Source organism: Antedon mediterranea, chromosome 6, assembly GCF_964355755.1.
Source record: "Antedon mediterranea chromosome 6, ecAntMedi1.1, whole genome shotgun sequence".
Taxonomy (NCBI): domain Eukaryota; kingdom Metazoa; phylum Echinodermata; class Crinoidea; order Comatulida; family Antedonidae; genus Antedon; species Antedon mediterranea.
This window is the reverse complement of record NC_092675.1, coordinates 18,869,122-18,991,256: the sequence shown is the minus strand read 5'-3', so window position 1 is coordinate 18,991,256 and position 122,135 is coordinate 18,869,122. Positions and strand designations below refer to the sequence as shown.

General features: G+C 34.2%; 8 protein-coding genes and 2 long non-coding RNA genes across 12 annotated transcripts; 5 read left to right on the top strand and 5 right to left on the bottom strand.

Moving 5' to 3' along the window:
- The first annotated feature begins 10,227 nt into the window (after positions 1–10,227).
- LOC140050927 (hemocytin-like) lies at positions 10,228–34,516 on the top strand. 2 transcript variants are annotated; one of them, XM_072095931.1, is made up of 5 exons: positions 10,228–10,369; positions 24,471–24,808; positions 31,286–31,424; positions 32,781–33,122; positions 33,501–34,515. In XM_072095931.1, the coding sequence occupies exons 2-5, from the start codon at positions 24,500–24,502 to the stop codon at positions 33,773–33,775; spliced, it is 1,065 nt and encodes a 354-aa protein (XP_071952032.1). In that variant the 5' UTR covers positions 10,228–10,369; positions 24,471–24,499; the 3' UTR covers positions 33,776–34,515. The 2 variants fall into 2 exon arrangements, with proteins under 2 accessions (XP_071952032.1, XP_071952031.1); XM_072095930.1 differs by lacking the exon at positions 10,228–10,369 and adding an exon at positions 24,150–24,231 and having other exon boundaries at positions 33,501–34,516.
- Positions 10,350–11,704, top strand: LOC140050929 (uncharacterized). Its single transcript, XM_072095933.1, has 2 exons — positions 10,350–10,854; positions 10,943–11,704. Exons 1-2 carry the CDS (start codon positions 10,659–10,661, stop codon positions 11,629–11,631), a joined length of 885 nt encoding a protein of 294 aa, XP_071952034.1. The 5' UTR covers positions 10,350–10,658; the 3' UTR covers positions 11,632–11,704.
- Positions 14,542–22,105, bottom strand: LOC140050928 (solute carrier family 25 member 16-like). Its single transcript, XM_072095932.1, has 9 exons — positions 21,895–22,105; positions 21,486–21,578; positions 20,904–21,037; positions 20,481–20,544; positions 17,799–17,920; positions 17,256–17,322; positions 16,476–16,638; positions 15,824–15,892; positions 14,542–15,513 (listed from the first exon to the last, which is right to left on the bottom strand). Exons 1-9 carry the CDS (start codon positions 21,941–21,943, stop codon positions 15,339–15,341), a joined length of 936 nt encoding a protein of 311 aa, XP_071952033.1. The 5' UTR covers positions 21,944–22,105; the 3' UTR covers positions 14,542–15,338.
- Positions 27,463–28,584, top strand: LOC140050930 (uncharacterized). The gene is made up of 3 exons (XR_011845468.1): positions 27,463–27,610; positions 27,950–28,069; positions 28,260–28,584. It is a non-coding gene; the product is annotated as an uncharacterized lncRNA (long non-coding RNA).
- Positions 34,517–41,695: 7,179 nt separating the features above from the next.
- LOC140051722 (uncharacterized) lies at positions 41,696–47,494 on the bottom strand. The gene is made up of 2 exons (XM_072097017.1): positions 41,795–47,494; positions 41,696–41,759 (listed from the first exon to the last, which is right to left on the bottom strand). Exon 1 carries the CDS (start codon positions 47,492–47,494, stop codon positions 42,638–42,640), a length of 4,857 nt encoding a protein of 1,618 aa, XP_071953118.1. The 3' UTR covers positions 41,696–41,759; positions 41,795–42,637.
- Positions 41,774–50,957, bottom strand: LOC140051960 (uncharacterized). The gene is made up of 3 exons (XR_011845567.1): positions 50,811–50,957; positions 47,634–47,691; positions 41,774–41,817 (listed from the first exon to the last, which is right to left on the bottom strand). It is a non-coding gene; the product is annotated as an uncharacterized lncRNA (long non-coding RNA).
- Positions 50,958–51,877: 920 nt separating this feature from the next.
- Positions 51,878–68,116, top strand: LOC140052201 (tetraspanin-5-like). The gene is made up of 9 exons (XM_072097653.1): positions 51,878–52,106; positions 55,968–56,018; positions 57,726–57,869; positions 58,454–58,528; positions 59,512–59,607; positions 62,372–62,488; positions 64,495–64,539; positions 65,164–65,280; positions 65,718–68,116. The coding sequence occupies exons 1-9, from the start codon at positions 51,951–51,953 to the stop codon at positions 65,784–65,786; spliced, it is 870 nt and encodes a 289-aa protein (XP_071953754.1). The 5' UTR covers positions 51,878–51,950; the 3' UTR covers positions 65,787–68,116.
- A 9,263-nt stretch (positions 68,117–77,379) lies between these two features.
- On the bottom strand, positions 77,380–84,840 carry LOC140051009 (growth hormone-inducible transmembrane protein-like). The gene is made up of 8 exons (XM_072096066.1): positions 84,728–84,840; positions 83,734–83,962; positions 82,996–83,107; positions 81,847–81,988; positions 79,489–79,687; positions 79,235–79,333; positions 78,941–79,112; positions 77,380–78,163 (listed from the first exon to the last, which is right to left on the bottom strand). The coding sequence occupies exons 2-8, from the start codon at positions 83,933–83,935 to the stop codon at positions 78,076–78,078; spliced, it is 1,014 nt and encodes a 337-aa protein (XP_071952167.1). The 5' UTR covers positions 83,936–83,962; positions 84,728–84,840; the 3' UTR covers positions 77,380–78,075.
- Positions 84,841–85,261: 421 nt separating this feature from the next.
- LOC140051399 (gastric triacylglycerol lipase-like) lies at positions 85,262–91,403 on the bottom strand. 2 transcript variants are annotated; one of them, XM_072096605.1, is made up of 8 exons: positions 91,198–91,403; positions 89,691–89,960; positions 89,428–89,527; positions 88,857–89,055; positions 87,694–87,943; positions 86,922–87,149; positions 86,378–86,446; positions 85,262–85,878 (listed from the first exon to the last, which is right to left on the bottom strand). In XM_072096605.1, exons 1-8 carry the CDS (start codon positions 91,198–91,200, stop codon positions 85,648–85,650), a joined length of 1,350 nt encoding a protein of 449 aa, XP_071952706.1. In that variant the 5' UTR covers positions 91,201–91,403; the 3' UTR covers positions 85,262–85,647. The 2 variants fall into 2 exon arrangements, with proteins under 2 accessions (XP_071952706.1, XP_071952705.1); XM_072096604.1 differs by having other exon boundaries at positions 89,410–89,527; positions 91,198–91,399.
- A 209-nt stretch (positions 91,404–91,612) lies between these two features.
- LOC140050877 (large ribosomal subunit protein eL34-like) lies at positions 91,613–110,790 on the top strand. Its single transcript, XM_072095855.1, has 6 exons — positions 91,613–91,678; positions 92,697–92,767; positions 93,496–93,509; positions 94,067–94,146; positions 98,672–98,775; positions 110,646–110,790. Exons 2-6 carry the CDS (start codon positions 92,703–92,705, stop codon positions 110,722–110,724), a joined length of 342 nt encoding a protein of 113 aa, XP_071951956.1. The 5' UTR covers positions 91,613–91,678; positions 92,697–92,702; the 3' UTR covers positions 110,725–110,790.
- The last annotated feature ends 11,345 nt before the right edge of the window (positions 110,791–122,135 follow it).

Sequence of the window (122,135 nt, the reverse complement as noted above, 5' to 3'; positions counted from 1 at the left end):
TTTCTTTGTATGTAGATGGTCTTACACCCCTTCTTTGTCTGTGGATGGTCGTACACTCCCTTCTTTGTTTATGGATGGTCCTACACCCCCTTCTTTGTCTGTGGATAGTCCTACACCCCCTTCTTTGTCTGTGGATGGTCTTATACCCCCTTCTTTGTCTGTGATGGTCTTATACCCCCTTCTTTGTCTGTGGATGGTCTTACATCCCCTTCTTTGTCTGGACCCACTACTTTGATTGATTAAATCAGACATTGTTTCTTGTATGATTAGGAGACCAAGACCTTCAAAGTGAAAGTCCACAAGTGGATGCCTAAAAAGGTCTTGTACAGAACAGTATATTGTAGGTCCATGTCACTAATTTGAGAATTACTTGAATAATTATATTGAGATGTCTTTTACGAATTGATTTGGTTCGGATTTTGCTAAAAAATCAATGAGTAGAGAAAATCGAGGAAAAGGATTCAGATGGTTTACAGCAAAGGCCCATTACCATAAAAATGGAGTACATTTTTTTAGATGCAACGAAAATGAACAAGAATTATCTGAGTTTCTGACTAATGAAAGTAGGTCTACTGCACAAATGCAGGATAAGTTTGTAGTAAGTTTGAAAGACGGTATTCTCTTAACTCATGAAAATGAAAACTTTCCGAACTTGTCTCATATGCAACATCAAAGAGGCCAACGAAAGAATGCTACTTTACATCAAAAATATTTCCAAATGGCATCTAACAATTCAATTCAACTTTTATTTCAGACAATTGTCCATATGGTATAATACATTGTAAAAAAAAAAGATGATGGAGAGAGGACCAAAACTTTTATCTAACGATTGACACATCACAGTTTAGCAAACAAGTCGGCATAGATGAGCTCAGTGATTGCTGTTTCTCAGTGATCTGTCATACTTTACGCCTATCCTATCACATCAAAAGTCAAAAATTCAGAATAATAATTCCTGGTCATTTTTGCAGTGTCATTTATTTCGTTAAAAAAAATTAGGTGCATTTATACCAATGTAAATCACATACAGTATGTTCACATATTATATATGTCAAAGGTTATAAATTGTATTTCCAGTCATTTTATGTGAAAATGTTTCATTACTACAAATATAAATGTCTCTATTCTGAACAAAATGACACCAAAATCGATTGAAATGATCAGTAGTTACTGAGATATACAGATAAGAGGTCAAAGGTCAAACTGGGAGAAACGTCATTTCCGGTCATTGTTTGACGAAACGTTTCATTAGAGCAAATAGAAATATGTGGTTTGTGAACAATTTAACACCATAATCAAGTCTCTACTGTTTATAGTTGCCAAGATATGAACACTTTTTGTTTTTATGGTGGCCATTTTGAAATCAAGATGGCCGCCATACCGGACGTTGGACACTTGGAACCCCCCCATATTTTTACTCTATATACATCAAAGAAACTTTGTGGCAAGTTTCATGCTTTGGTAATAAAGTGCACAACTTTGCTATTTTTATGGCACTGCTCTACTATATTAGCTGTACTGGTAGAAGCAGTGGTAGGGAGCTTTTTCTTCTTAGCTAGTTGTTTAGGTGTAGTTTGTGCTTTCCTTTTTGGTGCACCAGGAGCCCCAGAAGTGTTGTTGGATTGTTTGGGTGCTGTTTGTTTCTGTGTCTTACGTGCTGTCCGTTTGGCCATTATGAACCCCTAGCAGAAATCGGTATAAGAAGACAATACACAATGTTAATAATGTTTACCAAACGTAGTGTGTATTGCCGTTCGATATAATTATTATTGGTATTATACATGTATAATGGAGCTAGGCTGAATTCAAAGCTTAAATTCGTAGACGTTAATATAGAAAGTTAGCTTTTTATTTTTAACTAGGAAGTGGAAGTGTGTATATATTAATATATATATATAAACACATTAGGCAAAGAACATTAATTCTAAACCGCCCGGTGATATACTGAAATTTAATTAATTAATTTGTATATATTGTGTTTGTTGTGTATATATATATATATATATATATATATATATATATATATATACACAACAAACACAATATATACAAATTAATATATATAAATAAACACAACAGGCATAGAAATAAATTCCAAACCGCCCGGTGATACACTGAACATTATTTAATTAATTTTTGAAACGATAAAGATGAGGAAATCTGTGAAAATGAGAAAAAGTCGCCCCAACCGAGACTCGAACTCGGACCGCCTGCTTGATATGCAGATGTCCTAACCATTAGATCACTGGGGCTTTCATGGTATTGTTCGAACTCGATTATATATATAAATAAAACAACAGCAGAAAACTTGGTTACTTCATTGTTTAAAATTATATATATATATATATATATATATATATATTTCTTTAAGAAATTGATATCTAACATTGCTTCAAGTCAAGAATCATAATGGTATATCACAATTTTAAAAATTGAAGGGAAATAATATAAAACCAGATAGTAGTTTATTTGCTTTTTAATGTTTATATACGTTCGCCTTTACCTTGGAAAATACATCAACATTTATGTAGGCCTACATTCTATGTAAGTTTTTATTTCATTTTTAATCATTTCAAAACAAGATTCATTTAAGAACTTCAGCAAATATTAGATTATAACACTACTAAGTATAATCCCACCAAGTGACTCCCAGGAGCAATCCGCCATTTACACTCAGATTTAAAAAGATGAGGGCTGAGTAAACGGGACCAGCGGTCCTACTCTAACTTATACTGGACGACTAAGGAGGTACCCTAGTATAATCCCACCAAGTGACTCCCAGGAGCAATCCGCCATTTTCTCACAAATTCAGTATCAAATTTCACTATACAAAAAATCGTAATTGAGTTACACTCAGATTTAAAAAGATGAGGGCTGAGTAAACGGGACCAGCGGTCCTACTCTAACCAGGAGCAATCCGCCATTTTCTCACAAATACAGTATCAAATTTCACTATAATATTAAAGATCGTAATTGAGTTACACTCAGATTTAAAAGATGAGGGCTGAGTAAACAGGACCAGTGGTCCTACTCTAACTTATACTGGATGACTAAGGAGGTACCCAAGTATAATCCCACCAAGTGACTCCCAGGAGCAATCCGCCATTTTCTCACAAATACAGTATCAAATTTCACTATAATATTAAAAATCGTAATTGAGTTAAACTCAGATTTAAAAGATGAGGGCTGAGTAAACATAACCAGCGGTCCTACTCTCACTTATACGGGACAACTAAAGAGGTACCCTAGTATAATCCCACCGAGTGACTTCCAGGAGCAATCCGCCGTTTTCTCACAAATACAGTACCAAATTTCCCTATAATATTAAAAATCGTAATTGAGTTACACTCAGATTTAAAAGATGAGGGCTGAGTAAACAAGACCAGCGGTCCTACTCTAACTTATACTGGACGACTAAGGAGATACCCTAGTATAATCCCACCGAGTGACTTCCAGGAGCAATCCGCCGTTTTCTCACAAATACAGTCCCAAATTTCACTATAATATTTAAAATCGTAATTGAGTTACACTCAGATTTAAAAAGATGAGGGCTGAGTAAACCGGACCAGCGGTCCTACTCTAACTTATACTGGACGACTAAGGAGGTACCCTAGTATAATCCCACCAAGTGACTCCCACGAGCAATCCGCCATTTTCTCACAAATACAGTATCAAATTTCACTATATAAAAAATCGTAATTGAGTTACACTCAGATTTAAAAGATGAGGGCTGAGTAAACGGGACCAGCGGTCCTACTCTAACTTATACTGGACGATTAAGGAGGTCCCCTAGTATAATCCCACCAAGTGACTCCCAGGAGCAATCCGCCATTTTCTCACAAATACAGTATCAAATTTCACTATAATATTAAAGATCGTAATTGAGTTACACTCAGATTTAAAAGATGAGGGATGAGTAAACAGGACCAGTGGTCCTACTCTAACTTATACTGGATGACTAAGGACGTACCCTAGTATAATCCCACCAAGTGACTCCCAGGAGCAATCCGCCATTTTCTCACAAATACAGTATCAAATTTCACTATATAAAAAATCGTAATTGAGTTACACTCAGATTTAAAAGATGAGGGCTGAGTAAACAAGACCAGCGGTCCTACTCTAACTTATACTGGACAACTAAGGAGGTAACCTAGTATAATCCCACCAAGTGACTTCCAGGAGCAATCCGCCGTTTTCTCACAAATACAGTACCAAATTTCCCTATAATATTTAAAATCGTAATTGAGTTACACTCAGATTTAAAAGATGAGGGCTGAGTAAACAGGACCAGCGGTCCTACTCTAACTTATACTGGACGACTAAGGAGGTACCCTAGTATAATCCCACCAAGTGACTCCCAGGAACAATCCGCCATTTTCTCACAAATACAGTATCAAATTTCACTATAATATTAAAGATCGTAATTGAGTTACACTCAGATTTAAAAGATGAGGGCTGAGTCAACAGGGCCAGCGGTCCTACTCTAACTTATACTGGACGACTAAGGAGGTACCCAAGTATAATTCCACCAAGTGACTCCCAGGAGCAATCCGCCATTTTCTCACAAATACAGTATCAAACTTCACTATAATATTAAAGATCGTAATTGAGTTACACTCAGATTTAAAAGATGAGGGCTGAGTAAACAGGACCAGTGGTCCTACTCTAACTTATACTGGATGACTAAGAAGGTACCCTAGTATAATCCCACCAAGTGACTCCCAGGAGCAATCCGCCATTTTCTCACAAATACAGTATCAAATTTCACTATAATATTAAAAATCGGAATTGAGTTACACTCAGATTTAAAAGATGAGGGCTGAGTAAACGGGACCAGTGGTCCCACCCTAACTTATACTGGACGACTAAGGAGGTACCCTAGTATAATCCCACCAAGTGACTCCCAGGAGCAATCCGCCATTTTCTCACAAATACAGTATCAAATTTCACTATAATATTAAAAATCGGAATTGAGTTACACTCAGATTTAAAAGATGAGGGCTGAGTAAACGGGACCAGTGGTCTCACCCTAACTTATACTGGACGACTAAGGAGGTACCCTAGTATAATCCCACCAAGTGACTCCCAGGAGCAATCCGCCATTTTCTCACAAATACAGTATCAAATTTCACTATAATATTAAAAATCGTAATTGAGTTACACTCAGATTTAAAAGATGAGGGCTGAGTAAACAAGACCAGCGGTCCTACTCTAACTTATACTGGACAACTAAGGAGGTACCCTAGTATAATCCCACCAAGTGACTCCCAGGAGCAATCCGCCATTTTCTCACAAATACAGTATCAAATTTCACTATATAAAAAATCGTAATTGAGTTATACTCAGATTTAAAAGATGAGGGCTGAGTCAACGGGACCAGCGGTCCTACTCTAACTTATACTGGACGATTAAGGAGGTCTCCTCGTATAATCCCACCAAGTGACTCCTAGGAGCAATCCGCCATTTTCTCACAGATACAGTATCAAATTTCACTATAATATTAAAGATCGTAATTGAGTTACACTCAGATTTAAAAGATGAAGGCTGAGTAAACAGGGCCAGCGGTCCTACTCTAACTTATACTGGACGACTAAGGAGGTACCCTAGTATAATCCAACCAAGTGACTCCCAGGAGCAATCCGCCATTTTCTCACAAATACAGTATCAAATTTCACTATAATATTAAAAATCGTAATTGAGTTACACTCAGATTTAAAAGATGAGGGCTGAGTAAACAGGACCAGCGGTCCTACTCTAACTTAAACTGGACGACTAAGGATGTACCCAAGTATAATCCCACCAAGTGAATCCCAGGAGCAATCCGCCATTTTCTCACAAATACAGTATCAAATTTCACTATAATATTAAAAATCGTAATTGAGTTACACTCAGATTTAAAAGATGAGGGCTGAGTAAACAGGACCAGTGGTCCTACTCTAACTTATACTGGACGACTAAGGAGGTACCCTAGTATAATCCCACCAAGTGACTCCCAGGAGCAATCCGCCATTTTCTCACAAATACAGTATCAAATTTCACTATAATATAAAAAATCGGAATTGAGTTACACTCAGATTTAAAAGATGAGGGCTGAGTAAACGGGACCAGTGGTCCCACCCTAACTTATACTGGACGACTAAGGAGGTACCCTAGTATAATCCCACCAAGTGACTCCCAGGAGCAATCCGCCATTTTCTCACAAATACAGTATCAAATTTCACTATAATATTAAAAATCGTAATTGAGTTACACTCAGATTTAAAAGATGAGGTCTGAATAAACAAGACCAGCGGTCCTACTCTAACTTATACTGGACGACTAAGGAGGTACCCTAGTATAATCCCACCAAGTGACTCCCAGGAGCAATCCGCCATTTTCTCACAAATACAGTATAAAATTTCACTATAATATTAAAGATCGTAATTGAGTTACACTCAGATTTAAAAGATGAGGGCTGAGTCAACAGGGCCAGCGGTCCTACTCTAACTTATACTGGACGACTAAGGAGGTACCCAAGTATAATTCCACCAAGTGACTCCCAGGAGCAATCCGCCATTTTCTCACAAATACAGTATCAAATTTCACTATAATATTAAAAATCGTAATTGAGTTACACTCAGATTTAAAAGATGAGGGCTGAGTAAACAGGACCAGTGGTCCTACTCTAACTTATACTGGACGACTAAGAAGGTACCCTAGTATAATCCCACCAAGTGACTCCCAGGAGCAATCCGCCATTTTCTCACAAATACAGTATCAAATTTCACTATAATATTAAAAATCGGAATTGAGTTACACTCAGATTTAAAAGATGAGGGCTGAGTAAACGGGACCAGTGGTCCTACCCTAACTTATACTGGACGACTAAGGAGGTACCCTAGTATAATCCCACCAAGTGACTCCCAGGAGCAATCCGCCATTTTCTCACAAATACAGTATCAAATTTCACTATAATATTAAAAATCGGAATTGAGTTACACTCAGATTTAAAAGATGAGGGCTGAGTAAACGGGACCAGTGGTCCCACCCTAACTTATACTGGACGACTAAGGAGGTACCCTAGTATAATCCCACCTAGTGACTCCCAGGAGCAATCTGCCATTTTCTCACAAATACAGTATCAAATTTCACTATAATATTAAAAATCGTAATTGAGTTACACTCAGATTTAAAAGATGAGGGCTGAGTAAACAAGACCAGCGGTCCTACTCTAACTTATACTGGACGACTAAGGAGGTACCCTAGTATAATCCCACCAAGTGACTCCCAGGAGCAATCCGCCATTTTCTCACAAATACAGTATCAAATTTCACTATATAAAAAATCGTAATTGAGTTATACTCAGATTTAAAAGATGAGGGCTGAGTCAACGGGACCAGCGGTCCTAATCTAACTTATACTGGACGATTAAGGAGGTCCCCTCGTATAATCCCACCAAGTGACTCCTAGGAGCAATCCGCCATTTTCTCACAGATACAGTATCAAATTTCACTATAATATTAAAGATCGTAATTGAGTTACACTTAGATTTAAAAGATGAGGGCTGAGTAAACAGGGCCAGCGGTCCTACTCTAACTTATACTGGACGACTAAGGAGGTACCCTAGTATAATCCAACCAAGTGACTCCCAAGAGCAATCCGCCATTTTCTCACAAATACAGTATCAAATTTCACTATAATATTAAAAATCGTAATTGAGTTACACTCAGATTTAAAAGATGAGGGCTGAGTAAACGGGACCAGCGGTCCTACTCTAACTTAAACTGGACGACTAAGGATGTACCCAAGTATAATCCCACCAAGTGAATCCCAGGAGCAATCCGCCATTTTCTCACAAATACAGTATCAAATTTCACTATAATATTAAAAATCGTAATTGAGTTACACTCAGATTTAAAAGATGAGGGCTGAGTAAACAGGACCAGTGGTCCTACTCTAACTTATACTGGACGACTAAGGAGGTACCCTAGTATAATCCCACCAAGTGACTCCCAGGAGCAATCCGCCATTTTCTCACAAATACAGTTTCAAATTTCACTATAATATAAAAAATCGGAATTGAGTTACACTCAGATTTAAAAGATGAGGGCTGAGTAAACGGGACCAGTGGTCCCACCCTAACTTATACTGGACGACTAAGGAGGTACCCTAGTATAATCCCACCAAGTGATTCCCAGGAGCAATCCGCCATTTTCTCACAAATACAGTATCAAATTTCACTATAATATTAAAAATCGTAATTGAGTTACACTCAGATTTAAAAGATGAGGTCTGAATAAACAAGACCAGCGGTCCTACTCTAACTTATACTGGACGACTAAGGAGGTACCCTAGTATAATCCCACCAAGTGACTCCCAGGAGCAATCCGCCATTTTCTCACAAATACAGTATCAAATTTCACTATAATATTAAAGATCGTAATTGAGTTACACTCAGATTTAAAAGATGAGGGCTGAGTCAACAGGGCCAGCGGTCCTACTCTAACTTATACTGGACGACTAAGGATGTACCCAAGTATAATTCCACCAAGTGACTCCCAGGAGCAATCCGCCATTTTCTCACAAATACAGTATCAAATTTCACTATAATATTAAAAATCGTAATTGAGTTACACTCAGATTTAAAAGATGAGGGCTGAGTAAACAGGACCAGTGGTCCTACTCTAACTTATACTGGACGACTAAGGAGGTACCCTAGTATAATCCCACCAAGTGACTCTCAGGAGCAATCCGCCATTTTCTCACAAATACAGTATCAAATTTCACTATAATATTAAAAATCGGAATTGAGTTACACTCAGATTTAAAAGATGAGGGCTGAGTAAACAAGACCAGCGGTCCTACTCTAACTTATACTGGACGACTAAGGAGGTACCCTAGTATAATCCCACCAAGTGACTCCCAGGAGCAATCCGCCATTTTCTCACAAATACAGTATCAAATTTCACTATAATATTAAAGATCGTAATTGAGTTACACTCAGATTTAAAAGATGAGGGCTGAGTCAACAGGGCCAGCGGTCCTACTCTAACTTATACTGGACGACTAAGGAGGTACCCAAGTATAATTCCACCAAGTGACTCCCAGGAGCAATCCGCCATTTTCTCACAAATACAGTATCAAATTTCACTATAATATTAAAAATCGTAATTGAGTTACACTCAGATTTAAAAGATGAGGGCTGAGTAAACAGGACCAGTGGTCCTACTCTAACTTATACTGGACGACTAAGGAGGTACCCTAGTATAATCCCACCAAGTGACTCTCAGGAGCAATCCGCCATTTTCTCACAAATACAGTATCAAATTTCACTATAATAATAAAAATCGGAATTGAGTTACACTCAGATTTAGAAGATGAGGGCTGAGTAAACGGGACCAGTGGTCCCACCCTAACTTATACTGGACGACTAAGGAGGTACCCTAGTATAATCCCACCAAGTGACTCCCAGGAGCAATCCGCCATTTTCTCACAAATATTGAATTTCTAATACTATAAAAACCTTAAACAATACTGAAAATGTGAAAAATACACAAACGGCGTTTCATAGTTATTGTCGGCTGGAAAAAATAAAAGTGGGCTGGCTTATTGTCGGCTTGCTTATTGTCGGCTAGCTTGACACAAGCAACAACACATGCGACTTTTGATATTTCACGAGGAACCACGAAACGTGTACGGTAAACAAAATCGTCATTTAGTACGGTAAGGTTCAATTTAAGGATTAATCCATGTTTAGAGTTGATTTGGAGGTGGGCAGAAAAATGTTTCAGTCAGTGTTGAAAAAAAAAATGCTCAATGTAAAATGAAAATGACATGTCCAACAAAATGTTTGAGGTATTTTGGGAAACTGTTAGAAAAAGTACAAAATAATAATAATAATAAAGGTAAAATGTGTAGGAACTTCACACACATATTTGCGTGTGTGCGCTCAACGCGTAAAGTTATACAAATTGCTGTTGTAAATATAGCGAACGCGCAACGAGCGATCTCTCTCTCTCTCTCTGCGTCAAGTTTTCAACGAGAAGACATCGACATATTTTTATGAGCAAACCATTGCGAGTTTTAGTACAAGCTTTACGATAATAATTAGTTGTCCTAATTATTAACACTATACATTTTGATATTTAGCGTTTTAACTTTACATATTTTACTACGTGTTACTGTATGTTATCGTGTTTCAATTATTGTACCGTTGTATATATTATTGTCCTGAACTAGCCTTAACCTTACACTGCGCACGTACGTACGCGCTTCGTGTGGATATGTGGTTTCTACACTCCGTATAGTTTATTTACTTCGAGCCTAGGATACTTCCAGCTTTGGACATCGTTTGACTGCTACAATACTCCATTACCGTATTTTAAATAGGGTAAGTAAAGACCGAATTACTTATTCCCAAAAGTGGTGACCCCGACGTGATTCGTATGGACTAGTGTAGTGGAGTATTCATCTGTAGGCTGTACTTCTTTTATGTAACATTTGTATTATTAGCGATACTCGGCCTATCTAAGCCTATCCTGTATACGAGGCAGCAAACAGCATTGATCGTACTATATATATAGTACTACGTACAACTATTTTTGAAAACATTTCTGTTACACAGTTTACTTTTAATTATAAGGTAGGCCTAAAACAATTATTAATTTTTTGAGGCGAAAATGGAAGATCCTCCTCCAGCCGAAGCAGCAGTTGCTGTGGATCAAGCGGGAGGTAATGCTGGGGTACCAGTCGCCACGCAACGCGCATTACCTTTAGCGGCATTTACCCTCAAGCTACCACCATTTTGGGCTAACGATCCCGCGATATGGTTTGCCCAAGTGGAAGCGCAGTTCGCAACTCGCAATATTAATAATAATAATAATAATAATAAGATTTTTATAGCGCACATACCACTCCAGAGTGCTCAAGGCGCATTTAAAAATAAAAAAGAAATAAATCATACAAGCTACGAAATTTGCCTATATCGTGGCGTCGTTACAGCCTTCGATCGTCCAGGAGGTACGTGATCTGCTATTAGCTCCTCCTGCTGAGGGTCCATACAGCAAGTTAAAGGAAGAGTTAATTAAGCGGACCTCCGATTCGGAGAAGAAACGGTTGCACCAACTGCTCACTACGGAGGAATTGGGTGACAGAAAACCAACACAACTATTGCGCAAAATGTATCAGTTGTTAGGCAGCCGCACATTAGAGGATTCGATCTTGAAACAGTTGTTCATTCAGCGATTGCCCAATAACGTGCAACTGATTTTAGCCGCAACAGGCGGAAACGTTACCGTCGCTCAGATAGCGGAATTAGCCGACAGAATTTTAGAGGTGTCTCCCAGCCAACCCAGAGTAGCCGCAATCTCTAACCCGACAAGTGCTAACGCCAACCGAAACGAAATTCAAACGGTACGAGCTGAAATTAACAAGTTGACCGCAATGGTATCATCCTTGGCAAACGATCAACAACGGGATAAGAGCAGGAGCAGAAGCCGAAATTGGAACCGTTCTTCCAGTGCTAAACGAACACAAACCAATGAAAATGACTCAGAGCAGTGCTGGTATCACACCCGGTTTGGCAAGGCAGCACGTAGGTGCAGGTCGCCATGCAGTTTCCCAACTTCGGAAAACTCCAAAGCCGGCGAATAACTGCGACGAATTCGTCCGGCACCGTTTCTGATAGTCGCTTATTTCACATTTATGATAGAGATACTGGACTAAAGTTTTTAGTAGATACGGGAGCTGAGATTAGCGTCCTTCCTGCAACAAAACAAGACCGTCAACAGCGAAAAAGTGATTTTGTTTTGCAAGCAGTTAACAACTCTTAAATCAACACCTATGGTGAACGGTCTTTAACACTTGATTTTGGTTTTAGATGGACATGCAGATGGGTGTTTACTATAGCCGATGTTCCCTCAGCAATTGTCGGCGCAGACTTTCTGCAACATTTTGGTTTGTTAGTCGATGTTAAACACCGCAAGTTAATTGATTCTACTACTAATTTAAGGTACTGCATCTAAGCTCTGCTCGCTTAGTCCTGTTTTGCCTCGACCTGTGATTGATTCAAGTTATGAATCAATACTTGGCAAATATTTTCCCAAAATTACACGTCCGAGTTTCAAAGAGGCCAAACTTAAGCATGATGTCACTCATCGTATAACTACCAAAGGTCCATCGATCGCTGCCCGACCTCGGAGATTGGCTCCACAGAAACTCAAAATCGCACGAGCTGAGTTCGACCATATGCTTCAGCTGGGCATTATTCAACCGTCAAAAAGTTGCTGGTCTTCGCCGCTTCACATGGTTGCGAAGCAAACAGAAGGTGATTGGAGACCATGTGGAGACTACAGAGCCCTCAATAATGCTAGTTCCGGATAGATATCCAATCCCTCATATTCACGATTTCACAGCTACGCTTCAGGGAAAGAAAGTTTTCTCTAAGATTGACCTGGTACGAGCCTATCACCAGATACCTGTTGCACCAGAAGATGTGCCGAAAACCGCAATAACGACACCATTTGGGATGTTCGAATTTTTAAGAATGCCGTTTGGACTTGGACGCAGCACAGACATTCCAGCGGTTCATCGATAAAGTTTTACGTGGTTTGGATTTTGTATACGCATACATCGACGATCTTCTCATAGCCAGCAATGATGAACAAGAACATGAAAGTCACCTCAGGTTGTTGTTCGACCGTCTTAAGAATTTGGTATTGTAGTTAATCCTGTCAAATGTGAATGGGGAGTTTCGTCTTTGACATTTCTGGGACATCATATCGACGACATGGGTATCCGACCACTACGTTCCAAGATAGAAGCTATCGAAACATTTCCTGTACCCGACACAGTCCGTAAACTGCGCGAATTCTTAGGATTAATCAACTTCTACAGGCGTTTTATTCCTCGATGTTCAGATATAGCTCATCCGTTGACTGATTTACTGGCAGGTAAACCTCGAAAATCAATTACATTACCACCGACGGCGATTACGGCCTTTGAGGCTGTTAAGGTAGCACTTGCAGAGGCAACTTATCTGGAACATCCCGATTCATCCGCCACATTATGTTTAATGGTTGATGCATCTAACTTTGCGGTTGGTGGGGTGCTACAACAGATGGTAAAAGACGTCTGGCATCCTATCGCATTCTTCTCGCGCAGAATGAATCCAGCTGAAGCAAGGTACAGCACATTCGGACGAGAACTGTTAGCCGCTTACCTTGCTATCCGACATTTTCGTCATTTGCTTGAAGCAAGGGAATTTTTCATCCTCACAGATCACAAACCGCTCACATTTGCACTGAAAGCAAGCTCGGACCGCTACTCACCTCGAGAGATTCGTCACCTAGATTACATCTCACAATTTAACACCGATGTCCGACACGTTAAAGGTTCGCTTAAGGCCCTCGACGACCCTCAGCTATGGTCAGATGCTTTACCGCTAGTACTTCTTGGTCTTCGCACGGTGGTCAAGGAAGACTTGGGGCTATCGTCAGCAGAATTAGTTTTCGGCACCACGTTACGTTTGCCAGGGCAGTTTGTTACGCCTTCTTCCACTAATGCTGACTTGGACCCTAGTAACTATATTCATCGACTGCAGCGCATTATGCAAAACATACGTCCAACACCGACGCGACACAATTCTCGTAAGGTACACGTACATACAGATTTAGCTAAGTGTACACACGTTTTCATTCGCTGTGATAAAGTCCGTAAGCCTCTACAGTGCCCTTACAATGGCCCGTTTAAAGTTGTTAGCAGGAGCGACAAATTTTTCGTTGTACAACTCGCAGGAAAACAGGACACAGTAAGTCTCGATAGACTGAAACCGGCTTACTTAGATACGGATCAAACTAATACGGACCTAGTCAGGCAGCAACATCATACGACAGAGACGTACATTACAATCGCACCGTCGCCACCCCGCCAAACTCGCTCTGGACGACACGTACATTGGCCACAAAAATTCAATGAGCATGACTGTACCTGAATACTTTTTACTAAACTTTATGAACTTATTTTTTCTATCGCTCTCACCTAGCGGCAAAGAGCTAGGGGGGAGCTATGTAGGAACTTCACACACATATTTGCGTGTGTGCGCTCAACGCGTAAAGTTATACAAATTGCTGTTGTAAATATAGCGAACGCGCAACGAGCGATCTCTCTCTCTCTGCGTCAAGTTTTCAACGAGAAGACATCGACATATTTTTATGAGCAAACCATTGCGAGTTTTAGTACAAGCTTTACGATAATAATTAGTTGTCCTAATTATTAGCACTATTACATTTTGATATTTAGCGTTTTGACTTTACATATTTTACTACGTGTTACTGTATGTTATCGTGTTTCAATTATTGTACCGTTGTATATATTATTGTCCTGAACTAGCCTAGCCTATTAACCTTACACTACGCACGTACGTACGCGCTTCGTGTGGATATGTGGTTTCTACACTCCGTATAGTTTATTTATTTCGAGCCTAGGATACTTCCAGCTTTGGACATCGTTTGACTGCTACAATACTCCATTACCGTATTCTAAATAGGGTAAGTAAAGACAGAATTACTTATTCCCTAAAAATGGTATTTTTATTTCACAACAAGTTTCCAGAAAATTATTTTAAAATACATTAAAAAGACACTATAAAAAAAGTTTTGCATATTTGAAAACTTAAAAAACAATACAATTCAAACACTAAACAGTGCTCCTTCATTAATTCATAAAACATTATTAAAATAATTTATTCATAATAATATGAAAGCTACACCATTATTATTAATATTATGCACCTCCTAGCCATTTCTGCTGACAAAACCCATGCAGGCACCGATTACTTGAAGAAAAAAAAAACAAGCAAAATTAACATTACAGTGCTATTTCTTTCATAGTCATTAAAGGGAATTGCTATTTATTAATGTTTATTTAATATTAACAAACAAATACACAAAGTGGCAGTTTGAACTAGCCCATTAAAAAAGGCCATCTTTGCCTTAGAAAAACAGATGTTGCAACTACTGATTGAGTTGAGTGTTTGACATGGAGAGGCTCAGAGCTGTAGGAATTTTTTGTAAGAATACCTAATAATTTATGAATTTCAATATTTAGCCATCCATCACAAATAGAAACAGAGAGCCATAGATACACCAGATAAAGACCAATACATAATTAACAACTAGCACTAGATTCATTCAAAAAATGTCTACAATAATAATAAAATTCTACATGTAAAAAGCATGTACACAGTAATATTTCCCTTTTAGGTAAAATTTTATCATTGGATTTTTTCACAAAAATTGTTGTACTGTAAAAGGGAAATGTTACGGTCAATATTTGGTCAATGTACATCAAATCAACATTCATCATAAACTATTGTTTTTCGGTTGAATATTTAGAAGCTGCTTCATAAATTCATAGACAGTGAAGGACACAGCAACGGATGGAATAGCTCGTACATAGTTGATGCTTAATCCACGGTATAGACCCTTCCGCAAACCATGGCGCTGGTAAACGATTAAAAGAACTTGCATCCAATTACTGATTTAAAAAGAAATGTAAAAAAATGTTATGAAAATGGAAAAAATATAATGTAATAACATAATGATAATTACAATGCTCAATATCTTGGCTGCCTTAAATAAATATATCTGTCGTTATAATTTCGCTTTTTCCCCTCCCTAAATCAACTCTTTCTCGCCCATCCAGGGTGGTTTTGAAATGTTTTTAAAACCTTCCCAGTACAATTCTCATCATCTATGTTGTACTATTTTAGATAATTTATTTTAAGCACTAATTCTCAGAAATTAAGAGTTGTGTTGATAATTAGTGTATGAACTGGATTACTCACCCAAACTGATGGGAGTTTGCCAACATATGTCCCAATTGCATTTTCCTCCTTGCTACATCAAGTGGGTAGCTGTAATAATCAACCTAGCATTGTTATCACACCAATTTAAACCAAATTAACAGGTAAAACAATGAATATGATAAATAAACTGTCAAACCATGTTTTTTCTGAGTGATTTGGACATGAATAATAAATGAAATGAAGTCTTAAAAAAATTTATACATTTTATAAATACATAAGTAATGTCATGGCAACAGACATTGTACTAATACGTCTTTTTCCCAAATATTTGGGATATTCTAGAAAGTCTAGTTTGGGAGTTTCCGTTTTTTAAAGAGTTTTGTATTGGGAGAGTTGACTGTATACATTTATTTGTTTTCTTTTGTTTATATATTTAGGCAAAGTGCCAAAGATAACCAGAAAAGAAAATTCATTCACTATCCTTCTTAAAGTCTGTTTACAAGACAAACATATACACAAGATGCTCCACATAATCAAAGTCTTATAACAAGTCTTTGGTAATGGAGTTGTAATTTGTCATTATAAAAAATCCTGACGACAGGACCTGAACCCAGAACCATTGGAATGGTAGCCAAGCATCATAACCACCAAGCCAAACTCGTAGAAGACTGCAGGCCGCTGTATTACCTACCTTACTGTTTGGGCTATGGCACCTGCTACGCCACCAACAAACAGGTTACAAGGTGTTGTTAATACTTTTACATCAGGCTGACTAGGTGACGGTTTCGATACAAATTTAGGACCATGATCTAAAGCTATACGTTTTCCAGTTTCATAAGTGTAGAATGCGATGCCTAAAAAACAAATGAAAAAAGTCACTCAACAGCAAAAATCAAGTGGTGTATAAAATCATAAAAAACTATTATGTGACATTAAAATGGCACATTCAACCAAAAAAAAAATATTTAATTTATTTTTTCACTAGGCGGATACTACATCTTTAATGTGATCAATAACTGTTTTTTATATGTTTTGTTCTTACAATGATGTATTGTACAGTATTTGTTTATATAGATTACTACCAAAGATACCAAAAACCCCATGGCTGGTTTCAAATGTAGTTTATAACGTTCCCAGTACAATTCTAGTAACTTTGATACCCGACATTATCCACTCTCACTTTCAAACATAGTTTAATAATCTGATCATTCTGATACACCATTACCCATACTCCCTCCTCGAAAGAGGTTCTGATGAGTTTGAAACATTTTGATATATCCCATGTGTATGGTTGCGTGCACTAGAATTATATAACTAGATATTTTAGTGGTTCAAACTTCTTATCTAGGCCTTTGGGAATATTGGCCATTTTTTTTTATTAACAAATACTCTAAAATATAAATACTTAAATTAGCTTTCACTTCTCAGGATTTAGATTTTGCTGAGCCTCCAGTATTATTAGAAAACTTACCTGCATATGGTATCATGCCCATGAAAGTTGGAATAAAACCTCTATAGAAACCTTTCATTTTGCCCTCCTAAATCATAATTCAATAAAAAAGTATGTAATATTTAACAAACTAAATATACTGTACTCCCATTCCAATCACATAGGTCCCAACTTGAGCATAAAAAAAACTATAGAGGGTGCTATTTTGAAAAAAAATACATCCAAACATAAATTTGCACTTTTTAAATAAATCTGGGGCATCAACATCTATAGTAAGGGGTATTAAAAAAGTACTGTATATAAAACCAAATTCAAGTTCATAAACTAATAGTAGACTTAGCTCTGTTTACACTATCAATAAATTGTGATGTGCCCAAGTATGGTAGTGATATGCCCAAATATGGTAATGATATGACATCATCATGTCCATATGGGCACATCACATTATTGTTTACATAGTTTGATAGTTTAGACAGAGCTTTATATTGTAAAGGGTGAATTTGGTGATACTTCAAATGCATGCTCATTTGACTGGATAAACAGAAATAAATAAAGGTTTATTACCTGATGCCATATACTGTGAAATGTGTGAATAATGCCAGTGTAGATATGTTCACCACTAACTTGGAATGCTAGCCTAGCTCGTATCATATCGAGTGGGTATGTAAATAAAACAGCTGTCACACCTACAAATAAACATGATTAATAGTAAAGCTGTAAAGCTCTGTCTACACTATCAAACTTTATGTGACACAAAAATGGGATGTGCCCATAATATGGATATGGTGATGTCATAGCACTACCATATTTACATAGGAAACTGAGATACAGTCCATTGTGGAAAAAAAGGATTAGTGTGTGTTTAAGTCATTAAGCTAATTGATTGCATAATGTTATGATAATCTCTTAGGGTATGTTCAGACCTAAGGAGTTATGCTTTCGTATCACAGCCAAGGTCATATTTTAATGAGCGTCGTAAGAGCAAAGTGTTCAGATTCATTGCAACGAAGTTGCGTTACAAACGGATATGATGTCACTCGCTGGCGATTAACCAAACTCTAACGCACGCATAGACCTACCTTCGTTGTTATTAAAAGTAGTAGTGGTTGGTTTACGAGTTACAGGCCTAGACCGAACATTTGGGCTCGGCATTATCGATGGGTTGTTAGGCATACCAACCAGCCGATCGTTTTGGGGTTTGGGTTTATATTTGGTCTATGATCTAAAATATCATTTATGGCAGAAAAATGTTCAAATCCTGTACTTGCACCGGCTCCAGATTTATTTACTCGGTCTTTCGCTGCTTCAATTTCGTTTGGATATTAAATCCTTCTTTATGAGGATGGCCCATCTGCTAACGTGTCCGCCATCTCGTTGAACACAGACATCTTGTTGCCGGTGCTTTTACGCCAGTTTTTCACTTCCAACCGATCTCTAAACTCAGGGCTTCCCCACAATGAAATAAGGTATTTTACTTCGGTTTCTCGCCAATGCACACGCTTCGATGACATTTTAAATTAATTAATATAATAATATTAATAATAATAATACTGTATAGTGTAACAACAAAAGGTATGATTTTTTTCGCACGTTCACCGATCACAACAAATGGATCAGCTTGGCTATACAATGAGAGGAGCACATGTCAAGATGTGATGTGGCGAATATTGTAATTTGATTGGCTAGATATCTAACCTAGGTCATATTCATTGATGCGTGACTTTCGTATTGTAAGCGACGTCCACTAAACTCATACCTTGAGCTTTCGTAGCGTACGAAATATCAGTGTCGTACGAGGTGGCTTCCACTAATCTTTTCCTGGTTCAGACCTATGGACTTGTACGCCGCGTACAATATGAAAGCATAACTCCGTAGGTCTGAACAGGCCCTTAGATAAGCAACTCTGGCTATACATAATTAATTTTACATGAACATTATCAGAACACGATTGCATCGTTAAAAACATTTTTTTTTAGCAAGAAGCACATTAATTTAGTTTTTGAATGGATAAAATTGATGTAGTATTTGCAGAGTTACGATTTTAGCCCGTTGTTTTTTACTCATTTATCGGGCTGTTAAATGTTTTGTTTGCACCCCCTAACTCTGCAACGATGATATGCATCTTATTCATGTACTGTTTTTCCATTTGACCGTATACTATATATTATTATACCATACCAGCCAGGGAGTTGATATACTAGCCTGAGTAGGTTATTAAAATAATGCAATAGCTACTTATTTTCATAATGAATGTACCATATCTAGTTCTAGGCCTAGTTACTTTTTATTAGACCAGCCGGCATATTGTGTTCCATTTAGGTTAGGCCTAGCTAGCTAAAGCCATCGAATTAACTATACTTTACAAAATCCAAGACTTGGGCTTAGCCTACTGTAACTAAACACAATTTTTAATTTATTATGGTGCGTTAAAACAATTCCACCCTAAAATTCCTTTTGGTGAATGAGATTCTATATAACAACAAACAATGATGATTGAAAATCATAATGTCCATGCAATCACACATGCACACCATGGATTTTCTCCTCCATGATGAGCACACACATGTTTTGGGCGATTTCTGTTGGATAATTCCATTATGTAATAGGAAGCCACATATATTCTACATTTTTATTAAAGATGTATTGTCCCTTGAAACACAAAAAATGAAAGTAAAAATATTCTAAATTTAAATTGGCCATATCAAAGTAATATTAAAGTTATTCACTTTAAGTCGAAATTTCGAGCCAAAAGTTTACGTAATTAACAGGTAAATTAGTTTGATTACATTTCGTCTGGACAATCGTCGCGAGCGAAAGTAAACAAAGATTTTAAACCATGAGTATGCATTATGCATGATACTAATTGGGATTGTTTACAACTCGTCACGGTTGAGAAGGTATTTTCACACAGATCGCGAGGAAGTTTTATGATTTATGCATACAAAGTAGTCAAACAAGCGCGTTGCATTATGAGATATGTTTTGATCAAAAACGTCTGTATTTCAGTTAAATGATTTTTTTTCCCGACTAATTTTTGGTGAAAGTTAATAACTACAGTATTATGATACTTCAAAATGACCCACTTTTTTTCAAAATCTTGCCCTTGCGTAAATTTATATATAGATATAAAGACATTTTTTATAGCACATGAGCACTAAATAATGACTTAATAAAAGATGGTTGATACAGTAATCTAAAGATTTAAAGATAGAATAATGTGCTGACATATATGTTTAAACATCTTACCTGCTAATGAACCAGCCATTAGTCTTGCAACATGTGAATCTTGACCAAGCCATGACAGGGCCATCTGAAAATACAATAAAGTCAATATAGTCTGTGAAATGTGGTAAATATTTGACAACATTTATACGACCATATTTTGATTCAACTATATTTATGTAGTCTATACTTTTGGCGTTTCCAAATGTCAAATAATTAAAATTACTAAAAATGGATTTCAATCAATCTTTATTTTCCCATCATAATCACACACACACACACACAAATTTAAAATTCTTTTATTCATTTTTATTTTACTGGATTCCATTATGCATTTACAAGCACAAATACGTGGATATAAAAGGTTTTGAAAGAATAACGATGATATGCTACAATATACAATATCACTATGATTTAAAGTCAAATAAGGTGTTAATGACATAGAACCTTTTTGTATCGCTCATAAGAAACAAATTGTATTGCACCGTAGGGAAATATTCTAATCATCATTGCACCGTTTCCTTTGTATAAACCCCAAAAGCCTTCTTTCTTCACCACTGCCGTTATTGAGGATGCCACAGCTAAAAGATATAAGAAAAAGTCAATAATGAATACAGTAGAAATAATAATAGAAATAAACATGAGATAGGTATTACTATTATTAAGCCAGATATTGTATATTTATTTTTTTGTTTTTGTTTTGAAAAAGCACTCTTGTGTGGTGCTTGTGAGAATTTGATTAAATAAAAATCGACATATTATAAATGCACGAAAACTGCATACACAAATAAGTTGTGATACGGTGACAGTTCAAGCATCATACGGTTGCATCAGCGAAGCTTTTACTTATCTTATATTCCTCGTGTAATCGTGGTATTCCTTGTGTAATCCTCATACATGTCATAGGCACATGTAAAACTTTAAATCTAAACATCTAATATTGTTAATGTATATTTACGCGACACATTACTGTAATAAATAAATGAATAAAAAGCACATTATTTATTATAATTAACATACTATACTAACATAAATGTCTATAGTGTTCATTTTGAGCCTGAAGAAGTATCTTGACACGGTCCAGTGGAGCTATCATTGTTTTTGCACAGCATCCAGCAACTCCTAGACAAAACAAAATTTAAATTAATTTAAGGACTTACAACTTCAAGCAGAAAGGAGGACTGTTTTTACCAGAGAGAGTAGGCTAGGCTGAAATCATACATGGCGGTTTACTGTATCTGTAGGTTAGATATTTTTTTTATTTTATTGATATAATTAATAGTATTGTAGCGTAGGGTAGGCCTAGCCCCTATCTATAGGTAGGACACTCGATGGGATGCTAGAGATGGTAGGCCTTTAATTAGAGGAGGAGAGCCCGCTCGACCGTCGGTCCTCTGGCCTCTTTTATTCTCAACAAATTTAAATTGATAACATTTACCACCAGCCAAGAACGCCTTGAACATATCGGATACTTCTTGAGATGTCATAATTTTCAAATCAATATAAAATCATTTCTAAAAAAACAAATCAAACCATCTTGTTGATATAAAAACGAGAAGCTAGATAGGGCCTAGGCCTAGGCTATTTAATTCGCCAGGCATGAAGCAAGACACAATTTTCTCTACGCCTACGATAAGGCCGGCAACGCGTGAACTATGAATGCGACAGAGGGCAGCAAAGCAATTTCTATCACTGTCAGAGATTTTCACGCTGCTGCTGCTCGAGCCACGTCTCATGAGGACTACTCATTCAGATATAAAGCAAGCAGCAGTTATAGTCTAGTATCTGAGGCCGACAGTTTTGCTAATTTGTAAACTCGACTATAATTTATAGATCCCAGCTGCTGGACCCAAAAAACGTCTATGAGGGCTCACGGTTGAACGATTTTGGATTCTCGCCTTTTGAGTGGTTGACGCGAATCAACAGACTGGAAAGAATTTCTCACTTGAAGCAAAGAATATATCACTCTTTGCTTGAAGTCACGTTGTCTCTAGAGGGTATTCAGTTGCACGCCTTGAGGTCACACACACACACACACACACACAGCACATTAAAGTTCAAAATTGACCATTTTTAAATAAATGGGCATGTGATTCATAATTAGAGAACTATCTTTGATTTGTATGTATTTTTTGGGATTAAAAGACATCTTTTTAATAATTAATCATTATCTGAAGAAAGAACAATGATTAATTTTAAAATGTCGAGCAGCGTTTTTTGTAAGAAATATTTCTTGTTTTAAAGGTACATTATATAAAGTGATCATCGGTAGTAGTACGCTGAAATCACTGGAAAGGGCCGGGCGGTATCACTGGTCTTACTTACTGTAGTCGATTAACACAAATGTATATATAAGACTGTTATGGGCAGTGACTTATTTTATTTCATATGTTATTAGAATAATACAAATGTAAATAAATTAACTAATTAACCATGTATGCTATATCTGCACCTTGATTAGTTTGCTATTTCCACGGTATTTGTTTTTTTTTAATATTTAATGTTATTTTATATTTAATCGATGTAGTCCTAAAAACTGGGACTTGTGCCAATAATAATTGTTTCATGTTATTATTGTAGGCCTAACAACCTGTCACGTGCCTTAATACAGTATTGACTGTTTCTTCCACATTTAACGATTTGAATATTTACCACTCAATTGTATCGAATTTCTTGTATCAAATCTATCTATAATATTGGAAATGTAATATGATGTAAAATACAACTCCCTGATGAAACCTACCAATGAATGAATCGTATCTCAGTCTGATTGGGCAAATGATAATGTACATGCGTCGATGATTAACAGACAAATGAAATATGTTTTTTAGACGACTGCCCTTAATTTCATCAAAATTGGACAATGGAAAGTTCTTACGTCCGTAGTTTTAAGTAGGCCTACATGTGTAGTTGTGAAATAATTGCAATTGTTGCGCCGCTTCGACATGAATTTATTATCTACGAGAGAACGTATTGCATGGTACGTTCAATTCACTCTTCCCTCTGGTTCAATCCCAGACTGATACGAGTTCTTTGTGTGTCATATTAAATCACGAGTTATAAATTGTCACTAACGGAATTTTAAACGAAAAAAAGAAAACATATTCGGCCCCAACACACAACTAATGACATCTGGTGGTAGAACGAGTCTTCTCAGGCCAAGGACACATCTGGTTCATGTGCACTTTAAGAACTGTTTTGAGACGAGGGGGTTACCCCTGTGACGTGTACTAGTACATCACAGCCACGGATCATACAAACAAGGGTCCTTATGATAAGTTCCTTTGGAACTGGATAAATAATAAAATAAATAAATGTTGTCCTGAAATTGGACTGACCTTGGACCTATCAATACACAACATAATTACTATGGTGAAGACATGAACAACAATATAATCACGTCAATTGAAGATCAATATCGAGAAAGTTTGAGAATATTTTATCACTTAATCAATAATAATGATCATCAAGTCGCACGAAATATGTTTATAGTCTACTTTTATTAGTCCAGAAGAATAATGTTGAAAAAGCTTTTTTTCTAGATTTTTTATTTTTAGTTGAAATCCCGTGAACGCTGAACATCTTTATTGTTTTTCCTCAGTAATCGCGTGAAGTTATACCTCTGTATTTATATTTATATTTGTCTATATGAGTGAATAAATTATTATCAGTATAATTTTTAAACGAATTTTTTTGCGATCTAGGCCTATTATTCTAATAATGATACTTACGTACGTGTGTTGGTTTATACTTTTTGAAAGAAGTTTGTCTGGAGGTATGTATGTGTTTAGATTAAATCTAGGCCCTATTGGCACGTACCAATTTCGAGTCCATGCTGGAAGTACGTAGGCCTACATTGGGTTAAAGCTTCTGTTTCTACCGTAAAATGCTTGTTCTCGAGACTCTCGGAGTCAGAACTAACATAGGTAACGTGTGATGCGAAAAAATGGGAGCTAGCCCTAACAATAATTGTTGTTTTGCATTTAATTATAACTATCCAATGGTATCTTTCAGATTCCTGTTGGCCTACCAAGACTCTTGGAATGGAAGATGGCAGTATATCTGATAATCAAATTAGTGTATCAAGTTATTTTTCGTCGGATCAATGTTACGAGGCTGCACATGCCAGATTAAATACGTTGAAAAGTACTGGCGTTTGTGGAAGCTGGGTAGCATGGTATAACGACCAAAACCAGTGGATCCAAGTCGATTTTGGTGTTGTGAAAACAGTAACTGGAGTTATTACACAGGGTCGCAATGGATATCCTCAGTGGGTGACATCATACGAATTTCTTTACAGCATGAACGGTACCAAATTTCAAACAATCAAAGACGCCAATGAGCAAAATGTCGTAAGTAACTTTAAAATAAATTTACCTGCCACTTACAAATAAATAAGAAAGAAAATAAAGATAAAAGTATAGCGTGACTGTTTTGTTCTTGGGAATTAAAGCGTCGAAATCATCAATATCATGGTGGTTTAGCAATCTGCGTTTTGTCTGGGCATTTCCTGGTTTTCCGTACGCAGTACCCTACGGTAAGCACAGTGCGTAAGCTGGTTTGGGGAAACTAAATAAAAAACAAAACAAAACAAAAAACACTCCGCATTATAGTAAGGATTTCTGATAATACGGAAGTATACATAATGTTATGCATTCCCACTCACCTTCTAAAACATATTTTTTTCGGGATGTTCCAGCTGCCCATATCTTATTGTTTTTTTGATTTGTTTTAAGTGTTTAAAATTTGCAGAAATGCAGTGCATTTCACAGGCTGTATAAAAAGAAAATGCATTCCACAATAAAAAACGAATAATCTAATGATACGTTAATTCTCAGGTAGATTGTGACTGAATTATTTTACATATTAATATCAATTTACATTATACATTGTCTCCTCTACATTGATAGGGATAACAATTAATATGCATTAAAAACTACTCGTATCTAGATGACTGTTAATAGTCAGTTAGGATCTACCTAGAAACAGCTGCAGAAATGGGATGATATGCAATCAAGTCTATTAAAAGTCTTGAAATCCATTGTCTATGGATAAAAACGAACATTTGAAGTCCTTATGAAACTTAAATATAAAAGTTATATGCAATCACTTTCTGGGAATCTTAAGGCAAATCCCAAACGCTTCTGGTCGTGGATAAAGACCAAAACTAAATCGTATTCCTATCCTTCGGGTTATGTCGCATGAGCACAAGGTCGCGGAGACAACAAATGATAAGGCTGCTTTATTTAACAGTTATTTTCATTCAGTTTTAGATCTGGTCCTTCTGTGACTGAAGAACACCAACGTCTGCCTGAGGCTTCTGTCGGCATTCTCAATACTCCAATTATTCAATCTGAAATTGTTAACTAGTTAATTTCATCCATTCAGACTCATAAGGCATCTGGATGTGATAATCTCAGTAACCATGTTCTTAAAGTCTGTTCTCGTCCTCTTTCTATTCCTATTGCTTTCCTCTTTAATAAATCTCTTCAAACCGGACAATTTCCTTCCTTTTTGAAACGTTCCAATATTGTTCCTATTCATAAGGGGTGGGGGGGGGGGGAGGGGAGACCAAGACATTGATTTTTAACTATTGACCTATCTCTCTGTTGCCTACCATTTCTAAATTGTTTGAAAAAAATAGTTTTTAACCATATTTCGACTCATGTTTCTCCTGCCATTGCTTCCTGTCAGCATGGCTTTGTAACTGGTAGATCATGTAAAACAAACCTTGCCACCCTTTTGACCACAGTTTACGAAGCCATTGATGACAGGAAGCAATGTTATATTATTTACACAGACTTTTCTAAGGCGTTCGATCTTGTTCCTCATAATTTACTCTTATTAAAATAACAACGTTTTGGTTTTCATAATGATTTTATCTCCTGGTTTCGTAGTTATCTTAATGGTAGCTTCCAGAGAGTGGTCATTGAGGGTATATCCTCTGAATGGCTTCCTATTCATTCCGATGTCCCTCAGGGATCGATTCTTGGTCCTCTCCTTTTCAATCTTTTTGTCAATGATATTCCAAAACGCTTTACCTACTCCAGATGTCTTATGTTTGCTGATGTTAAGTTATACAACATTATTGGTAGTGTTGAGGATGCCGACAGGCTTCAGGTGGACTTGGACAAATTATGTTCTTGGGCAGCTTTATGGGGTATGTCCCTCAATCCGGTAAACTGCAATATCTTAACTATTACTTTGGAAAAGAACATTTTATTTCATTATCATTTAATTAATGATAATCCCATTAATAGGGTGCAATCGCAAAAAGATCTTGGTGTTTTAATTGATAGTTCCCTTTGATTTTGTTTTCATATTGATTATCTTGTTGGCAAGTGCAATAGACTGCTTAGACTGATGTGGCGTGAAACATTTTGACAGGCAAACCAAAATCCACCTTTATTATTCAATTATCCATCCAAGTCTCAACTTTAGTTCTGTTATTTTTAATTCTATTTCGAAAACTAAGTCTATAACGCGCATTCAGCGTCTGCATAACCGTTTTTAGTCGCGTGGAAGCGACTCTATAGTTCACTATGTCGGTCGGTCGGTCGGTCGGTCTGTCGGTCTGTCGGTCGGTCCGGTATCACTATGCGTTTTATCGCTTTCTGACCTTATCTTGATATCAGTTTAATCTAGCTAAGTCAATTTTTCACAGTATATTCCTTATGGCCAGGAATCGATGTGGTTATGTTTTCACGGTGCGCAATAAAAAATTACGCGGTCTACGCACGATTTAACGAAATCACGTTTGTAATCATATCTTCACAACCATGAATCACAATTAAAGATGTATTGTCCCCCAAAAAATGAAAAATAAAGATGAAAAAAATCAAATTTTGAATAGACCGTTTTGTAGTTAACATAAAGTTATTCACTTCCACCGAAAAAAATATTGATTTCGCTTATAAAAAAATCAAAATAAATTTACCATTTTTTCGAACTCATCGGCTCAGAAATTAGGCCGGTAGAGCTAACTCATACATATGCATGATATGTTAATGAGCATCCACACAGCAGAGATCTGATCCAACAATGGACGATGCACGTTGTATGGTACAACAACACCACCAGAGATCGACGCGACTGTGGGTTTCCCTGGGATGGCTGATCGTATAAATATGTAAAGCTGAGCTGTTAATTTGTCGGTATGTAGGCCTAGACGGTTATTTTAAATATAATAATATATATATAACGCAATAATAACAGGAAGGTAAATTAATTAACTTAGCCTGGGATTTTTTCAGTTCAGGGCTAGGCCTAGAATCTAGCTAGGCTAGTAGCAAGCAGACTGTGACAATCGGGTCCCTGCAGAAGATGCCCAACTAGGCCCTATACATTGTACTCTTCATAGACTGGCCATAGGCTATATGCCATCAATCTTAGCTACATTCCGAAAATACAGCCAGCTTGCTGTACCATATATATTTACAGTTGAAGCTTGTTTAACTAATTTTTATGATAAAAATAAAACAAACATTTTTCAGGAAAAATTGTTGCAATACAAGCCTGAAATTGAGAACCTTCCAGCAGCACTGTACAAGTAGACAGAGTGGAAAAGCCAGCTTAGCCATTTTACAATACAAACAAATGTTCTCTGTACTGTAGTAAGTCAAATATTTATTTTCTATTTTTATAAGTTATAAAATTATAAGTAATGTGTTCTAATTACCATAGAAAGGTAGTATACTTATTTGACTATGTCAAAGTAAGCAATTTCACTAGCCCAATTTTGCACTAAATATGCATGATCTATTTTTTCCAGATTTTCATACTTTGCTTTTACTTTTTTTAAAGACGTTGAGCTGATGAAGACTGGAACAGAGGTCACCCAAAGACAACAATGATAGACTCGGTATTGGAATATGATTGGATATTGCAGGAAAAATATTTCTGACTCTCCTGCTGCATTCGGCCAATATGTTCTTGTCCAGCTTGTAAAATATTTTTTTTTGTATTATATGTACAGTATATTATTTTGTAAACATAACATTCAATAAATAAAAAAAAACTACTACATACAACAGTACACAGGATAAATTCTTCAAATTTACTTACACTTCATAATTTTACTGTAAATATTACAGTGCAAAAGGAGTTAATAAAATATATATATACAGTATATCTTATTGAATTCCTGTATTGTTTTTTGTGTCAATTTGTCTACTAATTATCAATGTGTTGATTGTGGCAGTAATTACGACAGCTATAGTCTTCTAAGATCGCTCACATCCATTACAAAGTGTCATTTTAATAGTAAGAAACGTTTCAATAAATTGTGAATGTTGCCACTGTACGATACATTTTATGTTTCTCACTACTTGCTCTTATTGTTCAATCAATCAACCTAAAAAAAAAAGAAATTTGTGTCAAAATATCTGCATAAAATGTTTATTTGCGGAATGTTAATTTGAACCTATTGCATTTGATACAGAAAATATTTTTAAAATATTGCATCAGTAAAACATCCAAAACAATATTTAGATTTTCTTTTTTTTTTTATTTTCACTGCCGAATAGATAGTTGAAATCTTTAAAAATTAAACCAATTCATCATGATTAAAACAAAAATACATCCCTTCTGGTGGTGGTCTACTGTAGCCCTAGCTAGCAGTGTACTGCTAAGGCCTACTACACTACTTCTAGAGACAGAAGTAGGCAGCAGTTAGGCTACTCGAGACTGTCAGTGCTAGTAGTACTAGTAGTAGTAGTAGAATAGTAGTACAGTAGCAGCAAATTCGGGCCTAGGCCTAGCTAGGCCTCTCCTGTTAGCGAAACAAAAACTCACCTAAATGAATAAGATTCAACATCAAAGTTAATAACTGTAATTCTAACTTAGCATTCTGCTAGCTATAGTTTTCGTGTTTTCTTCAAGATTCGTCTCGCATCACTACTCGACTCTCTCGCACGCATGGCATTGCTATCGTTGTTGGCTGTTGATTTGGAAAGCGTCATCATCCACACCATGTATCCATACAATATGAATATTTATGAGCTAACTCAGGTCAAGGGTTAAATTAAACCGGAACACATTTGTCTTCCAGACAAATAGCTTCCGGTTGGTTAATTTTTGCATTAAATTGCGATTTTCCCGTGTAAAAAATTATTTTTTTCAATCCAAATTGAGGTCAAAGTGAATAACTTTTATGTGCAATTAAAATGGCCTATTCAACAAAAATATCGAAAAAAAAATTTTTTTCAGGGGGACAATACATCTTTAAATAAAATTTGGTACTCATAAATTTCAGGGCATAAATCATCATATGGCAATACAATTACGTGCGTAGCGCATGTAACGCATGCGTACGCGCGCTTAAAATTTAAAAAAATTATTTTCGATGAAATAAGAGTACGTTTCAGGCAATTTTAAGCGTTTACAAAATTGCCATGAGTGCGCAGATTTTTGCGCGCGCACGGCGCGTTAAATGTTATTGCGCACTCTTTTTGCCCGATTTCTGTTTTCTTGACTTAATTTTCAACTCGAAATTACGTTATACGAGCACGTCAAAAGTGACAGGCTACGCACGTGTAAATTAAAAAAATATAACTGTTTTTAAACATTTCAACATTTTTAAACATGTTCAGTAATTTCGGTCAGTTGGTAGGTTGGTCGGTCGGTAAACACTAAGCACGCGACTGCAGCCATCTTTTTGGCCTTGTTTACGCTACATCAGCCACAAACAGAATCCTGATTTTCATTTCCATGTCCAATCTCCTGAGTCCCGTAGAACCTTTATGATCTTGTTTTTTTGTATAACTGTGTTAATTCTTTATTTGACTGTAACTTAGTTAGTATTTTTTATCTTAGAGTCCCTTGTCGTCGTTTTAGAAGAAATCCTACTTTTCATATTCCTTTTAGTAAAGTAAATGTTTAAAAAAAATGGTTTTATTAGTAAATTAAGTCAAACTTATAATTCTTTTACTTTAAGAAACCCTGAGTTAAATATTTTTAGTAATAATCTCCGTAAGTTTCGTAACATTGTTAGTAGTTTAGTTTAATATTTTTAGTCGCGTGCAACGCGACTTTACAGCTCACTATGTCGGTCGGTTGGTCGGTCGGTAAAAACTAACTTGTATATGACCTTATCTTGATATCAGTTTAATCTAGCTAAGTCAATTTTCACAGTATATTCCTTATGGCCAGGAATCGATGTGGTTATGTTTTCACGGTGCGCAATAAAAAATTACGCGGTCTACGCACGATTTAACGAAATCACGTTTGTAATCATATCTTCACAACCATGAATCACAATTAAATAAAAGTTGGTACTCATAAATTTCAGCGCATAAATCATCATATGGCAATACAATTACGTGCGTAGCGCATGTAACGCATGCGTACGCGCGCTTAAAATTTTAAAAATTTATCTTCGATGAAATAAGAGTACGTTTCAGGCAATTTTAAGAGTTTACAAATTTGCCATGAGTGTGCAGATTTTGGTGCGCGCACTGCGCGTTAAATGTTATTACGCACTCTTTTTGCCCGATTTCTGTTTTCTTGACTTAATTTTCAACTCGAAATTACGTTATACGAGCACGTCAAAAGTGACAGGCTACGCATGTGTAAATTAAAAAAATATAAATGTTTTTAAACATTTCAACATTTTTAAACATGTTCAGCAATTTCGGTCAGTTGGTAGGTTGGTCGGTCGGTTGGTCGGTCGGTCGGTAAACACTAATGAGCACGTGACTGCAGCCTTCTATATGGCCTTGTTTATTGTATGTGTACGTGTTTATATGTGTTCCCTCCTGTAAGTGTAAGTGAAATAAATAAATAAATAAAAAGGCTATGCCATTTATTATACCTTCTTTAAACTCTTGCAGGAATTTGAAGGCAATTCGGATAAAGATACTAAAGTGACAAACATGTTTTCTTCTCCGGTATCCGTTCGAGTTGTTCGTATTCATCCAACTAATTGGTGTGATCGGATATCTATGAGATTTGAACTTCTTGGATGTAAAGGTAATATACCGCATTAAGGCTAATTTACACAAACGAGCGGTAATACAAAATATAGAATCTATGTTATGACCATCACAAAACGCGTAGTGGGGACGGGGGCGATAGATACATATTCTACGTGGGACAAGCTATACGCGGTTTTCCGCTTACCATTATAAACCGCTCGTCTGTGTAAATTGGCATTTAGTCCTTTAAATGATACCTAACGAACAACTTAACAACAACATCGAGAGAAAAAGAGTACAGAACTCCGATCTGCACTGCGAACGTGCATCAGACAGTGTGTTTTGCAAGTATGGCGTCATGATGAGCTCACGCATACATCATGAATATTCATGATATATGCACGCTCTCTATAGTTTCTGCCTTAACCTAATAGGAAAAGAAATAATGCGACCTGCAGTGTAGGCCTACTACTAAAGCTTGGTTTCCACGAATGAATAGGACGTAGACGCAAAGGAAATACCAATTACAAGCAATGGATTATCGCTTAGTAGCCTACTAAAGCTTGGTTCCCACTAGAGATGCAGGGAAAGGACGTAAACGTAACGCAAACAAGTTGACCAATTGACAAGTGACAGTTCAAATAAGCTATTTCTTGTGATTGGTCAAATCACTTACTTTGTGCATAAACGTATTTGCGTTGTGTCTCTTTCTAGACAAGAAATAATGCGACCTGAACAATAACAATAATGATTGCAGCAACATTGGGATAGGCCAAACAATTTGTTACGACGGTTAATAGCGATTATCTAATAGGGCCTAATAATACAATAATTAATTAATCGATAAACAATGTAGATAATGATCATGACGATTACAAATTCGATAGCTAGATTTGAATGTCTATTGTTTTATCATAACTTGCTAACTAACTTACCTGAGACTTTTCCTAAAATATTGAAATTCATACATTTAGGCAATATAGCATAAATTGAAGAACAAAACAATCGAAACTAATATTTATAAAGATTACAGGTAGATTGGAGGGCACTTTGAGAGCAGGTCCATGATCGACACTGCATACCTCCGTCTACTATTTTCCACATAAAAATGTCCTTGTTTTTATTATTTTTCTTTCTTAGTATTATACTTAAAAACAAATATTAAATAGGAGTTTGGTGTAACGGCTATCATTGAGTCCTGGTTTGAGGGATTTAAAAATGTTTTACTTTTAAATTAATTATTAGACCTATTAAAAAAAATTGTTTTTCACGCGACATTTTACTTTAAACCTTATGTCCTATTCCCAGAAAAAGTGTTTTTAGGTTTAATTACACTCTGTGAAAAGGAATACACTCTGTAAAAAGGACTTTTTAGTTTTCTAACTCCATGTTTTCTAACTACATGTTGTAGATGGATTGATTATATACAACCACCATTGCTATAAATATTCTGAAGACCTCTTAACATGGAGTGAAGCGAAGGCAGTCTGTGAAAACTCACAAACACACTTAATTACAATCAACACAGAAGAAGAGCTAAACTACTTCGTTGGCATTTCGATAGACAAGACGTGGACAGGGCTGAACGACATTGAGGATGAAGGCAATCCGGTGTGGCTGATACACGAGCAACCACCCACCTTCGATGTGGCTACAAACAGTGAGGATGATGATTGTTGTCGCATTAGAACAAATGTTCAACACAGAATTAAATACGTAGAATGCAGTCTACAGTTGTTATACATATGTGAAGGTTAGTAACACGTAATGTAGGCCTATACTACTAAAGCTTGGTTTCCACGAATGAATAGGACGTAGACGCAAAGGAAATACCAATAGCAAACAAGGGATTGTCGCTTAGTAGCCTACTAAAACTTGGTTCCCACTAGAGATGCAGGGAAGGACGTAAACGTAGCGCAAGCAAGTTGACCAATTGACAAGTGACAGTTCAAATAAGCTATTGTGATTGGTTAAATCATTTACTTTGCGCATAGACGTCTTTGCGTTGCGTCTCTAGAGGAAACCACGCATTATTGGGGGATGATTCAGGATTTTAGAACATCATTTTCAGTAACGTATGTGGTATCATGTAATTTTAAGTCGGTATTAATTAAATGTTTTATTATTACAGGTTCCACCACTATTTATACAAAATATTCACTTGTAATGAAAGGCAAGTCTCCGGCAGCTGACGACGTAGTCAGACATGTACTGGCAGTGAGCTCTGGTGCATGTTCCCTAGAATGCGGCAATGACGATGTGTGCGTTTCTTTTTCATTCAATGCATTTTCAAATGAATGCATTTTGAGTACAAATACAGGTCACAGTTCAGAAGAACTAAATGAAGCAGAAGGCTTTGACTTTTTTGGTATTACTTCGTCAGAAGAAACTTGCACTATATTTTAAGAAATAATACATTTTCAGAACAGAAGGAGACGCATAAATAAAAAGTGCCTGAATGAAATTTAAAAAATTAAATTATAAAAAAGCTATCAATGGACTTATTTTAATGTATATGTACAATCAACGTCCAAATTGATTTATCTTGATAGTGAAATTATTTATCGTATCGTATCGTAGTAACTTTCTGTGCTGGAAAAAACATATCTTCGTTTGACAAAAAAAGTGTGATGTGTCCAAATATGGTATTATTATGTCCCGTGTGTCCCGTATGTTTTGTCACCTAAAGTTTGATGGTGTAGCTAGTTATAGTGAAGAGATACATATATTATTTTATTCATATTAATACATTTTGTCGCTATGAACACTTGTATATTTCGATAATTTTCTTATCTGGAAAAACCATATTCAATAAGAAGAAATAATAATGTTGGAAATGTGTCTATAGAAACTTTATTATGTTCTTATGCATTTCTTTACCGAATAGTAATTACATCCGGAATTGAGGTTTGGGAAAGTATTAATATTTATTGTAATAAAAAGAAAATTCATTATCTTACCTCAAATCTGATTTGAAATATTATTATCTCGGCACCATTGGATACCTAAAACTAAGTTTTTTTGTTTGTTTTATTATTATCTTTCGTGGCACCACCTTTATTCATTCATTTCTTTCAAATAAAAGTTTTATACATCTTCTATTTTTCTTCGTCATATTCTGTTTTTTTTTATCTTAATGTTATTTTAACACATTTCATACTTCTAAAACTAAGTTTTTTTCTTATTCTCATCAATCTTTACGATCACGATTTAATCACATAATTTAGCTGCATTAAAACTTCGAATGTATTATAGGTCCAACTTTTTGTTTTGGTTGGAACTCGACAAGATCTAGAACATTCTATCGACATTTTATAAGTATGACTATATTATATTTGTTTTTCATTTTGCCATTAAAAATCGAAGAACATATTGATGTTGGTTTTGAAAGTGGGTTCATCTTTTATCGATGCTCGCTATAAACATATAATATCATTATTTTTGTTAAGGATACATTTAAACAAATCAATTACAGAGCAATCGAGTGTGAAATCATTTTTAATTATGAATCGATAATAATGATCGTCATGTCGAATGGATCTATTTATAGGCAATATTCACAAGAACTGGTTATTAAAGCTATAGTTGATTTTGAGAACTACACACACGGTTGTTCCAATAACTCTATTGGATTGATTATCAGTTGAACTATTCTATATTTTTGTCTACTTATATTATAATAATGATACTGACGTTTGTGTGTTGTGTTATATTTTTTGGGAAAAGTTTATCTACAGGTATGTGTTGAGAATCTATGCTTAACTTAACGATTGTTTATAGGTTAAATATACCTCCATGCTTGTGCATTTAAACTTTAACAACCTAGATGATAAAAATATTTTCGTCATTGGTATAATAGCAGAACGAGCGTCGTAAAACTTTCTTTAAAACGTTTTGCTCAGAACTTTTTCCCATACCAATGTTATAATAGGAAGTTCACCAAAATAACTATTAATAATGTAAATTTGAGACATATTTAAGTAAGTAAGAAGTAGATAATCAATAAATTTCACATCGGAAAATACTATTTTAAATGTCCTTGAAAATCAGTAAAATTCATATTTTAACATTATTAAAAAGGTCCTGTTGCACCACTTTTGAAACAGGCACGTATTCCATGATGCTTTATTACAGCGAAAAATAAGTGGGGTTATTATCAATGTTGTTGTTTCATAATAAATAATATACAAATTTCAAACCCGATTAAGTAAATTTAATTTGACAAAGATGAAATGGTACGGTCACATTACGAGATCATCCAAACAATCATGCAATTAAGGCACTATACCAGGTGCAGGGGCGACCGCAGAACCATTCTAATGGGGTTGGCCAAGAATCCAGGGCCCATGGTGAAGCCTGTGGCGAGCGAATTTTGTTAAATGACACCCCTAGATGGCCGGAAATGGTACTTTCGCACGTAACATTCACGATAAATGGCACCTTTAGTTCACCGCCGGAAATGACACTCTATATCGGGCTACAGTAGCAAACAGAAATACCGATTGTATTTTATCCACTATAAACTGTACAACAGTGTTGCTTAAACCACACTCCAGAATATAATAATAGAGCTAGAAAAGATTTTAAAACAATGGAATGCTAGAAATCTCTCAATTTTTGGTAGAATAATAATCCTGAAAAGTCTTGCACTATCTAAATTAACATATGCTGCAAATATCACTGATGTTCCAAAATATGTATATACACAAGTTACAAATCTAATATATAATTTTATTTGAAACAATAAAAGGGAAAAGATAAAAAGAAAAACTCTAATTGGTGATGTTGAGATGGGAGGCATTAAAATGCCTGATTTTACTCTTCATGTTAACGCACTCATGTGTGGCTGGTTAAAAAGAATTATGAATGATGATGGTGCTAAATGGAAAAATATTCCAATGTATTATATTAAAAAAATATGTGATGTTAATGTTTTACTTAATATGTCATGTTATAACATTATTGATGTTAATTCTGATAAAATTCCACTGTTTTACAAAAATATGATAAAAGCCTACATAAATTATAACAGAATCTCTAAAAAAAAACCCTGAAACTTATAACGATATAATGAATGAGCAACTGTGGGGAAACCACTACGTTAAACTAAAAAAAAATCGCTTTTCTACAAGCATTGGATTGACAGTGGCATTATCAGTATTAAAGACATTGTTAATAAGAACACTTTTTTAACATCAAACGAAATACTGGTGAAACTACAATGTAAAACAAACTGGTTAAATGAGTATTTGTGCATTATTAAGGCAATACCAATTCAATGGAAACGTATTATTAAGGAGGTAGATATTTTCAATTGTGATGATAATGATGGATTAGTTGGGACCAAGTATGAGATTAATACTACCAAACTAATATACTCATGGTTTGTGAAAGAATATTTCATTATCCAATGTCACAACTAAAATGGGAAGAGTCCTTCAATGATAACAACATTGATTGGAAAACTTCTTGGTTACGGAAAGTATGTAAAATGAAAGATAAGAAACTAGCACAATTCAATTATAAGATGTTACATAGAATACTGCCTACCAACAAACGGCTGTATCAGTGGAAAGTTAAGGAAACACAAACGTGTGACAAATGTGGAGAAATTGAAAATGAAAATCATTTGTTTTTTAGTTGTAGATTTATTCAGAAATATTGGAGGAAAATGCTTAGTATCTTTGTAAGTTTAAATCACAATAATATATCATTTAAACAATTAATACTAGGAACGGGAGATAAGCTAATAGATTATATTTACACTTTTGCAGCATTTACTATTTATAGAATAAAAATGTTATCTGCACTAAATAAGCCAGTGGGTAAATCTTTATGGAATTCATTTAAAAGCAATATGTTATATAACATTGAATGTGAAACATATAACAATAAAGAAACAAGTATAGAAAAATGGGTAGCTTTAAGAAATAAGATTATGATAATATAATTTCTAATTTGATACGATTAACCGAAAAATAATTACAGTGATACGGGTTACTGGTGGTACTGAGCTATTATTATTTTTTTTTTTATCATGTATATAAATATATTGTATAATCCGGGTTGTAAAATGAAAACAAACAAATGAAAATGTGTGAACTATTTTAAAACGGGATAGATGATAATGATGATCCTGTCAAGTGTATAACAAAATATAAGAAAATTAATGAAAAAAGGAGTAATACAGAATTCATATATGTAAAAATGTTACTTATGAACTGTAACGACATTTACAAGTTAAATAATACGATTTTACGTAATATGAGATAATATGAATGTGAATAAAAGTGGTGTTTGCGCCACAAAAGAGAAAAAAAAACCACACTCCAGAAAAGAAAATATCGAAATTTGCAGAAGGAAACAATTTTAACACTGTTATTTCAAAGTTCGGAACGTCCGTAATTATTACAGAATTTTGGCCCAATATGACGGACATGGGAAATGAAGTTTATAAGTACAAATGTATTTTTTAGATTCCTGTACTAAACCTCTTGGAATGGAAGATGGTAGTATATCTGATAATCAAATTAGTGTGTCAAGTTATTTATCATGTTTTGAGGCTGCGAATGGAAGATTAAATAAATTGAAGGGTTTCGCCGCTTGTGGATCCTAGACTACAACACATAATGACCAAAACCAGTGGATCCAAGTCGATATTGGTCACGTGACAATAATAACTGGAGTTACTACACAGGGCCGGGATATACTCAGTGGGTGAAATCATATGAATTTCTTTACAGCATCAACGGTACCGAATTCCAAACAATCAAAGACGCAAATGATCAAAATGTCGTAAGTACTTTAATATAGTTATTCATGTCATTACAACAAGGCTAATATCAAGAGGAAAAATATTGTCCTCAAATGTCATTCATTGGCTTGTTTTCTTTGCAGGAGTTTGAAGGAAATTCAGATGAAGAAACCCATGTGACAAATATGTTTTCTTCTCGGGTATCCGCTCGAGTTGTTCGTATTCATCCAACTAATTGGCATGATCGAATATCAATGAGATTTGAACTTCTTGGATGTAAAGGTATATAACGCAAGTAAAAAAATGAATGAATAAACAATATATCAAAATTTAATACATTAGGCCTAATATCAGAATAAATAATATAGGCATAACGAATGTTAATTAACATATATAAACACAGGGTTACTTACCATTGCTAAAGATATCTAATTATATTTCAGGGGTAATTATGTATACAACCACCATTGCTACAAATATTCTGAAGACCTCTTAACATGGAGTGAAGCGAAGGAAGTATGTGAAAACTCACAAACACATTTAATTACAATCAACACAGAAGAAGAGCTATACTAAACTACTTCGTTGACATTTCGATAGAAAATACGTGGACAGGGCTGAACGACATTGAGGAAGAAGGCAATCCTATGTGGCTGACACACGAGCAACCACCCACCTACGATGTGGCTGATAATACTGGTACAAACAGGGAGGATAGGGATTGTTGTCGCATTAGAACAAATGCTCCACACAGATTTAAATACACAGATTGTAGTCTACAGTTTTTATATATATGTGAAGGTTGGTAACATGGCGCTAGTTCCGTTTCGCACCTGTCGTTTATTTCGACTCAAAATTTGTTAAGTAACTTTATCGTGAGTACACCTTAGAATTAGGCCTCAAAAATACTTTTACGAAGGAGATCACACAAAAAAAGTAAAAAATAAATCCTTTAAATTGATCAATTTTCAGACGTGTTTCTCGCACATCGGTTTGTGAATTTCGCATACTCCATGTTCAATGTTGTTGTTTCTATGGAGCGCAAAAAGAGCAATCATAATAGAGGGCTAAAAACTCAGTAAATTGCGTATATTTAATGCATTTATTGGTGAAAATTACGTTCAATTTTATCATATTTTGTCAATGGCAATGCAGCAAAAATATTACTGTTGATACTGTACATGGTTTTTGCAGGAACTTTTAGGAATGAAAATCGACAAATTCATCATCATATTGCCTGTACTGCTGTAGGGGTATACCTGATCTAAATAATATTCCTTTTAGTCTATAGTCTTACTCTTATTAGGCCTAACTAGGGTTGGTTGCTATTTGAAAACAGCAAATTATTAGCAGTAAAATGTTACAGCATTTTATTGACAAAATATATTAAAATTAAACGTGTATTTCAATAATAAATGCATTAAAAGAAGACGCATTCCACTGAGTTTTTAACCATCTATTGTTGTTGCTCTTTTGGCGCTCCATAGAAACGAAAATATTGAACTTCGAGTATGCTAAATTCGCGAACGGTATGCGAGAAACATGTCTGTAAAATCATCAATTTAATGATTTATTTGTTACTTTTTATGTGATTCTTCTTCATAAAAGTACTTATGAGGCCCAATTTTAAGGTGTGGTATTCACAATAAGTTGCTTAACAATTTGGAGTCAAAAGGAAGTCGAAATAAAAACAGGTGCGAAACGGAACTAGCGCCGGTAAGATTACCCCATTACACGTAATGTACATTACTGCTAAAACAGGAACATAACACAAAATTATGTGAAACATCAAAGCAGTTTAAGAAATGTAACCTACCAGTACATTGAAATCCGTTCACCATTCCTTCAACAAACACTGCATGTAGCCAAAGTAATTGTACCTATAGGCCTAGTCATTTTGCTAACACCTTCAGCTTTTAATTATTAATTAAGCGTAATATAAGTGGTAATGATGCCCGTAGTGTGATATCATGTGCCGTATGCCATTTTAATAAGTCGGTATTTACACTTTCCACCACTGTTTATACAAAATATAAACTTGTGATGAAAGGCAAGTCTCCGGCAGCTGAAGACGTAGTCAGACGTGTAATGGCAGTGAGCTCTGGTATTCAGTATTCAGTATTTATTGGTACTCACTTTCGAATCAGTGGCACACACCTTTTGGTGGTGCGTCCATACAAATATAAACAACAACATATAAAAGGTAAATGATGATAAAACTTACATAATTAACTTACATTGAAAAAAAAAACCAAAAACAAATGTACAGTAGTAATTGCACACTTGAGTAGATACTTAAAAACAATTGTATAACGAGCAAATCAATAAATCGATGCAATAGGTCAGTAGTAAATACACATTAGGGCCTACTTACAAAATGTCAGACAGAAAAAAAAAATACTTATACATAGTAAATAAAAAAAAAACTAAAAAACAAAAAAAACAAAAAAACAAAAAAAAAACAGAATAAAGGTACAATAGGTGAACAGTATAAATAATACATAATCATGATAAAATTACTACATAAATCGAAATAAGCACAAATATATGTTTATATGTACTTGCAATTATAGATATAGCAAACAGCAAGTACAAGATTTTATTTGTTTAATGATTAGTTATTGGTATATCTAACTGGTCTATCAATGTATAAACTAAATAAGCTAAAATGTCTCACTGAAAAAAAACAAAACAAAAAAACTTATACATAGAAAATAAAACTAAAAAACAATTGGATAACAGTATAACGATACAATAGGTCAAAAGTATAAATAATACATAATCATGATTATTTTTACAGAAATCGAGATAAACACAAATATATGTTTATATGTATTTGAAGTTAGATAAGCAAATAAAGTAGTTCGGTGCATGTTCCTTAGAATGCGGCAATGACGATGTGTGCGTTTCTTTTTCGTCGTTCAATGCATTTTCAAATGAATGCATTTTGAGTACAAATACAGGTCAAAGTCCAGAAGAACTAAATGAAGCAGAAGGCTTTGTCTTTTTTGGTATTACTTCGTCAGAAGAAAATTGCACTACATTTTGATGTACATACAATTTATACGGAACGGAAAACGGTCAGAGAGACGCGGCATGTGTTTTAATAAAATTACAGTATATTGAGCTAAGTATAAAATGTTATACAAAACTCTCACCAAAGATTGTGATGCAACAAGCAGATTAATTGATTTTATAGGCCTATTATATTTAATAATTAATAGCAAAATTATTCATTTTGTGTTGTAGGCTACTACCGTAGAAATAGAACTTTGTATTAATTGCATGATTGTTCTGTACAAAGGGACCACCATATTTTTCTGTCAGAAACTTATATGACAAAAAAATATGTTTGTCTCATATTTGTATCATAAACACCTCATAATAAGTTATTGTTATTGTTTGTTGTGACGGTCACTCAGAATTATTTAAAAAAACATCATATCCAGACCATATATTGATACTGAGATAGTAATCACACTACATTTTAATCTATTCTGTAACAACTTTAACTTATCAAGTGTGATTGTAAGTACACGTACTTAAGAATGAAACGCTACCGACGAATTTACTGGCTCATTTATGCTGTATTACAGCCTTTATTTCTTCATATATCTCTAACCTCTAATCTCTAGCCTCTAATCTCTAGCCTCTAGCCTCTAGCCTCTAGCCTCTAGCCTCTAGCCGTAAATTACTGAAAACAAACAAGTAATAGCAATCAGCAAATACAACCTCAAACTGAGGTAAATACAACATTAAATCTTAGGAAGAGAACAATGACGTATCTCAACCATACATGACGTAATCTATGCTTCGTCAAGCGGAACGACCGCTCAGATGTGCACAACACACCATGACGTGCAGCTAACTGTGTGATACATGATGCAAATCTGCATATCTTAAATAGACTAAATAACTATAAAGTAATCTTAAAGTTCACGTCATAACTTCTACAATCATTCTGCTATCAGTAAACGTAATGATAATAATCAGTAAATAACAATTTAAATAAACAATGTAAACAAACAAACTGAGGGCATAAAGGTGGGCTCCACAGAACAGCGACACCCATGACAACCTGCTCCGGCCGCCATGCCACTCCAACCCTCCATGCTCTAGGCGGCGAGTCTAAACGACCTCGCCATCTAAATAATGCCAATCTGCCTAAGCAAGAAGGAGTCACGAATATTAAATGTATCATAACTAAAGCTAAAAACATCTATAACAAAGCATTACCGGTTCCGGTATCGTAGCTCAAATTCAACATAACAACTTTGTTGATTATTATGTCCTCTAAACAAACAATTAATTATCACGTTCTCATATCTGTCCAAAAGGACCCGCACGATGGCGCTATACAAATTAACCTACTGATTAGAAATCAGTACAGGCCTCCCATAAATTGACTACAATTTCTAACAAACAAATTAAACAATGGTATAATTATCAATGATAAACGAAGTAAGATTCAAACAATTACTAAATTATATAATTTCTACAAATGCAGTGTTAGATTACTGATCTTTAGGAACCAACAACACAATCTTGGTTACTGGCCTATCCAATGTTGTTCTTCTTCGTCCAACGAAGACAGTGACGCTTCTCACTAAACCATCATCACTCGGCTTGGTGTTGGTAACTCGAGCAAGCTCCCAATGATTTCTCAGGACACCTTCTTCATACAAAAGTACAATATCTCCAATGCTTATGTTTCTTTTCTTCTTAGTCCACTTCTGTCTTTGCTGTAAATTGATAATATATTCTTTTTGCCATCTACTCCAAAACGTATCCGCCAGGTGCTGGACTCTTCTCCAGAGCTTCCGGCTAAACTTCCCGTCCCTTTTGAAGTTTCCTGGCGGAGCATACACCGCACTGCTTTTCATCGTTAACAAGTGAAATGGTGTCAGCGGTTCTAAAGATGCATCGTTAGTAGCACATAAAGGTCTGCTGTTAATTATTGCTTCTGCTTCTGTCATAAATGTGCTCAGCATGTCATCATTCAATAACGCCTTATGCTGAAGCATTAAGCTATCAAAAATGTTTCTGGTTGTTCTGATCATACGCTCCCAAGCTCCTCCGTGATGGCTTGCAGTGGGTGTGTTAAATTTCCAATCACAATTTAACCTTAGCATATTTATGCGAATTGCCTCTTGATCCATCTCCTTTACTGCTTCCTTCAGCTCTCTTGTGGCACCAATAAAATTGGTTCCTTGGTCGGACCTCATTTGTCTGACGGGTCCTCTCCTACATAAAAATCGGCGAAAGGCATTCATAAAGGAATCTGTCGATAACGAGCTGGCTATCTCCAGGTGCACACTTCGAGACACCAAACATGTAAATAGCACACCATAGCGCTTAAGTTCCTTTCTACCATTTTTTACAATGATCGGCCCAAAGAAGTCTACGCCACAGTAACTAAAGGCAGGACCTGCCTCGGCTCTTTCGACTGGTAGATCTGCCATACGCTGGAGTTCTGTAGGTCGTCTAAGTCGACGACATACCGTGCAGTCGTGAATATATCTTGAGACAGATGCCACGCCACCTATCATCCAGAACCCAGCAGCTCGCACCGCATTAAGAGTAATCCCTCTACCTTGGTGGTACACTTGATTATGGTAATGACCGACTATTAATCGGGTTAAATCACTTTTTGCAGGGATGATTACTGGATGTTTAATTTCTTCTGGTAGATTAGTTTTCTTTAAACGACCTCCTACACGCAGCAATCCATCGTTGTCTACAACTGGGTCTAACTTCACCAGCGCATTCAAATCCTTCCATTCATTGTATTGCACAGCTTTAATTATCAATTTTTCACTTCTAGTTAGGTCTTCTACCGTAACTTCTCCGGATCGCTTCCATCCTCTTAATTTATAAATAAAGATTAAACACCTTGCAAGTATTTGTCGTACCTTGTGCCAACTGGAAGTTCTTCTTAACATGTCTGGGATCAGTTCAGTTTTCACTTGTGTTGCAAACACCTTAGCTTGCCTTACTTCCACATCGTCATCTTTTATTTCAATATGTAACTGGTTGATTGTATATTTTTCACGGTTTAAGAAAGCTGGTCCATGCCACCACCTCTCGCAATCTCTCAATTTCTCAGCATCCATTCCACGTGATGCAATATCAGCGGGATTATCCTCACTGCTTACGTAGTGCCACTGACCACTAGTGCTCGCATCGTGAATTTGTTGCACCCTATTAGCTACAAAGGTGTTAAACCTTTTCGCTTCATTATTAATATATCCAATGACTACTTGGCTGTCAGTCCAGAAATACTCAGTGACGTTCGGATACTCTATCTCTTCTTTCAGCATGGATGCAACCTTAACCGATACCACTGCAGCTGCCAGTTCCAACCTTGGTATAGTTATCATTCTCTTAGGAGCTACACGGCATTTGCTAATTAAGAGTGATGTCTTCACTTTACCTTCTTTATCAACAAGTCGTAAGTATGAACACTGACCGTATCCTTTCTCGCTCGCATCACTAAAATGGTGTAGCTCGGTGGATACAATTTCTGAATTTCTATTGCTTATTGGCTTATAACATCTTTCAATACTGACGTCTTTCAAGTACACCAATTGCTTTTTCCATTCTTCCCATGATCTAAGGGTTTCTTCACCAACTGGATGATCCCATTCAGCACCACCAGCACAAATCTCCGGCAATATGCGTTTACCCAACAGAACGTAAGGACCAACAAACCCAAGAGGGTCAAATATAGCACTCACCGTAGACAGAATACTTCTTCTAGTTGATGGCTTATTTCTCAAATTGGCTTCAAATGTAAAGGTATCTTCCGCTGCATTCCACAATATACCCAACGTCCGCTCTGTAGGAAGATCACTCAAGTCCAACTGGTTTACTTTGGAAGCAATTGACGTGGCGGGTAAGGACTTCAATACCTCTGGAGAATTAGAGAGAAATTTGTGCAACCTAAAGCCGCCTCTGCTAAGCATATCCACAGTTCTCTTTATCAAACTGATAGCAGCATCGATCGTTGGAACAGCCTTTAAGGCATCATCCACGTAGAATCCTCTGCGGACGAATTCAGCAGCATCAGTCCCATACTCTTTTTCATACTCAAGTTCTTCTGTAGGTACCTTTTCTGCCTGACTTTTGTCTATGATACTAGTCATAAACTCTTTATATTTTGCAGCGAATGATGGCTGTTTTATCATTTTGTGTCTCAGCTGAATTAACCTCTTACCAACAGCTACTTTGTTGTTAGGCAACTTCGGAATTTCCAATTTAAATGGTACTGGCAGTTGGATATATCCATTTTCTGTTCTGCATCCTTTTTGCATAGCGTTCAAGAATTTCGTGTCCTCGACTGATATCATTTTTCCATTTATACGATCATCCAAGAAATCTCTTTCCAGCACCTTTATTACTTCTTTAGTAGTTGTTTTGAAGGAGAATTGCTTTACATTGTTGGTGGGTTCTCCCTTCCGTGCCTTAACGACACCTACCACACCCCATCCTAATAAGGTCTTAATTGCATACGGATCTTCGTCATGATTACCTCGTACCACTTCCCTTGGCATCAGTGCACTAGAACAATTGTGGCCTATTATTAGACCAACTTCAATATTAAGAAGTGGACTTAAGTCACTTTTTATTTTCTGTAGATGTTGCCAACCATTCACTGAGTTTGGAGTAGGAATCTGGTGTCTTGATACAGGTATGGAATCCCGAGTATAGGCTGCTGGTAAACTTATAGTTTTCCCTTCTTTAAGTCCTCTCACCTTCAAACCATTTATCTTCTCCGAAGTAACACATCCCTTTGTAAGTACTGTTGATATTTCCAGTTGTATGCGGACACCCTTGGTTTTTAATTCTTGTGCAAGTTTTGCTGAGATAAAACAGGAGTCTGACTGCTCATCAAGGAGGGCGTATGTTATGCTTTCCTGTTTCTCATATTCAATCCACACAGGCACTATTGAAGAGCAACACTGTTCATTGTCACATGTATTGCTGCACAAATTGTTTGAAGATACTACAGGTGGTTTATCTGCGCTGTTTGAAGATACTACAGGTGGTTCAGCTGCACTGTTCGAAGATACTACAGGTGGTTCAGCAGTACTGTTTGAATATCTATGCATGATAGTAGGATGCTCGCCTTTACATATATCACAAATCCTTCGGCACTTACATTCTCTCCATACGTGCCCTTTTTTCAAGCAACCTCTACATAATCCTTTCCTTCTTATTAGCTCTTCTCGCTGTTTCAATTCTAAACCCTTAAATTTATCACATCCTTCCACTGTGTGATTTCCGTCACAACAAAAACACCTTTTCTGCTTGGACTGAGTACTATAAGCTCTTGCGGAATCACCAGATTTATTTCCCTTATGGCTATCACGGCTTTTTGATGCAGATGTAATCTGAAATGACGGGTCGTTACGTACCTTGGCCTCTTTTGCAACAAACTCTACAAAAACATTGAATGGCGGGAACGACACATCTTTATCGGCTTTATACCTTGCTCCGGTTGTACGCCACCGGTCTTGTAGTTGGTATGATAGTTTTTCTGTCACCATATTGACACCCCTTGCGGTATCAAAGCAGGCCAATCCTGGTAGTCTTTTATCTGATTTCGCTACTTCAATTTCCCTTAACAGGTCTGACATTTCCTTCAGCTGATGGTCATCTTTGATCCTCGGGAAGGTCTCTAATTTCTTTAATAGAACACTCTCAATCAACTCTGGGGCACCATACTCTTCATTTAAGCGTTTCCACATGTCCTTTAGGCCATTTTCAGGGTTGTCTAGATGAACCGCCCTTAACCTCATTACTATTTTCCTCGATTCAGGACCTAGCCATTTAATCATCAAATCACACTCTTCTCGTGCACTCAAGGATAGCTCTTTGACAATTGCCTTAAACGTACCCATCCATGATCTGTAATTTAATGGACTGTCATCAAATTTAATCAAACCATTGCTGATCAAATCTTTCTTCATTAGGAATTTCGCAATTGCATTGCTGCTTACGTTTCGGTCATCATCCTCCCTGTTGCTGGTAGTAGTATCCACCACTGATGTCTCCCTTGCCTTGATATCTGCTAAATATTTTTTCCCTATTTGCAGACCTTGTGTGAACTCTAATAACACAATTTCAATATACGTTTCTGCTTCTTTTAATTCAGGTTCAGTGTCAAGTATTGCAACGAGTGCATCATGAACTTGTTCTACTCCATTAGACGCATTTAGCAGTCTTTCAAGAGCATTCTCTACTACTTCCTTCTCATTTTCTTCAGCTGTCGCTGCTTTTAATACATTTAAGGCTCTAGTGAATGCTCCCCTTTTTACTCTTCTGGAGTGTTTCAGCTTGTCCTTTTGATCAGATGTGCTAGCGGGCATCTTGCTTTACTTTCAGGATTGGTTGAAATACCTCCGTAATTTACTGTAAGTACACGTACTTAAGAATGAAACGCTACCGACGAATTTACTGGCTCATTTATGCTGTATTACAGCCTTTATTTCTTCATATATCTCTAACCTCTAATCTCTAGCCTCTAATCTCTAGCCTCTAGCCTCTAGCCTCTAGCCGTAAATTACTGAAAACAAACAAGTAATAGCAATCAGCAAATACAACCTCAAACTGAGGTAAATACAACATTAAATCTTAGGAAGAGAACAATGACGTATCTCAACCATACATGACGTAATCTATGCTTCGTCAAGCGGAACGACCGCTCAGATGTGCACAACACACCATGACGTGCAGCTAACTGTGTGATACATGATGCAAATCTGCATATCTTAAATAGACTAAATAACTATAAAGTAATCTTAAAGTTCACGTCATAACTTCTACAATCGGATCAGGTGCCGTTTTCGGCCACCTCGACTTGTATGGACTATACCATTATAAAAAGATGGGAAAATAGGGGTGTCCCATTTATTAATTGAGTGTGTTAATGTGTTAAAATACTGCTCCTTTTGTTCTTTTGTTTTTCTTGTTGTTTCAGCAACAAAGGGAAAACAACTACGCCCTGCATGCTGTAGAATTAATTTCAGTTTTCAAGTTAATGCAGTATATTATAGCTCTTTATTTCTATATAATTTTTACAGATTTATAGATACAGAAATTATATAAAGAAAGTTTTTATTCCAGTTACAAATAAAAAATATAATTTACCTAACGATAACACAGTAGTACATTTAATAAAGATGACAGTAGTACATTTATCACATACTGATTATTAGGTAATCAGTAAAACAATAAACATTATAATTTTGTCAGTGAATCTGTACCATTTTGTTCCCAGAAAACACAGCGTTTGACATTGCATGTTTTTAGGTTTGGTCTTTCTAAAATGTTTTAAACACGTTTTTAAACGTTTCTGTGTAGAAATACATGTTTTAATTGAACAACGTTTGCATCAAAACGTTATAATAGCGAATGTAAAACGGAGCTGATAATGTCGCCATGAAGAGGATGATTGGTGTCTTCCAATATAGCATGGAATACATCGGCAAGCTGTTCGCTGTAGAACGAGTCAAGCATTTGCATACTAGACAAACCAATTACTTTCCACGCTCTACCCAGCACCTTCTCAATTCGGTCTTTATCCCCCTTACATTCCCTTACTGATATTCCTAGCCCAATATACAATATGCCCAAATAGAACATCACTGATTAGTAAAACATAAACATTCTATAGTACAAATATCCTGCTTTACCCCAAAGAACCGAGTTTCCTCAAGCAGTACAGCCTATTATTTAACCTCTTAACTACGATCAACATGTCCACCCATTTAGCTTTAGTCAAACACTACTGCCAGATACTTATCAATAATTGTTAACAATCTCTACTTCCTTTACTTTAATTAATGTATACTGTCAGACCAATTATGTTTTCGAAAATCAATCCTTATTTTTTTCGTTTTATTTATGTTTAGTTCAAGAAAATAAAAAATATGATTTATCTACCGATAGGATTGGGCCGATTAGAATGCATTTGCCAACATTCGTACATATTTCACAACATTATAGAGTTTAGGTAATTTAACCGATTGTAATGTAGTATTTAGGATGTTTTAATTCCGATTATATTGTAGTATTTAAGATTTTCTAATTTCGAATCCGATTGTACAAAAATTTAAAGTGTTTAAATCTAGATAGGAATAACATAGGCCTAGTATTTAATATGCTTTAATTTTGATTATACTGTAGTGTTTAGTTTAGTTTTTATATATAATAAGTAAGTATACCTACTTATATAGTTTTTATTTATTTATTTATTCATAGGAATCACCTTTATATCGGTGTCACACATTTATCAGTTAATGGTGCATCCAATTTACAGACAAAATTACAAATAACATAAGCCACAAAGTTCTAAATACTAATACATAACATCAAAACAAAATGTAAAGTAATTAATTAGATCTGTATGAAAATACATAATATGTAAATTGTACAATATATATAACTACAAAAATAAAAACAGAACAACAAAAATGCAGGATAGGCCTAATAAATAAAACTTACAGATACATCCTCATAGAGATGTCTGTAGCTTGTTTACTATATTAATCAATTAGTTGAGAGAGGTAATGCGGATAAAATTGTAGATCTAGTAACCCATGCTTTCATTAAATATGTTTTACAATAAAAATCAAAGATTTTTCCTAATGTTTCATTTTCAGTGAATAAATTGTCTAGCATAAAGTGGTGTTTTAACTGAGGTCCACAATTAAAATTATCCCGGTACATACTTAATTATTGTCTAACAGAGTTTAATGAAGGACATTTAAATAAAAAATGGTTTACTGTTTCTTTTTCGTTTGTACTACACATCTTACATAATCCTGTGTCATGATTTGACCAGGATTTTCTACGACCCTCAAGATCTAGAGAGTTTGATCTTGCTATAAATTTTAAATTGATACTCTTAAAATTAGTTTTATCTAACAAATATTGTTCAAGGTTTGGTTCCTTTATACATAGTATATTCCGTTAACGTTGTTTTGCATGGAATTTCGTTTTGCTTTGGGCCTTTAAAAACCACTCGTTATGATCAACTTGTTTATTATTTTTCCTAAATGGCTTTATCCAGTTAGTAGATGGTTCTTCATTAAATTTGTCTATAAAATTTGTTTTATATAAAATATCTTTAGTTAATATAGTAATATTGTTACAAAATCTTGGGATTCCCTAACACAGTAGGCCTACCTAATAATAACATGCCTTTTTAACATGCTAGTTTTTGATGTTCTGTATTGTTCCTTGTAGTTTGTACTGTAGGTTACATAACAGAACAATTGTATTGTCTTCCCATTCAATAGAAACCCTTCTCTACATAAAACATAATACACCACACCCCTATCATAATAATGGTATAGTCCATATAAGTCGAGGTGGCCGAAAACGGCACCTGATCCCTACAATCATTCTGCTATCAGTAAACGTAATGATAATAATCAGTAAATAACAATTTAAATAAACAATGTAAACAAACAAACTGAGGGCATAAAGGTGGGCTCCACAGAACAGCGACACCCATGACAACCTGCTCCGGCCGCCATGCCACTCCAACCCTCCATGCTCTAGGCGGCGAGTCTAAACGACCTCGCCATCTAAATAATGCCAATCTGCCTAAGCAAGAAGGAGTCACGAATATTAAATGTATCATAACTAAAGCTAAAAACATCTATAACAAAGCATTACCGGTTCCGGTATCGTAGCTCAAATTCAACATAACAACTTTGTTGATTATTATGTCCTCTAAACAAACAATTAATTATCACGTTCTCATATCTGTCCAAAAGGACCCGCACGATGGCGCTATACAAATTAACCTACTGATTAGAAATCAGTACAGTGATGCATTGTGAAATAAAACGAAATGAATGAATGAATTTTCATTTAAATTTATTTGACGTTTGGTTGGAGAACTCGACAACAGAGATCTAGCTTTTTCTTTTTTTGACATTTTATAAATATGATGAGTATGTTTGTTTTGGAAATAAAAGTACAGTAAAGCGGTACTGTGTGTAGTGACAATATCGGACTCATCGTGGTATGTGTAACGGTGTCCGCCCGGCCGCCGTCTCCACAACAGCTGCAGTTGTTGCTAAAGAGAGTTGAGGTTTAAGCTTAAGCGGCTCTTTGTACAGACACACTACTGCTGCAGAGAGGAGGCACGACGGATATTAATAATAATAATAATTAATATAATAATGTATTTGGAAGCTACACTTTTGAAACAGTGGCACACTTCTTGAATAATGAAGGTACGTCCAGATTAAGTAAAATGTTAGAAAAAAAATGATTTCACAATAGGCCTATTTACAGTACAAGGAAACTTAAACTAAATTATGTAGAAGATATAAAAAAATATCATTAACAAAAGTAATACTTTTGAATCAGTGGCACACTTCTTGAATGAAGGTGCATCCATAGTACTTTACAGTACTGTACAAGGAAACTTGAAATAAAAAAAAATATTAAAATATTACAGGATTTAAAAAGCAAAGAACTAATCATTTTCATTGTTGATTTCCCTTCTGTTTTTACATGCCCGTTTGGTAAAACCTTTACAAAATCTATCGAATGCAACTTCAATATTTATAGAAAGATCAAGTACATAACAGGTGTACCAAGAACATTGGTCTATTCTTCCATTTATAATTATAATTATTAAATTGGTTGGTTCCAAAATTGCTGAGTTGTATGTCGCCCTCTTTTTGTCGGCCGGATACAGATGATACTAGCCTTTTCATTACAGTCGCAGAAATCATAAAATACAATCCTTCCACAAAAAAGTCTTTAATATAACACTCGAAAACCTTTCTTTTTTGATAAGATATGGGGCAAAAAGCTCCGAAATCTTATAGCTCCCGATCACACACATTACAGGAGTCGGATAAACATGTCAGAAGAAGTCGTTCATCTAGACATTCCTCATCTGAAGTCAGCTTATTTGTAAAATATTTATTGTTCTTCGCCAATGTATTGTTTTGGGTAAGTGAGATTGAATGAGAGATGTGTCCGAGTAGGTGGTGTGTAAGTAGGGGGTGAATCATCAACATTCATCCCGGTTATGTCTGATTAAGAAATGCTATCAACTTGGCCTAGCCTAGGCCTAGATAGCTATACATTTATTAATTTGCCTCTACCAAGGCTAATCCTAGAGTCAGGCCTAGGCCTAGCTAATTAATAATATGTTAAGGGTCGTGGTATGCATAAAACTAGGCCTAGAGGCCTAGTAGGCTAAATAAACTAGCAAATAAATCTAGCCTCTGAAGAAGGTGAGTTCATTACTGTTATTACTGTAATATTACACATTTTCAAATAGAATCCTTTCAAATTTGAGGGTTTGAAGAACAGTTTACAGTAGGAGGAAAATCTCTGAAAGAAATAGCTGAATTGTTTATAAAAATGATTGAACTATACAAGCCTAAAGCCTGTTTTCCTGTAAACGTTGCATTCAATCATAGAGATATTTAAATAGTGAACTATAATATCTCTATGATTGAATTAACCGGATTCAATGATTTTACAATAAATAAAAGGGGATAAAAATCAATGTTAAAAATGATTAAAATGACAATTGTTGAAGTTGACTGTTAAAACTGTCCAATCATAATCCAATTCACAAATTATGTCGTCACTCATAACTTGTAAAAGCACTGACAATTCTTCTTTTTTCACCTTTTTGTACGTACACTACTATAAAGGTCTGATATTTCAAAAGGGTGCAGGTCAAGTCGGCCCCAAACCGTCTCGGCCAAAGTCAAGTCGGCCCCACGTCAAGTCGGCCCCAAGTCAACTCGGCCTCAAGTCAACTCGGCCTCAAGTCAACTCGGCCTCAAGTCAACTCGGCCTCACGTCAACTCGGCCAAAAACTAATCGGTCAACTCGGCCACAATAAAGTATGGAACGCAAAAAGTGCTTAATATTATTACGATTCTTACTATCCACGTTTTTAAAAAAATGAAGAAATAAAAAATATAATATCATATAAAAAAATGAACTCATTGCCGATATGAATAGAAGTACCCGCGTGTTACAAAAAACACGTGCAGGTACCGTATTTTAGGAAATCGAAGACGGAGGCCTACGTTCCACCATTTGGCCATAGAAAAAATGATCGTACATCGTTTTTGTGCATGATTTGCGTTTTAAAAAAAGGGGAATCCCCCGGTCAGCGAAAACACGTAGCAGTTGTAGATATCGAAAAAGCTGGCAAACGCACTACAGGGAGGCTCAGCTACGAAATGTTATTAAACGTAAATAAAGGAAAATTGGTGAAATCATTCCTATTTTTGTTGCTAAATATATTATTGTCTAAATAATAATATTCAATTATTCATTAAAAGTCAGAATTATTCATAGTTAAAAAATTGTGAAGAAATATTATTTTATCAATCCCCTTTATTTGCACTTTTTGCGTTCCATACTTTAATGGGCCGAGTTGACCGATTATTTTTTGGCCGAGTTGACGTGAGGCCGAGTTGACTTGAGGCCGAGTTGACTTGCGGCCGAGTTGACTTGAGGCCGACTTGACTTGGGGCCGACTTGACTTTGGCCGAGACGGTTTAGGGCCAACTTGGATCGAAACCTTTCAAAATATCAACAAGTGTAAGTAAACTCAAACTAAATTATAATATAAAAACAATTTAATTAAATGTTTGTCTTTAGTGTAAGTCTACAGTACATTAGCAAAAACATGTAATCAAAAACCATAACTGTTCACATAGGCCCAGCAACGCTTGAGAGAACCAAGAAACCATGAATGATCACTTAAAAAAGTGTAAATATTAACTCAATCATCATTATTATTGTTATTTATTTTCAACTTTAACGATTTAAAATTCAACGCAAACTTGCTGTAACGTTACGTCGACTGGAAAAAGGCTTACATGGATCAATATCTCATTGATTAATTTTCTATTTATATAATTTATAGCATTAAGGTATCCATAGAAATTTATTGATTTCCTTAGTAACTAGAGTTGAAGTATATATTGACATAATATTAACAGGGTTGACATTTGACAATGTACACTCATTGTAGACAATAGAAAATGTCTGCAAACATCAATTGTAATTAATTATAACACAGAATTTAAATTGATAAACAATTTTTTTAGTTGAATATCTATTTTATTTCCTTTATTCATCTATTTTTTTGGCCTTTTTTTTTGTTGTAAAATCTGTATTTAAAAATACAAATTTTATCCAAAATATCCAAACTGTTAAAACCTGCCGGCCATGTGTATATCATAATAATAATAATAATATTAATAATAATAATAATTTATAGATTACTAGAGGGTGAGCTCGCTTCGCTCGCTCCTCCTCTAGGAAGTGTAGATGATGGTTCTCGGAATGATAATGACTCGGGTAAAAAGGTTTAGAAGGACATTCTGGCCTGGACAATTTCGGTCGGTTACCATTATTTAAATGCTTTTGATATTCGTAAAAAAGTAAACCTACCCACTAACCTGTTTCACAGTGTCTTAGATGATTAATAGGGTTTTACGTATAGTGTTTATTGTAGATATGAAAAGTGGTAAATAAGAATAACAAATTGTAGATAACAGTTTGATGAAATCTACTAAAAATAGTATAAAATTATATTTGTGATATAAATATAATACATTGTTGTGTGTATAAATGTGGATGGGCGTTTATTAGATGGGATTTGGATGGAGGATGGGGGGGGGGATGGGGGTGCGGAGTGGCGATAATTATTTTAATGGATGTTTTATTGGGGAGGTGTTCCGGGCGTTTATTCAAATAAATACCATCCTAATTTGTATACTTAATACATTATTCAGCGACACAGTGAGCCGTTTTGGCCTAAGAAGGAAGACGCTTTAGACGGCTTGCAACATGGGCAGAAGTATCACAATTTACTCCTGTTTTATGAATATATTTAATTTGATCTTTATGTACTATACTATACCTTCACACGCCCGGTCCGCGTCCGAAAATAAACAAAAAACCAAAATTGCTATCGCCACCAAGCACCAACGGCCAAGTTAGTTGAAACAGGGAGTTGTAACAACTCCCTGGTGGAAACCAACGATGCAGGGAACTTGCAAGGTAATTGACACACCTTACCGTGAACCCGGATTATAAAACCCTTTATAATATCTTCCTAAGAAAGAAATATGGAACAATAGCGTCGATGTGAAAACTAATGTTATCAAATCTACGTTTCGCGGTACATCTGAGATAGATAAGGTAGGTATCCAAGGCGGAGATTTGTACCGAAGTTTTTGCATTGTGCTCGCCTATGTCAGAATAAACCATAATTTATATATAGATACAAAATTTTAATGTGGTTTGCGGTTTGTAATTTTTAAAATATCAACCTTTTAAATTTCCCACAAAATCCAGACTGCAAAAAAAAATATCAATATTTTAAATTTTGGAAGGGCGTTGCAGATATTCCATAGTTAGGTTTTAAATTGTTAAATTCACAAATTCAGTAAAGTAAGTAATTACAAATAAACAAAATTAGAAACACATTTTTCACAGTGTTGAAAAATGTGGACAGTGTGTCTATGCTTATACACTGTGGTGTTTTTCGATGAATTTTAGGCAATGAAAAAAATTTTTTTCACTCAAATATATGTAGGCCAATCTTTTAAGAACATTTTACAGTACTTTTTTTCTCATACAACCCTCGTTCAGGAGGTGCGTTTTTTAAATTAATCCCCATTATGGGCTGCCCTGAAAACGCTATGTTATTTTTGTTTTTTACACTCGGCTGGTCATGACTGTTTTTCATCTCTGCAAGATGGCTTCTGTAGCACGAATTCGTCAATGTAGTGCATGAATAATAATTTATGTTTTTGGTTTTTTTTTCAGCTTCTTGGAATCGCCTTGATTGGAGCTGGTGCATGGGCTTGGTATGAGAGGGTAAGTTCATTACACATTTTTAAATCATATATTGTTGTTTGTATGTAGTCTATGTTGATTAATTGATTGATTTTATTCGATATTCATACACAAAAGTTAAAATATACAATGTACAAAAAGAATACCAGGATAACCCATTAAGTCGACAAATAAAAGTAAACTTATTTCCAATGGGGTCCAATCCGTATTAACTGAAAAAGTGAGTGGTTGGGCCTAGTACAATATATCATTAAGTTGGACGCAGTAAAATTGGAAAAACAAGAAAATACATATAAGACAAGATAACATCAAAAAACAATATTAAAAAATAACTTAATTAAACTGATATTCCAAGCTGTTCATTATTAAAATATTCTTATTTTTGCGGAGCTGAAAGAAAGTCAACTTTAACTGAAGGAACTGCAAGCATTGACCTAATTCAACTGAACACTAAAATGACAGTCACATAAAAATATATAGACATTTATGATTTTGTATAATTAATAATGTTACGGTATTTATCTAATGGAAAAATATTACTGAGTACCGTAATAATATTGTTATCATATCCTCTTACATTTATTCATTTCATTTGTTGTGTGTTCTTAAAATTTGATGACCTCATCCTAGAAAATTGTTTTTAATTCTGTTCAAATTTCTTGATTATGAAATTTACCATTATATTTATTAATTACTTACATGCAGTTAATGAAAAGATTTATTATTTCTTACTGAAATAGTAAAATTATAATATATAAACAATTCCAAAAATTGTCCAATCAAATCACAAGATTAGATTGGCTTTTATATTAACATTGGTTGATTAAAGAATTGTATTACATAATTTATAGGTCAAATCAACTAATCAATGTTTAACAAGGCATAAAGCATACTCTTGTGTTTTGTACCGCCATTAGGCAAATTTCCAATTCTAAAATCGATATGAATTGATAAGTACAGTGCTATATCTGTACAATTTTAGTCAAGCCATGTATTATTATAATACTTTAAAAAGCTGATAAGGCCTTGGATTATTCTGATTGGTTAACCATTCATGGCTGCTCTAATGCTCCTAATTTTTCCATAACATTTTGCCATAACATTGGAAGCCCCCTGTATATGTTCAACTGCTTAATTTTCACTAAAATATAATACAGTAAAATTGACATAAATCTACAGTATTTGGCCATGCACAGAAAAGTGCACACATAATACTAACTGTATATTGACAGGACTTACGGATATTTACTTAATTAAGATTTTTTCAACTATTTTTATTATATTATATTATTTTAAATGATCTTGTTTTATGCACATTGTTTATATTTAATAAGATTTAATAAATAATCAACTTGTTATGATTCTATTATTTAGCGTTTTGCAGATGCTATAGGCTTTTTGTTTTGTAATTTCAAGAGAATGATGAGTCATAAAATGAAAGTAAAATGTTGACTGTTTTGTCAAACCAAAACCACTTCAATTCAATGCTATTGACGTAATTTGGATGTTGTACAGACTATTGGCTCTTGCTAATATAATAATAATTCTGACCTAGAGATGTTCTTTTCTTAAGTGTAATTAACGAATGCAATTATTTAATTTTATTTTATTTTTCTTATGATACTTTATGATATAGTTCTAGTGTAGTAGTCAAGTATGTGTACAATTGGAGTTGCATTAGAATAGAGTTTACCTTTTTTTTGTTTTAAAATTGTTTTCTTTTAACAGGGAGTATTTGACAACCTTAATCAACTAACATCTGTTACTATTGACCCAGTTTTACTTCTTATTGCACCAGGCGGTGTTATATTTGTACTGGCCTTTGCAGGATGTATTGGAGCACTCAGAGAAAACATTTCACTCTTACGATTTGTAAGTATACCTGTAGTACTATTAACTTTCCCGAAAGCCAGACTCTGAATTCCACGAATAAAAAAAATTGTATTTAAATTCAAATGGCTGAGCTGTTAAGACAAGGGCACTGTTTATTGTACCTAAAGAGCCAATGGTATCGGCAAAGGTTTAAGGCAGATTGGCTCCTAGTTCTGGTGGTAGAACAAGTCTTCTCGGGCGGGTATAAGGACTATAAAACCGTAGATCTAGTGTACACAGTTTTCCCGAGTGCACTTTAAAGAACCAATTTCATCATTCAAGAGTAGGGGGCTACCCTGGTGAACTGGTTTACAAAATAGTCCCTGTGTCAGGGGATTACCACCTATCCGACAGAACAGTGATTTATTTACTATTGATAATCCTTGGCCATGTGTTTACTAAAGACATAAAATAAAAATATAAATATTTATGTCTCACACTTATTAATAGTATGTAAGATGCATTATGATGAGACTACTCTAATTTTCTGGAAACAGGACAATTTACAATATAATACAATTTGTATGTATATCTCGTTTTGGCATGTTTTAAAAAAATCTGTTATTTTTGTTTTTATTTCACAGTATAGTGTTATTTTAGGTGTTATTTTCTTTTCGGAAGTTGCAGTAGGAGTACTTGCTTATGTTTATAGAGACAAGGTAACTGGTAATTTTATTTCTAGACATCATTTAGTGAAGTTTGAATATTTGTTTATTTCATCTACATGTAGAACCTTTAGAGGAACCCTTCCCCGAACAGGGGTGTCAAAAAGTGTCTATCATTTGACAATATAAATTAAATGATTAAAAACTGCGAGCCATAAACTGAATAGTTTTAATATGCTCTATGCAAAATAGACTGTTTCATGGGCGCAGGTAGTATCTTACTCATCATGTGTTTTTCAATCATTCATTCTCAATAAAGTATATCATATAACATTTTTTTAATCAATTGATTTTACAAACAAGCTTATTTATCAATATCTGCTGTATCTATCAATCAATCCAATATAATTCATTTTCAAATATTATATATAAATACTGTATCTATCCAATTATTATCTTCAAAATATTCACCAAGACATCTTGCAAATGTTGACAGAATTTAATATATTTATATGTATCATATGCAACTGCAGAAATGTCAATATAGTTAGTACCTGTACAAAAACTACAAGCCACATCAAGTTCTTTCCATCATGGAATTGTGTGTCTCACCTCAGTGGTCTCATAAACATTTGTAACAGTGAATATCTAATGATTATATAATACACTTTGAGACAACTGGAATGTAGTATGAATAGTCTTAGTCTCTGTTAACACTATCAAACTAGTGTGATATGCCCAAATAGGGTAGTGATATGTCCAAATATGGTAGTGATATGACATCACCATGTCTATATATGAGCACATCACATAAAGTTTGACAGCTTTACATTAATATTCTACAGTTTTATGTATGAATTATGAAGGAATATTTCACCAGTTGAGCTTTTGCATATTTTATGCATTGAGCTATTAGAATTAATAATTATCTTTCAAAAGGCGAACATATAAATTGTTTATTTGAAAATTAAGTTTATGTTATAAAACATTTATCATTATTTTCTGTAAATTGAAAATAAAATGTCTTTTTTTTGTAGCTTGAGACACAAGTTTCCGATACTATCGACAATATCATTAGAAATTACCGGGATAATGTAGATCTACAAGATTTGATTGACTTTTTACAAAGCTATGTATGTTTTAACTGTTTCAGTTTCAATTTATTATTAGATATAGATATAACCATGGAGAAAAATAAATTAGGACTTATTTTTCCATGATATAACAAAATAACTGTAAAATGGAAGGAGACCAACACAAATAAATGTTTTGCCATATGATAATTAGCTGAAGTCCAACAATGTACTTTCAGACATATTTATGCATTTAGATTGGCTTCCATCTTGATCAAGGGTAGGGTGCTTGGCCCTGGTGTAAAAGCCACCCTTATTCTCCCAGCCTCCATCTTGAGAGGGTAAGGTGCTTGGCCCTGGTGTAAAAGCCACCTTAATTCTCCCAGCCTCCATATTGATCAAGGGTAGGGTGCTTGGCCCTGGTGTAAAAGCCACCTTAATTCTCCCAGCCTCCATATTGATCAAGGGTAGGGTGCTTGGCCCTGGTGTAAAAGCCACCCTTATTCTCCCAGCCTCCATCTTGAGAGGGTAAGGTGCTTGGCCCTGGTGTAAAAGCCACCTTAATTCTCCCAGCCTCCATATTGATCAAGGGTAGGGTGCTTGGCCCTGGTGTAAAAGCCACCTTAATTCTCCCAGCCTCCATATTGATCAAGGGTAGGGTGCTTGGCCCTGGTGTAAAAGCCACCTTAATTCTCCCAGCCTCCATCTTGAGAGGGTAAGGTGCTTGGCCCTGGTGTAAAAGCCACCTTAATTCTCCCAGCCTCCATATTGATCAAGGGTAGGGTGCTTGGCCCTGGTGTAAAAGCCACCTTAATTCTCCCAGCCTCCATATTGATCAAGGGTAGGGTGCTTGGCCCTGGTGTAAAAGCCACCCTTATTCTCCCAGCCTCCATCTTGAGAGGGTAAGGTGCTTGGCCCTGGTGTAAAATCCACCTTAATTCTCCCAGCCTCCATATTGATCAAGGGTAGGGTGCTTGGCCCTGGTGTAAAAGCCACCTTAATTCTCCCAGCCTCCATATTGATCAAGGGTAGGGTGCTTGGCCCTGGTGTAAAAGCCACCTTAATTCTCCCAGCCTCCATATTGATCAAGGGTAGGGTGCTTGGCCCTGGTGTAAAAGCCACCTTAATTCTCCCAGCCTCCATATTGATCAAGGGTAGGGTGCTTGGCCCTGGTGTAAAAGCCTCATCTTAAGAGGGTAGGGTGCTTGGCCCTGGTGTAAAAGCCTCATTTTGAGAGGGTAGGGTGCTTGGCCCTGGTGTAAAAACCTCATCTTAAGAGGGTAAGGTGCTTGGCCCTGGTGTAAAATCCACCTTAATTCTCCCAGCCTCCATATTGATCAAGGGTAGGGTGCTTAGCCCTGGTGTAAAAGCCTCATCTTAAGAGGGTAGGGTGCTTGGCCCTGGTGTAAAAGCCTCATTTTGAGAGGGTAGGGTACTTGGCCCTGGTGTAAAAACCTCATCTTAAGAGGGTAAGGTGCTTGGCCCTGGTGTAAAATCCACCTTAATTCTCCCAGCCTCCATATTGATCAAGGGTAGGGTGCTTAGCCCTGGTGTAAAAGCCTCATCTTAAGAGGGTAGGGTGCTTGGCCCTGGTGTAAAAACCTCATCTTAAGAGGGTAAGGTGCTTGGCCCTGGTGTAAAAGCCTCATTTTGAGAGGGTAGGGTACTTGGCCCTGGTGTAAAAACCTCATCTTAAGAGGGTAAGGTGCTTGGCCCTGGTGTAAAAGCCTCATTTTGAGAGGGTAGGGTACTTGGCCCTGGTGTAAAAACCTCGTCTTAAGAGGGTAAGGTGCTTGGCCCTGGTGTAAAAGCCTCATTTTGAGAGGGTAGGGTGCTTAGCCCGGTGTAAAAGCCTCATCTTAAGAGGGTAAGGTGCTTGGCCCTGGTGTAAAAGCCTCATTTTGAGAGGGTAGGGTACTTGGCCCTGGTGTAAAAACCTCGTCTTAAGAGGGTAAGGTGCTTGGCCCTGGTGTAAAAGCCTCATTTTGAGAGGGTAGGGTACTTGGCCCTGGTGTAAAAACCTCATCTTAAGAGGGTAAGGTGCTTGGCCCTGGTGTAAAAGCCACCTTAATTCTCCCAGCCTCCATATTGATCAAGGGTAGGGTGCTTAGCCCGGTGTAAAAGCCTCATCTTAAGAGGGTAGGGTGCTTGGCCCTGGTGTAAAAGCCTCTTTAATTCCCTGGCCTCCATCTTGAGAGGGTAGGGTGCTTGGCCCTGGTGTAAATGCCTCCTTGATTCCCTGTCCTCCATCTTGAGAGGGTAGGGTGCTTGGCCCTGGTGTAAATGCCTCCTTAATTCCCCGGCCTCCATCTTGAGAGGGTAAGGTGCTTGCCCTGGTGTAAAAGCCACCTTAATTCTCCCAGCCTCCATATTGATCAAGGGTAAGGTGCTTAGCCCTGGTGTAAAAGCCTCATCTTAAGATGGTAGGATGCTTGGCCCTGGTGTAAAAGCCTCTTTAATTCCTCGGCCTCCATCTTGATAGGGTAGGGAGCTTGGCCCTGGTGTAAATGCCTCCTTAATTCCCCGGCCTCCATCTTAAAAGGGTTGGGTGCTTGGCCCTGGTGCTTGGCCCTGGTGTAAATGCCTCCTTAATTCCCATGGCCTTCATCTTGATCAAGGGTTCTTTAAATCCGGTTTTTTGTGGGAATTGAAGGGAATTGATTGGAATATTCTCAACTGTAAACAATAATTATAAAATACAATGTTTTAGGTACAGTACATAAAATATAAATAATATAATTAAATAAATATATTTAAGGTTCTGATCAAATTAAAAGGTACAGTGCTCTGAGATTAATTTGTGTAATTACCATATCTTTTTCAGTTCCAGTGTTGTGGAGGAAGAACTTATAAAGACTGGGATAAAAATCTCTATTTTAATTGTTCATTGACAAAAAGCCCAGATGCATGCGGTGTACCATTCTCCTGTTGTAGAAATCAGGTGAGCAACCTTATAAATATTCTTTTTTTATGTTTTATGGTTTTTTTTGCTTCCAGTTGCAGAAAAAAATATACAGTAGTCTATAAATAATATTGTTTTACCAATACAGTACAGTAGTATATAAATGATATGGTTTACCAATACAGTAGTCTATAAATAATATTGTTTTACCAATACAGTAGTCTATAAATAATATTGTTTACCAATACAGTAGTCTATAAATAATATTGTTTACCAATACAGTAGTCTATAAATAATATTGTTTACCAATACAGTAGTCTATAAATAATATTGTTTACCAATACAGTAGTCTATAAATAATATTGTTTACCAACACAGTACAGTAGTCTATAAATAATATTGTTTACCAATACAGTAGTCTATAAATAATATTGTTTTACCAATACAGTACAGTAGTCTATAAAATAATATTGTTTACCAATACAGTAGTCTATAAATAATATTGTTTACCAATACAGTAGTCTATAAATAATATTGTTTACCAATACAGTAGTCTATAAATAATATTGTTTACCAATACAGTAGTCTATAAATAATATTGTTTACCAATACAGTAGTCTATAAATAATATTGTTTACCAACACAGTACAGTAGTCTATAAATAATATTGTTTACCAATACAGTAGTCTATAAATAATATTGTTTTACCAATACAGTACAGTAGTATATAAATAATATTGTTTACCAATACAGTACAGTAGTCTATAAATAATATTGTTTAGCAATACAGTACAGTAGTCTATAAATAATATTGTTTACCAATACAGTACAGTAGTCTATAAATAATATTGTTTACCAATACAGTAGTCTATAAATAATATTGTTTACCAATACAGTAGTCTATAAATAATATTGTTTACCAATACAGTAGTCTATAAATAATATTGTTTACCAATACAGTACAGTAGTCTATAAATAATATTGTTTTACCAATACAGTAGTCTATAAATAATATTGTTTACCAATACAGTAGTCTATAAATAATATTGTTTTACCAATACAGTAGTCTATAAATGATATGGTTTACCAATACAGTAGTCTATAAATAATATTGTTTTACCAATACAGTAGTCTATAAATAATATTGTTTACCAATACAGTACAGTAGTCTATAAATAATATTGTTTTACCAATACAGTAGTCTATAAATAATATTGTTTTACCAATACAGTAGTCTATAAATGATATGGTTTACCAATACAGTAGTCTATAAATAATATTGTTTACCAATACAGTAGTCTATAAATGATATGGTTTACCAATACAGTAGTCTATAAATAATATTGTTTTACCAATACAGTATTCTATAAATTATATTGTTTTACCAATACAGTAGTCTATAAATAATATTGTTTACCAATACAGTACAGTAGTCTATAAATAATATTGTTTTACCAATACAGTATTCTATAAATTATATTGTTTTACCAATACAGTAGTCTATAAATAATATTGTTTTACCAATACAGTATTCTATAAATTATATTGTTTTACCAATACAGTAGTCTATAAATAATATTGTTTTACCAATACAGTATTCTATAAATTATATTGTTTTACCAATACAGTAGTCTATAAATTATATTGTTTTACCAATACAGTATTCTATAAATTATATTGTTTTACCAATACACAGTAGTCAATAACTTGTATTGTAAATATAAATGAGAGATTTAATTTAGTTTGATACCATATGAATATGTAAATGCATAGTTTACCTCTAAGCATTCACATGATTATGGTCTGTTGACTGGACAAACAATCAAGAAAATGATTATTGTATTTCATACAAAACTATTGTGTTTGAAAGCAGCTTTTGAAAAACACGATGGTTTCAGGCTACAAGATCAAATCTGGGCCCAATGGGAATGTAGCTTTCCTATTGCATTTAAAAATAATAAAAATTATTTTTTTTAAATGTATTAAGAAATATTGCAATCCTAAACCTGTGATTTACAATAACGAAATGGTAATTGTTTTTGTAGGGTATGGTTGTTAATACGCAATGTGGATATGGCGTTCGTAATGAGGTATGTGCTCTATATATACTTTTATTTAAAAACTCAAAGTTCAACAAATGCATATGATTTGCAGATTATTAAAATTAATCATTGCTTTCACATCTAACAGGAAATTCCACTGTACCCATACTCCAATTAGGGAGCATCTCCCTGCTACAACACAGGATGCAAATATGAATGTGAAATTAAAATAATCATAAGATTAGATATTTAAGAAGAACAAAGTGATTTTGTCATCAATTTAATAAATAAATGTACCACATTTGTTAAGTACTTCAGTACTGTATAAAGACAATTAAATATTTGTGTTTGTCAATTCGATGTACATATTAACCTACTTTTTTTTTATTGAATTGAAATCCTACAGGTATGCATATATTACAGTAATAATTATTGGATAATGTCTAATTGTTTGATAAATAATTTAGTTTTATTAATACATTTCAACAGGTTGAAATGTTATTGGAACCTAAAAGTTGTTTTATCATTCTTATTTTGATATCGTCATTCGTTGATGTTACATTGATTTTTTATACCGCTCTCCTTGGCATTTATTGTAATATTGTTATACTGTAATTCCATAGTTTAATAATTGCATAACGTTCTTTTATTTAATTCTGTTTATATTTGAAGGGTATGGATGCCAATAGAATAGTATATACTGAAGGATGTGTAGATGTCATTCGTCAATGGATTGTTGATAATTTCATCAAAATTGTTGCTGCTATTGCTGTGGTATTATTAGTGGAGGTTAGTACAAGTGCCACCAAAAACACAAAATTGGGCAAGCTCTGGGCTAGTAATATGATAACCATAAATAGTACGGAATCGAAATAAAAATAAATAATAATAAATAAAGTATTTCAATGATGCTGAAGTATCTGTGTTTCTTTGCACTAGAGTTATGAATAGAATAGAGTTATATTTGTTTTAATTGTGTTCAAGTTACAACTGACGAGTGCTCATTTGATCAGTTGACTTTTACACCATATATCATCGTTAAATCGGAGCTTCAATGTACCTTGTTTAACTCTGATGGACCACAATATAACTCCGATAGACCAGAATATAATTCTGATAGACAACAAGTCTGATAGGGAAAATAGCATTTAAAATTAGCCTACATACCATAAATTGATTATTATTATTTTTATTTATATTATATAAATTTTGTTTTTTTTCCCCAGATCTTTGGTGTTTGTTTCTCACAGTCTCTTGTCAATGATATACAACATCAGAAAGCAAAGTGGCGGTAGTGTTCACCGTAATTTTGGTTTCTGCTTTGAAAAAATAAACAAATTCAGGAGTACAAATCTACAAACAAGATGTATATAATATTGTTTTATTTTTCATTTAATTACCTTTATTTGTTTCTGTTTCATCCATTCGGTATTGTGTGAATAACATGCCATATTTATGTCAAGTGTGGTTTATATCACATTTTTATTTTTTTGTATTTGTAGGTAATTGTAAAAACACGTTTTAAGTTAATGCCTTAATATTCAATGACAGTATTTTATTTTCTTATTGAATATACTTAATTCTGTATGAATATTCAAAGATTATGTATACTTGTACCATTTTTGTTTGAAAGGAAAATTTGTTGATTAGTTAATATTACATTGCCAATATAACCTTTTCATTGGAGATTCAGTTACTGTTTCTTAAACATGACAGTCTGAGAGATGAGCTGATTTCTGATAACCAATTTGGAGTTCTTGAAAGCAACCCAATTATTGGGGTATGTTTATGTTTTGTATGGTACTGGTCGTTTTTAGATTTAGATTACCTTAAACCTTGTTATTATTACATCATGTACATTTGTTTTCTAAGATATGACTTGTGTGCAAATTTTACAATTATTACTTATGCAATTTTTTGTTTATTAATTTTTTGTTAATATTTTAATTTTTAAACAATTTGTGCCTTTTATTATATACGTTTTAGAATATTAATTTCAAAGTGAGTTATTTGATTTTTATAACATTTTTATTGATGTATTGACATTTTTTTTGTATATAGTTTATAGAGAATTTAACAAAGGCTGAATGTGCTCACCCACTTGCATGCAACGTCTAATGTATATATATATATATTACTTCAGTTTTACTATACATATTTGGGTATTTAACATTTTCACAATGTATATTAAAACATTTTCACATTCAGTATACATTTTCATATGATAAGCCATTATTATGTGTTTTTTAAAAAAACCTGTATTTGCTTCTTGTACATTAAAAAAGGCTGAATTTTCCTGATGTGTTCTAAAAATATGTATTAATATAGGTATGCAATAATCGGTTGTGTGCTATTTTTACATGGAATATTTGTAAAACCGTCCTAAAATCTAAAATAGATTCATAACTCATTTAAGTTAATTTAAATTACTGGTTGGTGAATTAAGAACCAGTAGCATTTCATTTTCTTTCGTTAAAGATGTTGGACATTTGTATGAGATAGGTAAATAATCATTAAACAAAGAGAAACAGGTTAGTTTAATCAGGGAAGTGAGATGATCTCACTCTTTTCTGGTTACACAGTTTTAATTGCAATTTCTCAGATCATTTCTAAGATCATTGCCACAAATATGACAAATGTATGTTAATTTTATACTCATTTAAATTTTGTATTTAACATATTTTATATTTTAAAATCAAGGTTTATTGTTGCAATGCATGTAAGGTGGCATATTTCTTGTAATCTGAAACATTTTCATTATTCCAGTAAAGATAATTAATTTGTTAAAAACAAAACGTATAATGCATACTCTAAGCAGTGCAAACCAAGATCCAATGTTTGACCTTAATTATTACATCAGGGAAATTAATAAATTATAAGATTTAGTTATTACGCTATGGTTTATATATAGTGTCAATTATATATAGTAGGTTGAATCCAAATGATTAAAATCGTTTCTTGGTTTTTGCTTAACAATTAAAACTTAATACCTGTATTTAAAATCAGATAAATGTCTTTCAAAATAATGTATTGTATTGTAAATAGACCAAATTATTTTGTGAGAGCTACCAGCTATCCTCGGTTCAATTTTAGTATACCTTCTGTAGTAGAGACTATGAAACCGTTTGTCTGTTTAAAATACTTAGATATAAATAAAATAGAATTGGTATTTTAAACAATACCTATTTAGCTCAATAACAACGTTAATAGATTATTATTACACTACTGGTAAGAAGTCCTCCTTCCTCCTCAACTGTACACTATTCTTGCCTTCAAAACTGTCAGTATTTAATGACATGTTTTTTGTATATTATGTTAGAGGTGTAAAGGAATAAACAAATAAGATTGAAAGAATGCATGATTTTGTTTTTACTTTGTAAAATTATCCATTGTAAAAATGTTCTGAGTCATTTTAGTGCGTCGCCCTCTTGCGAGGATAGCACAACTTTTTTGCAAGTCAAACCAACAAAGAGAAAGAACCAACTAAGTAGGCATATTACAAAGATCTTGACGTGTGTATATTCTTTGATGTGAAATAAGCAACTCATTTTGATATACATTTTACCTTCAATTATATATTACATCATTGCAATAAAACTTGATTACGGTTGGTTCAGAATGTATATAGTACAATTTGATTAAAATGAAATAAAAAGTGTATGTATAATTATGGGCAAATTTGGACGTATTGTAGGCAGGGAGTTACAACTCCCTGTTGTAGGTCTACATTAGAAACAATGTTTAATAATTAATTATGCAGATACAATACCCTGGTTAAAGTCCACACTGCGCCGCAGTGCGCCGTGACACCTAGTACGGTTCTTTATAATACACAGAGATTCATCATATCTTCATTGTTAGTTACTCCGGCTTCTTACAAATTAAAGATCATATTCCGATGTTATCATATTATCTGTAAGGAGTTAGTCTTCCCTGCCACCTTAAACAAATCCCGTCCGGTCAAAAAGAAAAAAAATGGAAAAGAAAAGAAAGAAAAAAAGAAAGAAATTGGAATGGCATGACTCATAAAATAAAGAGCCTGCATATTTTAAGCAACATTCTCATTTTGTTCACGCGGACGGTACGGAATGGAAGACGCTGCCGTTCATTTCTTTTTTGCATTTATAAAGTACGTTCAGTTAATTTCTGTACTTTCCTGTGGATTTTCAGTGACTTATAATTCGTTGATGTAATTCTTTTTTCTCTATTGTTTCATCTTACCTATTATATTTATATTTACCTTAAATCTAGATGTGATGACTGCATGGTAACAATTAAAAAAGGCATTTCGGGTTTGCAAAGATTAGGCCTAAGCGTTTACTAAAAATAAATTGGCCTAAGTAAATAAAATTTAAAAAAAAAGCTTATGGGAGCGCGATCTTTCTTTGTACATATTATTGTTTTCGTTTCAAATAAAGAGTTAAGCTCTGTCTACACTATCAAACTTTATGTGACAAAAAATGTGAAAAAAAACTTTTTTTTGTCAAACTAGTTTGGTAGTGTAGACAGAGCTTTATACATTATCTCTAAACATTCCAAAATAAGTCCTTGGTTACCCCTTATTTTGCTACGTGTAAGGCAAAGGTGAGTACAGGCCAGCTGCTATACCAGTACCATTACCATCTGCTGCATTCGAATAATCATGCTGCCAAGAGCAAACATTACTTGATAAACAATTAATTTCATTTTTATAGAACAAAGATAAATTCCCTCCATTGACGTATTATAACTGACGATAATTTGTAATCAGGTGAATTTTATCAATAATTTTATGTTGCAAGTTTAGCAGTTTGATGGAAGTAGTGAAGGCTGTTCCGCCAATTGTGTTAGTGTTAACCAAAATTATAGTTAAGCTTGGTTCCCACTAGAACGTAACGCAAGGACGTAAACGCAACGCAAGCGTTTTAACCAATGACAAGCGAAGTTATAGACAGTTAGCAATCACAAGCAAATAAGCCATCGCTTGTGATTGGTCAATTCACTTGCGTTGCGTTACGTCCTTGCGTTGCGTCGCTAATGGGAACCACGCTTTACCACCGTAAATGATAGAACCAAACTCGATGTTTTTCTTAACAACATATTAAGCATTTTTTAAAACTAAAGATACTACAATAATCACAATTAATACATTTCCGGAAGAATAAATAAAGATAATTTGAACTTGAATAAATGTTTAAGTTATGCTAAAAGTGGCATTCTTTAGGATTCGATATTGTTTTTACCTGGTCGAATGAAATATTTCCACCAATGTAAAGTATAATTATACCAATACCAATATAGTAGTACATGACCAATCTTGTAATCATTTACATTTATCAGGTCTAATTTTGTTTCAAGGATAATGAATATTTTACCAGGCACGTCTGAAACGCATTTGGCATCCTGCAAGTTAGAAACATTTTCCAAACAAAGAATTTACCACGGATCCGAGATATCGAAATTGGGAACTCCACCAACAATAAAATAGGCCTATATAGTAAAGTCAAATAAGCTAAACTTGTATTATTAATCCTGTTGATTACATACGGGAGGTAAAACGTAATATGGGGAAGGCAGCCCCAGATGCGACTTTTTCCGTAAACGTTAGTTCCTCCATCAGTTCGTTTCGGCCTCAATCGAATCTTCGGTAAGCCAGTTCACTGATGCCCAGATCCCGCCTTTGAACAGAGAAACAAAGAAAAAGCATGATCAAAGGTACATAGATACATCATAAATTGTACATCTGTTCAATTAATGATGGACAGGGCAATTGTGTTTTGTTATCAATACTATTATAATTTAATGTTTATCTTTCATATTTGAAGCTCTTGTGTGGTTACATTCAAACAAAGTGTTCTTCCGATTTAATGTTATCAGCAATAACTTTTATAGATATATATTGTTCTAGTAGTTTTATTCCGCTTTCGTGTGATTTGCTCCCCTAAGTTTCAATAAATACGAATTTAGTTCCTTTTACGTCATTTTCTTAATTTGGAGGAAAGACATGTTTCTATTATATTATAAAATGATTCCAATATCGCGAAAGTGACAAATTGTAATACTAATAGGCCTAAGGTAGGATAACATTGAACTAAACGGATGATACAATACAAAATACGATCTATTGAACAAATGGTTCTTCGGGTTTGAAGTGAAGCATCCGATTCTGCACCTGTCCCTAAGGTAGATTGTAACTGATTATTGGCAGTCATATTTATGAATGTGTAAATTAAGCCCCTGATTAAGCCGCTCTATAGTTCCAAGTGTACTGGGTATCGCTATAAAAGTATTCGTAGGCCTATTAGCCTAGTACTAATGTACATTTTCTCTATATATACAAAGGTGTGATAGAAAAACATGATTGGATTAAAGTCTTAATTTTCCTAGACCAGTATCCAGATGATTGGCAACAGTCAGTTACAATCTACCTAGCAATTAGCTGCAGATTGGGGTATACGTTTGCCGAAGGTGTGGTTCCCGATCACAAGCAAGAATGTTACACGTGCGTCACACGCAAAGCAATGGCAAGGTATAATACATAATAGGTTATAACTACTCTACCAGCATACAGGCAGCTGGCAATTTATTAGACGTATACGTAGTCGGACTTAATAAGGGGAACTGAAACAACAAACTGTTTGCTTTAGTTTTAATAAGTTAAATGCGAGCCAGTCTTATCTTAATAATTAACTAATAAATATTATACCCCTTATAAGCGATCGTCATTGAGACATCTGCCATACGGCTACAAGTGGAAACATGAAATGAGTCGATGGTGTAGGTCAGAGGGCTGGACTTATCGAAATTAAATTTTACTTTTGTGTACTATTTTGTTGGTTAATATGCCTTTAATTGGTGTGCAGAGACTAAAACAAAATTATACGAACTACTTGTACGGCGATCGATAGATTGTAAACTAATGTAAGTATTGGTCACGATTGATTTAAAGGCCTTCATCATTTTAACATTATCATTTAAATATTATATATTAGTAAAAATGATTTGTGGTTATTGTTAAAACTTTATAGGACAGATTTTTATAATAGTTGCTTTAGCTCACAGTTAGGCCTACCATTTCACCCCCTTGATTATTTATTCTAAGGAAAACATATGTTGCCAACTTTACCAAATAATATATGTGCTTAAGTGTTGGTTCCGGAATATTTTAGTTACAAGATCATAAAAACCTGTAGGCCTATTGTTAGTGGAATATTTACAATTTCCATATACATTTTTCCAACTCTTCCTCCAGTCTCAATGCTATATAGGCCTACAAACGGCCTCAATCCTTCATTTTAATCCCACTCTATAACAGCTGGAAAGCTGTCTGCTGTAGATAAGATATCTGATATTGTTGATATTGAAATTTGCCCTAATAAATACATTTGCTTTAGACCATGGGATGGAGTTTTTTCTTATAGTACGGGAAAACCCTTACAGATTTCAAATTGTCATTTTCACCCTATAGGCCTATAGACTTTTTGTGTGTGTTAAATAGGCCAATAGGTTTAATCACGAGTGTTTACTCGTTTTTGTTTTGAAGAAAAAAAAGTACAATTTTACATGTACATTGCCTCCTAATTTATATCTGAAAATATTTTTGTATTTGTTAAATTGTACAGTCACGAAATAACGCATTATTGTAAAAAAAAAACCAACATAATTGTAGAATTTGTCTACCAGGTGAACTACAGATAACCTGTTGAGGGAAGTTTGTGGCCTGAATTTGGTGACCTGAAAAGTCCGTTATAATAAAAAAAATGAGACTTATTTTTCATATTTTTCTAGAGAAATAGTGAGTCGTTTATTGACTGTTGACTCATCGTCGGTTCCGAACTTGTCAAGAGTAGTAAAAATAGTTTCCGCTTCTAAGGTGTTTTCCCATTTTGTCGTAAATTCAAGTCGGCACTCATTCCATGGCACATCAAATGGTACCACACCAGGGAGAAGATTAAAAATCTCACTTCCTTGCCTATACGGTCCGACCGATATTTATAAAGCTGTATACTTAGGCCTTATATAAGCCTGTTTGCCTAAGTCATTATGACTTACGGTACTCTACAAATAGAATTTACGATAATGCTGTTGACACAAAAACACGACCACATTAGATATCATCATTTTAAGTGATCGACTAATTGATATCAGCCATCATAGTTTGCGTAAAAAACCAAGCCTACAAACGGGGCATCAAAACTGGTAATAATAATAAACCGTTTTCAGTGGACTACAATAAAGTTATGCTATTACGTTCCGGTTCCATTTGTACGTAAAAGATTACTAATACATCGATAATGTGATATAGGCAGGTATATAAAATAGATGCGATTTTAAATAGGCCTACTAGGTCTACACATGTTTTGGCGCCGTGTCGTACGTGACGTGGATAGGATACATCGTGACGGTACCACTTCAACTCTCATAAATGAATAACTAATACAACAATGAGTTAGTCCTACAGTACCGAAGCTATCGTACATATCTTCTTTGGATAGACCCAAAGCATTACAAAATTGCAATGCAAAACATAGGACATGTTCAGATCAACACTTCATTTTTAAATTTTCGGCCCTCGGTTGCCCTAAATTTAAAATCCTCGATCCGGCAAAGCTGTAGTCTATACGATCTAAACAAGTATCATTGGAAGATTTCCGTTATTTGATAAGGCGATAAGGCATTATATTTCCAGGTTTTTACTTCTCTTCTTTTCGTAACATATACCCCTTTCATACCAAAAGCAAAACTCCGGAGACACTTCGGTGTTTTGGTGCGAAAGGTAAAATCAACTCCGGAGTTCAAAACAGCGGGGTTGACTAGCTGAATGTTCTCCGGAGGGCGAACTGCGGGGACACACCGGTGGTTTGGTGTGAAAGGTAGCAACGATTTTGCTGCATGGTGGATAGCATAATAACGTACTGAAAAAACCCTAAAAGTAGAATACATCGAAAAATAGGCCTATAATGCAGACAAAGCCCTTCTTCACCCCACATGCTATATCCATTACTTAGATAAGAGTCGATTTATTTTACCTGCCCGCATCCGGGGAAATTTGTTACTTATTAAGGGGTTTAGTATGGCGTACACGTGCGAGTGCCAGAATATATTACGCATTACACTCACCGGCTGCCCACCTGACCTAGTCTTAATGTAAGTTCAGTCACCGTGTTTTTATTAACATTATGTGGTATCGATAATACGAGGAAGGAACACCCTTCGTAAATCTCTCCCATAACATAAAGGAGTAATAATTGTAGATATTATATAATACGTTTAGACAGTTTAGGGACCATGCATAAGGAGCAATTTACGTCCGATTTGAGGTTTAATTCTACACACATGACCAAACCGATGACGTATGGCATTATTTACTAGCAGTCTCCTTCGATTTTCGTAGGCCGGTCGAGACACGGCAATTCTCAGATATAGGCCCTATAGAATTGTTTTTCATTGTTTAAAAACAGCAAAAAACTTAATTGGAATTGTCACAGACTATTTCGCTGCCTTTGTAATCATTGTCATTATATAACAATAAACATCGTCATGTCCAAATACGCTGTAACATTGAATTGACACATTTTTAAGCAAAACAATTCCAAACTTTAAGACGTAATGGAAGTTTGCTTGAATAATTGAGTTAATATGTTTATATTTTATTTCAACTTCATGTTTAATTCGTTAATGATGTACTCATTGTGTAGGCGCACACAGGTGGGTGTATTATTGAACAGTACTAACATTAGACCAATCAAAATTTGACATTCACACGCATGCGCACGAGAATTCAAACTTTTTAGTTTAAAACCATGACGCTACAAAAAGTTTCGTTACAATTAGCGGACACGGGGATATATTGTACGTTATATACTATAAATTGCATAGGCAATTTGACGGAAATATAAACATACCTTCTGGCAGTTTGAACAATAGGATGTTTCTCAATGGAATTTACTTTATATAATTTATAGAAAACTTACTTGTTTTTCGGTTATTTTCAGGTAGATATCGTTCAACGAACTGTTGGAATAAGTTCATTTTTTACCCCGTATTAACACTGTGGCTGATGAGAGAAATTTTAGACCATCAGCCTCGCTGTCAATACGAGGTAAGATGTGATATGCCTCCATTACACTCATCTCCGGCCTGCTTGGAAGTATCGACACTAACAGCAGCAATCATCGACTCCCGTCTCAAGAACTTGGCGCTTCATGACATCTAGCAAGAAACAACGAATTTTATCAAACGAACGCCGCGACCGCCGCCAAACAATTTCGTCAGTGCACTCTGCCTATGGGGGTTTTCTTGTAACACCGGTGGTAATCAAATAAGAACCACTGGTAAATGTAACCTATTGATGCTATCTATTGCAGGCTATTCTATTTCCAGTTTCAAGCGCTTAACATCAGATACACCGAGTTATAAATTAGGCCTAATTCAGACAATTATTGTAAGGTAAAATGTTTCACTCGTCGTTTGTCAATCGTTTAATCTGGCGCGTTCAACTTTAGGATAATGATTATACTATTTTAATAACACTATTAAGTCGATGGTTATTGGTTTCTTTCTTTAGATCATTGAATTATAATGACCTACATGATTGACACTCAATAAAGCCTAATATACATAGTAACATACAATTATTAAAGTTAACGATGCACTCTTTCTTCTTATACATAATATTAATTTTTAAAAAGCACTTGCTCATAACAAATTCGATGAAAACGAAAAAAAGTTTTCGAACTTTTTTTGGCAACTAAAATTCAATGATACACGATTTATTTACTTTTTTCCTTTTTATTCAATTGAATAATTGCATTAATGATTTTAATTGAATTTTAAGGAATGAGGGAGTGGGACGATAAGGTTATTAAAATAGAATTTAAAAAACAATATTCCTTCAATTAACAAACCACGTTTCTGTAAGGGGAAAATCATGCAACTAGTCCTTAAAGTGTTTTTAATAAAAAAAAAAAGACCAGAAATAGCAAACAAATCACCCAATAACATTGAAGGAATACCGATACTTATTATTAGCAAGGGAGAGTGAAATTTCAGTCTTCCCTGTTATTAGAGTATACTCAGACGAATACCTAGAAACGAATACCTAGAAACAAAAAGGAAAGTAAAACAATGTCAAGACCCAAAATACCTGGATGAGTCAAAACGAATATTCAACACTTAATAGGAAACAAATAATAGAAGAGCGTCTGATATTAAGATGACAAACAAACTAATCCCGCCAGTACACTGTTAATGAGTAACGCTGGTGTTATTTTAAAACCACTGGTAAATTTAGCCGACCGGTGTTTATTAATATGACAAACTAAAAGGAGTTGCGTAATTGCGTTAAGCCTTGTCTACACTATCAAACTTTGTGACAACAAAATGTGATGTGCCCATAATGGATATGATGATGTCATATCACTGGCATATTTAGGCATATCACTACCATATTTGGGCACATCACACTTTTTTTGTCAAACTAGTTTGATAGTGTAGGAGAGCTTTACTTAATAATATCATACTATATTATTTCACGATCATTTATTAATATTTTTAAGTACAGCAATACTATGCATTTTAGTTCGTAGGATATTGTTCTCTCTTGATAATATTATAAAGTATATATTTATAACTGTATTATGATTTTATTTGTTAAAAATAAACTTGAATATTCAAATTGCAGTTTGTTATATTTTATTTTAGTGGTCATACTAGTTTAGCTTGGGGTGCGCGCGCTCTCTCTCCCCTGACAGCTAAAATAAAATAGTCAACTACTTTTAATATAATATTTTTGACAGACTATTAATTACGTCAGCTCTTCCCTGTTAAAAACAAATCCAGTATCTACCCCTCTATTTGTTATCGAATTCAATTCTGGCATGTGTTATCTTTTAGTAAGACTGGATATTGATTGACTGATGTTATTAGAGATTTCCTATCGAATGTAAACACAATTATTTCTAGATCGATAATACGGAAGATTCCATTGGTTCCACCGTATACACTTGACGTTCGTTGGAGCAATTGAGAGAAGGCTTATGATGAAAGATGGTCACTCTAAGATTTGGTGAATTCTCGATTGAACCATGGGTTTTGGGAGAATGATGGGGAGAGGAATAGGGAATAAAGTGGGTACGTTTGTATTAAGAATGTTAAGAACTTTCTGAGAGGTTCTGAGAGGACTTTACTCAAGTATAAGCATTTGATAAATGACACGCTAAATGAAATGACATTAAAATGTACTTTTGGACCAAAGCATCTTGACAACCAAAAGAATCAAACAAATAGCATGGAAAAACAAGCAAATAGGCCTACCATATATATAAATTCCATTTATGGTGTAATTTAAAAGCCGACAACTCTGGTTGGCGGAAATCAATCGTTTTTATTTAACACTTATAACATCGCACACACATTTATTTTAACTATTATTAATGATTCTTAAATCAATATAGTCGAATGACAAGTTAAGTATGTGGTAGCTATAGCAACAGAAACACGAGTATTAAAATATCGTGGGATATGGAACAGGTTGAAAGTGTGTGCTATTTTCCTATAATCGTTGTGGTAGTGTTCAATACTAATGCATGCAGACAAGGATTTCCGACACAGCGATCACTGACCCAAGTCAGATAAATAAAGAGCACTTCCCTGAACACACCTAGCCACCAAGCGGTCAGTCCTTGTAGAAATCAAGGTGCATTATATTCGACAGTAATTCTAAGTGATCTGACGACCTACAAAATTATGAGAAAGGGACTTGATTCGGTTAAAGCGACTTATCACATAAATAAGCGTTTAAAAACTGTACTGTATAGCGCAACTGGGATATGTTACATATTATTCCTTTAAACTGGGACGTCACTTATTTATTGCTAATTGAGTCAATAATAACAAAATACATTTACCTTCTTTTCAAAATAATTATATTTAATTAAATTTCTGATTGCATTTCATAGCTACAAGTTACTAAATTTTCTCTTTTTTTCCCCCACACTTGCAAACACATCCAAATACAAAACTTCAAATTAAAAAGTCAACCTTGTGGTCAAGACACCTGAACACCACCACTCCGACTTCAGAATAATCCATATTAAACTTTTTTGCATGTCTACATCATCCAATACTAAATCTGGTTAAATATTTAGAAATTACCATTTATAAGAACTTTTTATTTCAGATACAGATTAATAAAATCTGTTAACCCACGTTATAAGTTTATAAATTGACATTACTATAGTTAAATTGTATCAAATGACAATGAAGGTTTGTATTAAGTCTATTAAAGTGGCACACTTTTATCTATCTGTAATTAAAAGGTAGTAACAAGACTGCAAAAGCTAAGGTTAGCATTTTACTGTATATTAAAAGTTAGATCTTTTCTTAAGACAAACATAAGCTTTGCACAATACAATATAAAATTACACATTATTTTATTATATGTTTAATAGCTTGATTCTTGTATATACAGCTTCAAATATAAGTTGTACACATTGATGTGCATTGATGTTTTATATATGATAAAAAGTAATTAAACAGGAAACAGCCTTTGTTATTATTAGAAAGTATTTACATTAGATGTTTGAAACAAATACAATGATTATTTTACTTCCTCTTGCCGCCCCCTCCAGATGATAATATCATTACCATTCGAATAAATATGTTGATTGTGTCTGTATAAATACTGATAGCTCTGAAATATGAAGAAAATAAATAAACGAGTTATTATTCAATCTGTATAACAAATTTGATACCTACTCACTGAAGAAATTGATTATTTGATTGATATAACTTAATGACTAATTAATCAAACTAATATTGATGTTTCAACAGTCAGTCAATCACTACATTGATTTTTTCTCAATCATTTATTAATATAAAAAAAAGAAAAAATTAATTAATGATTAATTGAATTCATATAAAAATATTGAACAATCAATCAATAACAATGAATGGAATCTTGGAGATTCTCTATGACAGATTTAGTAGGTTTAAACATATTCATTAAAAAAATATTATATTTATAAATATTGGGGCTGTAGCTTGGCGGTCCAGGTTCCATTCTGTCCTACCTGTAACGCAAGGGTTCAATCCTGACTTTGTAGTGCCAGGGTTCAATCCTGACCTTGTAGTGGTAGGGTTCACTCCTGACCTTGTAGTGGTAGGGTTCACTCCTGACCTTGTAGTGCTAGGGTTCTATCCTGACTTAGTGCTAGGGTTCAATCCTGACCTAGTACCAGGGTTCAATCCTGACCTAGTACCAGGATTCAATCCTGACCTAGTCAATGGGTTGAAACTCTTGACCTTGTAGTGCTAGGGTTTAATCCTGACCTAGTACCAGGGTTCAATCCTGACCAAGTCAATGGGTTGAAACTCTTGACTGTTTCTAACCTACTTTAAGCTTAAAATAATAGTGATAAATAACTATTGGCAAGTTAATTTACGTATAAAGAACAAAAAATAGACATACGAATTAATAGGATCAAAGGGCCTTTCTGCATACAGTGGGTATACTTCAGCCTTTTTCATAATCTTCTGTGTATCGTACAACATGAAGCCTCCAAACAAAACCAATCCTCCATAAACACTAACAGCATATAGGCCAGAGCCAATGGCTGTACCTGGGGCGAACCACATACTCCCTGCAAAATGTATTATCGAAATATAATAATAATTTCTTAAGAAAATGAATAGTTAGTGTACAACACATAATGAAAATGAATGAAAAGATTTTGGTAGAAAAATGAACCATTACTATACTTACCTAAACTCGCAACAACCACAACGCCAAGTCCCATAGCCAATGGTCCTCCCATGTATAAGAATTTTTCGCTGGGGGCACAGGCAGCAACAGATGACAGACCTACAATAATGAACATTTTATTATTAAATGTGCAATAGAGAATCCAGCATTTTGAAATAATATTTCTTTAAAGCAGCCCAGTAAATTTATTTGTTTATTATAATAATCTATCTATCTATCCATTATTAGTTAAATAAATTTAACACACAACTTACCTCCAACCATGCCAGCAGTGTACCAAGCGGCGCGGATAAGTAAAGGTCCACCGAGCAGACTCAATGGGGCTAGTATGCCACCAACCAATGCACTGTGGCCAAGCCAGGCTAGCTGTTTCATACCAAGACCTTCATGGTATGGAATTGACATACACACCATTCCAGAACCCATCAGTACTGCCATCATTCCGAGGGCTCCCTAATAAATCAATGATCACATATTAAATACAATTTTGCAGTTGGAACTATTTTTTAGGTATTCAAAACACTGTAGTATTCATTCATTCAAAAGTGTAATGTGCAAAAATATGGTAGTGATATGACCAAATAATATAGTAGTGATACAACATCATAATGTCCATATATGGGCACATCACACAAAACACTGTAGTATTCATTCATTCAAAAGTGTAATGTGCAAAAATATGGTAGTGATATGACCAAATATAGTAGTGATACAACATCATAATGTCCATATATGGGCACATCACACAAAACACTGTAGTATTCATTCATTCATCTTTTTATTTTGGAATACCATGATTATAAATTAATAATATATCCATAACAAATAAAGAAGCTTAATCTAAGAAATTATTGTACAAATGACCAAAAAAAAAGATTTAACAATTGAGAATACATACTGTATTCAATAATATTTTTTGATTATTTTAAGAATATTTGTTCTTAGAAACATTGGTACAGTATAGTAAGTAGGTGAGCCTCTATAATCCCCTTTCACATTGCCTTTAGCTTATAATCAATTCCAAAGCTTACACACACCGTACAGTTCTAACACTGTGGTATGTGTAAACTCCAAAATTTAGCTAAATTAATAAGTATGCCTAGTCAAACGATATACTGTATATTGCCCCTGAAAGTTTTTGTTGCTTATTTGAATTTATTATTATAGTTTATTATGTTTAGATTCAATCTGTTAGTGGCGGTTTCATCGCTGTTGGTTGTCAACTGAATAAAATAAATAAATAAAATAAAATAAACAAAATAAAATAAATAAAGAAATAAATATCTATTTCACAAGAAACTGTAGTTTTTAATTAATTTAACATAAAAAAAAACCAAAACACCACATCTTTATTTATTTCATTAAAAATCTATGCATTCAATAAATCAATTCTGGCAGCTAAAGTGTTGTGAAATTATGTGTTTGCATTACGGGCGTGACAAGATTAATTTGAAATTGTCAATATACTGGTAGTCTCTGTTTGTTTTCCAATTTTAAAACAACAGATGACATTGATTATTATTTGGTTCTACTGTACCAAATTTAGCTACAATGTGTTATAATTGGAGTGGAGTTGTGGCCTGGTGGTTACGATGCTTGGCTGCCAATCCAAGGGTCCTGGGTTCAAGTCCTGTCATATGTCAGGATTTTTTTCTAATGACAATTTACAACTCCACTCCCAAAGACTTGTAATAAGACTTTGTTAATGTAGAGCATCTTGTGTATATGTTTGTCTCGTGAACGGATTGCCACCTTTAAGAAGGATAGTGAATGAATTCGCTTATGGTTATCCTTGGCAATTTGCCTAAATAAATAAAATATAACAATAAAATAAATCCAAAGCTGGTTTTCTATTGTTTTAAAATTTATCAAGATGATAAATAATATTTCATAATAACTCTTTCATATACACTTTCAACAAAGTCAATTTGCTTAAGTATCCGGAATAAGAACATAATGCATTCTCCGTAAACACACATTTAGACTTTGGAATTAAGCTGTTTTGAATTTATAATGTGTGCAGTCTTTATTAGCTATTTCTTCTAAGTAAATCAACATAGTATTACATTACTGCTAGTGGCAAATTATACCATTACCAACATTATTTTAAATAATCAAATCTGGAGAAGCCGTAATAAACAAAACATTATTTAATAATTAATTTAAAAACATTAGCAAGCAGCTTTACAAACTAAGATTCAAAAGCTCTGTCTACACTATCAAACTTTATGTGACTAAAAAGTGTGATGTACCCAAATATGGTAGTGATATTACCAAATATAGTATTGATATGACATCATCATGTCCAAATATGGGCACAGCACATTTTTTTAGTCACATAAAGTTTGATAGTGTAGACAGAGTTTAAGACATTGTTTAAACTTTTCAACACAATTCCATGGATTTCAAATCATTAATTCCGATGTTCCACAAAAATAATAAATTAACACAATTATTAATAGTAAATATTTAGGTAAAGATTTATGTAAATAGTCCCTTGCTAGTTAAAATTACAATCATTATTGTGTGGGTGTACACTTAAATGGTTGGGTGTGTTACATACACCCACATTCTTAAAACAGCCTAGTAATGATTACAAATTATAAACTTACCCACATTGACTTTGGCATCAGCTTGGCCATTACGTTTGGGTTTCGTGAAATGGCGTATGCACTTGCTGCCGTGCTTGCAATACCGGTACCGAAGTAAGCATAGGTCGTCTTAATTCTGTCACGGACATATTGTGGCCAAAACCTACATAAAAAGAAATTTAAAATACTAAATTTGTGTTTATTTCAAATCACAATTCCTGAATTAACAATAAAGAACTATTTTTGAATAATTTTAAATGTAAAATACCACATGATGAACAGGGAATCTTTAAATTTTAGTCCTCTGTTAAAAGGTCACCCTCAAATGGGGATATAGAGGCTTTTGTTCAGTTAGAAAATTATATATAGTGACATTATTGTGTCTCATCAATCAAAATCTTTATTTATTCACGAAATTATAAAATACAAAAGTACAAAATAGAAACAATTAGATAACATTGTTTTTTTTTCTTTTCTGTTCATTACAGGTTGTGTATCACCACAATGGTAAACTAGTAATAATAATTTAACTTGTTTTTAATCCACTGAAATTAAATGTAAGATTTTATACTAAAGGAAAACTATACCTTTAAGTACTACTGTAATATATTTTCTATTAATATTAATGATAAATTTATTGTTTTTCATGATGTTTTTGTATAAATAACTCAATTAAGACTAATTATTGTAACACAGTTTTAATGAATATATTTCTCGCGCTTTCCTCTTTAAAATGTATTATTAGTTCCAGTGTTTAAATTGAAATTCCAGTAAATATTAGTTAAGTATCTGCAGATGGCCTGGTGATTATAGAAAAGAGGAAAACAGGAGGATCTCTAGGGAAAAAAGAAAGAATCTCAGGGGGCAATACAGGATGCTGGTCAGGTGAACCAGGTGCCTCTAAACTACTGCCACGCATTGGGGCAAACTCAACACAACCATAACAGAGTGGGAACTGACAATGTTTATCAATCATAATGTAGCGTTCAAGCAATGCCTCAATTACCGACTGGAAATATCATCTTGTGAGAGAATTATTACGGCATCCCTAAACACCGCAAGTCCTTAGCAATAAACTCGTAGCTCAGTGATTGGGAACCAAACAGTTTTTGCATATACCGCAGCTTCCTCTCCTGGGGTTTTACAATAAGTTGAAACAATTGTACTTACGCTGCTCTGTCTATGGCACCTGCTTCGCTGGACATGCCTAGCCCGTAGTAGCATAGTGCACCTATCCCTGCAATCCCAGCACCAGCAATCAGGCCTTGCCCCATAGTAATGGCTGAATATCAAAAACATAAAACTGGAGGGTTACTAAGTGTATAATTAGCAGAACCTCACTATTTAAAAATTATGGACTTTTAAGTTTGTAAATTCTTTGGGTTTATGGTTAGTAATAATTATTTATATTAGTACTCCTCACTACAGTAGGCTATATAAACTTCTAACTTTGTTGACCTCCTATTTTTCTGTATGTCTTTGCACTGTGCCATTAGTTTTGGCAATATTTAATTATGACATGACATTATGCATTCTGGATATTGATAATTAATATTTTTCTTGTTTATATCAAGGTTCAGTGGCTGATCCAGGATTTTGAAATAGGGCTTAAAAGTAGTGGAATGAAGTGCTGAACTTAATTTGTATGTAATATCTTTTGCATTACAATTTGAGAAATTTAGACTAGAAGGGGCCTAGGCCAGCTGGGCCTCTTGTTGCCTGAGATTCTCATTAATTACTGTACAATGACAATACCTTTCAGCAAAATTGAGCTCATACTGGGTGAATGGTTTTTCTAAAAAATTGTGATTGCAGTTAATGCTGTTTTTTTTTCTATAAAATTAAAAAGTTATTAATAAAAATAAACCAAGATTAATAGTACAATAGTTTTCTTTGTTACAATCTTACCTGTTCCATCGGCAGGTTTACCTGCGGCTTCTTTCAATGTATTGCTTTTGGTAATACGCTTCCTTAATGATGTTCTAGCCTGGGAGGCCATGTTCCGACATACAATGCCATAATTGTGAGTGGTTAACTGTGGTGCTACCTTTGTTCGAAAGGACTGACGGGCAGCAGACACAACACAGTTGGGGACACGGACAACAAGCATGCTCCTTACTCGTGTTTACAGTTGTTGCTGTAAAAAAAATTATTTAGCTCAATTACTATACTACATTTTGATAAAGACAGCCAAATATAGGCTTCCTCGACTGTCATTATCAGACTGTTGATATACTGTAGTTAGTACTGTATCATTCTAATTCATATTGCCTATTTTGGAAATGACTATCGGTATGGTCAACCGTGAGATACAATGGCTGGACAACTGTATTTTACATGTAATTTATTATTTTCTAGTGGTGCTGGCACCTTTGACGAATAAGACAACAGATTAGTCTAGGTAGGACTGATTGATATTTAAATATGGCCTTTTTTGTTGTTAAAATGGGATTAATAATAATTTCTAGTTAGGTAATAATATTATAGTAATAATAATATCATATGCATTTATATTTATTAATATTAGGCCTAGGCTAGGCCTACCTAGGCCTAGTCAGATACTTTCAATAAAAATAATTATATTTTTTGTATAATTATTTTTTACCTCCATGGTCAAAGCAAAATAGTACTGATATTCAGTCTATCAGCAGTACCAACTAGCCTATCTATCTAATTTCGTAGGCCTACTCGGTTTTGTTTTTGGTGCATAGGCCTAGCCTAGTAGTAGTAGTAGGCCCTAGAGTACTGCCTGCTGCTGCTACTCAAATTCAAAAAGGTAGAGAGCCCCCTAGCTAGTAGGGGGCCTAGCACAACAGGGCAAGATTTAATACTAAGCTAGTAGTTACATACACACACATTCATTTTATCGATGTAGCATTAACACGTAAAGTCATTTACATACGTTTTTCTTTATAATAAATACGTTTAAAAGACAAAACAGGAGAAATTAAATGAATAGCATAAAAATGTGAGAGCTCGCTTCGTTTTTTAACATCACGTTTAAATAGCGCCACCATTCGGCTGATGCAATTGTTGAATTATTACATAATTTTTGCGGCAATAGTTCAATGATCTTTATAAAATAGCCTAATTAAATGTTAAATTTGGTAAATTGCTTGAGGATCTAATTATTTTTTTATAATTGAACAAAAGGTTCACAAAAATAACAGCAACACATATAGAAAAGGAAAGACAATTTATTTTACTGTACATGTTTTTTTACAATCATTAAATAAAATAAATCATGATACACAATACAAGTACAACAAACAACAGTATGTTGAAAATTGTTTTTAATTAGGTTATTAATCAATATTTTCAAATTTAGATCTTATAATTCAATAATTTCTCTTGGGAAAAAAATGCCTTGTACAATATTGCAAATTAAAGAAAAAACATAATTATGAAATCCATATAAAATGTTGGAATGGTGCCGATTTAAAAATTAATATTTGAAACGAAATATACATATTAACAAGTTACATATGACATAGATTGAGTCGAGTAAAAAGTATAAAACAGTTACATAAATATAAAATATTATGTATTTTCCCTTTTACCACATACACCTATAATAAAGTTTAAAACAATCTTGTGTTTTAAAGTTAGAATAATCTTACAAGAATGGACGGTTTATAAAAGGAAAACCTTGGCAAATAGTGCTTTAGTTTGCATAAATACATTTTAATTACATTTGTTTTCAGACAACATAATATAAATATACTGTATAAATCTAAATCAGCTGTATTAATATAGCAAATAAAATAAAGGTGAATTATAATTTTTATATTAATTTGAATTAAAATGTACCATCATACTCCTCTAATACTTCTTCATTATTGTTAAGATATCCTTGTACACAACATCAGCTGCATCCATAGACCAGATAAAGTCAAGGTGGTTGTATTGCTTGATGTAACTATCAAATGCAATGTTTTTGAGCTTTGACCTCAGCTTCTTTACATCGGTAGGGTCAGCCAGCATGTCATTACCTCCCCAAAATAGTGCCACAGGGGTCTGAATATTTTCTAGGTCATAGTTTGGTGGTTTAGTCTGTCAAAATACAAATAGTATTAAGAAGGAATAATCAAAGTAATACACTATATTATAATCTGAATTTAAACTAGACATTTAAAAAAAATTGTCTGGAATATACTATGATACTAAAGTAGAAGTCATAGTTGTGGAAGTTAGTAGTGATAGGGTTCCATGATAAGGCTTTTTTATTATTTTATTTCTTTATTCTGACATAAAATCATAGGATAAAAACACAATAAAGTACAGAGACGGCAAACTTATTTCATTGTGGTCATTGCCACTTACACTGGCTCTAGTAGGAGGTATATAGTAACTTATGCAATACAGTATAACTAAACCTGTTGCTTCTACTAAGGCTGTACATACTGTATATACCCATTCATGATACCACAGGATCAATATTATAAAATTTACTGTAAACTTACACTGCAACATGTAATATTAAATTACCAATGACAATTAAAAATATGGATTTCTTAAAAACAAATACGTAAAAACCAACAATTTCACAAACCTGTCTGTAGTGATAAAAGTTACCAAGTATTCCATAGTCATACATGGACAATTCTCCCGATAATACCATCTGTAATTACAAAATATCTGTTCATAAACATGTGCCTCATTGTATATTATAGAGTGGTTTACTAACTAAAAGAATAATAAATATAGTCAGACCTTTTCAATCAAAAACAATTGCAAAATTGTAATATAGTTCTACTAACTAGTTGCAGTGTTATAATGGTACGTAAACATTAAAATAAGCAACTACATTAGTTTTACCTAAGATTAATTTAAAGCTGCATCTAAAAGGAGATTTAGTTGCCAGAGTCTAAAACCTTGTTCAATAATATGTGTTATTACTGTATGTAGAACTATGGAAAATAGTATAATAATAATATAATAGATTACAACAACATCCATTGACATGTGTTTAATGCGTATTGTTAATACACCTATTGAACTGCATGGAGAGTATGCTGAAGGTACACCATAACAGAAGAAGAAATAGAATGTTACTGTACATAGTATATATAAACAATACAGTTGAACAAGTTTACCTGAGACAAATGGTTTAAATTATACAATGATGTAGTACTTGGGCTATTAGAAGAGTACACTTGAAAACGAGAGTGGTTCATGTGTTTGCAATCGTAGCCAGCAATAATAAAATACACACTGTGGCATAGCATCGCAGATTTATCATTGGCACAGACTGACGTGGTGAGTGTGTGCGAAAGTTTAACATCAGGAAAAAAACTGTAAATATGCAGCATTGATAAAGCATCCTACAAAAAAAAAATATATTGAAGTTAATGGAAAACCATAGGATAGAGTACAACCAGTAGGATTACAATAACAAATGTGAACTTATGCGCATAAATCCGTTTGAAATTAAAAGTAACAAGTTTTCAATAAAAAAAAATACACAAGAAATTTTTAAGCTGAAACGAAAACTATTGGATTATTGAGGCAAACACATTATAATTTGCTAATAATAAATTTCAATAATCAAACTAGAGGAAAATTTATTATTACTAATTGTTAATAGTAAACATTTAAATATATTCAATATATTCATTAATAAAAAAATAAACATTAAACAATAGTGCCTGTAATATTTATTAACACTTTAATTTTTTGGTTTGAGTGATGATCTAGCCTTCATCTATCAATTAATAATTGTGTTTAATCACCAACAATTAATCATATCATTTTACAAATTAATACTGCAATTTATCATAAGATTTTTGGCTGTTTCTGGACCGGCCAGATTTTTTACGTTAATGTTTGACTAAAAATGTAAAAAGTAAAATAAAAGTTTAACTTTACCATAAAAGGTTTTACAAGATGATAATCAGCAAAGTATCTAATTGGACTAGTGATATTGCTCATTGCTGCCACTGGTGCCAAAGCAAAAAACATTTTCACTTTCTTGTTTAAATCCTTGTTTTGCGAGAGGGCAGCAAACGCTATAAGTGTCCCTTGTGAATGTCCAACATAGAAGAGATTCTTTTGGTGGCTAACATCTAAAACATAGTTTATCATTGCTGGTAAGTCATACAAAGCCATAGCATCCCAACTGAAAAGAGGAAAAAAGTAAAATTAAATGAATACTCTATATTCGTGAAGTCAAGTTCAATATTGAATATCGAAACGTGGCAGGCTATAGGCCCTTGATCTTGTCAAACTTACAATACTTATTATTGTATATTCAGGAATAGCCGCTCCATTATTTCTTTGCTTTTCTTCTTTATATCTATATTTTTGTATTTATACTAACAAATATCTTTTTATTAATATTATTATAATCTTAACAATAAATATTAAAAAAAATATATATATAAAATAATAATTATTGCATAAAATCCAGTCTAGGATAATTAATTGATATACAAAATCATTATACCCAACTACTATCTTCATCTCTTTAAGCGGAACATCATTTGAATAATAGAACAAATCACACATCTACACATAATAAAAAATCGTACACTCTATCTCTAACAATATTTCAATCTTCTATCGACTAAAGCCGAAGTATAGTCGTTATCTCAGGACTGTTCTATGGTCACCACCAGGTAGGCTTACTTTATCAAGGTTTCTATGAATGGATGACGAGTTAGGAGCAGGAACGAACGTAGACCAACCCCAGTACCGTTTTGATTGCGATCACGCGGGAAATGATACTTTGTGTTAAGAAATATTGGAGTGGGATTATATTTGGATAGAATGAATTAATTTTGCTATGAATCAAGTTCTGTAGTTTATGTTTGAATGTAGCACTATCTACAACTTCTTCTACTGTACAAGAAAATCCTGTATTTAATGTAAAATTACAGCATTACATTTATGAGTATTATAAAGTCAATTCTCTCAATAATAACGGACATCAAATTTGGGTATTTCGAATGTGTTTATAAGGAATTGGGGACTTTTTGGACCTTAGGTAAAAGTCTATTCATTTGAGAGTCTGGAGGGAGATTCAACAGTACCTCCAATTCCAGAATTCTTTATCAGTTTGCTTAAGTCTTCTGTGTTTTAAGCTATACGTTGTTCCTCGGACATTTCCTAGCCAGACATCAAAGCCAGCATCTGCTAACAAGAAGCCTAAGCTTTCATTTGCCATATTCTCCACCCAATTTGCTGCACTTCCCCCAAGGCCATGTTGCAGAAATACCACTTGTTGAGATCCTACAGAATGCAGGTAAAAAAACATAAATTATCTTTTGGGTCATTTAAAAAAAAAAAAAATTACTGCAAAACGTGGATTTTGTTAATGGCCATGAGAGTATGAGCTAGAGGCAAGACATAGAACTTGAAGTATTATCTCTTTTTGTCAAAAAATTAATAACTTAATACAAAAACACCACCTTTATAACTTTACAAGAACATGTGGTTAGGGGATGTGTGTTCAGCTTTCATTGATTTCCCCGTCTCAGTTGTCATGTTTAAAATTTAATTATTTAGGCCTATAGTATATAACTATATAAAACGCATTCACATTACAAAACTTTAGGGGTTGGGTCTGCCTATGAGAAAGTATACCTGATAGATTTATATTACTTCTTCCATGTGGAATTCTTTGTAATCCTAATAAAAATCCATCTTTAGTTGGCACGGTGTACTCTTCAACCTGATACCCTTGTCTTAAGATCAGACCACTCTATAATATAACATAAAAAAAAAACCACACAAACACAGTTAGACAAACTGTTAGTTTCAACAAAAAGATTAGGTTGATAAGAGGGTTAATTTAATTTTTGAATGGATGGGTTTATTTATATATTAGTACAGTGTCACACTTAAATTAACAGAGAGGCACTTACAACATTAAGTTTTGCATCAGGATCATATTTTACTTTATCAAAGTTTAAATTGCAAGATATATTTTGCAAACTTTTCTTAAACTTTCTTGTGACATCATCAATCGGTAGATATGACGACAAAGAATTAAGCTGTTGCGTAAGCCTTCGTAGAGAATAATCTTCACTTGGAGATACTCGGTGCTGGTCTACTGAGATAGTACTGCTGGCCCACCATAGCAGTAAGGTAGATATGCATATTGCCACTAAAATCCGAAACATCCATTTCCTTTTCTAAGTGAAAAACATAATTTATTGTAAAAAAATTTTCCAAAATGTACTAATAAAAAAGTACTACTACACCTAATACTATCTACTGCAGTTTGCTTTCCCACATTTGTCAGGAACTGGGCCACTGGCACTGGGCTTAATTATTATGATCCTAATAATCAACATGGAGGACAACAATATATAATAATGAACTACAGACAGTACACACACTAGCCTACTGCCTAGTCGCCTCTAGGGAAGCCGATCACTCCGGCCGCCGTATCAGTTTAGCGCGATGTTATGCACTCCGGCCGCTATTCAATTCGACTTCCTGTGTAAAGGGGCCGTTAGTATGGAGCGCCCATATCTACGTTTTCTATACTGTTCAGTGTTACAACAAATTCTTGGTGACCAAAAGAATTTAAATAGAACTAGGCCTAGTTGAATATTTATTAGCAACAATTTTACTTTTTTCAATCACATTCAAAGAAGTTGGAACTGCTTTTTCTTTTAAACTAAACTAAACTTTTTCCTTTCAAATAATCAAATACCCATCTAATTAATGCTTGAATAACAATATTTAATTTCTTTCTATGTACATTTTAAGGCTTTACATTAACATTAAAAATTAGTTAAGAACCTTATTTTTATAACACTTTATCTATAACACTTTATCTTGCCAGTACCCATACTTACTAATTATAGTTAAATAACAATATGTAAAATATTAATTAATTTATTTCAAATAATCAAATATCCGTCTAATTAATGTTTATTTTGATTCTCTACAAAAAACGTGTCTCGGTTGTAAAAGACTCATTGTGCGTTCCATAGCTGCGGCCGGATTGAAGCACGGCCGGAGTAATCTGTATTCGCCTCTAGTAGGCTACCAACATAGTTAGTAACACTAACAGCAGAGGCCTCCTCTATCTAGAACAAACACAGCGCATAGCCTAGCTAGGCCCCCTCTGCCTCCTTGTGCTGGTCTGGGCCCGGGCCTAGTAGTAGCCTACTACTACTAGGCTAGTTTGGCCTAGGCCTGGGGCCGGACCTACATAGGCCTAGCCTAGTCTAACTATTTTTCTAGGCTAATACTAGGCCTAGGCCTAGCCTATAGCTCTAGCTAGCTAGGCTAGGGCCTACTAACTAGTACAGTACTACTACTACTAGTCTAGGCTAGAGCCCTAACTAGGCTATATATAGCTAGCCAAATGGTTTAATATATTTTTTTGTTGTTGCTATAATGAAAATACGTATTTACCATATTAAAACAAAATAAACCATATTAGTATTCATATTATTTTAAAATTAATTGAAAATCATTGCCGGAGAGAGTCTAGGCCTAGGCTGTCGGTTGTTTAGGCCGTTGTTTTGTTTAGTAGGCCCCGCACTTGCACTTTCCATTATGCTCTGCTCTCTGCAAAGAACTGTCGTTCGCTTCGCGTTGACCGTCGGACTGTTAACGCGTTTTAAATCTGGTGTTCTAAACGAAAAATGATTATTGCATGAAATTTTATGATTTTAAAAGAATGTAATATCTGATATGAACAATTTGTTTTACCATTCGATTATATCTTTTCGTCTAAAAGAAATTTAACAACAAAACTTGGGTCTACTGCTGGTGACGCAATTTGTAAAAAAATCTAAAATGTAATTAAAAACAGCACACTCAACGTCAAGTCTTTTACTGCAAGTCTGTGATAAGCTTGCTACGTACTTCTTCTAAATAAGAAGGAAAATCCGTAAGAATCATGTTTTTCCTATTGTCAAAGTTGCCCTTAAAGAGTATATAAGTTAAATATAATAGTTTAATAATAAATCAGTGTGATATTTGGTTGTTTTCGATAACGATTTACATAAAAATTTGATATTTAAATCAACTCCACTGTTGAGCTATTGGGTGGCAGGGAATAGTGTTATTGGGGGTGATAAGAGTACGTAGCCGGCCTAGCTAAGCTAGCCTAGCTTTTCGCTTATTTTGATTTTCCTCAGTCTTTTTAATCTCTTTGTTGTACTGGCCTGGCGAATATTTGTTATCAGAATTTAGATATTGTTTTATCGTTTTGATATGATTGTTTACACACAATTTTATGATGATTACTGCCTGCATAATTAAGCCATGGCATATCTATTAAATTTCAATTTGTTGTGCAATCGAAATGTTCTTTATGTAATATCATGAATACAAACAGTAATTTCCATGTCACTGTATTCATTTGTCAACACAATTAGTTCCTACCTTGTGTATTAATAGTTCATATGATTTACAAAATAAGGTAGGTTATTAAGGTAAGATAAGTTAAGGTAAACATTTATAAATACATTATAGTAATCATGTTTTTTTAAATCTTTTTTATTTATTTACTGGATAGTGTTTTTTAATACCCTTTTCACATCTATATGTATTGTCACAAGTTGTAAACAGGTTTGATTTCACAACTTATTACATGTTTTCACACATGCATACTGTACGTGAACCTTGTGAAATCGGGGGAGGAGAAAAGGATAGTTGCGCGCTATTTGATTACTATGATTGGTCAGTTAATACCAGGACAATGCACGCAGTAAGAACATCTGGGAACAAAAACACAGGCCCAGGTTGTTGTGTTTTTTTTCCCCGAGATTTTCCAAAAAAATTGTCTTCACACTATGCAAACCTGGTTACAAGGAAGTTGTTACATTTTGCAGATGTGAAAAAGGTATTACTATTAGTATAATTAATAGCATAGCCTGTCAAATTCTTAATTTTTAACAATGTAGGATATCATGGTACAAAGACTGACCTACAGGAGAAGACTCTCCTACAACACTAAGTCAAACTTAGTCAAAATGTAAGTACTACACTAACAGTTTATTTTAAAGATGATGGTCTCCAGATGGTTTAAGAAGAAAAAAATTTGATGGATTAACTATTGGAGTTAAATGAAAAGATATATCATTTTTGGTTGTTACACTTTTACTGATAAATTAGTGATAACAAAGTATTTACCCTTTCTTGACTTAATGCGATGAATGTTGTTTTTCTCATATTCATCTGCTGTGTAGAAAGGAACATTAACTTGAAGGGGTAAACCAATCTATTTCATTTGAAATAAACATATGAAATAGAAGAGAACCTGCTACACTAAAGTTATAATAAATTAAATATATTTTGATGTGAGAATATTCTTCATGTAGATTATTATTCATGATTTAATGTACTTTTTAGATTTGATTGAAATTAATCATTTTTTAATTAAAAAGAAAACCCAACATAATTGACATGCTTCTATGATAAAAAAAAAAACTAGGCCATAGGTTATATTAATAATTATAGATTATAATAATTGTAAACTTTAATGGTTTATCTAATTAATCAATTTTTTTTTTGCAAAATAATACTGTAGATTGTTCATGAAAGGTAAAAAGAAGTTAAAAGCCATAGATTGATATTACTTGAATATATCAATAAGTAAATTCATTGCATTTATTTGTCGACAATGACAACAATAGAATACTTTGATTGTCTAATTTAACATTCTTTTTTTTTTGTTTCTTTTTCAATTTATTCCGGTCACAGTTCAAAGACACCAGGTAAGTTGTTGTGGTTTGCTGCCCTCTATGTGTTTCAGATTTTTAAGATTGTTTTCGTATGACTAATCAAGAGGAAACCTTTTGACGCAAACTTTCTTAATTGCTTTCTGTCATTGAGACCTTTTCCGTGTCATAATTTTATTTATTATTAAAGTTTACATTTAACATTCCATTTCAATGTGTATTAAATTTCATTATAAACAATTATAATGAAAAACTTTGAAACCTATTTTTAAATTAACAGTTGGATATTATTACGTGATATTGTGTTTTTTTTTACAAATATAATTAAACATTTATCGGGAGGGTCTATGTTTCCGGTTTTGTATACATTTTCACAAGAATACATCCAAACTGTCAATATGTTGTATAGTAACCAATAAAGTTTTGTTTATTATGAGGAGTCATTTAAATATCATTACTCTGCAAAATCTAATTATTTTTTAAATATGTTCTTTATGTTATTACGCTTGCTAGTTACACTAGATTCTTGAAATAGTATAATTTAATAATTTTTGATGATAATGATTTTAATTTTTTTTTTTTTATGTTTGCAGGGGGTAAGTTAACCTACCTTTATCAGAAGAAACGAGCTTCACCAGTCAGATGTGGAGATTGCAGATGCAAGCTACCAGGTGTAAGTTTGTATAATGTTTATTAATTATTGAATAAGAATCTCTTTGAATAAGCTTGCAGTTGAAGAGTTGCAAAGTTAAAGCTGATTTTGCACCAGGCAAATTAGTTCACACGATTTAAAAACGTCAGCATATACATGCATAGAGAGAGATTTGGAAGATGGAAACACGAATACATGTGAACAATTTCGCATGGTGGAAAAATCGGCTTAACAAAATAAAACACCTATCCAATCTGAATACTTCTTGTTCAGATTGGTAAAATCAACCAAGCCCAATTGCTGTTTACCAATGGCTGCCTGCCCAGTATAATTTGATAGAGCTGTACAGTACTTTACAATAATCATTTTAGATCTAAAATATTTTTAGACTTTTATTTGATAAAATATAGGCAATTACTGCAAAGAAAGTTTTTAAGACACAAGATTCATGCTTTATGAATTAGAATTAATTTTAAAATAGATTGTTTTGGAGATTTGGTTGGTGAAAAAAAAAAAAAAAAAACCAAGCAGTGTTCCATAATTTGGTGTTCCCTCAATAAGTGTTGACTACTGTTGAAAAATATATTGCAATTTGTTTGTTTCACAAGAACTCGTCTCTTGAATAGGAGTGTAAAAGCTCTGTCTACACTATCAAACTAGTTTGACAAAAAAAGTGTGATGTGATCAAATATGGTAGGGATATGCCCAAATATGGTAGTGGTCTGTCGTGGAAAACAACTTTTCCATGTACACTTTTTATATATGGAACAAACATAGATTTTATTTGGTATGACATCATCATGTCCATATATTGGCACATCACATTTTTTTGTCACATGAAGTTTGATAGTGTAGACAAGGCTTAAGACAACAAGCGTACACAAAGGAATATTTTAATAGCCTGTAGCAGTTGTTTTCTAACTATTGTGGCCTAGTCTTGAGCTATGGTCACATGAAGTTTGATAGTGTAGACTAGGCTTAAGACAACAAGCGTACACAAAGGAATATTTTTATAGCCTGTAGCAGTTGTTTTCTAACTATTGTGGCCTAGTCTTGAGCTGTGCATTTGAGCATGTTTTTGACTTTACAAAGTCATTTTATTATGCACATCATTCTTCAAAGAGATCTACATATTACCAGTTTTAACTATTTTCTAATAATCTTTTTGCATTCTTGTCTTATGTATTCTACTGCTATTCTACGGAAACAGATTATTATAGCCTCCAGACATTCTTACTTCTACTCTAGTATATCTAAGAAATCTATTCATTTGAATAATTTGTAAGAGCATATCATGGTGATATGTTTTTTTGGTTGTCTGTGTTTTATTTTTTTCAAATTGTGTTATTGAACTTTTCTAAAAACCTTTTAACTGTAGTTTAAGATGACCTGTGGTGGTTTTTGTAGTATTTAATGATCAACTGTATTAGAGTTGATCAGTTTTTTGTCTAACCTAAATGTACAGTAAATGGGGGAATAACCTGCGACTTGCAGCCTACTGTGCTGAATTGCACACAGGTGTGGATGACACATACCATAACTTTCTTCTCCCCTAAGGGTCCCTTCATGTTGAGTGCTGTCATTTAAGTTAATTAAACATTTTTAATTTCGTTTAATAAAAAAGAATGCTTTTGACAAAGTGCACAACATAGAAACGTCACAAAATACTAAAGCTCGTATCCTACTATAGCTACAGTACAAACAAATCAAGTTAGGTCCCTTTAGAGTTGAGTGAAAAGATCTTTATGCTACCTGTAATTGTAACTTGGTTAAAAAAGATAAAGCTTCCCAACATACGGTTTTTGTACAATGTAAAGATGTTATTAATCTATTTTGGACTGGGTTTCAGAAATATCGGTGAGGTGTGAAAAATATGTATAAGTGTTTTTGTTTTTTTTTTGCATCATTCTAAGTATCTCATAGGATTTGCAAGTTATCTGTGTAGAGCTTTAATATGCGTCGTCGGTTGTTTTTTCTATCGTTTTTTACAGATACTGTAGATTAAATTACAGTTTTATCTAGGCATAAGTGTCGGAACTGCATACTTATTTCAACAGCTACTACAACAACACTGCTAAAAAGATCTGAATGAAATTATCGGAACATTTGAAGTCTTCTGGCCAGTTACATTTAATGTATTTATTTCGCTTTAATGGATACATTTTGTTTGTTAGAATTGAATTAATAAATCTTAACTAATGCAAATACTGTCACTGTTTTTAACTGCCACTTTTTAGGAGAGTGTGTTTGAATTTATGGCACATGGTATGACGCAATACATTGAGAAAAAAAACATTGAAATTTATCAAGACTTTATATTGTACATAACTTGTAAAATCAGAGATGATCCTGTGACATCATTCGGTTCATGAGTGTATGTTAACAGATGTAGCATTTAATCCAAATTAACAATTTATTAGTATTTAAATAAAAACATGTTATGTTATTATGTTTCAGCAGAAACTAGCAGGGGTTCATAGAAAATAAGTTATAAAACTTGACAATGGGACTTTAAAAACAGTTTAAAAATAAACCTTCTTTTAAAGAATTGAGATTTTATAGCCCATTGGACAGGCCTGTACTCTGTAAATAGAACACTAGTGTAAAAGTTTTGATTGATTTTACTAGTATCTAGTTCTGTATAATACATTAGCAAACATATAATGCGCATTTTAATTAGTAATTATAAAAATAATCAAAGAAAAACAATACACCAATTCAGGTTTTGCTTTTTAATCTTCTTTTGCTTTCGTACAATCAGTGTCCCATTTCTGGCTTTACTTTTTATGTTTCTTAATGTTTTCTTACAATTTCAGGTTTTTCCTTTTTTTTTTAGTGTTTCGTCACAATCCATTTCTCATTTAAGATTTCTCTTTTATAATCTAATATTTAGCATTCATAGTTATTCAATTACATTGTAGTTTGGTTGTATTCAAGAAAGTAAAATTTAAAAACTTAAAAAGGGTAATTTGACCGATATGCAGTAGTACGATTGATGATTGTTCGGTTAATAGAAAGGGATTGATTAATGAAAAAAGGACAAAAATAAATCAATCGCCAGATATTAGTAGCAATAAATAATCTGAACGAGTTATGCCTGTAGAGACACAAAGCTGATTACAATCTACAATAGCTGACTGGGATAAAAGTATTTACTCCATCAAGCCACAACTGAAATGTTATTCACTGTTGTACAGTGTGTATCCTCTCTTGAGCTTGCTTGTGCCTCCAGAATGCTCATTCGTTATGTTCAGTGCTGTTATCTCATGCAAAATATGTGTTACAAGGTTGAATGACAACGCACTGATGATATCTATAGGGATATTGATCTACAGAAACATTCATGTTGCTAGCAGCTGACAAAAACCTTAAACAAAATTATACCAATCTTAAACATTAGCTCTCAATAGGTAATGAAATGATGAAAATAATATGAAGATGTTATGATGACTATTATGATAATAATGTAAATTAAAGCGTTGTTTACGCCACAAAAGAGAGAAAAAAAAATCAATTAGTTGTCTCTGATGGCTTAAAAATTAATCATTTCCTGTACATCCATATACAATACAAAATATACAAAAGAGAAAGAGAAAACATTTCACCAGGAAATTAACAGTAGCAACTTCCACAAAAACCGTCCTGAAAAATATAAATTTGCACCAACGCTGATGCAAGTTGGACTGTGGAAGTACATTAACTATGACAAAATACACTGATATTTCTTAAATGAAAAAGAAATGTCCTTGCTCCTATGTCTTGATGCCCAATACTCCCTTCAATTCAATGTACTGAACCTTCAGCTGTACCTTGGCTGTCGTGATTTAGAACGCGTAGGTGTGTTCTTTATGAAATCATTTTTCAGTTGACATGTATTGGTGAATTGATAATAATATTTCCTATTTGTCTTATCCATTTAATTAATCAAATGCATGTTAGAATATTGTAAATAAAATGAATCGTGTTACATATAATCGGATTTTGTGACATAAATTAATAAAGGTATTAGAACTTCAAATGCTCTTATCTTTTTAGCTGTTGATTAATAGTTGTAGGAGTACATAGGATCAATGGAGTCCAAATGATAATTCCAAGCGGGATACACACTATTATTAGTAATTTACAACATTGTTGTAAATAATCAAATACTCTTTATAGCCGTTATAAATTGCAGACTTTGTGTTTGTCTTTTGGCTAGATATTGGAGCATTAATAATATATTATCTTCTTGCAAAATCTCTATGTACAGTAGCCCTTCATCTATCATGGTATTCTTTTAAGATGTGTGTTTTTAAATACTGTAATTTTGAGTTATTTTTACATATAGAAACATTCTAAACAGTATAATATAATGTTGTATGTCTGGCTTTCCATGTTTTTATTTTTAATTTGTTGACATTTTGTAAGTCTGAAAGAAAAGTCTGGTTTTTGAGGGAATTTCGGTTTTCAGAGAATTGTGTATTGGGAGAGTTATTTAACTATTACTGTACACTCGTCATTGGCTTTTAGTTAGTTTTAACAAACCTATGTTTCTTTTTTTTTACAGGTTGTTGCAGCTCGCCCTAAGAAACTAATGCGAATTTCTCAGACCAAGAAGCATGTCACAAGAGCTTATGGTGGTTCAAGATGCGGAGCCTGTGTTCGATTAAGGTGAGTGAGCTTGGCTAACTGCTCGCTAAACTACACAACTTTATTTACATAAATGTTTAACAGCAGGCTGTGTAAATGCCAAGAAGAAACTGTCAATATTAAAGCCAACTGTGCAATGTAAATGGATAGAGGTTGTTAAGTAGAACAGCAATATTAAAGATAAACAACCTAGATTCATTTTCGCCGTTCAACTATTTTGTCCCTCTAAGGTAGGTAATTATCCCACTAGCATCATTGATGAATGAGTAATCAGCTGCAAGCAATAGTTGAATTCAACATTAATTACATAACCTAGCACTGGTAAATCTATACAATTTAGCTCTTCAGGCAGGTTTTTACTGAAGCCACAAAAGAAAGAATAATTGTTAAGCTTACTGGGTTAATTTGTACTCTCATTTAAATATTTTTAAAATATCAATGTCTCTGTGTTGAAATGTGATCTATAAAATACCCTGAATTTAGTTGACTATCAATTAGTTTACAGTAGTACTATTAAATATAGTTTAGAATTAGCCAATTTTTTCTATCCTATACAATTTAGAACATTTACAGTCTAAGCGAAGCTAGACTGAAGGCTAATCTTTCAAGATTTTTTTAATTGTTATTGAATTTATTTGATCATACTAGATTGCGGTGTTTTGAAACTTCTTATTAATCAAATCAATTAAAAAATTGTCTATAAAAATATCAATGAATATGCTTTCAGATTTCATAAATTTAGTTAAAGACCCCTTTTTTGGAAAATAATACATATATATCACTTTAAAAACATTAAACCATGTCATTCCTTGTCTTAAATGTACGTTTTATGGTAAATTATGATAAAAAGTGAGAAACAATGCACTACCTAAGTAGCTCGCGGCGATCGACCTCTCGTGGACGGTCTTAGGCCTAGCCTAGCTAGGCTTAGTTTTGTAGGCCTAGCTGGTAAACATCGGTAACGTACGAACATCGTACGCTAGCTATATACCTAGCCTGACGTTGTATAGTTGCTGCATTAATTGTCTTTCTATTTTTGCCAGACTCCGTTGATACAAATTGGGGAAAAACCGGTATTTTCGCTGAAAAGTTAGGAGTCTTCCATTTGTTTTGGCCTCACGATCGATCGAAAAGTGGGCGAATTACAGGTGAAAAGCAAAAATATCAATCCGCGCGCACTGCATTTTGGGATTTATAGCGGGCCGCTATAATTATTAGAATCGACTTATTTTTCACATTTTTAACCGTTTAAAGACGAAAAAAGTTATCGCAAAAGGACCATATAGTATTATTTTTACATTAAATATAGTTTGTGATCTTAAATTAGATCTAAAAAACGTAGGGAAGGGGGCTTTAATCATCAATTTGAAAAAAAAAATTTTCCCTTTCATCAACATGAAAAAAAAAAGAAATCGGTAATACATTTGTACTTTTTACTGTACATTAATACATCCATTCATTCCTTCGTCAAAATATTTTTTTTGGGGGGGGGGGGGGGATAGAGAGGGTTGAAGTAGAAGGAATTGTGTTCTTAATCAGTAAAAATGATTTAACAACTTTACAACAATTTAAACCTACTATGATGCATCACAATGGCGTAAGGGCAAGATGAGGTAAGGACAACACAAGTAATCTGACCAATCACGATGCGATAGATTATGATCCATCATGTCGCGATTGGTCAAAAAGCGTTGCTCTTTGTATTGCGTCCTAGTGGAAACCAAGCTTAATTAAATATACTACAAACAACTTGGGAAAAAATATAATTAATAATATGGCATAATTAAATAAATGAAAGCAATTGCAGTTGACCCTTATATTTTACCTCTTGAATTGCCAACTGTCCTTGAAATGATCATTACAGTTCTCGTTCTTAATTTAAATATCTCTTTATTGACATGTTGGAGCTATGATTTATTGCAATGCATGCCCATTCTTTGCATTTTATTACGATAACTAGTGATGAGTAGAGATAATCATACTTAGCTGCCTGATGTTAATACTGTTCTTGGGTTGTTTTTTAGACACATTTCTCGTGAAGGAACACGTTTTTCGGAGAAAGAATGACAAATTAACGTGTAATCTGTTTATTACAGATAAAGTTGCGATTGACAAAAATTGATTAAAATTTAATATTTAATCTGCCTCTGATAAACTAGCCTATATTAATGAGCAGAGATAAAAAAAAAATAGTAATGCGTTTCTTGCAAAAGTGATATTAAAGTTAAATTGTATTTTCAACTTCATTTCGATTTTGCACTTTTTGTTAATTAATAATTAATATTGTCCTCGGTTGACGATCAGGAGATGATCCCCTATTCCATGTCAAGTGTGCCAAGTTCTTTATCTGAACATTGTATGTACGTGGGACCACTTTCTTTATGTCCCATCTGAAGGAAAAGGCAATAAGAGTATAGTTAACTAGCCTGCCTAAAGATTAAAGATATTATTAATGTATGTAGGCTGTGATAAACAAATTATAAAATAATCGGTCAGAATATTTTGCCCTAATCTGATGTAATTTGTACTTTAATACTAAGTACATTTGAGAATACTTGTGAAAAAATTCGCAAGTAATTCTCGGTTGGGACTCGAACTCACATCCTCCAGATCACTAGCCCGGCGTTCATACCTCTCCAGACCACCAAGCTTGTGCTGATGGCTAGGTATTAGATTCAAGCCCAAGCAAAGCAGTGGGTACTGCATCATCAGGGTTGTAATTGTATTAAACTATTCCAAAGTAGTTTAATACAATTACAAATTATAAAATCCTAATTTGTTTTATTTTTCTACTGTAACCTCAAACATTTTTGTTTTTAGGACTAGTCTCAATATTACATTTTTTACTTTTGTTTTTTTCTTCTCGTTTTTTTTATATTTTTTTTATAGAATATTATAATTTGGAGCATTAAGTTTAGGCAATTTCAGCAATTTCAGCATTTTCTTATTATAGGTATATTTTTATGAACGAAAAAATGTAATTTTATTGAACTCATTACTCTTGCATTTTAGAACATCATGCTATACATAATCCCTTCCTTGTGGGAATTCTTTTAGGTTTTTTCACGCTGCTGCTCTAGCCCGCTACGTCCCATTAGAACTACTCAATCAGAAGCTAAAGCAAGCAGCAGTTATCAGTTCTAAGGACGACAGTTTTGCGAAAATGGAAACACCACTATAATTTATAGATTACCAGCTGCTAGCCCCAAAAAACGTCTGGGAAAAGAGTCTATTAGGACATGTCATGCTAAAATTACAAATCCCAAAGCATTTCTGATATTTATGAGTCCCATTTGACTATAATACTGACTTTTGACTGTAATTCACTGTCAGATATTGATTGAATTATTATCCAAACAGTCCATTAAAGTTTGTGTTTGTAATAGGATACTTCACACTTGAAATGTCTAGGGTTATGAAGTGACCCCCAGACTTGACCTTAGCAATAAAATTAACTAAAGTGACAGAAATTGAGTATTCACTTCTGTAACAAAAAAATAATATTTATTCACATATAAAAAGAGAAAAGAAACCCCAAAACCATTGTCTGACAGACAATTTAAGTATTTGTTACTTTAAATTACTTTTTTTTCAGGTAAAATAACTATTATGTGACAATAAAATGACACATTCAAAAACATTTGAAATAAAAAATATTTTTCAATAAGTGAGCAGCGTTTTTTGTAAGAAATATTTCTTGTTTAGTGATATTTCATCCTATAAATTGAATACAAAACTATATAATACAATACCAAAATTCAATCCATACTGTTAGGTTAGAATGTTACTTTTGCCAAACTTATTCATTATAAATTTAATGGATTATCCATAGGAAATCATCTTAATAAATTAAAATCTGAAATGTACTTAAATTTCCATTTGTATTTATTCGAAAGTGGCATTTTTTTCTAAGTAGTATTAGTAATTGAATATTTAAATATTAATATATTATACAATATTTCAATTTGGTTCTGGTTTGGTTATTTTTTATATTCAGTTGATGTTGCCATGCTGTCTTTTAGTGAAAAAAATCAATCCGTGTACAGTACTGTATTTTGTTAAAGTTTATGTTTGTTAATATTGTACATTTTCACTTGCCCCCTCTATGTATACACTTGAACTAACACAGTGTGTAATATACTAAAAGCACAGTTCTTTCTAATGATGTTTGTGTGACTACTATTTTCTAACTAAAAATAGAAGCAAGAGGACCCTGATGAATTGCTTTGCCACAAGTTTAATTATATAAATTAAATTTTACCTTCAAAGTTGACAAAAGCTAGATAATTGTCAGTAATATTATCACAATAATCCTACTAGCTACTGTATACATTATGTTAAACAGACCTTGCAGAATTTTAATGCTCAATTTCACACATTTTGTTTATATATTTTACCTAGCTTCTTCTTTTATTAATTATCCACCTTACTTACATCTTGCCTTAAGTTACAGTACTAATGGTATGTTTGCCATTGTTTGTCATTTTAGTTTGTGTATTGTTAGCGCGATATTCACAGCATTTACCAGTTGCATGTGATGAATCTGTCTGACCACCTGTTTGTTTCTGAGCTCAAGTTCTTAATACAAACAAAACATTTCATGTAGTTGATAATTTAATTTACTTGGTGTTATAGAAATGTAATTGTATAAATACAAGTATTTGGGACGTACAGCACAGTATGTTGTGTACTAGAAGGCTTGGAATATTGGTTAACTATATTCTTGACATTATGTAACCAGACGCCTTAATAACAGCCAAAGTTATTTTTTGCTATCCACTACAAACTATACTATTCCTGTAGAACATTATTTAGCAGGAAATGTATACATTGTAAAGTGATTTTGATTTGAAAGCCATCTATAAGTATAAACACATTTCTAGTACGTACAATGTAGTATTGTGTACTGTATATCATGACTTAATCATATCTTCAGATATTCAATATGTGTATTCAATTGCAAAGGAGATCAAATTCGTTGAATAAGTAGTAACACCACAACCCCAGAGGAGTATTGCATTATGGTGTATTGCACAGTGGCTACTTTCATAATCACCTCATTAGTGTTTGAACCCATCATGAACTGTAACTACTTAAAACCATGGAGAGCTGGTTGATAAAAGTTGCATGTTCTGAAGAAATCTTAACATTAGTGATTCTATTATTAAATGTCAACTGCTGGTCGCAACCTCAGCATGATCGAAAAGGAATCAATTTAATTATGTTATACTGTAATTGCATTTTATCAATGTTTTTTGTTGTAACTTTTCACCTGTGATTTCAGAAAATTCTTGAACCACAAAACAATTGACTTGCGAGTCTGTAAATCATGACCATGATAGGATTACGACGTTTTTCCTTTTATTATAATACACAGTTTATAGGATGAATTAGTAATAAAGTAAGGTGTTTTGTTAATTGCTGAGGAAATCACTGAATTACTTTAAATCTTAGAAATGATTGAAACATATCTTGTTTAAAACGAAAATGATCCATCCATATAAACCAGATGTTTACTACTTAGATCAAGTGCAGTGTTTAAAAGCAGATTTTGACAATTTCAATATCTTAAGGGTTAAAATTGTACATTTGTCAGACTGGATGGAAATCATTAAGCCAAATGCATTGGTTGTTTTCATTAAGAAAACTATTCCATATCCGTAGAAAGCAGGTTTCCTAGTAAAACAGATTTAAGTGCAATGCTGTGCAACAGGTTCATCTATGATGATAGCAATAGGATTACAAAATACAGGTGGTAACCCTATGGCTAAGCCTTGTGCTAAGCAGTAGCCCTGACGTAGTTGACCAAATTGGCTAAGCAGTAGGCCTATTGACGTACTTTGACAAATCATACAATAACAATTTCTTTCAATTTAGAAATACTGAGACTGAGTATCGTTTGTTTAGAAAATATTGTGGTTGTGGGGATTATACTGATTGATGTCTTGTTGCGTTTGTTCCCTGTAATTTATTATTTCAATTGCCTTTAAACAGTAAATTCAGTTTAATTTAAAGTGATTCATTTAAATGGGCAAAAACAATTATTTGTTTGTGAAGTTAATTCATTCATTTTCATTACTATTGTTGGTATATTCTACAGTACTGTACTTTCTTTGATCCATGAAAAAATCTCATGAAATTATTATTATTATTTCCAAAACAAAACCAATCTACTACAGTATTTTTTTTCTCTTGACGTATAAAAGCAGATGACACCATTTTTATAGTTTATGGAAATAAAGAATTCTATTATTTGTTCAACTCTTCATTTGTTTTATACATTTTAATAAATTAAAAAAATATGTTTTATTGATTGCAATTTTGCTCCAATGAATTATTTAACTTACAGTATTTGCATTCATACAAAATCATTGATTGAGAACATAAGAAATAATATCATTCTCTCTGTCAATCAAAAATACTGTAGCTTAAACAATAAGACTATCCAAATATTGTTGCTTCAACAATTGCGAAATAAACTAAAAAAAGAGTTAGATATTTTATTTGCTGATGTAAAAAGTACCATGTAGTTGAACAATAAGTCTAACCAAATATTGTTGCTTCAATTTGCCAAATAGACTAAAAGCTACATTATATTTCACTGATAATGTCATAAGTACAGGGCTGCAAATTAACTTTTTTACTTGGTAGCACTATCAAATTTGTATGATGGCTCATAATAATTTTTGGTAGCACCACCAATTTTTTTAGTAGCACCTTTTCATCGACAACAACCTTCCCTCAAACCCCATCCGCGCAGATCCGTTTTTAGTTTAGTTGGGGGGGGGGGGGAGGTATACAAATAAAGCCCCCCCCCTCCCCCCGCGCTTGGGGGGGGGATTTTTAAGTAATTATAGGTTGTTTCAATCGATTTCTGAGCACATAGATTGGGTTATGCACATTTTAGGCACTGGTCCTGATGCGCCACTTATATTCACGCAAGATTTATTCTTTTTACGGTACGGAAAGAAATTACTGCTTTGTATATACGCGTAACCTTTCGTAGCCTACGCGTAAATAGACCGTAGGTCATTGTTCTCTAAACGTATCCTGCAATTTACAAAGTATTGTTCGTTGCCTACGATGTATTGTTTATGATAATATCTACGCGTCGATACACCAATTAAATGTCATCGCCTTTAGGAGCATGAACAATGGAAACAAACATGTATTTGTTGGCTAATTAAAATCCTAGTAGAAGACGTTAATTTTTGTAGCCGCCCTACACATCGGTTGTCCTAATTTGGCAGGACATCCGCCGACGAGACGACATCGGGCCCGAGGCCCTCAACTCACGCAGAGAGAGTTTCGGCGGCCTACATGATTCAATCCGACCATTCAATCCTACCTTGGTTTAGCGAATTATAAAAACAACAACACCTTGGCTAGGACGCAAACAAAATATATGCAAAATAAATATATATTCCATGTTAAGATTTAACATAGGCCTTTGTAAATTATTATTACGATAAAAGGCCCGACCAGAATTTGGAGGGGAAAAACGTGCGAATCGTGGGAACAGTTTATAGAGCTGTATTACGTTTCACGTGACGCAAAATTCAGGTACTCTGTTTTGTAGCCACGTGGTAAAACAGAGTATCGCGTTTCATGACATGTGACCAAAAAACTAGGTCTGTATTAATTACGATCTTCTGTCGGCAGTCTTTTTGAGCGACCGATTGAACGTTCTGATACTATATTTAGAATGAATTGTTTACGATCTTTTTGTTTGCATGTTTTTGGATCGACTGGACGTTCGCTATATTATTTTTTATTAGTTGGCATAGTTCATTGTGTTGGATCGTGTCTCGTATACGTTTACATTGTAGGAAATTTATATTCACCGTTGTTGAGAGTAAAAAAACACACACAAATGAAACATTTACGAATAAAAAATATTATATTATATATTTCTTAGTAATGTACAAATTGGTCCTCCTCCGCCAGTCAAAATTAACACATCAAATAATAGTTTTCACACCTTGTTACTTACTATAGAACATCGTGAGGTTGTTTATTGAGGTTACTAACGAAGCCAAACAATGTAACCTACAAAGCCAACAACGTAGCCTGTTTTATCTACGAAGCTACTTCGTAGGAAAAGCTGCGGTATTTTCTCTGATATATCATTTTCGATAATCAGAATCTGGAATAAAGTATTAAATCTACTGATAAACAATACTGCTGTTTAATCTATATAATGAATAGATATTATTATATATATCATTAATTACATTATTTAGTAATCATGATATATACCATTATACTGCCTAAAAAATGCTGATGGCTGCGCGGCGACAATCCTTAGTATCTGCCGCGCCCGCCCTGGCTAACTTCTGTGTACGGCGGTACAATTGTTTTTTTATATTCCTTCTTTAAAACGGAGGTGATTTTTCCACGAGGTTTGTGTCGTCCGCGCGTCACACTGTGCTGTGTATTTGGTGTCCTTTTGTGTGATTGGGTAAGGCAGCATACAATAAATGGACGAACTTCCAATCACAACGAGTGTAAAACGTTTAGGGGCTTTGTACGCTTGAATGAACCTGACTCCTTTGCGGCGGCGGTGACTAGTGGAAACTCCTGAGCCTTCCGTAGAGTAGAGAGAGATTAAATTACAACACAGTTAAATAGGGAAAACACACCTGACTTCAATTTGAAACAACTCGCACAAGCAGACGATCTTGTCGCGCTATGCGCGACCTATTCTGTTGCTTTAGTCGCAAACAGAAAAATTAGGTCGCAAATGCGACCAAATACCCCTTAATTTGCAGCCCTGTAAGTAGCTTGCCTTCTCACAAACTGCCTTTTAACGGATCAATGTACTAGACAAAATTTATAATTACTGAATGTTTAAATGTTTGGTCAGCTAATTAATAAGTGCATAAGGAGACGATTGTGGCATTAATAGTTGTATTTGAAATGTCGTTGGCTATTTATTAATGTGGATGGTGTTTGTGAAGTGCCGCCATTGCTGCTTTAGACGGTGTAAACATGATGAATGTGGTAAATTTAAATTTATTGATAAAATGTATCTGTCTTCCTGACATTCGCTTAGAGTAGGATATTGTTCAGTACGGTAGCCCTGTCTTTAACCATCTTTTTGACACTAGGTTTTGTCTTTTCTACTCTCGGACAGCTTCTAGATTATCTTCCCTTAACCATCTTTTTTACACTAGGTTTTGTCTTTTCTACTCTCGGACAGCTTCTAGATTATCTTCCCTTAACCATCTTTTTGACACTAGGTTTTGTCTTTTCTACTCTCGGACAGCTTCTAGATTATCTTCCCTTAACCATCTTTTTTACACTAGGTTTTGTCTTTTCTACTCTCGGACAGCTTCTAGATTATCTTCCCTTAACCATCTTTTTTACACTAGGTTTTGTCTTTTCTACTCTCGGACAGCTTCTAGATTATCTTCCCTTAATTTTAATCTAAAAGTATTACGTTTCTATATTTTTCTCTACGTATTAATCAATTTGCTAGCAATCTCTATATATCCTTTTAAATGTTGATCCTTCGGTTTTTTTTTATTACCTTTTTATTTTATATATAACTTTCCTGAGTTGAAAGTGCTTCATCTTGTAGTCTGCTTTGCATACTGTACATAGTTCCATCAAATCTTGTTTTCTTATCCTTTCTTGAATTTGTAGAGAACGCTGGTTGTCAAGTTGCCTACTACGGATAGTTGCGATTAACTTTTATTTGAACCTATCAATATAACCATATGATAAGAGTATAACTGATTAACTGTGTATCTGGATTAAAAGGAATACATGCCGACTCATGATTCTCTTTTTCATTAAAACAACTGATAAAAAAATTTTCAATACAACATTCAAACCATTGCATTAAACATTTAGATTACAAGTCTGTATTCCTTTATTATGAAAACATGTTCCAATACCCTAGTTTGCAAAACAGATTATTTTCCATAACCAATTAAAATTTGTATTGAATGTAATTAAAAAATTAATGCTACTGTATTTGTAAGCGGTAATTGCTTGCAAGGAAATAATTGGTACTGTATGATTAAGCTACCTTGTGTATAATTTAGCCTTTGTTGTCATACTGTATGCATGCAAAGCATAACCCAGTTTATGTTCCAAATTAATGTCCTTTATTATATAAATGTCTATTTAGTTTATGCATTATGCTGTACATGTACAGTACAACATGCTCTACTAAAATCCATGGACCTGTATTTTCTTAAAAGTGAATCTGAATCTACTGTCAAACGCCTTGTTTATCCTTTTACCCTAACATAGCAAATACTAGATTGCTATTATAATAAAACATTGTTCTTATATACTGTAGAGTAGCGCTTAATCAATGCCCATTTGTACACCTGGGTGGAGAGAGGCAAACACAAGTGTCTTGAATAAGGACACAAGCAATGCGAACTCCTGTTCCTCCTGATCTATGATCAGAAGTCCAACGTCCAACACACTGCGCCACACACTCATCCCAATATATTTATTATATAGTTATTCAAATAGTGTATATTGCATTTCATAAATTAAGTGTGGATTCACAAAGTATGCTTTTTTTATATTGACCATTATTTTGAGTGTATTCACAAAGTATCGTTTTTTTAAATTGACTAGAATAATTTTGACACGATTTATGCATTTAAACAAACTTGTTCTTATTGATAATGTTTTGAACATGGGTTTTTGTAATGTTTGACACAGATATGAAATGACTTTATGGAATAGCAAGTTAGTTTGTCTGCTGTAGTATATTATGTGCTGATGATAAGGGATTGTAAATGAATAATTCATTTCTACAGTATGTATGGTGCACTATTGACTTCCAAATATTATTCACTATGTGTATAATTAGATATAGCACATTACAAATGGCAATCATTTAAGATTGTATTTTAAACCATGTTTACTTTAAAAAGTTTTAATTCGGTAGGATTAGCAACAAGAGACACCACATTTAAAAGAAAAATAAGAAATGACATATAAATAAAGCTGTTAAAATTGAAGTTATATTTGAAGGGTAAAAACCTAGATTTAATGAACTTGCACAAAATGCAAGTGAATCTATAGATGAAGCAAAGACTGAAAATGACTAGACTAGCGGTAAACTGAAAGAAGCTAATGGAAAAATATTAAATTGTTATGTTATTTTTTTTTTATGTATGGGAAAGTATTTCAGTTTCTAATTTGTATTGATTGTAACACAGTTTCATGGTAATATTGAAATTGTTCATGTAGTTTAACATGAGCACATTCCATAGCTTTTAGGAGCCAGCTGTGTTGCTGTGTTTTGCATGGTAAATTGAGTGCCAAAAACTGATAATCATGGCATGAAAACAGGCTGTGAAAACGTGGTCAACATGTAAAAGAATGTTTTATAGAGCAACAAATTTGAAGGAAATTGTTAGTAGCCTACACCTGTAGTAGTTAGAAAAGCAAAAAAACACCTGAAGTCACATCCTCAACTTCTTACAACCTTGTTACTAACAAGCTCTAATAAAGCTTTTTTCCTTTTTTTTTTTTGAGAAATGTAGCATTTTGTTATGAATACCATTTTGTTTAAAATATGAATATTTTAATTGTCTGGAAATTATTTTTGGATTATAAACAGGTGACGCGACATTAGGCAATAAAAATATTTTGTATCTCATCAGTAAGCAACTTGCACAGAATATTATCTCATTAAAATGATAAATATTTTTAATGTTGATTTCAACAGAAATTTTTAATACTAAAGAACAGACAATATATAAACATGTATGTTTTCTCTAAAAAATAAATGTCTTCCTTGTATAAATGAAACTATAAATGTCTGCTATTAATGTTTGATGACGTCTTAACTGATCTATCTCAATCTTAGTCAATTATGAATCATTTATTACAAATTTCTAATTTATGTTTTCCAGGATTGTACGTGCTTTTCTTCTTGAAGAACAGAAGATCGTTCATCGGGTGTTGAAGGCGCAACAAGCTGCCAAGAAATAAACAATAGTCTACATGGAATCTTAATAGTGATTGTATAAAATAAAATTAAAAAAACAGAAAAATGTATCATTTGTATACCCTTACTCATTTGTGTTGTTATAGTTGATTTTCACACAATTCATCACTTTAACATAATCATTATTAAATAGTCATACATTCTTGATCCAACCATTAACCCCCTGTAAAGTGGTTCCCACTAGCGACGCAATGTAACGCAATATGCGCAATGTAAGAAAATGCCCTTCCAATAATTGTTTGCCCCGTCTGCGTGAAATAAAACCTGCTATGTTTGCAGCACTGTTGTGTCGTCTGTTCCCACTTTGCGTGGTGATTACGCAATACATCACTTTGTATCAATACTTTGCGTTCTAGTGGGAACCACGCTTAAGGGGCACCCCCATGAAGGAGGGTGCTTCACATGAAATGCACAAGCGAAAATACTGTATATGTTTGAACACTGTAGTTTATGTTGGCTGCCACAAAAGGGCTTCTGCTTATATTTTTTTTAAACGATGAAGGCATTACAACTAATTATAAGCTTTTGCTAAGAACAATTACAAAAAGCAAAAGTTATTAACAAATGGATAAAGTAAATGATGCATTTTGTTGTTAAAGCCAACAAATTATTAAAACATTGTCTGACTAGGATGTGGTCAGGTTTTACAGTACAATGTTAATCACTAATCACATGGTTACAAATGAATAGCGTAGACGAAGTACAGTAATCATTTATAGATACAGCACAGTATGCATGAGATAGACGCTGAGACGGCAGAAGCTTTTGGTCCGCTCTCGCCACACCCATACATCAACCTTTTCCTCATCACGGATGACGTCGTGACGTGGCCAGTTAAAAAAAAAATTGCCGTTTATATTATACTTTATATAGTAATTGTGGAACTGTTGGTGGATAATAAACGATTGTTTTAGTGTCTCGCAATTGGAGTCATTGCAGATTATGCGTATCCGGATATTCACCCCCTGGACATTTACCCCCCGGACAACTACCCCCCGGACAACCACCACCTGGACCACTACCCCCTTAGGACAACTACCCCTTTAGGACAACTACCCCCCGGACAAATACCCCCCGGACAACTACCCCCTTAGGACAACAACCCCCTTAGGACAACTACCCCCTGGACAACTACCCCCCGGACAATTACCCCCTAGGAACAATTACCCCCCGGAACAATTACCCCCCGGACAATTACCCCCCGGACAATTACCACCCAGAAAACTATCCCTTTAGAACACCCTAACCACCCAGACCATTCAACAACCTGATTCTGCAACAGTGTATAATAGGAATTAATAACTATATTTTAATTCGTTACTTTGACGAATTACTATTCATTATTGTAAACAAAAGTAAAAGATTGAACATAAATATAGCCTGGTATAAACTGAAGATTGTCACACATGATCATAGGATAGTCGAACGTATTATATAGTACTCCCTGTATTTACTGTAAAGACTGGGTTCGCTAATAATAATAATAATTTTTTCGTCAGGACAATGCTTCGATAACCACTGGTCTTAAAAGAATTAATTTTTGTCTCAAATTTGTCATATATGTATTTTTGTACACTTGAAGAATAATATCACTTTTGATATTTGACCTCAATGTTCACTCACCGAATAAACGTCGATCTTTAAATAAATTCCCCTCAAATAAACGGTGACCATGTCACTCCCATGAAACATCATATGGAATAATCGGCGTCTATTTCCATTAGATTATACCCCCTCCCATTGAATAAACAACTTTCTTCCAATAAATGTCCACCTAAAAACCACCTAAACAATAAACAGCCCAGGCCGTTTTTTCAATAAATACGGTACTTTAAATCTAGCGCATCTAGGGTCTAGCGTGCTGTTAAACAGAATAATCGGTTAAAAACGGGTGTTTCAAAACTAGAGACCCGAGACCAGAGACCAGAGACCCAATACGAAAAGGGAGACCTAAATATACGAAAAGGGAGACCCACGTACGAAAAGGGAGACCCCACTATACGAAAAGGGAGACCCCACTATACGAAAAGGGAGACCCTAATATACGAAAAAGGAGACCTAAATATACGAAAAGGGAGACCCAGTTATACGAAAGGGAGACCCAAATATACAAAATGAGAGACCCAAATATACGAAAAGGGAGACCCACTATAAGAAAAGAGAGACCCCACTATAAGAAAAGGGAGACCCCACTATACGAAAAGAGAGACCACACTATACGAAAAGGGAGACCCTAATATACGAAAAGGGAGACCCAAATATAGGTCTCCCTTTTCGTATTGGGTCTCGTGTCAGGTCTCTGGTCTCGGGTCTCTATTTTCGAAACACCCGTTAAAAACAGATGATTTCATTTTTACAGAAACCGGTCCTATATATTTGTCTACTTTTGGATGGGGGGGGGGGGGGGGGGGTAGTTGATCGGGGGGTAGTTGACCGGGGGGTAGTTACCCGGGGGGTAGTTATCCTAAGGGGGTAGTTGTCCTAAGGGGGTGGTTGTCCGGGGGGTAGTTGTCCGGGGGGTTGTTATCCTAAGGGGGTAGTTGTCCTAAGGGGGTAGTTGTCCGGGGGGTAGTTGTCCGGGGGGTAGTTGTCCGGGGGGTAGTTGTCCTAAGGGGGTAGTTGTCCGGGTGGTAAACATCCGGGGGGTAACTGTCTAGGGGGTAGGTGTCCTAGAACCCAGATTATGTGATATTGTCGACAATCGTCTTTCTGTCTCCAATATTGAATTAACGTCACAATTCATTGTTTCCATAAGTTTGGCAGTGTATATCATTTACATTTGCAACATCTGTACAAAAGAGGAGACGTGATATAGTAACTATAGCTATTCTCCTCAATAAATATTACCTTTTCCAAGTAATGCATGCAGTACACGTGTTGTTAGATCACATATACAACATCATTAGGCCTGCTACTGGAGTCCTAAGCACGAGTTACTTGTTCTGTTGCATGCCGAATGAGAATGGATGCATTATGTTATATAATGATCATTTGATTGCTGTAGAATTTTAGTTAAAATCGTTATTTTACAGTAGCAACGGCGCAGGTACGTTTTAAATAGTGGGGGTGGGGGGAGGGGTTGTGGAATGGTCCTGGAAGCCCAGGTCCTTGAGTAATATGTAGGTCAATTTCTGAACACATAAACATTCCGCCCGGAAGAATACAATTATTTTGGGTTCTGCAATTAACCTTTAGGCACTGACCCTGCTAGGCCACTGGTTATATTCACGCAAAATCTATTCTTCTTAGATACTGTATTTTCTGAAATTACATACTTGCTCAAAGTCCTTTCTATTTCATTTCAACAAATTAATGATTTCGTGTTGAAAAGTGAGGGGACAATCCCCCACTAAAAAAATATGGTTTGGGTGGAAAGACGTGTCCGCCGTCCCCCAAGATCTGCGCCGGATGTACAGTAAACCTATTAATAATAGCTGTCTTGCGTACCAAAAAAAGGGGAATTGGGGTTGGGGGAGTTAAGTATCGCCAATAACCATAATTAGTAGGCTACATTATGTAATTATTGCAACGAGAAACTGCCAATGTTTATAACAATAACAGGAGAAATTACAGATATTTTGGATAATGGATGGTAATGCAATTCTACTATTTGATTTGACCAATCGATGGATTATCTGTCGCTCGACATTTTGTTAACTCGCTTTCGTTGCGTCTCGTTCTTACGTTTAGCGCAAGCATGGCAGCTAAGTCATGGAAGGACTATTACAATTATTTTTTTTAGAACAAGGAGAAAGTGATAACGAATTTTCTACAATAAATACAAAAACAACATTATTTAAACATTGTTAAATATACGTTATAGAATTTTATTTAACATAGCTTGTTTATATTGCCTTTCTCAGTATTTGTTTAATAAATATATTATCCTTTCATTTATTAACTGGTATATTTCTTTTTATATTGCTATATTGTTCATAATACGTTTTTGTGTTGACGGTATAATCACATTTAACATTTTTTTAATGAAAATCAACTAGACGTGCATATACATGTTACTAAAGTGAGAAAGCATTAGAATAAGAAAGCATTTTCCATCATGTGCATAACATTTCACCTTGTTTTATTATTATATATGGTTTCATGATGGATATTTTTTTTTATCGTAACTATAAAATACAGCATAAAACGGTAGTAAAATATTGCATTATGAGGGAGACAATCTAAAAATAAATTAAAAAAAGATAATTTATTTTCGTTACGTGACCACCACCTGGTTTATGTCTATATAATACATTGCAAGAACACATTTAAGCATAATGTTCAATCATAATGTTTAATAGGTCTTTCGTATAGGTCTTTACACACACGCAATATGTTCAGTCATTTACTAGTGCACTTCATTCATCAAATTTTGGAGTTAGTTACCGCTACGTAACACCTCAAATAAGTTATTATGGATGGGATGAGTTTAATCTTGCAATATAGAATGTGTTTTCTTAATTAATCGATTTTCAAAAACGGATTCAATAGAACTCTTCTCAATTCCAATGACACGTGATGCATACTTAACAACACGTTGTAGATCTCACTTATCTGGCTAAATTCTTGTTTTCTCGCGTGATTATCTCAAAGTATACACCAAACACCATTGGCATTAACAAAGAAATATTATTTTGATTTCATTCATTTATTTTATTTGAAAGTCTGATTTACCAAAACTGTTTTTCAGTTGACAGGACAAAAATGTAAGAGGATGCGAACGGATTACTTTACCGTACTGTTTGTCAGTCTTTATACCGCATGAATACGACGAGATATCACGATAACTTCAGTAACTTTGATCATTGTTGTTGCCTAACTATTATATGTGCTTCTGTCTAGATATGAGTGAATTATTAGTAAATAAGTACTTATTTATATAACTTAGGTATTAGATTGGAACGAACATTTACAAGGACTTTACTAAAGTTGTATCATAAAACATAAGTCTTCGAAAACTGTAAATTATGTAAAATGTTCTGACTATATATTTATCATTCATAATTCCCTTAAGTACACAAATGACGCTATGGATTATCATTATACAAACCCCTTGAACGAATTTTAAAGTAGAACGTGAGGAGGCTCAGAATTAAGACCTTAATAAATTGCTGTATGATTTCCTGAAGCACAGGGACATTAATTGGTAATCGGGGTCGGTCGGGATGTTTGTTTTTACACAGAAATGACTGACATTGGCCTACTACCGACACTGAATTGGAACGAATTGTTGACGAATATACGAATCCTTGATCCTCAAAAAGGAAACAAACGACAACAAAAAAAGTTAAACTAGAAAAAAACCAGGGAGGTCGCGCTATTTAATTTGTCAACCTATATTGAATTTACAGATAACTCGAGATTTTTAAAGGTTTTTGTGACGTCACCAATATATCGATTAAAGCATTCTCTGTTTGTATGTAGCCATCTAAACAAGAAATATTTCTTACAAAAAACGCTGCTTGACATTTTAAAATTAATCATTGTTCTTTCTTCAGATATATATATGATTAATTATCAAAAAGATGTCCTTTAATCGCAAAAATACATACAAAAAATTAAAGATAGTTCTTTATGATTCACATGCCCTTTAATATGCTGTGTGTGTGACGTGTGTGACCTCAACCTGTTGGCGTGCAACTGAATACCCTCTAGAGACAACGTGACTTCACGAAAATTCTTTAGTCTGTTGATTCGCGTCAACCAATCAAAGGGCGAGAATCCAAAATCGTTCATCCGTGAGTCCTCATAGACTCTCTTTCCCAGACGTTTTTTGGGTCCAGCAGCTGGAATCTATAAATTATAGAGTTTATAAAGTCGCAAAACTGTCGGCCTTAGATACTATAACTGCTGGTTGCTTTAGCTTATAAATGAGTAGTCCTCATAGGACGTAGCTGGCTAGAGCAGCAGCGTGAAAAACACCAACGGACCGACATATTCACATTCCATTCGAAGGACGAGGCAATGAGCGCAATGCATCTTGTCTAAGGATACAACGGTATGGTACAGGCTCGAACCCATCCCCGTCAGGTGCTAGTCCGATATCATCATACACCATCACTCTCTCCCCTATACAGCACCCGACGCTATTCTCAGACTAATTCCTGAACGCAACCGAGCCGGCCACGTTGCTTAACTTTGGTGATCTGACGGGAACCGGTCCAACACACCGTATATAACGTGCAACAAAACAAAACGTGACAGATAATTTTCTCCAAATTGGATCAGTCGGTCTTGGGTAACAATACATTTAAATATACCCTATATACAGGATGACGTATGATGATGACCGTTCTTCTTGGTATGGCTTACTTACTTGATTATCATAAGGCCTATTTAATTTTTAATATTAGTGTAATAAATCATATAGCACATTGATTAGTTACAAAAATTCTGGCATGAAATAAAACATTTCACAAAATATGTGTGTTTATTGCCAACACATACAAATTGTCAGATAGGCCCTCATCATTCATGTTCCCACGTGTCAGATTAATACGGTTCGCTTCTGTCTAGATTGATGGTTGGCGTTCAACTGCCTGTACTTTAAATCTGTTCATAAGCCCTATATCGATTTAACTAATTCTATCAGTATCGTAATAAATCTAATTGTCTGGAAAAAAATACAATTTTACTAAGTATAATGAACTCAGGTACGTGGATATAATAAAATATAAAAAATGTAAAAAAAAAAAAAAAAAAAATCATGTTGAAGAAAGTGGACAAATTGAAATTATGGAGAGAAGAGTGATTTGTGGGAATCGATTAACCCTCTCTACAGAAAACAAGGTCATATACAATAATGGCTGCAGTCGCGTGATTAAATTTGAGTTAGTGTTTACCGACCAACCGACCGACATAGTGAGCTAAAAAAAAAATTTGTAACTCTCAAATTTACATGTGATTTAATAAGACCAGGGTACTTCGTTATGAAATTTTGCATACGTTATTTATGCTTTTTGAACGTACGTTTTTCGGGATATGAATTCAGTTATTAGTTATTATATTGAGTTCATTTTAGTGATCTAGAATGTTCAGATATGTATACTTGTGGTTATTAAACTGAAATCCAAACTAGGAACGATATTCGACGTGATTGGATCATGTCGGCAATAGTATGTTTTATCTTGTCATGCAAGTTTGCTTGTTATTGAAGGCAATCTAATGTTACATAGTGATCTTAAAATCGATGTAAAATCAATTCAATTGGGTGTTCTTGCTTTTATTAAAGGTTACAACACACCGGCGCTCTAAGTAGCAGATTTCAACTTCAGGTGCTTTTAAAGATGTTTGTCCCCAAAAACATGAACATTGATAAAATTAGACCTTGAATAGATCATTTTGTAGTTTTAATAAAGGTTATAATAACTTCCGTAGAAAAAAAAATCACACAACAATGTTTTTACTGTTAAAAAGACAAAATAAAGCGGTCAATTATTGACTTCACTTTCCATTCAATTTGATTTTGTTTTAATATATAGTTTTTTTCTGTAAATAGTTTTTCAATCCAACTTTTGCTTAAAGTGAATAACTATTATGTGAAATTAAAATGGCATAATTATTAGAACAAAATCAGGGGGACAATCTTTAAGGTTGGTTCCCAATTGGGACGCAACGCAATGGCGTAGGAGAAAGGCAATTTGGTGTGTGCAGGCGTCGTCTTCTTCAATGTAAACAAAATATATTTCTTGATATTATAGGCTATTGATAAACAGGAAGAGTGTGGGAGATTTTTACATAATATTCCACATAGTTGGATTACTGTCGTACTCATTGTCAACCGATAATCCGGACACTTTATTATTACTCTTGCAGCTTAAAGAATCCGATTAATAAATTGAATTACGTATTAAGGTCTTATGTTGTATATGTTAATTAATGCCTTAATAACTTGTAGGAGTCGACGAAAATTGGCTGATATATTAAGCTAAATTAAATTCACCTGTATGTGTATCGTATAAGACCCATGGCGTTAGACCGTTTTAGCGTACGACGCTAAAAGAATGTGTGTCTGAACAGTTGGGGATTAGCGTACAACGCGTCGTACAACGGTTGTAGCGTTGTAGTGGAAAACGGTTGATAGTACCGTTTTAGCGTACGACGCTACTGTAAGTCAACGTTGTATCCAATCAGAACGTTTCCTGTTATGACGCGAAACAAGGTTTGACCTAGGCTGACATCTTGTATCGTCAATGTGTGAGATGGATTTCAATAACAAAAAGGCCAGAATAAATAAGGCCTAACTACACTACAAATACTGTTACAAAGGCTACAAACTATTATCAACTGATTACCATTATATTTTCTAACAAATGACATAAATACATGCACCTTGTATTTAAACATAGGGACTACGATCCCATCCGCCTAGAGCCATTCACGCATTTCATTCAAGCTAAAAACTAGCGTGGGACATCAAAAGTCACTCATTCATACAAGGCAGACTAGACTGGACAAGTTTAATGCTGAAAACCCCCTAACTCCTAAAAAAACCAGTAAACAAACAAGGGGAGCTGTGTCCCTTTTATTAGCAAGTTAAGGGTTATTTTCAACCAACTGGACCAAAGAATATATATCTTTGACTGGACTGGATAGACTAATCTCAATCTTTTTTTTCTTCATCATTACGAGGACGAGGCCTGCTTTATTTTCGTAACACAAGAGCCTGGGGAAAATATTTTTTACTACAAAATAAAAACAATAGAAACAGAAATTTGACTTTACTATATTTTTCTTAAATAAATGCTGAGGTATGTTTTATTTACGGCAAATTTTGTCATAATTGTAGGGCTGAGATCTAGGCCTATATACAGTGGAAATAATGATGAAAACACGTGGGTAAGAGCACTTGAATATGCAACTAGAAACAACCTGGATGACGTACTTCCGTTGTAACGATAATCGTACGCTATGGGTCTGAACACCTCGTTTTTTTCTCTGCGGTTTGTAACGTGACCTTGATAGTAACGTTGTACGCTACAACGGTCTAACGCCATGGGTCTGAACAGGGCCTAATTGCTTTTGCGAGAATCCATCTTTACCGATTTCAGTATTCCCCTATGTATTTGCTTAAGGGTGAATGGAATTCATAATGGGCATAATTAATTTAGTTTAATAATTTTATTATCGAAAATACAAAACTTGTCTTATCAAGATGACGCCCTCTTGAAGAATGTATTAGGGGAAATATCAAATTAACATATAACGTATAAACCAGTAGAATAACGAATGATAATAATGAACAACTATTATACTGAGGCTACATTATACATGTAGGCTAAATGAAAATAATAATTTAAAAACTGATACGATCTTTGTGTTTGCGTATCAACATCTCCAAACTCACACATTTGACAAAAAGGTGATAACTTTGAACTCTATACATGTATAGAGAGGTCATACCTATTAATTCATAGTTCATATATTGTTCTCTTGACAATATTTTCGTAAAATTCGATAAATCAATAAAGTTATAATATCAAGGTTTTTTCCCCGAAACAAATGTAATGATAGCACTTGGTACCATTAGGGAAATTACCCCAATATGGTATTTGTAAGATTGTTCTTCGAAAAGAAAAATAATAACAGAATGAGTAGGCTTAGGTATAAACAATTCAGATTTTCCAAAAGTTGATTAGCTTGATTAAACTAGAAACACACAAGTTTTAAACTATATAAGAAAAATCACCTCTTTGGAACTCTAGTGAATTATATTCATGTATTTGACGTAGTTTTTCGTGAATAAGACATTATAATACCAAGATATCTTAAGCAATAGGCTTGATTAATTATGCCATTACATACATTATAGCATGCCAATACTACTTATTAGTTTTATTACAGTCTCCAACCAAGTTATATATCGTGACTTGGACGTGATCATACTCATTTCTATTGTAGTCGGAAACATGGATTTCTGTCAACTCGACAAACCAGGAATCGGCAACCTAGACTCGGCAAACTAGGAATCGGCAACCTAGACTCGGCAAACCAAGAATCGGCATCCTAAACTCGGCAAACTGGGAATCGGCAACCTAGACTCGGCAAACTAGGAATCGGCAACCTAGACTTGGCAAACTGGGATTCAGAAAACTAAACCCGGCAACCCAGGAATCGGCAACCTAGACTCGGCAAACCAGGAATCGGCAACATAGACTCGGCAAACCAGGAATCGGCAACCTAGACTCGGCAAACTGGGATTCAGAAAACTAAACCCGGCAACCCAGGAATCGGCAACCTAGACTCGGCAAACCAGGATTCGGCAACCTAGACTCGGCAAACTGGGAATCGGCTACCTAGACTCGGCAAACTGGGAATCAGCAAATTGGTAGTCGGCAACTGTGATTTGGTAGATTATTTAAATAACACAATCTTGGAGTGTGTATGACATTTAGACCGACTGCATTGTTTTATGTCATGCTTCAATGAATTACCTGGTGTTTACTTGTTGTTGTTGCTTTTAAGAATTTATGATATTGTTGTAGAGGCTATAGCCCTACTGTAATTGTTCAAAAATGTATTATTCATCAATAGCATTTCAATGTAAGTTATCTACGGTATTTAGATCGAGGTTTTTAAGAGAAATTATGTTTCGACGTATGTGCGACGTATGGCAGAATATAAATGAGCAGTTTTGGATAATTTAAATAAAACATTATTAGTATTCAAATTGACGCCAGACCTTATCATCTACAATTCACTATTAAAAACTCCAACTCCAACTCCAACTCCAACTCCATATATAACAGTTTATCATTTAGCAAAGATAAGAAATGAAGACACAGGTACAGTTTATAGTTGTATTTGGTGATGTGCTCTGATAAATATAACGTAATGGACAAAAACAGCATATTATAGAATGTATTATATTTCTTCCCCTGTAATCTGTGATGGTACATTAACATTGGCAGTTTCATAAATAATCAAAATTCTCTCAAAGGAAAACAATGCATGAGTTGATGACACAGAGAAATTGGATTGAAGCGGTTCTTGTTGAAGCTATGTACACAGTGGACTCGTTGTCAGAGAGCAGGGAAGGGTGATACCAGAGGTTGTTTTTGATAAAATGGTACCCTTGGCACCAGCTACGATTGCATATTGTTATTTACCTCTATTTAACTATCCATTGTAATACTGTCTGTTGACATTTGAGCAATCTCAATATTGTGTCATATCAGTTCAACATGTCGTGTTTCACTGCTGTAACCATTCGTCTTTGTTAAGTAAATCACATATTAATCCGTGAATCACAATTGGCAAGGTCGACTACTTTTGTACTTATTTAAACAATTTTAAATATTCTAATAACATCTAATAAATGCGTCCATTTTAATAGCCTTAATCTCCATTATATAAAATATTCGTTATGAATAGGCTAATTCTGAATAAATTGATT

What these genes read in the sequence shown, in the direction of transcription:
- LOC140050929 (XM_072095933.1), top strand. Translation starts at nt 10,659, where the DNA reads ATGGAAGATCCTCCTCCAGCCGAAGCAGCAGTTGCTGTGGATCAAGCG. An exon ending in AACTCGCAATATTAATAATA is followed by an intron (nt 10,855 to 10,942) that starts ATAATAATAATA and finishes AATAAATCATAC; the next exon opens with AAGCTACGAAATTTGCCTAT.
- LOC140050928 (XM_072095932.1), bottom strand. Translation starts at nt 21,943, where the DNA reads ATGACATCTCAAGAAGTATCCGATATGTTCAAGGCGTTCTTGGCTGGT. An exon ending in CAAGGCGTTCTTGGCTGGTG is followed by an intron (nt 21,579 to 21,894) that starts GTAAATGTTATC and finishes TGTTTTGTCTAG; the next exon opens with GAGTTGCTGGATGCTGTGCA. An exon ending in CTTATGAGCGATACAAAAAG is followed by an intron (nt 20,545 to 20,903) that starts GTTCTATGTCAT and finishes TTGTATTTTCAG; the next exon opens with ATGGCCCTGTCATGGCTTGG.
- LOC140050927 (XM_072095930.1), top strand. Translation starts at nt 24,177, where the DNA reads ATGATACTTACGTACGTGTGTTGGTTTATACTTTTTGAAAGAAGTTTG. An exon ending in TGAAAGAAGTTTGTCTGGAG is followed by an intron (nt 24,232 to 24,470) that starts GTATGTATGTGT and finishes GGTATCTTTCAG; the next exon opens with ATTCCTGTTGGCCTACCAAG. An exon ending in TGAACTTCTTGGATGTAAAG is followed by an intron (nt 31,425 to 32,780) that starts GTAATATACCGC and finishes TACATGTTGTAG; the next exon opens with ATGGATTGATTATATACAAC.
- LOC140051722 (XM_072097017.1), bottom strand. Translation starts at nt 47,494, where the DNA reads ATGCCCGCTAGCACATCTGATCAAAAGGACAAGCTGAAACACTCCAGA.
- LOC140052201 (XM_072097653.1), top strand. Translation starts at nt 51,951, where the DNA reads ATGGGGCAAAAAGCTCCGAAATCTTATAGCTCCCGATCACACACATTA. An exon ending in ACATTTCACTCTTACGATTT is followed by an intron (nt 57,870 to 58,453) that starts GTAAGTATACCT and finishes TTTATTTCACAG; the next exon opens with TATAGTGTTATTTTAGGTGT. An exon ending in CTGTGGTATTATTAGTGGAG is followed by an intron (nt 65,281 to 65,717) that starts GTTAGTACAAGT and finishes TTTTTTCCCCAG; the next exon opens with ATCTTTGGTGTTTGTTTCTC.
- LOC140051009 (XM_072096066.1), bottom strand. Translation starts at nt 83,935, where the DNA reads ATGCTTGTTGTCCGTGTCCCCAACTGTGTTGTGTCTGCTGCCCGTCAG. An exon ending in TGATGCCAAAGTCAATGTGG is followed by an intron (nt 79,688 to 81,846) that starts GTAAGTTTATAA and finishes TTGATTTATTAG; the next exon opens with GGAGCCCTCGGAATGATGGC. An exon ending in CCCTTTGATCCTATTAATTC is followed by an intron (nt 78,164 to 78,940) that starts GTATGTCTATTT and finishes TTCATATTTCAG; the next exon opens with AGCTATCAGTATTTATACAG.
- LOC140051399 (XM_072096604.1), bottom strand. An exon ending in ATTTAAACCATTTGTCTCAG is followed by an intron (nt 86,447 to 86,921) that starts GTAAACTTGTTC and finishes TTGTAATTACAG; the next exon opens with ATGGTATTATCGGGAGAATT. An exon ending in ACTTTTATCACTACAGACAG is followed by an intron (nt 85,879 to 86,377) that starts GTTTGTGAAATT and finishes GTATTTTGACAG; the next exon opens with ACTAAACCACCAAACTATGA.
- LOC140050877 (XM_072095855.1), top strand. Translation starts at nt 92,703, where the DNA reads ATGGTACAAAGACTGACCTACAGGAGAAGACTCTCCTACAACACTAAG. An exon ending in GCAGATGCAAGCTACCAGGT is followed by an intron (nt 94,147 to 98,671) that starts GTAAGTTTGTAT and finishes TTTTTTTTACAG; the next exon opens with GTTGTTGCAGCTCGCCCTAA. An exon ending in GGAGCCTGTGTTCGATTAAG is followed by an intron (nt 98,776 to 110,645) that starts GTGAGTGAGCTT and finishes TATGTTTTCCAG; the next exon opens with GATTGTACGTGCTTTTCTTC.